The 121,896-nt window shown below is 49.6% G+C and overlaps 1 protein-coding gene across 1 annotated transcript; it reads left to right on the top strand.

The window, feature by feature from the left end:
* The first annotated feature begins 70,223 nt into the window (after positions 1-70,223).
* On the top strand, positions 70,224-120,666 carry mad2l1 (MAD2 mitotic arrest deficient-like 1 (yeast)). The gene is made up of 5 exons (XM_038791840.1): positions 70,224-70,387; positions 80,297-80,443; positions 97,137-97,257; positions 112,391-112,494; positions 120,212-120,666. The coding sequence occupies exons 1-5, from the start codon at positions 70,315-70,317 to the stop codon at positions 120,382-120,384; spliced, it is 618 nt and encodes a 205-aa protein (XP_038647768.1). The 5' UTR covers positions 70,224-70,314; the 3' UTR covers positions 120,385-120,666.
* Positions 120,667-121,896: the final 1,230 nt, after the last annotated feature.

The following is a 121,896-nucleotide window of genomic DNA, read 5'->3' on the forward strand; positions in this document are numbered from 1 at the left end:
GGGAGCAGCCGGGGTCAGCATGAGTCGGCTGACTTACGGAAGTACAATGGAAGGGGTTACGCAGCTAGGTGTGCCAGCATCCTGCTCCCTCAGCAATCCCTCCTCCGGGGCCTCCACGTATCTCCTGTCCACCCTCACCATCGCCCCTACCAATCTCTCCCTCTCTAAACGCCCTAGCTTGGAGGGGGGTGGGTGGGTTTGGGGGGAGGGGAAGAGGGAGGTGGTACCGGGTTGCTGCTGGAATGGCCAGGTAAGAGCTGGAGCATGCAGAGGGGGTCGGGATGGGGGTCTGTCGCTGTGGGGAACGGGCTGAGCGGGGGGCGCGGGCACGTGGCGAATTGCGGAAGGGTGATGGCTAGCTGATAGGCGAGGGGGGCAGGTGGCCCTCCAATCCAGCTGATCACCTGGAATGTGAGGGGACTGAATGGGCCGGTCAAACGGGCCTGAGTGTTTGCGCACCTGAGGGGGCTGAAGGCGGATGTGGCCATGCTTCAGGCAACGCACCTGAAGGTGGCGGATCAGGTTAGATTGAGGAAGGGATCGGTGAGCCAAGTGTTTCATTCGGGGCTGGATGCAAAAAATCGGGGGGTGGCGATTCTGGTGGGAAAGAGGGTGTCGTTTGAGGCATCGAATGTGGTGGCAGACAGTGGTGGGAGGTGAGTGGCAAGCAGCAAGGGGAGCGGGTGGTGCTGGTTAATGCATATGCCCCGAATTGGGACGATGCGGGTTTCATGCGGCGCATGTTGGGCCGGATCCCAGATTTGGAGGTGTGGGGGTCTGATAATGGGGGGGGATTTCAACACGGTGCTGGATCCGCCACTGGATCGATCCAGGTCCAGGACAGGTAGGAGGCCTGCGGCGGCTAAGGGTGTTTATGGACCAGATGGGAGGGGTGGACCCATGGAGGTTTGCGAGGCCGAGGGCCAGGGAATTTTCATACTTCTCCCATGTGCATAAGGCCTATTCCCGGATCAACTTCTTTGTTTTGAGTAGGGCGCTGATTGCGAGTGTAGTAGACGCTGAGTACTCGGCGATAGCCATTTCGGACCATGCCCCGCATTGGCTGGACATCGAGCTGGGGGAGGAGAGAGACCAGCGCCCGCTTTGGCGCTTGGAGGTGGGGCAGCTGGCGGATGAGGAGGTGGGGGGGACGGGTTCGAGGATGTATTGAGAGGTACCTGGAGGCCAATGACAATGGGGAGGTCCGAGTGGGGACGGTTTGGGAGGCACTGAAGGCGGTGGTTCGGGGGGAGTTGATCTCCATTCGAGCCCACAGGGAGAGAGAAGAGCGGAGAGAGAGGGAGAGATTGGTGGGGGAGTTGGTGAGGGTGGACAGGAGATACGCGGAGGCCCCGGAGGAGGGATTGCTGAGGGAGCGGCGCAGCCTCCAAGCTGAGTTCGACTTGTTGACCACCAGAAAGGCGGAAGCTCAGTGGAGGAAGGCACAGGGTGCGGTGTATGAATATGGGGAGAAGGCGAGCAGGATGCTGGCACACCAGCTCCGTAAGCGGGATGCGGATAGGGAGATTGGTGGAGTTAAGGATCGGGGAGGAAATGTGGTGGGAAGTGGGGTAGACATTAAAGGGGTCTTCAGGGACTTTTATGAGAAACTGTATCGGTCCAAACCCCCGGCGGAGGAGGGGAGGGGATGGGGCGCTTTTTGGACAGGCTGATGTTCCCGAGGGTGGAGGAGAGACAGGTGGAGGGACTGGGGGCGCCGGTTGAGCTGGAGGAGCTGGTCAAAGGGATAGGGAGCATGCAGTCGGGGAAGGCGCCGGGGCCGGATGGGTTCCCGGCTGAATTTTACAAGAAGTATGCAGACCTGCTGGGCCCCCTGTTGGTTAGGACTTTTAACGAGGCAAGGGAAGGGGGGCTTTGCCCCCGACAATGTCTCGGGCGCTGATCTCCCTGATTCTTAAGCGGGACAAGGATCCCCTGCAGTGTGGGTCATACAGGCCGAACTCTCTTTTGAATGTGGACGCCAAGCTATTGGCAAAGATCTTGGCCATGAATATAGAGAACTGTGTGCCGCAGGTTATCCACGAAGATCAAACGGGGTTTGTGAAGGGGAGGCAGCTGAACACCAACATAAGGAGGCTCTTGAACGTTATAATGATGCCGGCAGTAGAAGGGGAGGCGGAGATTGTGGTGGCGTTGGACGCGGAGAAGGCCTTTGATAGGGTTGAGTGGGGATACTTGTGGGAGGTGTTGGAAAGGTTCGGGTTTGGGGAGGGATTTGTTAGTTGGGTGAGGCTGTTGTATGAGGCCCTGATGGCGAGCGTGGCCACAAATAGGAGGAGGTCGGAGTTTTTTCGGCTATTCCGAGGGACGAGGCAGGGGTGTCCCTTGTCCCCTCTGCTTTTTGCGCTGGCAATTGAACCCCTGGCTATGGCGCTGAGGGAGTCGGGGAATTGGAGGGGGCTGGTGCAGGGTGGGGAGGAGCACCGGGTATCGCTCTATGCGGATGACCTATTGTTGTATGTGGCGGACCCGGTGGGGGGAATGCCGGAGGTGATGGGGATTCTCCGGGAATTTGGGGATACAAGCTTAACTTGGGGAAGAGCGAGCTGTTTGTGGTACACCCAGGGGATCAGGAGGGGGGAATTGGCAGGCTTCCACTGAAAAGGGCGGAGAGGAGCTTCAGGTACTTGGGGGTTCAGGTGGCCAGGAGTTGGGGGGCCTTGCGTAAGCTTAACCTCACGAGGTTGGTGGATCAAATGGAGGAGGAGTTTAAGAGGTGGGACATGTTGCCGCTGTCTCTGCTGGGTAGGGTACAGTCTGTCAAAATGATGGTGCTCCCGAGGTTTCTGTTCCTTTTCCAGTGCCTCCCCATCCTTATCCCGAAGGCCTTTTACAGGCGGGTTAATAAGAGCATTACGGGGTTTGTGTGGGCACACGGGACCCCGAGGGTGAGAAGGGTGTTCTTGGAGCGGGGCAGGGACCGGGTGGGGGGGGGGGGCTGGCGCTGCCCAACCTCTGTGGGTACTACTGGGCTGCCAATGCAGCGATGGTGCATAAATGGGTGATGGAGGGGGAGGGGGCAGCATGGAAGAGGATGGAGATGGCATCCTGTGTGGGCACGAGCCTAGAGGCGCTGGTAACGGCGCCGCTGCCGCTCCCTCCAATGAGGTATACCACGAGCCCGGTGGTGGCGGCTAACCTCAAAATTTGGGGGCAATGGAGACGGCACAGGGGGGAGGTGGGGGCCTCGATGGGGACCCCGATATGGGGCAACCACCGGTTTGTCCCAGGGAGAATTGATGGCAGGTTCCTGAGTTGGCACAGGGCAAGTATCAGGAGGTTGAGGGACCTGTTTGTAGACGGGAAGTTTGCGAGCCTGGGTGCGCTGGAGGGGAAGTTCAGGCTCCCCCTGGGGAGCGCCTTTAGGTACATGCAGGTAAGGCCATTTGTCAGGCGGCAGGTGGCGGAGTTTCCTCTGCTGCCGCCGAGTGGGATCCAGGACAGAGTGCTCTCGGGGGTGTGGGTTGGTGAGGGGAGGTTCTCGGCAGCGTACCAAGTGATGCAGGAGATGGATGAGGCCTCGGTCGAGGAGCTGAAGGGTAAATGGGAGGAGGAGCTGGGTGAGGAGATAGAGAAGGGGATGTGGGCGGACGCCCTGGGGAGGGTGAACTCCTCTTCTTGTACGAGACTTGGCCTCATACAGTTTAAGGTGCTGCACAGGGCTCACATGACGGGGACAAGGATGAGTCGGTTCTTCGGGAGTGAGGACAGGTGTATCAGGTGCTCAGGGAGACCAGCAAATCATGCCCATATGTTCTGGGCATGCCCAGCGCTGGGGGAATTTTGGAATGGCGTGGCAGTGACATTGTCGAGGGTGGTAGGATCCAGGGTCAATCCGGGCTGGGGGCTCGCAATTTTTGGGGTTGAAGTAGAGCCGGGATTGCAGGAGGCGAAAGAGGCCGGTGTTCTGGCCTTTGCGTCCCTGGTAGCCCGGCGGTGGATTCTTCTTCAGTGGAAGGATGCGAGGCCCCCAAGCGTGGAGGCCTGGGTCAACGATATGGCAGGGTTTCTTAAATTAGAAAAGGTGAAATTTGCCCTAAGGGGATCAGTGCTGGGGTTTTTCAGGAGGTGGCAGCCATTTCTGGATTTCCTGGCAGAACGATAGGAAAAGGCCAGCAGCAGCAGCAACCCGGGGGGGAAGGAGGGGGGGGGGGGCGTGTGTTTTGTGCGAATGGCGGGTGTTAATTTACCTCTTCCTTTGTGTATGCGTGGGGGGGTACTGTTTTTTTTTCTTTTTTCTGTTCTTTGTAAAATAAAATGTACTTTTTGTTGTTGATATTTTATGAAAAATGTGAATAACAATTATTTTTTTTTAAATTGTAATTTAGGAGAATTATTTTCATGAATTTTAAAAGCTCCTAAATTAAAAGCAGCAAGGGCATAATTGGGCAACACAGTTGTTTTCCCCCTTTCAGACTGGATTTGGATTTATTGCCACGTGTACCGAGGTACAGTGAAAAGTATTTTTCTGCCTACAGTCCAGGCAGATTGTTCCATGCATGAAAATTCCCAATCCCTTGTTTAAAATCTCCTCCACGTCCATTTGTACTTTAGCAACTTAATGCTCTGCCAATATGCTCTGCTCAACAGTTGGTTTGATGGGACGCCCCAGTTTACAAATACTTAAGTAGGTGTAGTCAATGCCATCCATTGGAAAATGTACCAAAAAGTGCATTGGATTAGTGCAGGAAGAGAGTAGCTTCCTCATATTATAAGATTCCGCTTCTCATGGATCACAGATTCATGCTAAGGCTTTCCCTGTTCAAGAAGGGGAGCACAGTAGCACAGTGGTTTTCACAGTTGCTTCACAGCTCCAGGGACCCAGGTTCGATTCTCAGCTTGGGTCACTGTCTGTCCAGAGTTTGCACTTTCTCCCCGTGTCTACGTGGTTTTCCTCCAGGTGCTCCAGTTTCTTCCCACAGTCCAAAGATGTGCAGGTTAAGTGGATTGGCCATGCTAAATTGCCCTTAGTGTCCTAAAAGGTTTCATTGGATTACTCAGTTACGGGGATAGGGTGGAGGTGTGGGTTTGGGTAGGGTGCTCTTTCCAAGGACCGGTGCAGACTCGATGGGCTGAATGGCCTCCTTCTGCACTGTAAATTATATTATCTATGATCTATAATCTATAAGGGTTTCTTCCATCTTGCTGGGCAAAGCTTGGAGGGAGACGTGACTATAACCTCAGACAAGATGTACATCCAAATAAGATTCTCTTAACCGGCAGTCCAATCTGTTAGTACTAGTACTTTCTGTAAGTGAGTAGTTGGCATTTGTGTGTTGTACTTATATTTTAATAGCATTCCCAATCTTCAACTGCTATTGTCTTGTGAAAATGTTGGCATTAGAATATTATGCACATATGAGTACTAGCTGGAGATGGGTAAACATGGAACTAAGGAACAATAGAGTTCTTTGTTGAGCTGCAGATGGGAACAGACAATATAATAGGCTTTGAAACAATTGTATCAAATAGCGGAAAACGACATGGCCAAGTAATATTGATAGAAATTTGTGATGATAAGGGCAACTCTGTAATGACTGGTGTCTGTCATCTCAAGGTGAACAGTTTAATGGGTAATTGTTGGAGCAACTCAGAGCAGCTGCTGATAATCGTTACGTGATAGTTGGCAGATTATCTCAATGTCTTGTACTTAAGTGGATTGATCGCAGATCTTCTGTGGCAGTAATATAAAAATAGTTGGCTAGGCTCGATCATTGCCAAATTAGATCTGATGTCATCATACAGACTAATCAAAAATAGTGGGTGGGTGAAACTTCTGGAGAACAGAGCTTTGAACTCCAAATAGAGTTTATAGAGAGGAAAAGAGAACTTCATGAAAGGGGATCCGATTGACTGGGATGCGAGGAAAAGGCAGTTCACCCAGAGGAAATGACAAAGGCAAGGCTACCGTGGTTACCTGATAAGTTCAAAAATATATAAATGGAACAATAAATGAGTGAGAACCAGGATGTGGCCAAAAAGGTGGATCAAAACAATCATTTTAACTCTGGAAAAAAACCAGTAGATTTTTTAAAGACCAGACAAATTCTTTCAAGGATATACTGGGTAAATTATTATGTGTGATCAGGAAATAGCAACTGTTCAAATTAATTCTTCACATCAGTATTCACAGATGACGATTGGACATATTCCAGATCCACTCAAATTGGCTGGAGAATCTATAACATATGGAGAGGTCAGTAAATTATATGTTATGAAGGAACTCAAAGAATTATCAGACAAGAAATCCCATAGAACCTTCCAGGAGGCAAGAAAGGATATAGTTAAGGTGAACATTTTTCGGAACTTGATAAACACAAAAGCTCATGCTGCCAGACCTGCTGAGTATTTCCAGCATTTTCTGTTTTCTTTCAGATTTCGAGAATCCGCAGTATTTTACTTTTGTGTTTGTGTGAAGCTGTACATGAGGTTGGGGGAAAACAAATGTTATCGCAATATTAAAGAATGAAAGATAGACCTCGGGCTGAATTGTGCCTTGGTTCATGAAAGGTGAGTCAGGCCACGTACTCATAAAATTCACCCATGGGCCTTGTCAGACTTCACCTGGCATCTTTGTCAATTTTGGGAGGAGACGGATTGTAAGTGCAGTTTGTGACCTGAGATTGAGTTTGGGCTCATGTTCATCCCGGAAGGTGCCTGGGACAGCGGCATGTTCCTCCTCTCCCCTGTGCACGAAAGGGGTCCAAATGGTGCAGCAACAATACATCATCCCGCGAAAGGCCTGTCACACTGCTAGAGTTCACCTCTGACCCTTAAGGCTTGCTAATAATATGTGTCTGTGTGATCTGGTCCATTGAATGTTTTCCCATAGTTACTGATGTGTTAATTGTTTAATGACAATTTTCTCCTCGATCATGTTGTACCACTTGTGTACTGCACAAGTCAAGTCACGCCTATCCCTCTTAGTCTCTGCCTTCTAAATAGACTCTTCACCTGCAGTATCCCTCACTCCAAATCGGACTCTCTCACATCCACAGCAACTATCTTGAGGCATTCACCTCCAGAGGATGCAGTAGCTGAGGACCCTCTGGCTTACCCCCAGATGTCACAAGGAAGCCATTAAATCTTCCTCATACCCCTCTTGTCCTGATAACATTGGTGACCTGGGACATGGTTAGTCACTCTCTCACTCGTCATGCAATGACTAAGCTACCAGCACTGCCAGACCCACTTTTCCCTCCCATGGTTATCCAAAGAGAAACACTGTCCCCCCTAAGGAGCTTTAAATCCCACCAACTACATGATAAGAAAAACCATCACTCATGCATATGTTGACTTACGTGCATCCACGTTACTTTATCCCAGGAAGGCCGATGGTCAGAGCAGTCAGGAGTTCTAGGAACCAACTGCTCCACATTTCTTCAAACATGACCTGGAGATCTTACTGCACTAGGGTATGGATCATAGAATCACCATGTTCCCCCAAGGGCCCATGCAGTCTCCCAGTTCCACCAAGACACTGGGACAAGTCCACTGAGATGGTCAGTACCTCAGGACAGCACCAGATAAGCTGGATTCAGTTCCATAAGTGCTTTTGTAGCCTGCTGCACCATGGTCAGTTGAGTGAGATGCTCCTCTAACATGTGCAGCCTTGCCTTCCTGCATTCAGCATGGCTGATCTTGTGTGAACATCTCGGCAATGCAGCAGCAGATGTTCATAGCCAAGGAGAAACAATGTATGCCCATGTGAATGGAGAAAAGTGGTGGAGAGACATGTGAGACACCTTGGAGACATCTCCAACCACCATGCCTCCATGAACATACATGTCACACTTTCCAGGAGCACTGTTGCTTCACAGCTCCAGGGTCCCAAGTTCGATTCCCGCTTGGGTCACTGTCTGTGTGGAGTCTGCATGTTCTCCCTGTGTCTGTGTGGGTTTCCTCCGGGTGCTCCAGTTTCCTCCCACAAGTCCCGAAAGCCGTGCTGTTAGGTGAATTAGATATTCTGAATTCTCCCTCAGTGTACCCGAACAGGCGCCAAAATGTGGTGACTAGGGGCTTTTCACAGTAACTTCATTGCAGTATTAATGTAAACCTACTTGTGACGATAAAGATTATTATTATTATCTTTGCCTTACAATGGAAAAAGGCCCACAACCTGAGGGAAATTATGAAGACCATGATGGGACCTCAACCTGATGGACACCAAACCTACAGCATAGTTCATTGGCCATTACAATAATACAAGAATGGAATGTGTGGGTGATGGTGTGAATCCCCTCCCAGGTGCAGTGGTCGTCCCAAACAGACAACCATGCCTCTGGATGCATTTATTGTTTGGGGGTAGGTGGAGGAAGAGAGATGCAAGGTATTCAAAGATGGTCATTAAGGATGATGTTTCACGCAAAGTTAAGAGGAAGTGCAGGCTTGGAGGTGTCAGCAAGTGCAGCTCCAAGTCAGGGATTGATGGGGAAGAAGGTTAGTGGGAAGGGGGATGATTTGCAGGACCCCAGTTCATGACTGTCTTATGTTTCTCTCACAGGTCCATCAGCTGTGGTCTAACCCTCCAGGGAGGCGTCCGACCTCAGGCACAAAGTTGTCAGAGGATGCACCATGAACACATCACGAGGTATCAGTCACCAGCCCGGAGGCACACATTCAAAAGGGTTTTATCATGGAGGTCATTGAGGTACAATTACCAGTGTGCCAGAGGAAGAGCTTGAAAAAGGGGGTGGAAGTTATTGGGGGGTGGGGGGGGGGGGGGGGGGGTGGAATGTGGACTAGAGGTTACATTAAAATCAACCATGATCTGACTGAATGGTGGCCTGATCATAATTTCTAAGTTTGTATGTTCCTATGTGTCTGCGCACAGCTCAATCCAAAAGGGGGAAGGCAGTGTTGTATATTCACTGTTTATGCTTTGCTGTTAGCAGGATGTTGAGGGAATGGAAACCCTTTCTTTTTTTTAATCATAGAATTTACAGTGCAGAAGGAGGCCATTTGGCCCATCGAGTCTGCACCGGCTCTTGGAAAGAGCACCCTAACCAAGCTCAACACCTCCACCCTATCCCCATAACCCAGTAACCCCACCCAACACTAAGGACAATTTTGGTCACCAAGGGCAATTTATCATGGCCAATCCACCTAACCTGCACATCTTTGGACTGTGGGAGGAAACCAGAGCACCCGGAGGAAACCCACGCACACACGGGGAGGATGTGCAGACTCCGCACAGACAGTGACCCAAGCCGGAATCGAACATGGGACCCTGGAGCTGAGAAGCAATTGTGCTATCCACAATGCTACCGTGCTGCCCACTGGATGCCTTTCTGTTCTGGTACAGGGAAGAAATCACATATTGTGGCACCTTATCAAATGCATTCTGGGAATCGAAGTACATCCATTGGTTCACCTTTACCCACAGCACTTGATTCCTTCAAAGAACTCCAATATAATGGACAAAGGCTTGGGAGAAAGTGACTTGTTCATCCTTATTACCTGAAATAATGAATTGTATAGTTTTGAATACCCCTTAAGAATTTTAAAAGTGATATGAATATCCAGTGGCCAACAGAAAGAATCACACATGGTCCACCCAAATACGGACCAGAAATTATGGCACCTGGGCGACTCCTAGTCTCGCTGGAAATTCTCTGCCATCACCAGGATGCCTCTGGTCCAGCGGGCAATCGGTGCATGCATGTTGCCCTGGGGAATCAGAGAAGGCCCTTTATTTATTTTTTTTAAAAAAATTTAGAGTACCCAATTCATTTTTTCCAATTAAGGGGCAATTTAACGTGGTCAATCCACCTACCCTGCACATCTTTGCGTTTTGGGGGTGAAACCCACGCAAACACGGGGAGAATGTGCAAACTCCACACGGACAGTGACCCAGAGTCGGGATCGAACCTGGGACATCAGCACCATCAACACCATGAGGCAGCAATGCTAACCACTGCGCCATCGTGCTGCTCGAAAGGGCCCTTTATTAATAGGAAGACCTCTGTATCATGCACAAGTGTGCCCGCTACCCAGGGAGCCTGCATGATAGCTACATCCTGGGGCACTCGAAGATCCCCGGCATCTTCAAGGACAAGCCCAAGATAACGGGTTGACTCTTGGGGGACAAGGGATACTGGCTAAGGTCCTGGCTGATGATGCCGTTTCAGAGGCATGGGATCTATGTGGGGGCTGGTTATAATGAGGCCCACGCTGTCATCCGTGCTGCTACTCAGCAATGCATCGGACTGCTGAAAATGCGGTTTCGATGCCTGGACCGCTCTGGTGGTGCACTGCTGTACACCCCCAAAGGGTGTCCAGCTTTGTCGTGGTCTGCTGTGCCCTCCACAGCCTGGCACAGCAGCAGGGTGACATGCTGGAGGAGGAGGGACATGCAGCCCCATCTGAGGAGGAGGTGGAGAGGGATGCTTGAGGATAAGCTCGGAGAGGAGTTGGAGGAGGCGGATGATGGGGGACAGGCGGTTGTAAGGGTCTGACACACCAGGAGGACCAAGGAGGCCCTCATCCTAAACAGATTCTCATAGGACGCGGCTGTGTTCGTCAGCTCAACCCTCCCTCCATTTGCCTCCCTCCTCAATCCCTCCTTCCCTCTCCTCCCGTTTCCCTCCTTACCCCCCAATCATCCCCCTGCCCACAATTTCTCTCCATCCTGCCTAATCCCCCCACACTTCTCTCCATCGCCCCAATCCCCCACTCCTTCATTTCCAAACTACCCCTGCAAACCCCCTCCTCCAATCATCCTCTCACCTCCATTTCCCTCCTTCCCCCCTTCCCCCTCCCCTGAATCCACCCCCCTCCCATCAAACCGCCCCCTCCCCGACCACCCTGTTCCACCCACCAAGGGTCTGTGTAGCATCACTCCAGGGTGATGGGCCTGTGATGGCAGGAGAGTGATGATAACTTACTGTGAGGAAAGCTCTGGTGATCCTCAGTTTCTGCTAAAGTCTGACTTCTGTCTTTCTGCTGACAGTGCGCTCACACCCACTCTGAACTGCGGCTGCATCGGGGGTGTTTCATCTTGGATCACTTTGTCCAGGAGCGGGGGGTGGGGGGGGTAGTAGAGGGGAACAGGGGGTGGGGGTTCAGGCAGACTCACTGTGAAGATTAACGTGACAGAGGCTTCACATATATCAGGTGTTCCATGTTTTTAAAGTCAACAATTTACATTTCCATTCTCCCTAGCTACAGATAATGAATCCCTCAGATCCCACTCAGTGCTCCTTGTTCTTCTTAATTTCATGTGTTCTACTGCTATGTCTAGGTGCGTCCACAGGATGCGCATCAGGGGTGGAGGCAGCCTGCTGCTTTCCGCGCCTTGTGGCCTTTGATTCCCTTGGCAGACATACAATGGAGGGCCTGGAGCCAGCCAGAGAGCCTTGGCCAACTTACCAATTGATGCACAATCAATGGACACGAAACGTAGGTGAAGTCCGAACGAAAGGCTTTAATTAGCAAGAAGTGAACCCGGCAGCAGACGTCCAGGAGAATGGCTGGCTGCCAGGGAACACGGGTTCTTATACCCCGCCTCGTAGGCGGAGCTACCTTCCTCTTAGCCAATCGGTAGCGGCGCCAGTTTTTGAATTTTCCACCCCCTGAAAAGCAGAGTAATCTAGGAGTATGCCGCGCCTCCGCGGACCCGACCCCCCGATGCTCCGTCCCCGATTGGCCGAGTTCCCGATGACATGGGTTATGTGTGCTGACACCGTTCGTGAACTCGCCGTGGTGGCTGCGGGCTCAGTATGGCGCCGACACAGTTGGGGGAGGCCGAACTGCGGGCAGGGGGGCTCCATTCGGGGATGGGGACACTGTGGGCGGGCGGTCCGGAGTGCTCCAGCGGCTGAAGGGGGGCACTACTTTAATGATCCAGGTCCACGGGCTGAGTCCACCATGGAGCACAGCGTGCTGCTGCAGGCCGCTGCCGTGCGCATGTGCGGCCATGGAACCGGAAGTGGTGGGGGCTGTATCGGCAGCTACAGCTGCGAGCTCTGTGCTGCCTCCCTGCTAGCCCCCAGCAAAACGGGGAATCAGTGGCCGTTTTACACCAGATTTCCTGGCGTATAAGACCATCATTTTCACGCCGGCCTGCAGACTTAGTCTCCAAAACAGAGAATCCAGCCCTATATCTTTGGCATCCTGTCCACCCGTCTTGGCCCTTTCCCGCTTATTATGGTAATTTTCTCCTGCAGGGACAAAGAGAGGGAACTCTTGAAAGGGTCTATAGCAGGTGGCAAGTGTGGGCACTGCACTTGGACATGAAGGAGTTGTGCTGGTGGGTACTGTTTCTCTTTTTAACTGGATACTGATATGACAGTTATTAATGATGATATTGCTTTTCAGAGTCGTCAGGTATCAAATGATACCACCACAAGGTTTTACCGGATATCGATCAAAGACCCAACAACCAGTTAGTTAGCTCAAGTTCAATGATAGTTTATTTACACACAAGAATTACTTTGACATGCAACATAAAACACTACAAGCTAAATTACACCTAACACTACAACAACCTGTATTTAACTTCAGGGCAACCGGCTTTATGCAGAGGAACCTTTGTTCGGATCTTGCATGGCTGGGTCTGGAGAAGTGACTTTGTTTCTGCTGGGCTCATCCGTCTGGTAGCGATCGTTGGTCTTGGACTAGTCTTCTGGTCATAATGCTACACTTGGTTTTAGGCGTAGGTCGGGGGCAAGAGAGACTGAACACATGGCAGTGGCTCTCTTTATCCTCCTGGGGTTTCGCACTCCTTTGGGCGGTCCTCAGCTTTGGACCCAATAATTCAGCAGGATTTGATTACTGCCTTCGATTTTGGCGGGGCCTTGATGGCGGGGCGTGTCCTAAGCGGTCATTGACCTTGGCTTTTTGGGGTCCCTGAGCAAAGGGAGTGGCACCGATGAGTCTATTTCTGTATCTGTTGCCTGAGTACAGGTCTTTTGTTCTGGGGAAATGGGCCATTCGAATGCAAAGTAGCTGGGGGTTTCGATAGCATCTAGTCCTGGGTTGACCATATTTCCCATGGACCTTTGCAGGTTGCTATATTTCCCGGGATCCTTTGTAAGTGGCCATCCCAGGGGGTTCTGAAGAACAAGCACGAAGATGGAATGTGGGGAGGAATAATTTGTGGCCGGGGGGGGTTTGGGAATTTGAGGGGTGGCAAGCGGTTTTGATGCCAGGAGAGAGGTGGTAACTTACCCTTGCGGTTCGGTGGAGGTTGCTGGTCTTCTTTTGGCATATGGATGGTGGCCTTACTGTCATGCAGCCTGCAGATGCTGCTGCTGCCACTGCCTCCCAGGCGACATTGCGTACCTTTCAGCTGGTCCTCCAATCCTCTCAGGGTACAGGGTGGCCCGCCTCTGATCCACATTATCGAGAAGTCATGTAAGCTCGGTTCCCCAAAGTGAAGAGCAGGTCTGCGAGCTGCCAGGCTTGTGCGCTGACTGTGAGTGAGTGGTGAGGAAGCGTTTAAAAGCAGCTCCCTCTTGTTAGCAGCGGGAAGCTGAGGGCTCAAGTCCGGCGAATCAGACGGTGAGCCAGCCAGTAATGGCGAATATCTCATGGGGGCCCATTTTTAGCACCAGATGCTGTTGAATTGGTGCGACGATCTCGCCAACGCAGCTGTCGAAAAACACCCTAACAAACCCGGCCAAAATGAAACTTAGAATTTTTCCGTTCAACCGCGCTCCATGGCACCATTTCAAAATGGCGACCTGATCTCTCAGCAGCCAGTCTTGCTAGCATATGGAGGGTTGATTCCGCACAAGGCCGGCGCGTGATGTACGGCTCGACCACTGCAGATCATCAACCAGGCCATTCTTCAGCCGTTTCAGGCGCAGGGGGCGGTGGATTCAGTCAGCGCTGCTACTAGCTCCTCACCAGTGCCAGAATCGGTGAGGGTTGCACGCCGCTTTTTCGGTCGTAAAAGACCACACATGCTCCGCTGGGGCCATCACTTTGCCACTGAAACGGAGAATCCAGCCCCAAGTGCGGGCTAGACTGGGGAGAACTGATGAAGGCCCAGAAAAAAGTGTGGGTAATACCAGTGTGTTTCTCAACAAAACGATGACAGGAAACAACCCGCCTAATCCACCAAAAATCACACTTTGAAATTTTGTGGTTGAATTCCGCCCAATGTGTCCGGGCTGCTGAATACGTTCCTTTTAATCTTTTGTATTTGGATGTGCAGACTCCGCCATCTGCTGGTGATTTACAGAGTTTACCAATAGAGCCTTTCCCACGAGATTGTTGCTCCAACCATTTTTGTAAAGTTTCAGTGTCAATTTTAGCTGTGCCTAAGACTGTTGATCAGATGCTGAATTTTACATTTCAAAAATCTTACTCTATTCCATATTTATCTTAAATTACAGCTGCTGTACTGAAATGTTTCACAAAAATAACCTGATCACCGATTGTTTATTACACAGCAGCAGTGTGGCCTGAGAAGTATGATGAAGACGCCTTTAAACCCGTACCAGCCTCCCCGGACAGGCGCCGGAATGTGGCGACTAGGGGCTTTTCACAGTAACTTCATTGAAGCCTACTCGTGACAATAAGCCATTTTAATTTTTCAACTATCAGGATTCAGGGACTAAGAATGAGTCTACTTGCAACATTTAGTAACATGGTAAATTTTGTTTATCATAACTAAGCATCATAAATGTGCTCGGAAGACTTCCTCCAGATTGTTTCTCAGTGACCTTTGTAATCTTATTAAGAATTTGAGACACCTGATAATTTGTTTTGAACTGCTTCACTGTGCCCTATTGGCTCTGGGCCCGATCCGTGGCACAGGCAATGTGCCACCTGGGCAGCCTGGCAGTGCCAGGGTACTACCCTGATCAGAGACCAACCACCTGGGGCTCAAATATGTCAATCTGGATCTTGCCCAGCGAGGCATCTCGTGGCATCTCGTGAGATCTACGAAATCTCGTGAGGTGTTTTGAGTGTCGCAAATCTCGCAAGAGGCCTCTTGTGAGATTTAGTGGCGCAACAAGGCCATTCAGTCGCGCCCACAATAAGACTAACTTTAACGAGGCTAAATCTGAGTTAACAACTCAAAATGTGGTGGTAGATTTGCGACCCACAGATGGCAACAGTTCAACCAGCACGATTTTTAAAGTGACCTATCATTAGGCAGTCTCATCACCCATTTGTTTTAGGCTAGCTCTTTTACTGCGCAAACCCAAATCACATAACACACACCAGGGCCGGGATTCTCCCCTACCCGGCGGTGCGGGGGGTCCCGGCGTGTCGGAGTGGCGTGAACCACTCCGACACCGGGCCACCCCAAAGGTGCGGAAGCCCTCACATTGAGGGGCTAGGCCCACGCCAGAGTGGTTCCCACTCCACCGGCTGGTGTGAACGGCCTTTGGCGCCACGCCAGCCGGGGCCGAAAGGAGTTCGCCGGCCGTCGTAAGTCCGCGCATACGCCGGTGTGTCAGCGGCTGCTGACGTCATACCGGTGCATGCACAGGGGAAGGGGTCTCTTCTGCCTCCGCCATGGTGAAGGCCATGGCGGGGGCAGAAGAAAAAGAGTGCCCCCACGGCACAGGCCCGCCCGCCGATCGGTGGGCCCTGATTGCGGGCCAGGCCACTGTGGGGGCACCCCCCGGGGTCTGATCGCCCCGCCCCCCCCCCCCCCCCAGGACCCCGGAGCCCGCCTGCGCCACCAATCCCACCAGGCAGGTAGGTGGTTTAACCCACGCCAGCGGGAGAGGCCTGTCAGCGGCGGGACTTCAGCCCATCGCGGGCCGGAGAATCGCTGGCGCTGAGCTAGAGACAGAGGGCGGCGAGTCGTAAAGGCTGCCGTGAAACTGGCCGTGTTTCACGGCAGCCTCCGCGTCCCCTCCCAGGACCCGATTCTCCCCCCTGGGCGGGGCTAGCAGCGCGGCCCCGTGAAGCACGGCATCGCGGGCTTAGCGACCGTCGCTAAGCCCGCGAGCCAAGCGTCACAGCAGCTGACGCGCACAATGACGTCAGCCACGCATGCGCGTTTGGGCGGCTCCAACCGGCGCATGCGCGGATGACGTCATCCCGCATATGCGTCAAACCCGTGCATGCGTGGGCCGTCATGCCCCTCAGCCGCCCCGCGGACTGATCCTGCGGGGCGGCGGAGGAACAAAGAGTGCGCGGGTATCGGACCCGCTGCCCGCGATCGGTGCGTGGTGCGGCCGTGCCAATCGGTGCCATGGTTGTCCGGGACGGCACTTTGCGGCTGTTTACACGAACGGTGAGAGCAGGTGTGTTTGCGTTCGTGAAAATGGCCGTAAAGGCCTGGGAACTCGGCCCATCGGCCTGGGGAGAATCGCTGTTCGCCGTAAAAAAACAGGGAGCAGCAATTCGTGTCGTGGGGCGGCCGTGGGGGGGGGGAGAATAGCGGGAGGTCGGGAAAAATATCGGGAAGGCCCTCCCGCTATTCTCCGACCCGTCATGGGCAGCGGAGAATCGCGCCCTGTCTTAGGGTAGGATTCTCTGTCGGCCGAATTGGGCAAATGTGATTGGGCAGAGAATCGGTCTTGATGCCGAAATCATAGCTGTTGCCAGGTTCACACCAAATCACAATTTTCCGGTGCCTCAGCAGTGGCGTCAATGCATCCCCCCACGCATGTACAGTAAACGCCGTTCACATATCATTAGTGGGCCTGGCCCTGTATTCTCCGCGGCCTCCATCGCACCACCCCCACCGGGGGGAATTCTCAACGGCGATTAAAACGACAATTGAAAATTGTCAAACAGGCACCTTGTCTGATGAGGGAGAAAGAGGAGGTAGAACATGCAGAAGCGCGACCGTGGGCTGCTGGGCCTGACACTGAGCACGGGGGTGGGGGGGGGGGGGGGGGGGGGGGGGGAGCTGGAGGATGACAGGGGATGTGCCATGGGCCAGGGTGAGTCCCACACGGGAACAGATTATCCAGGCACTAACTGCCATTGCTGCGGTTTACAAGGCAGCCATCTTGCTGCACACCGCACTGACAGACCACCTTGGCATGTGGTTCTGCACTCCACCGCCCCACTGCATCCCGCCCTCCGCCATACCAAACTGCCCCTTGCTTCCACCCACCGGCGGTGCATCATGTGGCCCACCCAAGGGAAACAATCACAGTACACCTGCAGGTGGTGTCATACGGGGGCTGTGGAGTGTACTGCTGGCAAGGAAAGCGGCAGCTGACTGTACCCCTCCCTGGTAACAGGGATGGGCACCAGGTTCAGAGGCCCACACGGTGCCAGGCACCATGGGGCCAGGGGAGCAGAGATGGGGAGGGGGGAGGATTCGGGGACAGGGGCTACAGTGCCAAACAGGGCCAGCATACAGCCGTTGGACCTGGTTGGACACAAGGATACATTTCCACCTTTCATCCCCTGCAGATAATGGATATTGGAATTCAACCAGCAATGGTGGTCTTCCTCCTAATCGCCATAGCCCTGGGGATGTACTGAGGCTGTACCAGCTGGAGCTGCTCAAGGAGGAGGTTGCTGCAGCAGTGGAGCCTGCTCCAGAGGAACAGAAGGCAGCCAGTGAGGATGGAGAGCCGGCCACCCAATAGGCCGAGGAGAAGGTGGGAAGGAGGCACCACATTAGGCCTCGTGTGTACCGGCAGTCCTGTCATTCAATGACCAGCTGGACCGGGCATGCCGTCGAAGACTCCGGCTGAACATGGAGACAGTGCAACATATCTGTTAGATAATGGCACTCCTCGCACCGGAGGGGAATGGGGGAGGACACTCAATCCTGTTAGCCATCAAGGTGACGGGTCACTTTGAACGTTTACGCCACAGGGTCCTTCCAGGCGCTGAGAGGGGACCTGTCTGGAATCTCACAGAGCTCAGTGCACAGGTGCATCCAGGCCCTATATGCCCAGTCGGCACAATACATCCATTTCAATGTGGACCGAGCCCACCAGAATGCCCGGCAGCGGGGTTCGCCGCCATCACCGAGATGCCCCGAGTCCAGGAGGTGATCGACAGGATGCATGTCGCCCTACGAGCACCTGCAAATGACAGGCCACTCTTCACAAACCGAAAAGGGTTTTACTCAATGATCGTGCAGCTGGTCTGACCATGAGATGCGCATGATGCACATCTGTGCCCGATACATAAGAACATAAGAACTAGGAGCAGGAGTAGGCCATCTGGCCCCTCGAGCCTGCTCCGCCATTCAATTAGATCATGGCTGATCTTTTGTGGACTCAGCTCCACTTTCCGGCCCGAACACCATAACCCTTAATCCCTTTATTCTTCAAAAAACTATCTATCTTTACCTTAAAAACATGTAATGAAGGAGCCTCAACTGCTTCACTGGGCAAGGAATTCCATAGATTCACAACCCTTTGGGTGAAGAAGTTCCTCCTAACCTCAGTCCTAAATCTACTTCCCCTTATTTTGAGGCTATGTCCCCTAGTTCTGCTGTCACCCGCCAGTGGAAACAACCTGCCCGCATCTATCCTATCTATTCCCTTCATAATTTTTAATGTTTTTATAAGATTCCCCCCTCATTCTTCTAAATTCCAATGAGTACAGTCCCAGTCTACTCAACCTCTCCTCATAATCCAACCCCTTCAGCTCTGGGATTAACCTAGTGAATCTCCTCTGCACACCCTCCAGTGCCAGTACGTCCTTTCTCAAGTAAGGAGACCAAAACTGAACACAATACTCCAGGTGTGGCCTCACTAACACCTTATACAATTGCAACATAACCTCCCTAGTCTTAAACTCCATCCCACTAGCAATGAAGGACAAAATTCCATTTGCCTCCTTAATCACCTGTTGCACTTGTAAACCAACCTTCTGTGACTCATGTACTAGCACACCCAAGTCTCTCTGAACAGCGGCATGCTTTAATATTTTATCGTTTAAATAATAATCCCGTTTGCTGTTATTCCTACCAAAATGGATAACCTCACATTTGTCAACAATGATACCCGGGTAGTATGCACGATGCCTTCATCCTGGCACACTTTTCAGTTCCGAACCTCTTTGAGCCGCCCCCACCCCCCGCCATACCCCACCCCTCCACCCCCACCATGACTGAGTGTTTGGCTCCTGGGTAACAGGGGTTATCTGCTGCGGTCATGGCTGATGATGCCTATCCGGAGGCCACAGACCGATGTGGAGACCCACTATAACGACGCCCATGCCGTGACCAGGTGCGTGATCGAGCGGTGCTTCTGGATCCTGAAGATGTTTTTCAGATGCTTGGACCGCTCTGGCGGAGCCCTCCAGTATAGTGGCGGGAGGGTGTCTGGGATGAGCTCTGGTGCGCCACACTGTTTGACAGCATCTTACGCCTGCTCATGGTAGCACTTTCCACCGTCCGCCTGGGTGATCTCTGCATGCGAGCTGGCCATTCTCTCAAACGGTCCCATCGAAACTCTGGGGTGGCGAAGGTGGGGATGGTAGGAGGGGCGTGGGACACCAGAGCAGTGAGCGCTGGCTGAACTGCAGTCCCGGGGACAAGCCCTTCCCCAAAGCCCACCCACTCCCTCACCCCCCACCTCTCCTCCCTGCACCCCCTCTGTGGCCAGCCCAGACAAGCCCATCCTTCACGTGGTTCTGGCAGAGCACCAAGGCAGGTTGTAACACTGTGCACAGGAGTTTAATATAAACAAATATATAGTGCCCTGCACCCATGCAAACTTAACTGGTGGCAACCTTTCTGGCCTTACGTCTAGGTGGATCCCCAGGCGGTGCATCAGGAGTGGAGACGAACTGCTGTGACTCCCGCTATGTTATCCGGGACCCCTTTGGCAGATGCCTTCAGGGATGACAAGGCCTCGTTGGGACTGGCTGCTGCTCAGGTGTCCCAGGTGACATGGTGTTGCCCTGTTCTGCCCACCAGGGACAGCAGGGGGGGGAGGGGGGGGGGGGGGTTGCAGGGGGAGTCTGAGGTGCTGCGATGTTCTGGCACCTCCCCTGCAGGAGTCATCGGCTCGGGCCCCAACTCCTCCTTCGCCCTCGGGATGTCCGATGGCCCCTGGGCTACTCCATAGGACAGGGGTGCGAGCAGCGCTAACCTTGAGGCTTTTACACTGCCAGTCCTGGATGCCCGCACTCATCTCGACCAGGGTCTGATGCTCACAGCCAATGAGCACAGGGAATGGACCACCCTGATCTGGGACTGTGTCACATCACCCAGTGACTGTGCCACCACCTTCTGGGTGTGTGCCACATCAGCCACTTACTGCGCTACCTCCCTCTGGGACTGGTCCACCTCCCTCTGGGCCTGTGCCACGTCGACCAGCACTTGGGCAATGCCTCCGATGACTGGGCCATGCTCTGTAGTGCTGATGGAATGTCCCGGTGTCTCTGGTACATGGCTGCCTGTAATAGGGTAGCCATATCTTGGGCCTCGGCCAGCTCCTGCACAGAATGCCTCAGGCCTTGAACATCCTGAACCATGGCCGAAACCTTCGCCCCCAGCGCCTCCACCGAGGATGCCACCTTGTGGTGTTGTCCTGGGTGGTACATGTAGTCAGCATGATCTCCTGCCCCTGCACGTGGTTGGACTCCTCCAATTGCACCTTCAGGTGCTGGATGCTGCTGACAACCCCGCATGTAGTCTTTGTCCAACGACTGCATCTCCACAATCGCTGGGACTGTCCGTTCCAGAAGCTCAAAACTCATCAGGACGGCAGCTAGTCCCTGGGGTCAGCCCACCCTCTGACCATCCGCCCATTCAGGAGTTCCTACCTCCACCTGCTGTACCGGAGCATATATGTGGAGCGCACCAGAGCGTGCCCCTGGAGCATCTTCACTAAAGTGCCCAACCAAAGTGAGTGTCTCTGGGATGGTGGAGGGTGCTGGAGTCAGCTGTAACAGAAGTAAGTGTCTTCCCTGGACTCAAGCTCCAGGGTGTCTCGATGTGGGTCGACAGCTCCCGTTTGTATCATCAGCGGATGAACAGATTTTATAAAGGCAACTAATAGACAAAGTGGGCTTGGAGTTTTCTCACATTGAACTATATTTGTTGGACACAACATAAACTGTAAGAAAGAAAATTCATGGGGGCCTCCACAAACCACGTTCGTATGTTTTGGTCCTGTCCAAAGCTGGAGGATTACTGGAAGGAGGTTTTTAGGATAATCTCTAAAGTGGTGCACGTGAAACTGGACCCGGGCCCTCGGGTGGTCATATTCGGGGTGTCTGACCAGCCAGGGTTGGAAACGGGTGCAGAGGCAGATATCATAGCCTTCGCCTCGTTGATCACCCGAAGGCGGATCCTGATGGGATGGAGAGCAGCCTCTCCACCCTGTGCCCTGGCGTGGCGGGGGGACCACCTGGAATTTTTGATGCTTGAAAAGATCAAATTTGAACTGAGGGGAAGGACGGAGGGGTTCGACAATTCATGGGCGTTATTCGTTATGCACTTTTGAGAATTAGAGCATAGAACATAGAAAAATACAGCACAGAACAGGCCCTTCGGCCCACGATGTTGTGCCGAACTTTTGTCCTAGATTAAGAACAAATTAACCTACACCCCATCATTCTACCGTAATCCGTGAACCTATCCAATAGCCGCTTGAAGGTCCCTAATGTTTCCGACTCAACTCCTTCCCAGGCAGTGCATTCCATAACCCCACTACTCTCTGGGTAAAGAACCTACCTCTGACATCCCTCCTATATCTTCCACCATTCACCTTAAATTTATGTCCCCTTGTAATGGTTTGTTCCACCAAAAGTCTCTGACTGTCTATCTATTCCCCTGATCATCTTATAAACCTCTATCAAGTTGTCCCTCATCCTTCTCCGTTCTAATGAGAAAAGGCCTAGCACCCTCAACTTTTCCTCGTAAGACCTACTCTCCATTCCAAGCAACATCCTGGTATATCTCCTTTGCACCTTTTCCAAAGCTTCCACATCCTTCCTAAAATGAGGCGACCAGAACTGCACACAGAACTCCAAATGTGGCCTTACCAAGGGTTTGTACAGCTGCATTATCACCTCACGGCTCTTAAATTCAATCTCTCTGCTAATGAACGCGAGCACACCATAGGCCTTCTTCACAGCTCTATCCACCTGAGTGGCAACTTTCAAAGATCTATGAACATAGACCCCAAAATCTCTCTGCTCCTCCACATTGCCAAGAACCCTACCGTTAACCCCGTATTCCACATTCATATTTGTCCTTCCAAAATGGACAACCTCACACTTTTCAGGGTTAAACTTCGTCTGCCACTTCTCAGCCCAGCTCTGCATCCTATCTATGTCTCTTTGCGGCCGACAACAGCCCTCCTCACTATCCACAACTCCACCAATCTTCGTATCGACTGCAAATTTACTGACCCACCCTTCAACTCCCTCATCCAAGTCATTAATGAAAATCACAAACAGCAGAGGACCCAGAACTGATCCCTGTGGTACGCCACTGGTAACTGGGCTCCAGGCTGAATATTTGCCATCCACCACCACTCTCTGACTTCTATCGGTTAACCAGTTTGTTATCCAACTGGCTAAATTTCCCACTATCCCATGCCTCCTTACTTTCTGCATAAGCCTACCATGGGGAACCTTATCAAATGCCTTACTAAAATCCATGTACACCACATCCACTGATTTTCCTTCATTCACGTGCTTGGTCACCTCCTCAAAGAATTCAATAAGTCTTGTGAGGCAAGACCTACCCCTCACAAATCTGTGCTGACTATCCCTAATCAAGCAGTGTCTTTCCAGATGCTCAGAAATCCTATCCCTCAGTACCCTTTCCATTACTTTGTCAACCACCGAAGTAAGACTAACTGGCCTGTAATTCCCAGGTTTATCCCTATTCCCTTTTTTGAACAGGGCACGACATTCGCCACTCTCCAATCCCCTGGTACCACCCCTGTTGACAGTGAGGACGAAAAGATCATTGCCAACGGCTCTGCAATTTCATCTCTTGCTTCCCATAGAATCCTTGGATATATTCCGTCAGGCCCGGGAAACTTGTCTATCCTCATGTTTTTCAAAATGCCCAACACATCTTCCTTCCAAACAAGTATCTCCTTGAGCTTACCAGTCTTTTCACACTGTCCTCTCCAACAATATGGCCCCTCTCATTCGTAAATACTGAAGAAAAGTACTCGTTTAAGACCTCTCCTATCTCTTCTGACTCAATACACAATCTCCCGCTACTGTCCTTGATCGGACCAACCCTCGCTCGAGTCATTCTCATATTTCTCACATATGTTCAAAAGGCCTAGGGGTTTTCCTTGATTCTACCGGCAAAGATTTTTCATGCCCTCTCTTAGCTCTCCTAATCCTTTACTTCAGTTCCCTCCTGGTTATCTTGTATCCCTCAAGCGCCCTGTCTGAACGTTATTTCCTCAGCCTTACATAATTATCCTTCTTCCTCTTAACAAGGTACAGTAAGAAGTCTTACAACACCAGGTTAAAGTCCAACAGGTTTGTTTCAAACAATAGCTTTCGGAGCACTGCTCCTTCCTCTTAACCAGACATTCAACCTCTCTTGTCAACCATGGTTCCCTCACTCGACCATCTCTTCCCTGCCTGACAGGGACATACATATCAAGGACGCGTAATATCTGTTCCTTGAACAAGTTCCACATTTCAATTGTGTCCTTCCCTGACAGCCTATGTTCCCATCTTATGCACTTCAGTTCTTGACTGACAGCATCGTATTTGCCATTCCCCCAATTGTAAACCTTGCCCTGTTGCACGCACCTATCCCTCTCCATTACTAAAGTGAACGTCACAGAATTGTAGTCACTAATAGAACAGTCACAGAACTGTGGTCACTAATCTAGGCGACTTAAAACTGATGAAGCTTTGGAGGAATATCGGGAAAGTAGGACGAATCTCAAACGCGCAATAAAGGGGGCTAAAAGGGGTCATGAAATATCTTTGGCTAACAGGGTTAAGGAAAATCCCAAAGCCTTTTATTCGTATACAAGGAGCAAGAGGGTAACTAGACAAAGGATTGGCCCACTCAAAGACAAAAGAGGGAATTTATGCATGGAGTCAGAAGAAATGGGTGAGATTCTTAATGAGTACTTTGCATCGGTATTCACCAAGGAGAGGGATATGACGGATGTTGAGGCTAGGGATGGATGTTTAACTACTCCAGGTCAAGTCGGCATAAGGAAGAGAGAAGTTTTGGGTATTCTAAAAGACATTAAGGTAGACAAGTTCCCAGGACCAGATGGGATCTATCCCAGGTTACTGAGGGAAGCGAGGGTCGAAACAGCTGGGGCCTTAACAGATATCTTTGCAGCATCCTTGAGCACGGGTGAGGTCCCGGAGGACTGGAGAATTGCTAATGTTGTCCCTTTGTTTAAGAAGGGTAGTAGGGATACAAAATTATGAGAGGTATGGACAGGGTGGATAGGAACAAGCTTTTTCCAAGAGTGAGGGTGTCAATTACAAGGGGTTAGGATTTCAAGGTGAGAGGGGGAAGTTTAAGGGAGATGTGCATGGAAAGTTTTTTTACGCAGAGGGTGGTGGGTGCCTGGAACGCTTTGCCAGCGGAGGTGGTAGAGGCGGGCACGATAGCATCATTTAAGATGCATCTGGACAGATATATGAATGGGCGGGGAACAGAGAGAAGTAGATACTTGGAAAGTAGGTGACAGGTTTAGATAAAGGATCTGGATCGGCGCAGGCTGGGAGGGCTGAACGGCCTGTTCCTGTTCTATAATTTTTCTTTGTTCTTTGTTTGTTAATAGAAGAGTCCAGCTACATTCTCTTCTGTCAACTGTAATTTATTTTGTTACTTAACCCTGTGAGGAAATGACTAAAGTGATTTTTTAAATGTGTATGTACCTGGAAATCTAAATTAGCCCGCGTAAATTATTGAATTGCTGACTGATGTTCTCCGATGACTGAGGTTTCTGTTGAACGGGAAGGATTGCATCTTCACGCATTATGCTCCATTGAGATGAATTCAGTGATTTGGGTTAAGAAATAATTTATCACAGTCAAGGACAATATCATGGTTCTGTTAAAAAGGAACAGTGGGACTGTGAGTGTATTTTCCCCCATTTGCAGCCCAGTATACAACCATCTGGATGCACTTGGAATAATAACTACTCTGAGACTAATTGTAAGAAAATGGAAGGACTTTCTGCCAAAGTAACTTGAATAATACAGTAAAATGTTCATCTAACTGAACAGTTCACGTTAACCTTTTCCTGGAGTGTTACTAATAGAATCAATTCCACTTACTGTTATCTCTTTTCATGTCACTTTATTGAATGGGCCTTTCCTGTTTGTTCTTGTTTATTCTCTGTTTATTCCCTTTTTTCCCCTTCCTTTTATTTTTGCTATTATCTTTTTGATCCATGGATGCGTAATGGACATGTGACTTTGATTTGCATTTGATAAGGTTTCCCATGGTAGGCCGATGGAGAAAGTGAAGTCTCATGGGGTTCAGGGTGTACTAGCTAGATGGATAAAGAACTGGCTGGGCAACAGGAGACAGAGAGTAGTAGTGGAAGGGAGTTTCTCAAAATGGAGAACTGTGACCAGTGGTGTTCCACAGGGATCCATGCTGCGACCACTGTTGTTTGTGATATACATAAATGATCTGGAGGAAGGTACAGGTGGTCTGATTAGCAAGTTTGCAGATGACACTAAGATTGGTGGAGTAGCAGATAGTGAAGGGGACTGTCAGAGAATACAGCAGAATATAGATGGATTGGAGAGTTGGGCGGAGAAATGGTAGATGGAGTTCAATCCGGGCAAATGCGAGGTGATGCATTTTGGAAGATCTAATTCAAGAGCGAACTATATGGTAAATGAAAAAGCCCTGGGGAAAATTGATGTACAGAGAGATCTGTGTGTTCAGGTCCTTTGTAACCTGAAGGTGGCTGCGCAGGTCGATAGAGTGGTCAAGAAGGCATACAGCATGCTTTCCTTCATCGGAAGGGGTATTAAGTACAAGAGTTGGCAGGTCATGTTACAGTTGTATAAGACTTTAGTTCGGCCACATTTGGAATACTGCGTACAGTTCTGGTCGCCAGGATGTTGCCTGGTATGGAGGGCACTGTGGTGATTGTAGATCTGAGTAGATGCAATACAACTGAGCAAGCACTAGAGGGAGCACGGGAGAGCTATAAATACACCGGGACAGGACGGGAGGATACACTTCACGGAAGGCAGAACTGGGAGCAGGACACAGACACATGCAGGCAGCATTTGAGGTAGCCGTAAGTTAAGCTCTGAAGAGAGAACGAATTCACAATAAAGCATCTTCTCCAACTTTGAGACTACGAGCTTTATTAAGACACAAGGAACAACACAGGCACTAGCTATGAAGAGAGGTTGAGTAGATTAGGATTATTTTCATTAGCAATAGGGAGGTTGAGGGGGGACCTCATTGAGGTCTGCAAAATCATGAGAGGTATAGACAGGGTGGATAGCAAGAAGCTTTTTCCCAGAGTGGGGGACTCAATTACTGCGGGTCACGAGTTCAAGGTGAGAGGGGAAAAGTTTAAGGGAGATATGCGTGGAAAGTTCTTTACGCAGAGAGTGGTGGGTGCCTGGAACGCATTGCCGGCGGAGGTGGTAGATGCGGGCACAATAGCATCATTTAAGATGTAGCTAGACAGATACATGAATGGGCGGGGAACAGAGGGATACAGATCCTTAGAAAATAGGCAACAGTTTTAGATAGAGGATCTGGATCGGCGCAGGCTTGGAGGGCCGAAGGGCATGTTCCTATGCTGTAATTTTTCTTTGTTCTTTGCTCTTTGTTCTTTAATGCAGCCCATATTTTTAACTCAAGCAGAAACAATGGCGGTGCCTTTAATTCAAACAGGAAGAATCTGGAAGGCATCAGTGATGAGTAGCTTTGATTGATTCGGTTGTTGGCCAATGAATGGGCCCATGAGGCTGTCCCCTGCCCGGTAACAGGTGGTGATTGGATAGTACCTCACGAGAATGTTTCTCAGAGCCACAAGGTTCCATTGTAGTTTCACTTTTGTTTGCTGCAGCCTGATGGAGTGGGCTCTAACTAACTCTCTATAAAAGATGCGATTAATCAACTCGAGAAGGCCATTGTAAGAGCTCTCTCGCCAGCAAGTCTGGGCAATTTTCGCCCCCACCGTCCTCCAAATTCTCCCACCCCCATAAAATCGGCCCGGCATGGGTCGCGCCGCCCGCCTCAGAGAATGGCGGGGACCGGCGCGACTCGGGGCTCCCTGAATTCTCAGGCCCGTGATGGGTCGAAGTCCCACCTGTTTTTTGCCAGTCCCACTGGCGTAAATTCGAGTAGGTCCTTAACAGCGGGATCTGGCGGCGCGGGCGGCCTCCGGGTTCTTGGGGGGGGGGTGTGGGGGGATCTGGCCAGGAAGTGCCCCCACAGCGGCCTGGCCCACAATCGGGGCCCACCGATCCGCCGGCGGGCCTGTGCCATGGGGGCACTCTATTGTTCCAAACCGGCGGCTGTTCCAGTGCGGAAACAAAACCCTCTGCGCATGCGCGGGGATGACGCCAGCACACACTGGCACTCCCGCGCATGTGCCAACTCGCGCCTACTGGCGGAGGCCCTTCGGCGCCGGTTGGCGTGGTGCCAAGCCCCTTTCCCGCCGGCAGGCGGGGTGCAAATCAATCCGGGTCGCGCCTAGCCCCTGAAGGTGCGGAGGATTCTGCACCATTGGGGCGGGCCGATGCCAACAGTGGGGGCAGGGGTGGAGACTTGGGCTTCCAGCCCGTTAATCAGATGCAAATCACTGATCTGCATCCTCCCATTGGTGTGGGGTATGTAGCTCGCTGCCGCCACTGGTGGGGACCAGAGTATCGGAACAGGATTGATGCCTGGCGCTCTTCCTATTTTTCAGCTGATGCTCCATTCTCCGCTAGATTGGGAAGCCGGATACCTGTGTCAGGCAATGAAGAATCTAACCCCCATTCCCGTACCAGAGAGTAGTGGTGGAAGGGAGTGTCTCAAAATGGAGAAAGGTGACTAGTGGTGTTCCACAGGGATCCGTGCTCGGACCACTGTTGTTTGTGATATACATAAATGATCTGGACAAAGGTATAGGTGGTCTGATTAGCAAGTTTGCAGATGATACTAAGATTGGTGGAGTTGCAGATAGCGAGGAGGACTGTCAGAGAATACAGCAAAATATAGATAGATTGGAGAGTTGGGCAGAGAAATGGCAGATGGAGTTCAATCCAAGCAAATGCGAGGTGATGCATTTTGGAAGATCTAATTCAAGTGTGGACTATACGGTCAATGAAAGAGTCCTGGGGAAAATTGATGTACAGAGAGATCTGGGAGTTCAGGTCCATTGTACCCTGAAGGTGGCAACACAGGTCGATAGAGTAGTCAAGAAGGCAGCCTCCCCGAACAGGTGCCGGAATGTGGCGACTAGGGGCTTTTCACAGTAACTTCATTGAAGCCTACTCGTGACAATTAGGGATTTTCATTTCATTCCATCTCCTGTTGGCTATTACACTATTCTGCAACTTGTCAAAGGTTTATGAAATGAAATATCAAAATGCAATGACCTGGTCTAAATGACAAATTCAAATTCCTCTGGAAAATACAGCCAGAAGGTCTTTGAGAACAATTTACCAAGCCAGAGAGATCAGAGGTCAGAATTCTGTATTGAAAGGCTGCAAAGAAGCTGCCTTTCTCTCCCTCTCTGCCTCGCAATAATACTTGATTCAGATTTGCAAAGCAAACATACTGAGAAGAGAAATCTACTGTAAGCCATGATCTTTGGGAATAAATTGTGGAAATCTGTTCCATACAACTACACCCAGGACGGAACAAAATGACCATAATGTGGAATCACCACATCAAGGCGAGCCAAAGGACAGCTAACCATATAGTCCTTTGTTTATCCTCTTCACAAACTGTAAAATATCTATAAGCTTGTCCTCTTATTCTACTATCTATACTGACATGTGTGTGTACCCAGGGAATGTATGTGATGTATGAATGGTGGTTGCAATTTACCTCGGAATTTTTTAATTTTGGGAAATAATTTCAATAAACTTACTTTTTTCTTTGTTTAACTCAGAAACCCAGTCTGACTAATTCTTCAGAATCTGAAAGCATAAATAATTGGACTCTTGCACTTCTTGGTAAAGCACATCCTCTCTAAATTTATTTTTAAAACCCGTTATGATCAGATCTGAAGTGGTAGAATAGGGAAGTCAGTTTTACGCCTCCTTGCGTGGTTACAACATTTAAATACCTGGGATGGACCTTACTTGAACGGCTAGAAAAGCAATGGCAATGAATGTATTCTCCAAACATAAATAATGAGTAGAGATCTTCAGAAAAGAATCATCCAGCTTGTGATTTGGAGTGCCTTTTTATGTGGGGCTGAATAGTGGACCTACAGAAAAGCAGAAATCCCAAAACTGGAAAGTTGTAAAATGTAGTTTTGAAGACGATGGGAGCGTGTCGGTTGGAGAGAACAGAAGAACATTGAAGACGTTCTCAGGATGGGGGAGGAGAAAAGATCATTAGTGAGCATCAGGAAAAGGGAACAAGGTTGGACTGGCCATATTTTAAGGCACTAAAACTTGCTGAAGAAAGTGATTAAAGGAAGATTAGAGCGATGTAGTCCAAGAGGGAGAAAGAGAATGACAATGTTAGAAAACTTGAAGTTGAAACTGCGATGCTCCTATGAGCAACTGAAGAGGAAATCTCAAGACCATGAGGTATGGAGAAATAAGCAGAGGATAGATAAGCACTATGACTGCTATGGGCGGATCATTCACTCAGCACTTCTAGCTGAAAATGGTTGCAAATACTTCAGCCTTGTCTTTTGCACTGGCAGGCTGAGCTCCCACAGGATTGATATGGGTATATGTTTGCTGCCTCCTCCTCCTGTTAGTTATTTAATTTTCCACCACCGTTCATGACTGGAAGGACTGCAAAGGTATGATCTGATCAGTTAGCTGTGGGACCATTTAGCTCTGTTGTAGTTTCATGATATGAGGTTGGCACCTCATTTTTAGGAATGGTAATGCTGCTTCTCGCATTAATTCCTCATTGAACCAGGGTTTGCCTCCCTTGATGGCAATGGTAGAGTGCCAGAAATATCAGGCCATGAGATTGTGGCTGAATACAATTCTGCTGCTGATGATGGCAGTGCCTAATGGTGGGGTAGTAAAATGACACTAGATTAATTATCCTGAGACCCAGGATAATGCCCTAGTTACATGGGTTCATGTCCCATCCCAGCATCTGGTAGTATTTAAATTCAGTTGAGTTTTTTTTTTAAATGGAATTGAACGATTGCCTCGTTAATGATGCCATGAAACTATTATAGTTGTTTACAAATCCCTTCTGCTTTAATAATATCCCTTCAGGAAGGAAATCCTTATTCCGTCTGGCCGACACGCGACTCCTGACCCAAAGTAATGTGGTTTACTCTTAACTGCGCTCTGAAGGGCAGCACGGTAGCATTGTGGATAGCACAATCGCTTCACGGCTCCAGGGTCCCAGGTTCGATTCCGGCTTGGGTCACTGTCTGTGTGGAGTCTGCACATCCTCCCCGTGTCTGCGTGGGTTTCCTCCGGGTGCTCCGGTTTCCTCCCACAGTCCAAAGATGTGCAGGTTAGGTGGATTGGCCATGCTAAATTGCCCTTAGTGTCCAAAATTGCCCTTAGTGTTGGGTGGGGTTGCTGGGTTATGGGGATAGGGTGGAGGTGTTAACCTTGGGTAGGTTGCTCTTTCCGGGAGCCGGTGCAGACTCGATGGGCCGAATGGCCTCCTTCTGCACTGTAAATTCTATGTAAATTCTATGAATACTCAAGCAAGCCACCCAGTTCTACCAACCATGTCAAAAAGGAATAAAACCTGTTACGACAACCTTGGCGGATGGACGGTCAATTCCAGCTCCACAGGTCCCAGAGTCCCAACGTAAGTGAATTAACCAATAATGTGCGTAATGTTTGTGGAATTGTGGCCCTCGACTGCTCCAATGACTTACAGGCACCAGATTTGTAAGTAAAACACAAAATAAACTTTTATTTATAACAATGGAAGAGTTAAACATGTAATGGTGAGAATAGAACTTCGGTCTACTAATCTAATTACTCCCCGAACATGGTCCCACCCTCTTCCCACACACACAAGACAGACATACAGTAGGGTTAGGGACAGGTCAAAATAACAGGGATTAAAATGGAACTGAGAGATGAGCATCTTCGCTGTTGAGGTTGTGGTTTTTGTCGACAGTGATCTTCACTGGGCGTGAAGAGTTGAAATCCACTGGTTGGATTGTACCCTCTAGTTTATGCCTTTCATTAGAACCCACAGGCTGTATAATTTCCTCTGTGGAGTCGCTTTCACTTGACTGACCTCCACCAGATTGGCTCTCAGTATCATTGAGACAATCTTAGAGCTAAGCGCTGCCTTCTTCAGCCTTTCAAACAGATGTTAGGCTTTCACAGGCCTGGCTACAGACACTGCAGCCTTAGTGAGTCCCCACTTGCTCTTTCCCTGGGGTTAAACACTACTGACTTCAAAATGAAGTCTGCCTTCTTTGTCAGAATGTTCTCAAACGCCTTCAAACAATCAGAATCGAAAACCAGCAAGCCCGGAATTCCAGAGGAGCTGATTGGACTCTAGCTAAGTTCATCAAAATGTGACGTCACTGGACTATGCCACATAGCACACTATACTGAGGAGAGTCCTTGGATCAGTTCAAATAGCACCTTGTACCAGGGGTGTTTCAGTTTAAAACCAAAATCTGCAGAATTGTGGGATCTGTCAGAACAGAACATAAAGGGGTGCCATTTCAGATCATGCCCCGCACTGGGTGGATCTCGGGCTGGGGGAAGGGAGGGACCAACGTCCGCTCTGGCGCTTGGAGGTGGGGCTGCTGGCAGATGAGGAGGTGGCTGAGAGGGTTCGGGGGTGTATCGAGAGGTGCCTTGAGGCCAATGACAACGGGGAGGTCTGAGTGGGGATGGTCTGGGAGGCATTGAAGGCGGTGACTAGAGGGGAATTGATCTCCATCCAAACCCATAGGGAGAGGGGGGAGCAGAGGGAGAGGGAGAGACTGGGGGCGCCGATCAAGCTGGAGGAGGTGGTCAAAGGGATAGGGAGCATGCAGTCGGGGAAGGCGCCGGGGCCGGATGGGTTTCCGGCGGAATTTTATAAAAGGTATTTGGACCTGTTGGGCCCCCTGTTGGTCCGGACCTTTAACGAGGCAAGGGAGGGGGGGGCTTTGCCCCCAACTATGTCACGGGCGCTGATTTCCTTGATCCTGAAGCGGGACAAGGACCCTCGGCAGTGCGGGTCATATAGGCCGATTTCGCTGCTAAATGCCGACGCTAAGCTGCTGACAAAGATCCTAGCCACTAGAATAGAGGGTTGTGTGCCGGGGGTCATTCATCAGGACCAGACGGGGTTTGTGAAGGGAAGGCAGTTGAATACGAGCGTGTGAAGGCTCCTCAATGTCATTATGATGCCGGCCGTGGAAGGGGAGGCGGAGATAGTGGTGGCATTGGATGCGGAGAAGGCCTTTGATAGGGTTGAGTGGGAGTATCTGTGGGAGGTATTGGAGAGGTTTGGGTTTGGGGAGGGGTTTATCCGGTGGGTGAGGCTGCTCTACGAGGCCCCGATGGCGAGTGTAGCCACGAATAGGAGGAGGTCGGAGTGCTTTCGGCTGTACCGGGGGATGAGACAGGGGTGCCCCCGTCCCCCTTGCTCTTCGCATTGGCGATTGAGCCCCTGGCCATGGCATTGAGGGATTCAGGGAACTGAAGGGGCCTGGTGCGGGGTGGGGAGGAGCATCGAGTGTCGCTGTTTGCGGACGACCTGTTGCTGTATGTGGCGGACCCGGTGGGGGGGATGCTGGAGGTGATGAGGGTTCTTAGTGAATTCAGGGGTTTCTCTGGGTATAAGTTGAACCTGGGCAAGAGTGAGTTGTTTGTGGTGCATCCGGGGGATCAGGAGGAGGAGATTGGTAGGCTCCCATTGAAGCAGGCAGGGAAGAGCTTCAGGTACCTAGGGGTCTAGGTGACTGGGAGTTGGGGGGCCCTGCACAAGCTCAACCTCACAAGGTTGGTGGAGCAGATGGAGGAGGAGTTTAAGAGGTGGGATATGTTACCGCTGTCACTGGCGGAGAGGGTGACGGTGCTCCCGAGGTTTTTGTTCCTGTTCCAGTGCCTCCCCATCCTTATCCCGAAGGCCTTTTTTAGGAGGGTCAACAGGAGTATCACGGGATTTGTGTGGGCGCATGGGACTCCGAGGGTGACAAGAGTGTTCCTGGAACGGGGCAGGGATAGGGGGGGGGCTGGCATTGCCCAACCTCTGTGGGTACTATTAGGTTGCTAACGCAGCGATGGTGCGTAAGTGGGTAATGGACGGGGAAGGGGCAGCATGGAAGAGGATGGAGGCGGCGTCATGTGTGGGCAGGAGCCTGGAGGCACTGGTAACGGCGCCGTTGCCGCTCCCTCCAACGAGGTATACCACGAGCCCGGTGGTGGCGGCTACCCTCAAAATTTGGGGGCAATGGAGACGGCATAGGGGAGAGGTGGGGGGCTCGATGGAGGCCCCGATACGGGGGAACCATCGGTTTGTCCCAGGGAGCATTGATGGCGGATTTCTGGGCTGGCACAGGGTAGGGGTTAGGAGGTTGAGGGACCTGTTTGTGGAGGGGAGGTTCGCGAGCTTGGGGGAGTTAGAGGGGAAGTTTGGGCTCTCCCCGGGGAACATGTTTAGGTACATGCAGGTGAGGGCGTTTGCCAGGCAGCAGGTGGAGGGGTTCCCCTTGCTGTCCCCACGTGGGGTGCGGGACAGGGTGCTCTCGGGGGTGTGGGTTGGAGGAGGGAGGATTTCGGACATATACCAGGTAATGCAGGAGGTAGACGAGGCCTCGGTGGAGGAACTGAAGTATAAATGGGAAGAGGAGCTGGGTGAGGAGATTGAGGAGGGGGCGTGGGCGGACGCCCTGGAGAGAGTGAATTCCTTCTCTTCCTGTGCGAGGCTTAGCCTCATACAGTTCAAGGTGCTGCATATGGCCCACATGACTGGGACGAGGATGAGTAGGTTTTTCGGGGGCGAAGACAGGTGTGCTAGGTGCTCGGGGAACCCAGCGAACCATGCCCATATGTTCTGGGCATGCCCAGCGCTGGGGGAATTTTGGAAGGGGGTAGCAAGGACAGTGTCGAGGGTGGTAGGATCCAGGGTCAAGCCAGGCTGGGGACTCGCAATTTTTTGGGTTGCAGTGGAGCCGGGAGTGTAGGAGGCGAAAGAGGCCTGTGTTCTGGCCTTTGCGTCCCTAGTAGCCCGGCGGAGGATCTTGCTCCAATGGAAGGATGCGATGTCCCCAAGCGTGGAGGCCTGGATCAATGATATGGCGGGGTTCATTAAAATGGAGAAGGTGAAATTTGCCCTGAGGGGTTCAGTACAAGGGTTCTTTAGGCGGTGGCAGCCTTTCCTGGACTTCCTGGCGGAACGGTAGGGAAATAGGCCGGCAGCAGCAGCAACCCCGGGGGGGAGGGGGGGGGGGAGGAGGGGGGGGTCTGGTTTGGTGGGAGGGAGAACTGTGTACATAGGTTTGTGGGATGTGGCAGGTGTTATTTCTTTCCCTTTTGTTGTGTGGGTGTTCTTTTGTTTTTTCTTTTGTTTGTAGTTGCGTTTGAAGATGGGTGGGTGTTGTTCTTGGGGTGTTACCGCAGGTGTTTTGTTAATATAGTTGAGATGTTTATATTTTGTAAAAATTTCAATAAAAATTATTTTTTTTAAAAAAGAACATCAAGGAAAAAAGAACACAGGAAAGCAGGATTTAAGCACGCCGATCCTTACAAACTGCATGGAGCATCTGGCATGGATTTAGGCACCTTAAACAACAGCAGCATGCTCAGTCTTGTCAAATCTGCAATATCCTTCCGGGGCCTTGTGCCAAAGTTGGGAGATCTGTTCCACAGGCTAGTCAAGTAACAGCAAATAACTTTATTTTAAACCCCACCCTGACAGGCAGGCAAGTGCCTGGCAAATGGTAAAAATTTGTCATCAGCGCGCTGCTACATTCGGGAACCTGGAAGTAAAAATGCTGGGGTTTGGAAGAATTGGCTGGGATTACCTGCATCTGATTTACGGTGTCGGGAAAACTTTCCCCAAATAAGTCAGAAGCGGAAAGAGCACTATGTGGGAATTCCACCCACTGGTTATGGGTTACAAATTAGGCTCATAAATGAGCTGCTTAAGTTAATTTCCACTCCAACCCCGTCCGGGTGACCCCCTCCCTGTAACCCCTATCTCACTCCACTCGCCCTGACTCCACGGATCCAGCATTGATTCTATGGGTAAGCCTCGGAACATTACCAGCAGCAGCCATTGATCCCAGAGACTTTGCCAGCAATGGAGAGCTACCAGCCTCTGACTGTTCAGCACCTCTCAAAGTTGGAATTTCCATCCTCCAGGATTGTTGATCAAGCGGAAGGCCCAGACCTGGCCAGTTAAGTGCCTGAGTCCAATTAAATTGCACCGAGCCTCGCCCAAGAAGCGATGTGTGGCGTTCATTAGTTCTCTACTGATGTGGGGACCTGTGTCACTGGAACTTATTTACGCTGCTATCTTAACTGTGGACTGACTTACCACTGCATTTAGGACTCCCTTCCTCCTAACAACACTGTGAAAGTACCTACACCAGATCAGAGTCGCAGAATCACAGAATACTACAGTTCAGAAGAGGCCCTTCGGCCCATCGAGTCTGCACCGATGCATGAAAAACACCTGACCTGCCGACCTAATCCCATTTGCCAGCACTTGGCCTTGATTGTTATGATGTTTCAAGTGCACATCCAGGTACCTTTTAAATGATGTGAGGCAACCCAGCTCTACCACCCTCCGAGGCAGTGCATTCCAGACCGTCACCAAGCTCTGGGTAAAAATGTTTTTCCTCAAATCCCTCCCTTCACCTTGAACTTGTGTCCCCTTGTAACTGACCCTTAAACTAAGAGAACAACTGCTCCCTATCCTCCCTGCCCATGCCCTCATAACAAAGAACAAAGAAAAGTACAACACAGGAACAGGCCCTTCGGCCCTCCAGGCTTGCGCCGACCATGCTGCCCATCTAAACTAAAATCTTCTGCAATTCCGGGCTCCGTATGCCTCTATTCCCACCCTATTCATGTATTTGTCACTATCGTCCCGGCTTCCACCACCTCCTCCGGCAGGGAGTTCCAGGTACCCACTACCATCTGTATAAAATCTTACCTCGTACATCTCCTCTAAACCTTCCCCTCGCACCTTAAACCTATGCCCCCTAGTAATTGACCCCTCTACCCTGGGAGAAAGCCTCTGACTATCCACTCTGTCTATGCCCTTCATAATTTTGCAGACCTCTATCAGGTCGCCCCTCAACCTCCTTCATTCCAGTGAGAACAAACCAAGTTTATGCAACCTCTCCTCATAGCTAATGCCCTCCATACCAGGCAACATCCTGGTAAATCTCTTCTGCACCCTCTCTAAAGCCTCCACATCCTTCTGGTAGTGCGGCAACCAGAATTGAACACTATACTCCAAGTGTGGCCTATCTAAGGTTCTATACAGCTGCAACATGACTTGCCAATTTTTATACTCAATTCCCCGGCCAATGAAGGCAAGCATGCCGTATGCCTTCTTGACTACCTTCTCCACCCGTGTTGCCCCTATCAGTGACCTGTGGACCTGTACACCTAGATCTCTCTGACTTTCAATACTCTTGAGGGTTCTACCATTCACTGTATATTCCCTACCTGTATTAGACCTTCCAAAATGCATTACTTCACATTTGTCCGGATTAAACTCCATCTGCCATCTCTCCGCCCAAGTCTCCAAATAATCTAAATCCTGCTGTATCCTCTGACAGTCCTCATCACTTTCCACAATTCCACCAACCTTTGTGTTGTCTGCAAACTTGCTAATCAGACTAGTTACATTTTCCTCCAAATCATTTATTTCTACTTCGAACAGCAAAGGTCCCAGCACTGATCCCTGCAGAACACCACTAGTCACAGCCCTCCAATCAGAAAAGCACCCTTCCATTGCTACTCTCTGCCTTCGATGGCCTTGCCAGTTCTGTATCCATCTTGCCAGCTCACATCTGATCCCATGTGACTTCACCTTTTGTGCCATGAGGGACCTTGTCAAAGGCCTTACTGAAGTCCATATAGACAAGAACCACGGTCCTACCAGCATCAATCATCTTTGTAGACCTCAATCACATCACCCCTCTGTCTTCTCTGCTCCAGCAAATACAACCTAAGCCTATCCAACCTCTCTTCATAACTTAAATGTTCCATCCCAGGCAACATCCTGGTGAATCTCCTCTGCACTCCCTCCAGTGCAATCACATCCTTCCAATAATGCGGAGACCAGAATTGCACACAGTACTCCAGCTGCGGCCTCACCAAAATTCTATACAACTCCAACATGACCTCTCTGCTTTTGTGATCTCTGCCTCGATTGATAATAACAAGTGTTCCATGTGCCTTTTTCACCACCCTATTATTACTATTAGGTGGACTGCAACATTTCAAGACAGCAGCTCACCCCCATCTTCTCACGGGCAAATAGGAATGAGCAACAAATAGCCTTTCCAGAAATGCTCACATCCTAAATGTTATGTTCCAGGGTTTAACAACTCCAAAGTATGTTATGGAGATCACCTGGCCTGCAACCGTTTATTGATTTTGGTTATGATAAACACAAGAGCCTGCCTTTCAGGTGTTATTCAGCAGAGTGCTTAGATGCTTTTAATCATAAAACAAGCTTTATTTTACGAATAAACACACACAGTAATAATTATTATCAACTACAAACATAAATATCCCACACGCCCTTAATAAATTCCCCCTTAACTGTTCCAATTCAATAACAAGATTCCACAAACCAAAAACCCATTTTACCAAAACAGTAGGTAACTATAATCATTGGATTTCTTCCTTGGAATAACTCTTTAAAATTGAAAATAGAGAGACAGGCCAAAATACTTCTCTGTCTGAGTCTAGAGCAGCCAAATGTGAAAACAAAAGTAAAAACTCACAGAGCCACAAACCAGCTCCAAACCCAAAGCGAAAGTAAAACCAACTCCCAGAGCTACAGCCCAGCTCCACACACACAATGACACCACTGAAGCCATGTGATCAGACAAAAACGTTTCTTAAAGGGACACTTCCATTACACTAACAAAATTCTTTAAAATTTGCTAGTGTCAGCTGTGGTTCAGTTGGTTGCACTTGTACTGCTGAGACAAAATATTCTGAGCTCAAGTCCCACTCCAGGACCTGCACATAAAACACAAGGCTGACATACCAGTGCAGTTGAACAAATGCTGCACTATTGGAGGTGCTGACGTTTGGAAGAGATCCAGTATTAATCAAAGGCCGTTCTGGATGGAAAAGGTCCCACCCAAAAACTTTGAAGAAGAGCAGGAGAGTTATCCCCAGTGTCCTGGACAATGTTTATCCCTCAATCAGCATCACAAAATAGATATAAAAACATAAAATGCTGGATAAACTCAGCAGATCCGGCACCATTTGTGGAGCGAGGAACAGAGTTGATTTTTTTTGAGTCCGTATAACTTATTCAGAGCACAGGAGAGTGGTTGTCATGAAAAGTGCTTTATAATATCAAGTCTTTCTTTTTGTCCCCTTTTTATACAGTTTCCATCCTGCCAAAGGGCAGCCACATCCTGGCTACAGGAGGCATACCGGGCGTGATTCTCCGAACCCGCGAGAAATCGTGAGGCTGGCGTCAAAAACGGGCGGGTTTGACGCCAGCCTCCGCCCCCCCCCGACCGGGAACCGATTCTGGTCCCCGGTCGGGGCTAGCATCCCGCGGCCGTGAACTCCAGCATCGCGGGCTTAACGAATTTCGTTAAGCCCGCTAGCCAGAGTTAGCGACGGCTGACGCGTCAGATGACGTCAGCCGTGCATGCGCGGATGACGTCATCACGCATTTGCGTGAAACCCGCGCATGCGCGGGCCGGTATGCCCCTCAGCCGCCCCGCGAATGGATACAGCGGGACGGCGGAAGGATAAAGAGTGCGCGGGGTAAGTACCCGCTGTCCGCGATCAGTGGGCACCGATCGCGGGCCCATGGCACCCTTGGCACGGCCGTGCCAATCGGTGCCATGGTTCCCCAGATCGCGACTTTACGGTCAGACCAGGTGTGTTTGACGTTCCTAAAAACGGTCGTAAAGGGCTTGGAATTCGGCCCATCGGCCAGCTGAGAATCGCTGCTCGCCGTAAAAAAACGGCGGGCAGCGATTCGTGTCGGCCATGGTACTGCCGTGCCAATCGTTGCCATGGTTCCCCAGATCGTGACTTTACGGCCGTTTTTACGAACGGTCAGACCAGGTGTGTTTGACGTTCCTAAAAACGGTCGTAAAGGGCTTGGAATTCGGCCCATCGGCCAGCTGAGAATCGCTGCTCGCCGTAAAAAAACGGCGGGCAGCGATTCGTGTCGGGGGGCGGTCGTGGGGGTGGGAGAATAGCGGGAGGGCGTCTGACCAGCGTGGACGTAAAAATTTACGAACCCCGCTATTCTCCGCACCGTCGTGAGTGCGGAGAATCGCCCCCAATGTTTATTTTTTTAGAAAATATTTTATTGAAGCATTTGTAATTTTCACAGTTTCAACACTTTAACATTTCTTAAACAACCGAGTGGCCCGGCACACGCAAAAAACATAAAAAGATAACATCCCCTACTACCCCCCGCCCTATTTCCTAATTGCCCTTACACGAACAGTTCCCTGTCCTTGTCTTACACTACTATGCCTCCCATTTTTCACCCCCCTTTTTCCCCTCCCCCACACTCTTGCTGCTGGCGTTCAATTTTCCTTGAAGGAGTCGATGAACGGCTGCCACCTCCGGGCAAACCCCTGAATTGAACCTCTCAAGGTGAACTTAATCTTTTCCAGCCTGCGAAACCCTACCATGTCGTCGACCCACACTCCTGACTTTGGAGGCTCCGAGTCCCTCCATCCCAACAAAATCCGTCTCCGGGCCACCAGGGAGGAGAAGGCCCGAACATCGGTCTCCCTCTCCCCCGTGCCCCCGGATCTTCCGATACCCCAAATATTGATGAGTAAGTGTGCAGACGACACAAAGGTTGGTGGAATTGCGGATAGCGATGAGGACTGTCAGAGGGTACAGCAGCATTTAGATCGTTTGGAGACTTGGGCGTTGAGATGGCAAATGGCGTTTAATCCAGACAAAAGCATTTTGGAAGGTCTAATACAGGTAGGGAATATGCAATGAATGGTAGAAGCCTCAAGAGTATTGACAGTCAGAGAGATCTCAGTGTACAGGTCCACAGGTCAATGAAAGGGACAACACAGGAAGAGAAGGTTGTCAAGAAGGCATACGGCATGCTTGCCTTCATTGGCCGGGGCATTGAGTATAAAAATTGGCAAGACATGTTGCAGCTGTATAGAACCTTAATTGGTCCATACTTAGAACATAGAACATAGAACAGTACAGCACAGAACAGGCCCTTCGGCCCTCGATGTTGTGCCGAGCAATGATCACCCTACTCAAACCCACGTATCCACCCTATACCCGTAACCCAACAACCCCCCCCCCTTAACCTTACTTTTTAGGACACTACGGGCAATTTAGCATGGCCAATCCACCTAACCCGCACATCTTTGGACTGTGGGAGGAAACCGGAGCACCCGGAGGAAACCCACGCACACACGGGGAGGACGTGCAGACTCCGCACAGACAGTGACCCAGCCGGGAACCGAACCTGGGACCCTGGAGCTGTGAAGCATTTATGCTAACCACCATGCTACCGTGCTGCCGTATAGTGTTCAATTCTGATCGCCACGCCATCAGAAGGATGTGGAGGCTTTAGAGAGGACGCAGAAGAGATTTACCAGGATGTTGCCTGGTATGGAGGGCATTAGCTATGAGGAGCGGTTGAATAAACTCGGTTTGTTCTCATGGGAACGATGGAGGTTGAGGGGCGACCTGATAGAGGTCTACAAAATTATAAGGGGCATAGACAGGGTGGATAGTCAGGGGCTTTTTCCCAGGGTAGAGGGGTCAATTACTAAGGGGCATAGGTTTAAGGTGCGAGGGGCATGGTTTAGAAGAGATGTAGGAGGCAAGTCTTTTACACAGAGGGTAGTGGGTGCCTGGAACTCACTGCCGGAGGAGGTGGTGGAAGCAGGGACGATAGTGACGTTTAAGGGGCATCTTGACAAATACAGGGGGTGAATGTGGTGAACTACTGTACACCTGTATTAGGGGATGTAAGGTAGGACTTGTACTACAGTTTCGACGGTAGCCCCTGCTAGCTGGCTCCGCCCAGTAGGAGGAGTATAAATATGCGTGTCCTCCATTGATCTGCCTTTTCGCCAGCTGCAGCACGAGGCCACACATCTGACTGCAATAAAGCCACAGTTGTACCCAACCTTAGTCTTTGTGCAATTGATCGTGCATCATCCAACCTCCCTCTCACTATCCCCCGCCAGACATCCAATGCCTAAGGGCCATTACCATGGGCTCTATGGCCAGGGCAAACAGTAGTGCGGAGAGCAGGCATCCCTGTCTTGTCCCCCTACAAAGACTAAAATATTCTGACCGGACCCGGTTGGTTCTTACATTCGCCACCAGGGCCTGATATAGCAACTGGACCCAATCCACAAATCCCTGCCCAAACCTGCTTAGAATATCCCAGAGGTACGTCCACTCCACCCGGTCAAAGGCCTTTTCTGCATCCATAGCTACTACCACCGCAACCTCGCGCCCCTCCGCTGGCATTATTATAACATTAAAGAGCCGTATATATGTTGGATGCCAGGTGTCTGCTTTCACGTCCTCTCCGATTACCTCCGGGACACAGTCATCTATACGTGTGGCAAAGGTATTTGCCAGTAATCTAGCATCTACGTTCAAAAGAGAGATCGGCCTGTCTGATCCACAGCTCTCTGGGTCCTTATCCTGTTTCAAGATGAGAGAGATTGATGCTTGTGATAGCATGGGGGGGGGGGGGGGGGGAGGGGGAGGCACTCCCAGTTCCTTAGACTCATTAAAGGCCTTAACCAGTAGTGGCCCCAATAACCCAGAAAACGTTTTATAAACTCCACTGGGTATCCATCAGGTCCCGGGGTCTTACCCGATTGCATCGCCACCAATCCGTCTATCACCTCCCCGAACCCAATTGGGGCCACCTGGCCTTCCACCAGTTCCTCATCTACCTTAGGGAGAGGCACAATATTTATAAGGATAAAATATTAAGTGTAGCTCCTGGCTCCTGACACCGAACTAGAACAGGAACTCAGCATTCATTCCATTGACCGATGAATCCGCATTTCCTCTCACCACTGAGATGATCATCGTGCAGCAGTATCCATGAATCCTCACCACCCGCTTTGCTGACTCCCGCTCGCCACCCCGCTCCTATCACCCATTTGCTGCCGCCCACTTGTCGTTCCACCCGTTGCCCCTTCATCTTCCTGCTCCCAAATCTTGTTGCCTTGCTCGCTGCCCTGCTCACCTCGCCTTGGAGCCCTGCTGCTGTCTAATGGTCACAAAAATAACTTTATAAATGCGAGTCTTAGGGCAGCATGGTGGCGCAGTGGTTAGCACTGGGACTGCGGCGCTGAGGACCTGGGTTTGATTCCCCCCCCGGGTCACTGTCCGTGTGGAGTTTGCCCATTCTCCCTGTGTCTGCGTGGGCTTCACCCCCACAACCCATAGATGTGTAGGTTAGGTGCATAGGCCACGCTAAATTGCCCCTAATTGGAAAAAAAATAATAGGGTACTCTCAAAAAAAAATTTTTTAAATCAGAAACAAAATAATTGCAAGTCTTTCTTTTTTTTCTTTTTACATAATCTCTGGCTTGCCAACTGTCAAATTATGGTTACAGGAGGTACAGCATTTAAAAGAATAAAATGTTCAGTTGTTAGTTCTTTCTTGTGTAAATCTGGAGTTCAACACGCTTTTTGTGGCAACTAAAGTTGTGGATTCCCACAGACAGAATCCTGGTTAGCTGAGATTCACAGAACTGACAAACAGCAGCTTTCAACCCCTTTCACGCCTCATTTCAATACATCTCGTGAGGATGTAGCTTCACTTTTTTCTTTGCTTTCATTACTTACTGTCAGAGAACTAAAACAATTATAAATACATCTCTCAAATCAATCCAATAACTCCACTTCAGAAATCAAACAGCTGGCTGCACTAGAGATATGGTGACCAGGAATTTGTGGGTATGAATGTCTGCTGCAACTTCCTAAATTACTTCCCCAGACATTATTGCGAAGACAGATTTTACATAGATGCTTTCCATAACCATTGGCTGCAGATGGATTTCTTTGATGTAGGATGCCGATGTGGATATGAGATTTATGGCTGTAGATTTAAATGATATTTTAAAGCTAAATCACTACTATACAGTGGTGTAGAATCTTTGCTAATTACTATACTAATGCTTAAGTACTTTTGGGCCCCAAGTAGCTCATGTTTATTTTAAAAAATTAATGAGTAACAAAATAACGAGGGTGCAATACATGACTCCAATTTGGAGATTGACACAAGGAAATTTCAATTCCTAATCCAGCCAAATTGAAGAAGCCATGGGCAATGTTTTTCCTGAAGGCACACATTGGATTATATTCATCTAGAACATAGAACATAGAACGATACAGCGCAGTACAGGCCCTTCGGCCCTCGATGTTGCACCGACATGGAAAAAATCTAAAGGCCATCTAACCTACACTATGCCCTTATCATCCATATGCTTATCCAATAAACTTTTAAATGCCCTCAATGTTGGCGAGTTCACTACTGTTGCATGTAGGGCATTCCACAGCCTCACCACTCTTTGCGTAAAAAACCCACCTCTGACCTCTGTCCTATATCTATTACCCCTCAATTTAAGGCTATGTCCCCTCGTGTTAGCCACCTCCATCCGCGGGAGAAGGCTCTCGCTGTCCACCCTATCTAACCCTCTGATCATTTTGTATGCCTCTATTAGGTCACCTCTTAACCTTCTTCTCTCTAACGAAAACAACCTCAAGTCCATCAGCCTTTCCTCATAAGATTTTCCCTCCATACCAGGAAACATCCTGCTAAATCTCCTCTTCACCCATTCCAAAGCTTCCACGTCCTTCCTATAATGAGGCGACCAGAACTGTACGCAATACTCCAAATGCGGCCGTACTAGAGTTTTGTACAACTGCAACATGACCTCATGGCTCCGGAACTCAATCCCTCTACCAATAAAGGCCATCACACCATAGGCTTTCTTCACAACCCTATCAACCTGGGTGGCAACTTTCAGGGATCTATGTACATGGACACCGAGATCCCTCTGCTCATCCACACTACCAAGAATTTTACCATGAGCCAAATATTCCTCATTTCTGTTATTCTTTCCAAAGTGAATCACCTCACACTTCTCCACATTAAACTCCATTTGCCACCTCTCAGCCCAGCTCTGCAGCTTATCTATGTCCCTCTGTAACCTGCAACATCCTTCCGCACTGTCTACAACACCACCGACTTTAGTGTCATCTGCAAATTTACTCACCCATCCTTCTGCGCCCTCCTCTAGGTCATTTATAAAAATGACAAACAGCAACGGCCCCAGAACAGATCCTTGTGGTACACCACTCGTAACTGAACTCCATTCTGAACATTTCCCATCAACCACCACTCTCTGTCTTCTTTCAACTAGCCAATTTCTGATCCACATCTCCAAATCACCCTCAATCCCCAGCCTCCGTATTTTCTGCAATAGCCGACCGTGGGGAACCTTATCAAACGCTTTACTGAAATCCATATACACCACATCAACTGCTCTACCCTCGTCCACCTGTTCAGTCACCTTCTCAAAGAACTCGATAAGGTTTGTGAGGCATGACCTACCCTTCACAAAACCATGCTGACTATCCCTAATCATATTATTCCTATCTAGATGATTATAAATCGTATCTTTTATAATCCTCTCCAAGACTTTACCCACCACAGACGTTAGGCTCACCGGCCTATAGTTACCGGGGTTATCTCTACTCCCCTTCTTGAACAAAGGGACCACATTTGCTATCCTCCAGTCCTCTGGCACTATTCCTGTAGCCAATGATGACCTAAAAATCAAAGCCAAAGGCTCAGCAATCTCTTCCCTGGCTTCCCAGAGAATCCTAGGATAAATCCCATCAGGCCCCGGGGACTTATCTATTTTCACCTTGTCCAGAATTGCCAACACCTCTTCCCTACGCATCTCAATGCCATCTATTCTAATAGCCTGGGTCTCAGCATTCTCCTCCACAATATTATCTTTTTCCTGAATGAATACTGACGAAAAGTATTCATTTAGTATCTCGCTTATCTCCTCAGCCTCCACACACAACTTCCCACCACTGTCCTTGACTGGCCCTACTCTTACCCTAGTCATTCTTTTATTCCTGACATACCTATAGAAAGCTTTTGGGTTTTCCTTGATCCTACCTGCCAAAGACTTCTCATGTCCCCTCCTTGCTCGTCTTAGCTCTCTCTTTAGATCCTTCCTCGCTTCCCTGTAACTATCAAGCTCCCCAACTGAAACTTCACGCCTCATCTTCACATAGGCCTCCTTTTTCCTCTTAACAAGAGATTCCACTTCTTTGGTAAACCACGGTTCCCTCGCTCTACCCTTTCCTCCCTGTCTGACTGGTACGTACTGATCAAGAACACGCAATAGCTGTTCCTTGAACAAGCTCCACATATCCAGTGTGCCCAACCCTTGCAGCCTACTTCTCCAACCTACACATCCTAAGTCATGTCTAATGGCATCATAATTGCCCTTCCCCCAGCTATAACTCTTGCCCTGCGGGGTATACTTATCCCTTTCCATCACTCATGTAAAGGTCACCGAATTGTGGTCACTGTCTCCAAAGTGTTTACCTACCTCCAGATCTAACACCAGGCCTGGTTCATTACCCAAAACCAAATCCAAAGTGGCCTCACCTCTTGTTGGCCTGTCAACATATTGTGTCAGAAAACCCTCCTGCACACATTGTACAAAGAACGACCCATCCAATGTACTCGAACTATATCTTTTCCAGTCAATATTAGGAAAGTTAAAGTCTCCCATAACAACTATCCTGTTACTTTCGCTCTTTTCCAGAATCATCTTCGCCATCCTTTCCTCTACATCTCTGGAACTATTAGGTGGCCTATAGAAAACTCCCAGCAGTGTGACCTCTCCTTTCCTGTTTCTAACCTCAGCCCATACTACCTCGGAAGAAGAGTCCCCATCTTGCATCCTTTCTGCCACCGTAATACTGTCCTTGACTAGCAGCGCCACACCTCCCCCTCTTTTGCCCCCTTCTCTGACCTTACTAAAACACCTAAACTCCGGAACCTGCAACAACCATTCCTGTCCCTGCTCTATCCATGTCTCTGAAATGGCCACAACATCGAAGTCCCAGGTACCAACCCATGCTGCCAGTTCCCCTACCTTATTTCGTATACTCCTGGCATTGAAATAGACACACTTCAAACCACCGACCTGAACACTGGCGCCCTCCTGCGAAGTCAAATCTGTGCTCCTGACCTCTCTACTCTCAATCTCCCGTACCCCAAAACTACAATCCAGGTTCCCATGCCCCTGCTGAATTAGTTTAAACCCCCCCAAAGAGTACTAACAAATCTCCCCCCCCCCCAGGATATTGGTGCCCCTTAGGTTCAGATGTAGACCATCCTGTCTATAGAGGTCCCACCTTCCCCAGAAAGAGCCCCAGTTATCCAGAAATCTGAATCCCTCCCGCCTGCACCATCCCTGTAGCCACGTGTTTAATTGCTCTCTATCCCTATTCCTCATCTCACTATCACGTGGCACGGGCAACAACCCAGAGATAACAACTCTGTTTGTTCTCACTCTGAGCTTCCATCCTAGCTCCCTAAAGGCCTGCCTGACAACCTTGTCCCATTTCCTACCTATGTCGTTAGTGCCAATGTGGACTACGACTTGGGGCTGCTCCCCTTCCCCCTTAAGGACCCGAAAAACACGATCCGAGACATCACTTACCCTTGCACCTGGGAGGCAACATACCAAACGTGAGTCTCTCTCGCTACCACAAAATCTCCTATCTGTGCCCCTGACTATTGAGTCCCCAATTACTAATGCTCTGCTCCTCTCCCCCCTTCCCTTCTGAGCAACAGGGACAGACTCCGTGCTAGAATCCCGTACCCCATGGCTTACCCCTCGTAAGTCCCCCCCCCCCACAAGTATCCAAAACGGTATACTTGTTACTCAGGAGAACGACCGCAGGGGGTCCCTGCACTGACTGCTTCTTCCCAGTCCCTCTTACAGTTACCCATCTATCTCCAGCCTTTGGTGTAACTACTTCCCTGAAGCTCCTATCTATGACCACCTCTGCCTCCCGAATGATCCGAAGTTCATCCAACTCCAGCTCCAGTACCATAACTTGGTCTTGTAGGAGCTGGAGCTGGCTGCACTTCCTCCAGGTAAAATCAGCAGGGACACTAACGGCATCCCTCACCTCAAACATCCTGCAGGAGGAACATTGCACTACCTTCCCTGCCATCTCACTTAATTTCAACCAAGTTCTGGTAAACAAATATAAAACAAATAAAAAATAATAATATAATATAGCACTTACCTGCTCACCCCAATGGGTCTTATTATTAGGTTAGAGGAGGAGGGCGGGTGGGAGACACTATACGTGTAGTGTCTCGGGTATCCTCTCCACCAGAATTTATTGGCTAGGAGAAAATCCTTCCCAGAAGTCCGCGGGTCGTACTTCCGGTTCCCGCCTTATATTATCTTTGCTCCCACTGGCACCCCGCCGCTCTCAATGTGTCCCCTCGCGCTCTTTCACTGACTCACTGCCGCTCTCCTCGCGCTCTTTTATCCTGTGTTCCTCTGAACTCCCGCTGCTTTATGGGCTCTCTGTCTCTGAACTCCCACTGCTTTATGGGTCCTCTCTCTCTGGACTCCCGCTGCTTTATGGGCTCTCCCTCTGTCTCTGAACTCCCGCTGCTTTATGGCCTCTCCCTCTGTCTCTGAACTCCCGCTGCTTTATGGGCTCTCCCTCTGTCTCTGAACTCCCGCCGCTTTCTGGGCTCTCTCTGTCTCTGAACTCCCGCCGCTTTCTGGGCTCTCTCTCTGTCTCTGAACTCCCGCTGCTTTATGGGCTCTCTGTCTCTGAACTCCTGCTGCTTTATGGGCTCTTCCTCTGTCTCTGAACTCCCGCTGCTTTATGGGCTCTCTGTCTCTGAACTCCCGCTGCTTTATGGGCTCTCTCTCTCTGAACTCCCGCCGCTTTCTGGGCTCTCTCTGTCTCTGAACTCCCGCCGCTTTCTGGGCTCTCTCTCTGTCTCTGAACTCCCGCTGCTTTATGGGCTCTCTGTCTCTGAACTCCTGCTGCTTTATGGGCTCTTCCTCTGTCTCTGAACTCCCGCTGCTTTATGGGCTCTCTCTCTCTGAACTCCCGCTGCTTTATGGGCTCTCCCTCTGTCTCTGAACTCCCGCTGCTTTATGGGCTCTCTCTCTCTGAACTCCCGCTGCTTTATGGGCTCTCTCTCTCTGAACTCCCGCTGCTTTATGGGTTCTCCCTCTGTCTCTGAACTCCCGCCGCTTTCTGGGCTCTCTCTGTCTCTGAACTCCCACCGCTTTCTGGGCTCTCTGTCTCTGAACTCCCGCTGCTTTATGGGCTCTCTCTGTCTCTGAACTCCCGCCGCTTTCTGGGCTCTCTGTCTCTGAACTCCCGCTGCTTTATGGGCTCTCTGTCTCTGAACTCCCGCCGCTTTCTGGGCTCTCTCTCACTCTCTGAACTCCCGCCGCTTTCTGGGCTCTCTGTCTCTGAACTCCCGCTGTTTTATGGGCTCTCTCTCTCTGAACTCCCGCTGCTTTATGGGCTCTCTGTCTTTGAACTCCCGCTGCTTTATGGGCTCTCCCTCTGTCTCTGAACTCCCGCTGCTTTATGGGCTCTCTGTCTCTGAACTCCCGCTGCTTTATGGGCTCTCCCTCTGTCTCTGAACTCCCACCGCTTTATGGGCTCTCCCTCTGTCTCTGAACTCCCGCCGCTTTCTGGGCTCTCTCTGTCTCTGAACTCCCGCCGCTTTCTGGGCTCTCTGTCTCTGAACTCCCGCTGCTTTATGGGCTCTCTCTGTCTCTGAACTCCCGCCGCTTTCTGGGCTCTCTCTCTCTCTCTCTGAACTCCCGCCGCTTTCTGGGCTCTCTCTCTGAACTCCCGCTGCTTTATGGGCTCTCTGTCTCTGAACTCCCGCTGCTTTATGGGCTCTCCCTCTGTCTCTGAACTCCCGCTGCTTTATGGGCTCTCTGTCTCTGAACTCCCGCTGCTTTATGGGCTCTCCCTCTGTCTCTGAACTCCCGCTGCTTTATGGGCTCTCCCTCTGTCTCTGAACTCCCGCTGCTTTATGGGCTCTCTGTCTCTGAACTCCCGCTGCTTTATGATTGTTTTCTGGTGAGTTATTTTAATGATACCACATACCATTTGTGGTTCAGTAAACCAAGAAAAATTTAAATGATGATCAATGATGTTTACCCCCCTCAGAATGGCAGTATAGGAGTGGAGCGCTAACAATTGCACACAAAGACTCGAGACATGTACAATCGAGGCTTAATTGCTGTGTGATGCTATTCCTCCGGCGGCAGCTGTAGAATAGGATCTCAGTGACTCACACGCATATTTACACACAAGCTCCCTGTGGGCGGAGCTAGCCGACAGGGGCTTACCGGTGGAACCTGTATTACAGGTACGGCCATACATTCCCCTACTGCAAGTACGCATATCTACAGTGGTTATCACCACATTCACCCCCTGTAAAAAATGAGTCCGGCGGGGGTGACGTGTAACTATAATACAAAGGATGATCTATTTACAAAAGGGTTCAAACAAAGAAAACCAAGAGTCCATCCAGTGAGCAGGTTACAGGTTGAGCCGAATTGGCGGTCGAACGTTCCGCTGTGATCGGCGTAGCTGTGGTGGCGACATCGGTGCAGGTGCTCGCGGTGTTGGTGCTGGCTGCTGGCGGGATGACTCCAAGAGCGAGCCGAAATCTTCCGTGTCCTCCAATGTGGGCAGGGGGACGAGGGATGGACCTGGTGGGGACGAATACAGGGGCTCCGGGGAAAAGGAGGGTGACGCGGGGGGGAAAAGGGGTGTGGGCATGGGATCGGCACCTGAGGGAGCCAGGTCCAGGAGTGAGACTGTGTCCTGGCGGCCGTCGGGGAACTCCACGTAGAAATACTGAGGGTTGGCGTGGAGAAGGCGTACTTTGTCCACCAGGGGTTCAGCCTTGTGGTGCTGGACATGCCTACGGAGAAGGACTGGGCCCGAAGTCATGAGCCAAGTCGGGAGCGACACCCCGGATGTAGACTTCCTAGGAAGGCAAAAACACGTTCATGGGGTGTACTGTTAGTTGCGGTGCACAGTAGTGACCGAATGGAATGGAGCACGTCAGGGAGGACCTGCTGCCAGCGAGCGCCTGGGAGGTTCCTGGACCGTAGGGCCAGCTGGACGGCCGTCCATACCGTCCCGTTCTCCCTCTCTACCTGACCGTTTCCCCGGGGGTTGTAGCTGGTCGTCCTGCTGGAGGCGATACCCCTGCTGAGCAGGAACTGACGCAGCTCATCACTCATGAACGAGGATCCCCTGTCACTGTGGATGTAGTCGGAGAAACCAAACAGAGCGAAAATGGAATCCAGGGCCTTGATGACGGTGGCAGACGTCATATCTGGGCATGGGATGGCGAAGGGGAACCTAGAAAATTCATCGACCACACTAAGGATGTAGGTGTTGCGGTCGGTGGAGTGGAGGAGCCCTTTGAAATCCACGCTGAGGCGTTCAAAGGGGCGGGACGCTTTCACCAGGCGCGCGCAATCTGGCCGGTAGAAGTGCGGCTTGCACTCGACACAGACCTGGCAGTCTCTGGTGACTGTCCGTACTTCCTCGAGGGAGTAGGGCAGATTGCTCAAAGCGATTAGATGGTACAAGCTAGTGACCCCCGGATGGCAAAGGCTCTCGTGCAAGGCATGGAGCTGGTTCACTTGCGCGCTGGCACATGTACCTCGGGAGAAGGCGTCTGGAGGCTCGTTGAGCTTGCCGGGGCGATACAAGATCTCGTAGTTAAAGGTGGAGAGCTCGATTCTCCACCGCAAGATTTTGTCATGCTTGATGTTGCCCCGCTGCGTGTTGTTGAACATGAAGGCTACCGACCGTTGGTCAGTGAGGAGAGTGAATCTCCTGCCGGCCAGGTAATGCCTCCAGTGCCGCACCGCTTCAACGATTGCCTGGGCCTCCTTTTCAACAGAGGAATGTCGAATTTCGGAGGCGTGGAGGGTGCGTGAAAAGAATGCCACGGGTCTGCCTGCATGATTCAGCGTGGCGGCAAGCGCGACATCTGAAGCGTCGCTCTCTATTTGAAAAGGCAGTGACTCGTCTACTGCGTGCATCCCGGCCTTGGCTATGTCAGATCGAATGCGGTCGAAGGCCTGTTGTGCCTCGGCCCTGAGGGGAAAATGTGTGGACTGGATAAGTGGGCGGGCCTTGTCCGCGTATTGTGGGACCCACTGGGCGTAATACGAAAAGAACCCCAGGCAGCGTTTGAGGGCCTTGTGGCAGTGGGGGATTGGGAGCTCCATGAGGGGGCGCATGCGGTCGGGATCGGGTCCCAGTAGTCCGTTTTGGACTACGTAGCCGAGGATGGCTAAGCGGTCTGTGCGGAACACGCACTTCTCCTTGTTGTACGTGAGATTAAGGAGAGAGGCGGTGTGGAGAAATTTAGAAAGGTTGGCGTCATGGTCCTGCTGGTCATGGCCGCAGATGGTGACATTGTCGAGGTACGGGAAGGTGGCCTGCAGTCCGTACCGGTCAACCATTCGGTCCATTTCTCTTTGAAATATCGTGATGCCGAAGGGAACCCTAAGAAATTGGTACAGACGACCGTCTGCCTCAAAGGCAGTGTAGGGACGGTCAGGTTTATGGATAGGGAGCTGGTGGTAGGCGGATTTCAGGTCAATAGTAGAGAAGACCCGGTACTGTGCAATCTGATTGACCATATCAGATATGCGGGGGAGAGGGTACGCGTCGAGCTGCATGTACCGGTCGATGGTCTGGTCCACGACCATCCTGTGCTTCTCCCCGGTCTTAACCACTACCACCTGGGCTCTCCAAGGACTGTTGCTGGCCTCGATGATACCCTCCCGAAGCAGCCGCTGGACTTCGGACCTGATGAAGGCCTTGTCCTGGGTGCTGTACCGTCTGCTCCTGGTGGCGACGGGCTTGCAATCTGCGGTCAGATTGGCAAAGAGGGAGGGAGGCTCGACCTTGAGGGTCATGAGGCTGAAAACGGTCAGGGGAGGTAGGAGTCCGCCGAATTTGAGGGTGAGGCTCTGGAGATTGCCCTGGAAATCCAGGCCCAGTAAGAGTGACGCGCAGAGGTTGGGGAGAATGTACAGACGGAAACAGTCGAATTCCACGCCCTGTACAGTAAGATTAACTAGGCAGAGACCCCGGATCGGGACAGAGTGGGAACCGAAGGCGAGAGAGATCTGCCGGTTGGCGGGACGGACCGCAAAGGAATAGCGCCTTACCGTGTCCAGGTGAACGAAGCTCTCGGTGCTCCCGGAGTCGATGAGGCATGAGGTCACGTTGTCGTTGACCAACACCGTTGTGGAAGAGGGTGCCAGGTTGCGAGGACGCGACTGGTCGAACGTAACGGAGGCGAGTAGCGGGCGATCGGCAGTCGTGTCTGATGAGTCCAACGAGTAGCGGTAGCGACCCGTGTCCCCGTCCCGGGGAAGACAAAATGGCGGCGTCTGGAGTACCTGTGTGGGAGAAGATGGCGGCGGACAAGATGGCGGCACCCATGGAACGCACATGGCGGTGGGGATGAAGATGGCGGCGCCCATGAAGCGCACGTGGCGGGGGCGGCGAAAGATGGCGGCGCCCACTGATCGCACGTGGGGTCAGGGGGAAGCGGTCGGCAGGGCCCATTGTGCGATCGGCTGAGGTGAGGGGGGGAACGGAGGCGCGATAGCAGCAACCGTCCGGGACTGACACACCGCTGCAAAGTGGCCTTTCTTGCCACAAGCTTTGCAGGTCGCGGTGTGGGTCAGGCAGCGTTGGCGGGGGTGCTTCTACTCACCGCAGAAGTAACAGCAGGAGCCCCCAGGGAGTGCGGTCCGGCGAGCAGCGCAGGCGTAGTGCGTGGGGGTGGCTGCTGGGGGGGGCCGGTTGTGGGGTCCACAAGGGGTAGAACGGGTGGGCCTGGGGGGCCGTTTGCGGGGTCCATGAGGGGTAGGATGGGTGGGCCGAGTGGCTAGCGGAGTAAGATCGCGCACTATGGGAGGCGGCCGTCATTGAAAGCGCCACAGTCTTTGTGGCCGCGAGGTCGAGGGCGGCCCCTTCCAGCAGTCGTTGCCGGATGGGGTCCGATGCAATGCCTGTAACAAAGGCATCGTGCATGAGTAAGTCAGAGTGTTCCGTGGCTGTGAGGGACCGGCAGTCGCAGTCTCATACCAGAGGTATAAGGGCCCTCCAGAAGTCCTCAATCAACTCACCTGGCTGCTGGATGCGCGTAGAGAGTAGATGTCTCGCAAACAGGGTGTTCGTCGACTGTACATAGTTCTCCTTGAGCAGTTCCATACCTCTGGCGTAGTCAGGCACATCTCGAATTAACGGAAATACACTGGAGCTAAGTCTTGAGTACAGGAGTTGTCTTTTTTGAGCCTCCATCGGGGGAGGGTCCGCTGAAGAGATGGAGGCCTCGAAGACTGCAAGCCAGTGAACAAAGTCTTTCCTGGCGTGAGGCGAATGCGGATCCAGCTGCAGACGGTCAGGCTTGATCGTGATGTCCATGGTGTAAGGAAAATCACACAGCAATAAATTGTGGCGCTAACAATAGCACACAAAGACTCGAGACATGTACAATCGAGGCTTAATTGCTGTGTGATGCTATTCCTCCGGCGGCAGCTGTAAAATAGGATCTCAGTTACTCAACACGCATATTTATACACAAGCTCCCTGTGGGCGGAGCTAGCCGGCAGGGGCTTACCGGAGAAACCTGTATTACAGGTACAGCCATACATCCCCCTACTGCAAGTACACATATCTACAGTGGTTATATCACCACAAGGAGAGAGTGTGTGAGAGAGTGAGTGTGTGAAAGAGAAAATGTGCGTGTGAGACAGCATGTTTGCGTGTGTGGGAGAGAGTGTGTGATTGTGTGTGGGTGAGATTGTGAGAGAGAGAGAGTGTATGTGTGAGTGAGAGTGTGTGTGATTGTGAGGGAGAGAGAGTCCGTGTGTGGGAAAGAAGAAGTGGGAGTGATCTAGCGGAACAGTTTCTAAGTGTCATTTGTGGCGGGTTTTGCTGGGAGTTTCCCACCTGCTCTGACGGCGAGTTCCTCACCGCTTTCTAACCACACTGAGTGAGCTGGAGTCTCCGCCCAGCGACACCAGAATTGGGAAACACGATTGGGCAGGGAATCGTGCGTCAGGTGAAAATCTAGGCTGGCGCCGGGTTCCCAACAGAATGCCATGTTAAGGTGTCTCGACAGCGGCGTGAATGCATTCCATGCCGTACGCCGGCGTGGGCATACAAATTGTACAGTAAATACCATTGGCATATCATTAACAGGCCCGACCAGGCAATTTCCGGGCCCTCCCTGTCGCTCCGCTTCCTCCAAGAGGAATTACCAGCAGCGAGGTTCACTTATGGTATTTAAAATCGGGAAACAGCCGCCAGGGCTGCTGAGGGAGAGAGAGGGGGTACAAAAGTGTGCAACATCTTTATAGTGTGCTTATAATTGTGCCCCTGACCAGGGGCTTCTGCCAGCGCCGGGGAGAGTAGCAGCGGATGGCCAGGAGGTGGGCCGTGGGGCGGGTTTGAAGGGCAGGGACCACCATTGCCACAACTTGCAAGGCCATGTGGCTAAGCACGTTGCTGAATGCTCACTGCGAATTTAGCACCATGGGCCATTTGGGTGCATCTCCAAGCCACCCTCGTAGGTACTCTCTGGCCCTCGCCGACCCATCAACGGGATGGGCATGCTCCAGCGCAACAGGTGTCATCTTTTTGGTAGGGCTGAGAGTGTGTGGGGAGTGCTTCGTCAGATTCTCCAGTGCTGATCCTGACGCCGACGAATCACATGCTAGCGTTCATTAGAATTGCACCAGATCCACGTGGCACCTGTGTTAACTCATTAGGACATCCTGAATCGCTCCAGGACCGGCACCGCTTTCAGTGCCATAGAACTCCCGCGATTCAGTCCCGGCATCAGCTCATAGTCTCTGAAATGGAGAATCTGACCCAGTCACTTTTTTGGGCCCTGGGGAGTTTCTACCGGTTAAGCTCACACTCAAATGATTTCATCACTGGGAAGCTGAACTCTGTGACCAGACCGGTTCCTCATTCTGAAAGAGTGCCTCGATCACTGGGTGGGATTCTCCGTGTATGAGACTAAGGACTGAATTCTCTGCCGTCAGGATGAGAGCTTCCTGACGGTGTGGGGCTGCCCCACCATAGGAAACCCCACTGACCAGCCGGCGAAACGGATAATCCCGACAGCGTGCTGAACCAAACATCTGGCGCGGTGGGATGGAGAAACCCACCCTAAGTGTTGATGCCAACACAGAATTCATCGACTTTCACGACAGAAAAACCAGTGCTGCACCTGGACCGATTCTGCTGCATTAAGGGGCTAGCACTGGTGGAACACACTTGATTTCAATGAAAAATGGTGCGGAATTCGCCAGGCCCATGATTGACACTCGGGAAGCTGAAAAGCTACAGCCGCACAGACACATTACAATCCCCACACACACACATCCCAGCCATAAGATGGCACTGGTTGTGCTGGAGCGTGCCCGCACAGCTGATAGGTCAGCTGGGGCCAGAGGGCACCCAGGGGGGACACCTATGCAACCTGTGGCACTAAGTTTAAAGTGGGCTGTTCGCGGTGTGCGCAGCTGCATGACTGTCTTGCCGGCTGCGGCGATGGTGCTCCATGCCCGTCCACCCCACAGCCCACCTCGGGGTCACCCCCACTACTCACCCCAGAGCTGGCAAAAGCTCCCCGGCCAGCGGCACAACTGTCAGCAAACTATGGCAAAGTTGGACACCTTCCATACCCCCTCTCTCTCCCTCAGCAGCCGCCACACCGGTTTCATGATTTTTAAAAGCACAAGTGAACCACGTCGTCGGGAACACGGTGCATCGGAGGCAGAGAATCATGGAGGCCCCGGAGAATTGCCGCCTGCCGCAATTTTAGCATCGGAACCAATTCACCTTTCTCTATTTTGTCATCAGCTAACAGAGAACCCTGCCCTCTAAGTCTCTCAAATGGAGTATTTCGCCCTTAGTCTCCCAAACAGAGAATTTCGCCCACTGTGTGTGTGAAAGAAAGTGTGCGCAAGAGAATGTTGTGTGTGAACATGAGAGAGAGAGAGTTATGTAAATGTGTGAAAGAGAGGGAGTGCATGAGAAAGATAATCTGGTGGGTGCTGGTAGCTGGGGTGTGTGCTGTTGCCTCCTGGGAACTGGAGGGCTTGGTTGGCTTGTGTGGTGGGTGCATCAAAGATGGTGGGGCATGCTGTTTGGTGCTCAGAGCTGACGGCTGCTCAGATATCTGGTGGTCTCAATTTTCTTCCTCAAGGGGGAGGGCGAGGTCACTTAGGGATCGTGGAGGTGTGCAGTAGTAAGTGTGTGCAGGTTAGTGTGTGGAGGGCAGTGTGTCACTGAGTGTGTGGGGGTGAGTGTGAGTCTGCATTGTGCCCAATCTCAGTCTTCTCACTCACACTCATCAGCACATAGACACTCACCCACCCTCACTCACCCACCCACATATACTGACCTTCTCACATATTGTGGATTTTTATTGTTTACTCTTTCTTAACTTGAACATTTGTTGCTATGACATTGCTCTGTGATAGATTCTTTCCTGAATGCCCCTTTCTAAAAAATCCAGTTTATTGTTGTGCCATACGTTATAACGCCAAAATTCGCTCATCGGCCCCTTAAGTGAGGAAAATATGCAAATGTGACCCCCCCCCAAGCAGAAAGGTTGGACAAGTCTGTTCCAAATCAACGACTGCTACCATCTACAGCGACAAGGACAGAAAATACATGGGAACACCACCAGCTGCAAGTTCCCGTCCAAATCAATCACCATTCCTTCACTGTCACTGGGTCAAAAGCATGGAACTCCCTCCCCCTAACAGCACTGTGGGTGTACCTATACCACATTGGCTACAGTGGTTCAAGAAGGCAGCTTACCACCACCTTCTCAGGGGCAATTAGGGTTGGGCAATATTGAATTTTAAAACATTCAATAGTTTCATCACAGCCAGCCTGTCCAGGTGATTTAAAAAGGGTTGAGGTGGTGGGAACAGGCAGAAGGCAATCCTAAGGGAGAGTCAGACTTCACAGGGATTGAATTTTGTCGGGTTTAGAACAGCATTAATGACCTCACAAATATAATTTAATCATTTAATTGAGTGGGTGCCTGGAACGTGCTGCCAGGGGAGGTTGTGGAAACAGATACATTAACGGCGCTCAAAAGGCATCTCGACAAATACATGGATAGGATTGGTATAGAGGGATACGGCACTGGGACATGCTGAGGGTTTTGGCCAAGAGTGGTATCATGACCGGTACAGGCTTGGCGGGCCGAAAGGCCTGATCCTGTGTTGTATTGTTCTTTGTTTTTTGTTCTTAGTCACCAGTTATCCTCTGGTTAACCACTCAACACAAAATACATACGAACCTAGTGTACAAAGGCACTCATATATTTTCTGCAGGCATCAAGGTTTTCCCATTACATGGCCTCAAGAAAAATAATCTAGATGTCTGCAGCATCAGCTTTGCTATTTTAATCATACAACTAGCCCATTCCCACTGAGTACCATACATTCTGGGTATAATAGGGAATGTAATCCATTCAACCCAAGGCAGCATTTACTATCTGCTATCATTTGATTACAGATAAAGTTACTACCAAATTCTGTTCAGAAATGTTTGTCTAATTTATCTTTATATGCTTGGAATTATATTTTAATTATTAATTTATCAGTGACAAGCAAAGTGCCATAGGCAAGTGACTATTTCAAGATTGGCTTCAGTTGGTTGGAACTTATTTGTAGTCTGATAACTTCAAAGTAACAAGCCCTGGGATTTCATACTGTTGGACAGATGCTGACAACGGAATGCTGCCTTCCAATTGAAAATTTGTAAGAGTCACTATTTTACTTCCTGATGGTTACAAATCAGCTATATTACAGAAAACACGTGTTGTTGAAGCAGGAAACAGAAACCATGGGTCATTTCTTAGAAGGCATTAATGCAAGACTTAAATCAAATCGTGTTTCTATTTCTCAATTAGGCGTCTCCCACAACTGACTGACACATGTTCTATAGTTCATATAAACAGGAAGAGCTGCTTCCTTCATCGTGTTTAAAAGGAACCAGGAAATGGGCAACACATTTGTCTCTCAGGAGAAAAGGCAATGCTATCTTGCAGATTGAGTGCCAATTACAGATTACTTGCCGGCAGCATTGCACTTTCATTTCTAGTGACTCATTGTGACAGCGTGGCCCTTTAAGGGGCGATCTTTTGTGGGCCATGTTACCCACAAGTGCGTGTAAACGGCAACCAATGGGGTAAAAGCATGGGGCCCTGGGAGCAATGTTGATCTGGATATAAAGACCTCTATGATCTCCTTCTGTGCTTTTATATGGTTAAACCTCATTGTTTTTCCAATAAACCTCTTCCTTATACAGGAAGCTTCCTCAGCAATACCTCACACTAATACACTTAACTTCCCTGGAGGCCCCAAACACAAAATCATTTGACCAATTGGTGACGCTTGTGAAAGAGCAGTTTGGGGCGGCACGGTGGTGCAATGGTTAACACTGCTGCCTACGGTGCTGAGGACCCGGGTTCAATCCCGGCTCTGGGTCACTGTCCGTGTGGACATTGTCCCTGTGTCTGTGTGGGTCTCACCCCCACAACCCAAAGATGTGCAGGGTAGGTGGGTTGTTCACGCTAAATTGTCCATTAATTGGAAAAAAATAATTGGGTACTCTAAATTTATTTTAAAAATGAAAGAGCAGTTCAACCCCTGACCCTCCATTATACTACAGTGCTATAAATTTAATTGGGCCATTAGGGGCCCTGGGTAGACAATGTCAGCTTTTGTAGCCAGGTTTTGCCGAATGGCTGAACACTGTGAATTCAGCTCGTTATTCAGCAACATGTCACGCGATCGCCTAGTTTGTGGCATTAACACTACCAATGCACAAAGAAAATTGCTACCAAAACAAAAAAATCCCTGGGTAAATTGATATAGATAGCTCAAGCCTCTGAGCATGCCGAGAAGGGTGCTTCTGAACTACAGTGCATGTAGGAAGGCGAGGTTAACCAACTTTGGAGTGAGGTGGCAGTCCGGCAAACATCCCAAGACAGGCACAGAGGAGGCTGAACCAAGATCCTAGGAGTAGGATTGTAGGCAGAAGCAAGGAAGAAATTCGGGCCATCAACCCAAGAATTTTGATGAGTGTCACAAATGCAGGGGGAGACCACCCCCAAGAGATGTGCTACTGCAAAGATTTTGTTGGCTTCAAGAGAAACAGGAAGGCCACATTCAAGCCTGTTGCCATGCCAGACTGGTCACCCAGTTTTTAAAAAAAACACCTTCACTCCAGTGCATAAGGTAGAGAAAAATCCCAAAGAGGAATCCGAGATTTACAGGTTAAACATATTTAAAGTAAGCAAGTTGGCTCCCATGCAAATAGTTCTTCTGCTCACCAGGTGGCCATTGAGCATGAATTTTGACACAGGAATGTCAGCCACAGTGGTGGATGAACTGGACAACAAGTGCCTTTGAGGAGGAGTCCAACTCCTGAGCCTAAGGAGCACGACTGCTAAGTTGATAACATATACAGGAGACCTTCAAAGATTTTAGGCACCACCACGACACCGGTGTTGTATCCATAACAGTCGGTTCATTTACCCACAGTCAGTCGTATACCACAAGGCACTGGCAAGACAAAATTATGCATAAATTGAAAAGGAGGGCCTGGCTGTAATATATAGTGTTGCAAACTTCCATCAGTATTTGTATCGCCACCGTTTCACCATTGTAACTGACCGTTAATGAGGATAAACCAATTCCACCTATTGCTTCGCCCAGGGTGCAAAGATGGGTTTTGCTACTGGCAGCCTATAGCTACATTTCCCAACATCAACTAGGGACTCAGATCTCCAATGCTGACACTCTGAGTTGGTTCCTGCTCCCCCAAAGTCTGGTATTGCAAGCAGTGCCACAAGAAATTATCCTGGTGTTAAATCATGAACACAGAGGCGTGAGCACAGCCCAGTCCATAACGTGAATCCGCCTCCTATCCATTGGCTCTGTCTACACCTCTCACTGCGTTGGGAAAGCGGTAGTGTAATGAAAGACCCCTCCTGCCCGGATTATTCACTCTTCCGACTTCTTCCATTCGGCAAGAGATACAAAAGTCTGAGAACATGCACTAACAGATTCAAAAACAGTTTCTTCCCCACTGTTATCAAACTCCTGAATGACCCTCTTATGGACTGATCTGATCTCTTCACACATCTTCCCTACTGAGTAGTACTACACTCCTGCATGCTTCACCCGATGCCTTTATCAATATATTTACATTGTGTTTATGTATGCCCTATAGATTTTTTTCCATGTATGAAATGATTTGTCTGGCCTGTACATAGAACAACACTTTTCACTGTACCTCGATACACGTGACAATAAACAAACCCAAATCCAAATCTTCTGGATGCCCTGCCAGTCTCACCAGCTTATATCTGGAACTGGACTCAATGTGACAAAGGGTGGGATTCTCCCCTACCCGGCTTTGCGGGGCGTCCCGGCGCCGAGGAGTGGCGTGAACCACTCTAGCATCGGGCCACCCCAAAGGTGCGGAATCCTCCGCACCGTTAGGGGCTAGGCCGGCCCCGGAGTGGTTTGCGCCGCGCCGGCCGATGGGAAGGAGCTTGGCGCTACGCCAACAGGCACCAAAGGGCCTCTGCCGGCCGGTGCGATATGGCGCATGCACAGGAGTGCCAGAGTGTACTGGCGTCATCCCAGCGCATGCGCGGGGTGGGGTTGGGGGGGGGGGGTCATCTCCGCATTGGCCATCGCGGTGGAATAGCAGCCGACGCGGAGGAATAGAGTGCCCCCACGGCACAGGCCCGCCCGCGGATCGGTGGGCCCCGATCGCGGGCCAGGCCTCCGTGGGGGCAACTTCCGGGGCCAGACCTCCCGCAGCCCCGAGAACCCTGGAGGCCCGCCCGCGCTCTGCAAGGTACCGGTGGTAAGGACCTACTCTAATTTACGCCAGCGGGACCAGCAGAAAAATGGGCGGCCACTCGGCCCATTGCGGGCTGGAGAATCGCCGTGGGGGGGGGGGGGGGCGCTGCCTGTGGCCGCCGACCGCGCAGCGCGATTCCCGCCCCCGCAGGCGGTCGGAGAATCCCGCCCAAAGTCTTCTCGAAGGTCAAGCGAATCGTTCTCGGTGACTGGCACCATGATAAGTTGGAGCAGCAAATCAGGCTCGACCAAATGAGGAAAGATGAACTCAGTTGTGAAGACAGTATATTTCTCTGGGGTATCTGGGTGGTGGTATCACCCCCAGCAAGAGAGCCACTGCTGCGGGAACTGCACATTCTGGCCAGACTAAAATGAAAATGTTGGCCAGAAGCTACATATGATGGCCATATGGTTGACAAAGGTATCGAGAATCTGGTGCTTCAGTGTGACTTCTGTAAGTCACAGAAAACCCGGACGCCTGTGGCTCATCTGCATCCATAGGAGAGGCCTGGTCATCCGTGAATGAGTTGCACATTGATTTTGTGGGTCCCTTCCTGGGAAGAATGTTCTTGATACTGGTGGATGTCCACTCCAGGTGGTTGGACATCCACATACAGGGATGACAACTTCAGCGGCCACCATTGAAACCTTGAGATGTATTTTCGCCACTCATGGTCTTCCAGAAGTATTGGTTACTGATACAGGCATGACCTTTATGGAGGAAGAAATTCCACTATGTTGTCCAAACAGCCCCTTATCAACTGACCTCAAGTGGCCTGGCAGAAAGACCAGTGCAAACATTTAAATGAAAAAACGAGATAAACCATTGCACCTCAATTTAGCTAATTTGCTTCTTTCGTACAACACCACCCTTCACATTACGACTGGCGGTTACACCAGCAGAATTATTGATGGGTCGTTGTCTTCATACTCAGTTAGATCTGGTGTCCCCAAATTTGATGTGGAGGGGGGAGATGAGGCAAGCTACCCAAAATAAATACCATGATTCAGAAAAAGGCAACAGATCATTTAAAGCTGGTGACCTAGTTTTTGTAAGGAACTTTGCATCTGGTTGTGGTAGGCTATATTAGGGGTATCGCGGTACCTAGGTGGGATGTACCTTATACTGTAGTATGAGTGGTAGAACCTGTCTGCTGGTTCCGCCCAGCAGGCGGAGCATTAGAGCCTGTGTTTTACCCACAGCAGTCATTCTGTACCGGAGCTACTGGGGTAACTACTTGTTCATTAAAGCCTTCAATTGGACTACAATCTCGCTTCAGTAGTGATTGTTCGTGCATCACTGGTCCACCATGGATACCTGGGAAAATTGTGGCAAAAGCTGGTCCTGTCTCATACCTTGTGGACTTACAAGGGATATGGGTGTGGAAGCACATGGAACATATAAGGAGCAGCGAGGCAATGTCTAAACAGGGGGATCCAGTAGACATTACTAATGTCCCTTCGATAAAGCTTGAAATAAGGGAACCAGATAGTTCCCATCCCATTCATGTACTTGTCAAGACGCCCATTAAACGTCAGTATCGTACCTGCTTCCCGCAGCGGGTTCCAGGCACTCACTACCCTCTGTGTAAAAATCTTCCCTCGACATCTCCTCAAACTTTGCCCCTCGCACCTTAAACCTATGTCCCCTAGTAATTGACTCTACCACTCTGGGAAAAAGCTTCTGCCTATCCACTCTTTCCACGCCCCTCATAATTTTGTAGACTTCATTCAGGTTGACCCCCAACCTCTGTCGTTCCAGTGAGAACAAACCAGGTTTCTCCAACCTCTCCTCATAGCGAATGCCCACCATACCATGTAACATCCTGGTAACGGTCTTATGTACCCTCTCCAAAGGCTCCACATCCTTCTGGTAGTGTGGTGACCAGAATTGATCACTACGTTCCATGTGTGGTCTAACTAAGGTTTTCTACAGCTGCAGCATGACTTGCCAATTTCTATACTCAATGCCCTGGCCGATGAAGGCAAGCATGTCAAATGCCTTCTTGACTACCTTCTCCACCTGTATTGCCACTTTTAGTGACCTATGGACCTGTACACCCAGATCCCTTTGTCTGTCAAACTCTTAAGGGTTCTGCCATTTACAGTATATTTCCAACCTCAATTAGACCTTCCAAAATGCATTACCTCACATTTGTCCGGATAGACTGACCTTATGAAGGACTGTACAGTTCTACATCTTTTTGTAGTCCTGCCCTCATTTTAAATAGTTACCTGTTCTTAACCTGTGATGTATATATTGTTGAGGGACTTGTTGAGGGACTTAAGGAGGGAGTGATGTGGTGGTCCCTTTAAGGGGCAATTCATGGGCCATGTGACCACTTTGGGCCTATTGCGCAGGTGCGAGCGAACCACGATCAATGGGGAAAAAGCGTGGGGCCCTAGGAGCAGGGGCCCGGACAACATGGACCTGGGAGTCAAGGGGTAAATACCTATATGATAAACCTCAGTGCCAGGATACAGTTTGACCTCATTGTTGTTTCCAATTAACCTCATCATTATATAAGATGCATCCTCAGTAATACCTCGCACTATTGCAGTCATGAAATGAATTAAATCTAAATCAGAGTTCACGGCATAATTGAGGGGAGGCAGTGGCATAGTGGCATTGTCACTGTATTAGTAATCAGGAAACCCAGGGTAATGTTGCGGGGACCAGGGTTCAAATCCCACTGCAAAGGATGGTAAAATTTGAATTCAATAAAAGAGGGGCGCGATTCTCCGCAAATACGGAGAGTCGTAAAGGCTGCCGTGAAACCGGCCGTGTTTCACGGCAGCCTCCGCGCCCCCTCCCGGGACCCGATTCACCCCCCCCGGTCAGGGCTAGCATTGCGGCCCCAGGAAGAACGGCAGCGCGGGCTTAGCGAACGTTCGCTAAGCCCGGCCGCCAAGACTCACGGCGCCTGACGCGCACGATGACGTCAGTCGCGCATGCGCGGGTTGGACGGCTCCAACCCGCGCATGCGCTGATGACGTCATCGCGCATATGCGTCAAACCCGCGCATGCGCGGTCCGTCATGCCCCTCAGCCGCCCCGCGGACTGATCCTGCAGGGCGGCGGAGGGACAAAGAGTGCGCGGGAATCGGACCCGCTGCCTGCGATCGGTGCCCACCGATCGCGGGCCCATGCCACCCTTGGCACGGCTGTGCCAATCGGTGGCATGGTTGTGCAGATCGGCACTTTGCGGCCGTTTTCACGAACTGTGATAGCAGGTGTGTTTAAATTCGTGAAAACGGCCGTAAAGGCCTGGAAAATCGGCCCATCGGAAAGGGAAGAATCGCTGCTCGCCGTAAAAAAACGGCGAGCAGCGATTCGTGTCGTGGGGCAGCCGTGGGGGGGAGAGAATAGCGGGAGGTCGGGAAAAATGTCGGGAAGGCCCTCCCGCTATTCTCCGACCCGTCGTGGGGGGTGGAGAATTGCACCCGAGATCTTGCACTAAAAGTCCAAGGGAAGGGGAGTGTTTACTGAATGATTCCATTCAGAGCCTGTCCTGCTAACATGATGTCATGAGACCTGCCCCTTCCATTTTCTTCCCTTAAACGTTAAAAAATACGGTAGGAAAACCTGGCAAGGCAGCTGGTGGGCTTTTCCACCTTTTCCACTTTTTCCACCGGAGACAACAAAAAAATCAAAACATTCCACCCAAATAATGGCCATAAAACCTTTGGGGAGGTGGTGGCCTCTGGATGGGCTGTGATGTAGTGGTATTATCACTAGACTAGTCATCCAGAGGCACAGGGTAATGCTCTGGGGACCCAGGTGTGACTCCCAACAAGGCAGATGATAACATTTGAATCCAAGGGGGAACAAAATCTGGAATTAAAAGTCCAATGACAATATGAAACCATGCCGATTGTAAAAACCCATCCGGTTCACTAATGGCCTTTATTTTATTTTTTTTATAAATGTTTTTTATTGAGTTTTCATATTTTATATCCAACAAATTACAAATTATTAGAGAGAGAAAAAGAAAAAGAAAAAAAAGAAAAAATACGCAAAAATTAACATGTATATTTACAGGTAAGCATCTTCATAATAACAACTGTGGCCGCCCCCTTTAGCCGGCATACATATTTTACATTCCCCAATATGGCAGAGGCACATGTTTATAGACATTTATTTACAGTTTGGTTTTGGGCCTTAGCTAGCCATCAACCCCCATAACGAACCCGTAGCTCTCCCCCCCCCCCCTTCCCCCCCCCCCGGCTACCTTCCCCCGATTCCCGTCCATTTTCCCCTGATTCTTGGCCACCCGACTATTCTTCCTCTTGTACGTTGGCCACAAACAGGTCCCGGAACAATTGCATGAATGGCTCCCACGTTCTGTGGAAGCCGTCGTCTGACCCTCGGATGGCGAATTTGATTTTCTCCATTTGGAGAGATTCCGAGAGGTCGGACAGCCAGTCTGCAGCTCTGGGCAGTGCTGCTGACCGCCAGCCAAACAGGATTCTACGGCGGGCGATCAGGGAGGCAAAGGCAAGGGCGTCCGCCCTCCTCCCCAGGAATAGATCTGGCTGGTCTGAAACCCCGAAGACTGCCACTATCGGGCATGGCTCCACCCTCATCCCCACCACTTTGGACATAGCCTCGAAGAAGGCTGTCCAGTACTCCACAAGTCTGGGGCAAGACCAGAACATGTGGGCGTGGTTGGCCGGGCCTCTTTGGCGCCGTTCACATCTGTCCTCCACCTCCGGGAAGAACCTACTCATACAGTTTCTTGTTAAGTGGGCTCTATGTACCACTTTTAGTTGCGTCAGGCTAAGCCTTGCGCACATGGAGGTGGAGTTGACCCTATGCAGTGCTTTGCTCCAGAGTCCCCACCCTATCTCAATCCCCAGGTTGTCCTCCCATTTCATTCTTGTTGCGTCCAGTACGGTGTCGTCCCTTTCTACCAGTCGGTCATACATGTCGCTACAGTTCCCTTTCTCTAGGATACTTGCGTCCAGTAGGTCTTCCAGTAGTGTCTGTCATGGCGGTTGTGGGTACGTCCTTGTCTCCTTTCGTAAGAGGTTTTTGAGCTGCAGGTACCGTAGCTCGTTCCCCCCGGCTAGCCGAAATTTCTCTGTCAGTTCGTCCAGTGTTGCGATCCTGTCGTCCGTGTATAGGTCCCTGACTGTCAGTGTCCCCCCGTCCTGCCTCCACCTTTTGAAGGTGGCGTCAGTCAGTGTTGGTGTGAACCTATGGTTGTTGCAGATGGGAGCCTTGTCTGACATTTTGGTCAGGCCAAATTGCTGCCGCAGTTGGTTCCAGGATTGGAGGGTGGTTGTCACCACTGGGCTGCTGGAGTGTTTTTTGGGTGGGGATGGGAGTGCTGCCGTGGCGAGGGCCCGGAGGGAGGTCCCCATGCAGGAGGCCTCCTCCGCACGCACCCACTCGGCTTCTGGCTCCTGGATCCATCCCCTTACTCGCTCGACTGTTGCCGCCCAGTGGTAAAATTGTAGATTCGGGAGGGCTAGCCCCCCCCGGATTTTGTTTTTTGTAGGACCTTCTTTGGGATCCTAGCATTTTTACCCCCCCCCCATACGAACGCCATGATAAGTTTGTCCAGCACTTTGAAAAAGGCCTTGGGGATGTAGATCGGAATGGATCTAAACAGGAAGAGGAACCTGGGCAGTACGTTCATTTTGATCGTCTGGGCTTTCCCCGCGAGGGAGAGTGGGAGTGTGTTCCATCTTTGCAGGTCCTTTTTTACTTCCTCCGTCAGGCTGGTGAGGTTCCATTTGTGGATCCCACTAATGGCCTTTATAAAGGAAATCTGCCATCCTTACCTGATCTGGCTTACATGTGACTCCAGGCCCACAGCAGCGTGGTTGACTCTTAAATACCTTAGACGGACAGCATATTCAGTTCAAGGGCAATTAGGGATGAGCAATAATGCTGGCCCAGCCAGTAACACATACATCCCATCAGTGAATTTTTAAAAAATGTTCTCACCACTTAATACACAGCAACAATGTAATATTAGTAATATGTCGTTCAAATATTTTGCATTGATTCTCCCCATGCATTTTTGGTTTCCCTCCCAGTCCAGCAATAGCATATATTGATACAAGTGATGTTATTGTATAAATTATTCTGTTAGTCCCACCCTACAGCAGAGCCTGGTGTCCAGTCATCTCAGATTTCCGAGCCATTGGGCGAAGACCTTGCTCCGTTGGGACTGTGTGGTGGTCGGTGTGCAACGACCAACCCACATTAAAAGGATCCACGTACAGGCATCTTCCACCCCAACCCCATCCCACTCGCCCAAATGAATTTCAGGATCTGGAATGTCAGGACCCTTAGCGACGATCCCAACAACAACAAACCCAAGAATCACACCTGGAACACAGGCACTACAACATTAACATTGTCACTCTGAATGAGACACGACCGGCAGGAGAAGGCCAGCATAAAGAACAAGTGGCGATACACCATTTTCTGGAAAGGTAAACCAGAAGGTGAACTCTGCCTCTACAGCATCAGGTTCACTGTAAAAAATCAAATTGGTTGGATGCCTCAGTGAGTCCTCTTGTGGGGTAAGTGAGCCCCTCATGACTGACTCAGAAGCAGCACATCACAGCCATCAGTGCCTATGCCCCGACTCTGGATGCAACAGACGAGACAAAAGAGGCATTCTACTCCAGCTTCAACGAAATGCTGTTGTGTATCCAAAAGGGAGACAAGCTGGGTGGCATGGTAGCACAGTGGGTAGCACTGTTGCTTCACAGCGCCATGATCCCAGGTTTGATTCCCAGCTAGGTCACTGTCTGTGCGGAGTCTGCACGTTCTCCCTGTGTCTGTGTGGGTTTCTTCCGGGTGTTCCAGTTTCCTCCCACAAGTCCCAAAAGAGGTGTTATTAGGTGAATTGGATGGTCTGAATTCTCCCTCCATGTACCCGTACAGGCAATGGGATGTGGCGACTCGGGGCTTTTCATTGCAGTGTTAATGTAAGCCTACTTGTGACAATAAAGATTATTATTATTATTATTATGATTGTCATTGGCGACTTCAATACCAGGGCCGGGAAGGACCCAAACCTTTGGAAAAGCTTATTGAGCAGGAAAGGCATAGGAAAACAACAGAGTTCTCCTCCTGATAACATGCCTACAACATGACCGTGTCATAATGAACACACAGTTCTGTCAGAGAGACAGTAACAGGATCTAATTTCAACACCCCCACTCCAATTCTGGCCCAAATAGATCACAACATTGTCCGCTTGAGGGACCGAAAAGATGTCTGCATCATCCACGCCACGACTGGAGCTGGCGACTGTCGGACAGATCACGGACTAATCTGCTCTTCCATCTCCTTCAATCTGGGCCCAAACCGGCACAGGCTAGAAAAAAACTCTGTCACAGGAGACTCAATGCCACTGGACTTCTCTGAGTAGAAAAAACCTACTCAGCCGGCACCTCTCAGCCAACCTGCCGACGTCCAATGAGCCAGAGTCGCAGAGTGCGCAGAGCGCCTGATCCTAAAAGCCGCTATAGTCAGCATCTGTGAAGACCAACTCGTTCGTTCGACCAGGAAATGATTCAATGAAAACAATCATAAGATCCAGGATCATCTGGATGGCAAATGCAGGCGTTGCTGAACTGGCAGCTCCATCAAAACTCAAGCGAGATGAAACAAGCCTACAGACAACTGAAGGCTGAGGTGCAACGAAGATCCCATGACCTAAAGAACAGATGGTGGGTGGAAAGAACACAGGAGGCTCAGCAACTCGCCAACAACTACAATGTGCGCAACTTCCTCAGCGCAATTAAAGCCTTCTATCGTCCGCATACCCAGGGACCTAACCCATTGAGAGCCAAAAACGAGAGGCGCTCATCAAAGATAGATAGGTAGTCAACACCCACTCGAGAGAGCATGTTGGGGACCTCCTCAACCAAGCCGTAGCCCTCGAATTATGTATCCTCGTTGCCATCTCACACCACACTACCCACCACCATCTGTGGCATCACTGTGCTCCTTAGAGTCGACACAATAAGCTGAAGGGCCTCTTCTGTACTGTATGACTCTTGGATTCTATGACTATGACTCTGTAATGGTAAGGCAGCGGGTCTGAACCCGGGCTGGCTGTGGTGCTTTCAGAAATGAGCTGCTCTGACTTTTTTAACAGCATTGAAGCTTTATCAACCACTGCTGGCTTAGGAGTGAATTGATTTGCTCATCCCTGCGAGGTCCTTTGACTCTGCACTCTGTGAACATTCACAATCAACCTCCATGAGATCTTGTGATCTCCTCAGCTGCACAGTGGAGTTTTATTCTTGTCTTTGTTTACAGTTCTGCAAGGGAGCTTCTTCGAGGTGATCTCCCTCTGTGTCTTCACTTCAGGTGCTTTAGGTCAGAATATTATTTCTTTAAATTTCCAACTTTTCAATTTCTGCTCCAGCGTTTCTAAGGTTCTGGGTTTTTTGCAATAGGTGTCTGCATGTAGTATGTTTAGCAGGTATCTCAAAGAGGTTTTAGTCTTGATTGAATATTAACTGTTTGTTGCTATCCATGCTTGCTTCTACACAGGTCTCTGTTCAGTCCACACTGAAGGTGGCGTCCAGAGATGAGACCTCTTAAAACTGAATAGCTAGGATAACTCTGAAATAGTTCTACATAAGTTAATTTATTAAGGATTGAGATTAATCATAGAAAGTATGCCCAGTAATCATTATTAACCATTAAATCTGTGTTTTTAGGGTATAGCAGTAATAAGCATTTAAACACTTGCTACAAGCAGTGGCCACAATGCATGATGGATTTAAGCTAGCTAACTTGCCCATATTTCTGAGACAAACGGGGCTGGACTTGGACAATATTTGCATTAATCTCTTATATCTGAATCATTGCCGCTAGGTCTATCTGATCTTTTTGTTATTACTGAGCTAGAGATGGATTGGTAATATTTCGGTGGCTTCAGATGGCTTGATGTATTTAAAGGTTTGAACGGAAGTCAAATGTTATCACAGTGGGGCAGAGGGTCAAAGGAGCCTTTCCATTTCCTTCAGAACAGGGCTGTGGGGATCTGCGCAAGCGCGGTCCGGTTGCTGGGTGCCGAGCAGGCGCAGTGCGGCTCTCCGATTTGAACGCGATGGCGGGTAAAGTGGCGGCGCGAGAGCAGATCACCCTGAGGGGCAGCGCGAGCATCGTGTCCGAGTTCTTCAGTGAGTCACCGGGGTAACGGGACAGGAGGGGGTGGGGAAAGAGGGGGACGGGAGGGGGTGGGGGACGGGAGGGGGTGGGGAAAGAGGGGGACGGGAGGGGGGGGGGGAAAGAGGGGGACGGGAGGGGGGTGGGGAAAGAGGGGGACGGGAGGGGGGGGTGGGGAAAGAGGGGGACGGGAGGGGGGGGTGGGGAAAGAGGGGGGACGGGAGGGGGGTGGGGAAAGAGGGGGGGTGGGGAAAGAGGGGGACGGGAGGGGGGTGGGGAAAGAGGGGGACGGGAGGGGGGGTGGGGAAAGAGGGGGACGGGAGGGGGGTGGGGAAAGAGGGGGACGGGAGGGGGGTGGGGAAAGAGGGGGACGGGAGGGGGGTGGGGAAAGGGGGGACGGGAGGGGGGGGGGAAAGGGGGGGGGAGGGGGGGGGGGAAAGAGAGAAGAGGGGGACGGAGGGGGGTGGGGAAAAGAGGGGGACGGGAGGGGGGTGGGGAAAGAGGGGGCGGAGGGGGGTGGGGAAAGAGGGGGACGGGAGGGGGGTGGGGAAAGAGGGGGACGGGAGGGGGGTGGGGAAAGGGGGGACGGGAGGGGGGGGGGGAAGAGGGGGAGGGGGGGGGGGGGAAGAGGGGGGGGGAGGGGGGTGGGGACAAGAGGGGGGCGGGGGGGGGGGGGGGAAAGAGGGGGGGGGGGGTGGGGAAAGAGGGGGAGGGGGGGGGTGGGGGAAAGAGGGGGGACGGGAGGGGGTGGGGGAAAGAGGGGGACGGGAGGGGGGGTGGGGAAAGAGGGGGACGGGAGGGGGTGGGGAAAGAGGGGGAGGGAGGGGGGTGGGGAAAGGGGGGGGAGGGGGGGGGGGAAGAGGGGGAGGGGGGGGTGGGGAAAGAGGGACGGGAGGGGGTGGGGGATAGAGGGGGGGGGGGAGGGGGTGGGGGGAAGAGGGGGTGGGGAAAGAGGGGGGGGGAGGGGGGGTGGGAAAGAGGGGGGGGAGGGGGGTGGGGGGGAAGAGGGGGACGGGAGGGGGGTGGGGATAGAGGGGGAGGGAGGGGGTGGGGAAAGCGGGGACGGCGAGGGGGGGGGGAAAGAGGGGGACGGGAGGGGGGGGAAAGAGGGGGACGGGAGGGGGTGGGGAAAGAGGGGACGGGAGGGGGGGTGGGGAAAGAGGGGGAGGGAGGGGTGGGGAGAGGGGGAGGGAGGGGGTGGGGAAAGAGGGGGACGGGAGGGGGGTGGGGAAGAGGGGGGGGGGGTGGGGAAAGAGGGGGACGGGAGAGGGTGGGGAAGGGGGGGGGAGGGGCTGGGGAAAGAGGGGGACGGGAGGGGCTGGGGAAAGAGGGGGAGGGGACGGGCTGGGGAAAGAGGGGGAGGGGAGGGGAGGGGGTGGGCTAGAGGGGGAGGGAGGAGAGGGGGAGGGGAAAGAGGGGGACGGGAGGAGAGGGGGAGGGGAAAGAGGGGGACGGGAGGAGAGGGGGAGGGGAAAGAGGGGGACGGGTGGGGGTGGGGGAAAAGAGGGGGACGGGAGGGGGTGGGGAAAGAGGGGGAGGGAGGGGGTGGGGAAAGAGGGGGACGGGAGGGGGTGGGGAAAGAGGGGGACGCGAGGAGAGGGGGACGCGAGGAGGATGGGGCGGGGTGGGGAGAGAGGGGGACGGGAGGGGGGGCGGGGTCGGGACAGAGCGAGGCGGGGTGGGGACAGAGCGGGACGGGAGGCGGGGTGGGGGCAGAGGGGGACGGGAGGGGGGGCGGGGTGGGGACAGAGGGGGGCGGGGTGGGGACAGAGCGAGGGGGGGTGGGGACAGAGGGGGGGGCGGGGTGGGGACAGAGCGAGGCGGGGTGGGGACAGAGCGAGGCGGGGTGGGGACAGAGCGAGGCGGGGTGGGGACGGGAGGGGGGGACGGGAGGGGGGGGTGGGGATGGAGGGGAGGGGGAGGGGGTGGTGGGGATAGAGGGGGAGGGGGGTGGGAAGAGGGGGAGGGGGGGTGGGGATAGAGGGGGAGGGGGAGGGGGGTGGGGATAGAGGGGGAGGGGGAGGGGGGGTGGGGATAGAGGGGGAGGGGGGGGGGTGGGGATAGAGGGGGAGGGGGGGGGTGGGGGGGGGGGGGGGGGGGGGGATAGAGGGGAGGGGGGTGGGGATAGAGGGGAGGGGGATAGGAGGGGAGGGGGGAGGGGATAGAAGGGGGGGGAGGTGGGGTGGGGATAGAGGGGGAGGGGGGGGGTGATAGTGGGGGAGGGGGGTGGGGGTGGGGGAGGGGGGGGGGGGTGGGGATAGTGGGGGAGGGGAGGTGGGGTGGGGATAGAGGGGAGGTGGGGTGGGGATAGAGGGGGACGAGAGGGGAGGGGTTGGGGATAGAGGGGGACGGGAGGAGAGGGGGGCGGGAGGGGGGGATAGAGGGGGACGGAAGGGGGGGATAGAGGGGGACGGGAGGGGGGGATAGAGGGGGACGGGAGGGGGGGATAGAGGGGGACGGGAGGGGGGATAGAGGGGGACGGGGGGGGGGGCTGATAGAGGGGACGGGGAGGGGGGGGGCTAGGGGGGACGGGAGGGGGGGGAGGGCTAAGAGGGGACGGGAGGGGGGGGAGAGAGGGGACGGGAGGGGGGGGATAGAGGGGGACGGGAGGGGGGATGATTAGAGGGGGACGGGAGGGGGGCGGGAGGGGGGGATAGAGGGGGGTGGGGGGGGATAGAGGGGGATGGGTGGGGGGGGGGGGGATAGAGGGGGACGGGGGGCGGATAGAGGGGGAGGTGGGGCGGGGATAGAGGGGGAGGGGAGGTGGGGCGGGGATAGAGGGGGAGAGGAGGTGGGGCGGGGTTAGAGGGGGAGGGGAGGTGGGGGCGGGGATAGAGGGGGAGGGAGAGGAGGGGCGGGGATAGAGGGGGAGGAAAGAGGAGGGGCGGGGATAGAGGGGGAGGAAAGAGGAGGAGGGGCGGGGATGAGGGGGAGGAAGAGGAGGGGCGGGGGATAGAGGGGGAGGAAGAGGAGGGGCGGGGATAGAGGGGGAGGAAGAGGAGGGGCGGGGATAGAGGGGGAGGAAGAGGAGGGGCGGGGATAGAGGGGGAGGAAGAGGAGGGGCGGGGATAGAGGGGAGAGGAGAGGAAGGGGCGGGGATAGAGGGGGAGGAAGAGGCGGGGCGGGGGATAGAGGGGGGGAAGAGGAGGGGCGGGGATAGAGGGGGGAGGAAAGAGAGGGGCGGGGATAGAGGGTGGGAGGAAGAGGAGGGGCGGGGATAGAGGGGGAGGAAGAGGAGGGGCGGGGATAGAGGGGGAGGAAGAGGGGCGGGGATAGAGGGGGAGGAAGAGGAGGGGCGGGGATAGAGGGGGAGGAAGAGGGACGGACGGGGATAGAGGGGGAGGAAGAGGGACGGGCGAGGGGGAGGAAGAGGGACGGGCGAGGGGGAGGAAGAGGGACGGGCGAGGGGGACGAAGAGGGACGGGCGAGGGGGACGAAGAGGGACGGGCGAGGGGGACGAAGAGGGACGGGCGAGGGGGACGAAGAGGGGGAATGAGGGGGACGGGAGGGGGGGTGGCATGTGGAGGGGGAAAGAGAAGAGGGCTGGGGTGTGGGGAAAGAAGAGGGCTGAGGAGGGGAGAGAAAGGGATGGGGGAAAAGAAGAGGGGAGGGAAGGGGTGAAGCGAAAAGGGACGAGTGGGGTGGAGAGAAGAGGGACACGGGAAGAGGGAGAGAAGGGACACGGGGAGGCGGGGGAGAAGGGAAACGGTGGGGTAGGAGAGAGAAGAGAAACGGTGTGGGGAGAAAGAGGAGGGACGGATGGAGGAGAGGGGACATGGGTGAGGAGGGAAGGGGAAGTCTGCGGGGCATGATTAAAAGAAGTGAAATGCTGCATATGAGGCCAGATGGCATAGGAGCAGAATTGGGCCTTTCGGCCCTTCGAGTGATCCGCCATTCAATCATGGCTGATAATGTTTCTCATCCCGATTTTCCTCCCCAGACCCCTCATCTTCTTAATCAAGAACCTATCTATCGCTGTCTTAAAGACACTCTCTGATTTAGCCTCCACGGACTTCTGCGGCAAAGAGTTCCACAAATTCACCACCCTCTGGCTGAACAAACATCTCGACATGAATTGTGTCGTTGCATTTGCCTTCCTAACTGCCAACTGAATCTGCATGTTAACTGTGAGAATCTTGACTAGATCTCCTAAATGCCCTTGTGTTTCTGATTTCCTAAGCCTTTTCCCATTCAGAAAATAGTCTATGCCTCCAATCTTCCAACCAAAGTGCACAACCTCACACTTTTCCACATTGTATTCCATCTGCCACTTCTTTGCCCTCTCTCCTAATCTGTCCAAGTCCTGCAGCACCACTGCCACCTCAATACTACCTGCCCCATTGCATATCTTTGTATCAATTGCACATGGGCGGCATGGTAGCACAGTGGTTAACACTGTTGCTTCACAGCTCCAGGGTCCCAGGTTCGATTCCCGGCTCGGGTCACTGAGGAGTCTGCATGCCCCCCCCCCCCCCCCCCGTGTCTGCATGGGGGCTTCAGTAGGATGCTCTTTCCAAGGGCAGTGCAGACCCGATGGGCCAATGGCCTCCTTCTGTACTGTCTGTGTGGGTTTCCTCCCAGAAGTCCCGAAAGATGTGTTATTAGGTGAATTGGGAAGTCTGAATTCTCCTTCTGTGTACCCGAACAGGCGTCGGATTGTGGCGACTAGTAGTTTTTCACAGTAACTTCATTGCAATGTATATGTAAGCCTACTTGTGACAATAAAGATTATTATATTATTATAAATTCTATGAACAGTGCCCCAAGAAAGTGCAGGAAAGAATAACCCAGTTGGGGTCAGACAGCATCAACTTTTTAGCATCGGGATGTGTCCATGCGTGAGCAGGAGCAGAACTGCGCGGCTATCGGAACCAGAAACAGCAATCGTTTTCATTGACCAGCCAGCAATGACGAAAGAGCGAGAGCTCCCACAGTTATTGTAAATGGCAGGAACTGGACACAACATTCCAAATGTGACTGTCCGAATTTATTGGTAGAAGCTGGTAGAGGGAAATGGCCCAAGCTCCGTACGCTATTCCACTTTTAAGTGCAATGAGAAACATCGATGGATTTTTTGATTAGTCGCGTTATTTCCTGCCCATTGGTGTTTTACAACTTCCTAAGACGTAACCATGAATTCCTCATGTTTGGGTTGGTGATTTCCCTCACTGCACAGTCAAAGGGCTCCTCAACGCACGCAGGGATTCCCCACCTTTATCTGTTAGACATTCCTGGAGCATTCTCCTTTTGGCAAGACTTCCCAATGACCTTCCTTCCAATCTGTTGATTGTTCTGCTTTCTATATCCCAGAGCCTTGTACAGCCTCAGAAGTGATGTTCATCCTGTTGAGTATCTGCAATATTGACTGATCTTGCTTTTATCAGAGTTACTTGGATACATTTTTCCTCAAATTGTTTGGCAGGAATAATAATGGTCCATTTACTTAAACTAGGTTGAGGTTTCAGACGAGTGTTTTGTATGTTCATGAAAAATTGTTCTAGTTCCTCAAGAGTTCCTCATTTGTCATTGGATTTCTCTGACAAAAGGTTAGTCCATTTAACAGGCTTAGGGTGGGTAGGGTTCTGGAACAGACACAAAACTAAGGGCCTCCAAAACATGTCCAGTTAATGTGAGGCCTCTGTCCAATTCAGATCATTTCTGATCTCTAACCCCAGATTGGCTAGTTCCAAATTGTGAGTATTTCCAAACAACATAGGGTTCCCCCTTGTCCCTGGTGGGATGGTCCAGTGACCAATACCCAACCTTGAAAGCGGGAAAGACTCAAGTTCTGGTCTTGCCCAGATGAAATGGCATTGTGCAAATCTGAGTTATAAAATCCTCCCGCGATTAAGGCAGACCCAGGTGTCACCTTACCGTTATTGGTAAGATGCTGCTCACTGTATTTCCTTCATTTATGAACCTGCACATTGAGAAATGCAGACTTAAGGAAAAACTGAAAACATTTGAAACATTTAATGGAAAACACTTTAAAATTTTGTACATTTTGAATAAAAATATTGTATTTCACATGCAAATTGTGAAAATGCTTCCATTTGAAAAATTAACAAACAAAAATTGCATTAAATGGTGCCATGACATGCTTTTATGAACTTTGGAATAAAAGGCTGGAGAAATGATCAATGCGTTGCTGGAGGGCAACTCATTTGAAGAATATTAGCGGTGGGCCTCAAGATTTTTTAAGTATCAAGCTGTGCCTTGACTTGGGAACCACTATTCTAGATCAGTGTTCTTCAGACTTTTTTCTGGGGACCCATTTTTACCAACCGGCCAACCTTCGGGACCCAACCCGGCTGACCTTCACGACCCACGCCGGCCGACCTGCGTGACCCATCATATTCTCTTCTCTTGTTTGCTGCTGACAAAAATGGAGGAATGGTTTGGGTCCGTTTGGCCCTCGTACACGCTCCTCCAATGGAACCTGTTGGATGAAGATGAAGCCTTCCAGTGTCGGAAAGTATGGAGTTTCCATCTGTCCAAAGTTTTGCATTTTTTTCCCACTCCCAAACTGGTTTAAAAAAAAAAGAGAAAAATACAAATTCAATGAATAAAATAAACAAATTAAACCTCCCCGAACTTGTAAACAAAAAGCTGCAACCGTTATTTAAAAAAAGCGGCCGCACTGTGAATGTGTGCCCGATCATCGGTGCGCATGCGCGCCGATGATCTGGCAACGCGTGCGCAGCGCGGCCGCATTTTTTTTTACATGTTTGCGGCTGTTTTGCAGGCCGCTTGCAGCCAGCATTATTAACAGCTGGCTGTTGCGCTCATGTTTGCGTGGTCGGGAGTGCCACGACGGACGGCTCCGTGATCGTCCCGACACCCCCGTGATCCTCCCGACACCCACCCGCGGGTCTCGCCCCCGACTTTGACAATGCCTGTTCTAGATGGTAACGGTCATGGGTTTGGAAGCCTAAGGAGCCTTGGTGAGCTCCAGCTGTGTACCTTGTAGGTGGTGCATACTGTTGCTACTGTGTGTCAGTGCATACCACCTGCGTGGACCAGTGCACGTGCGACAACCATTTTGGGTTGGCAGGGGATTAATTCGTAAAAGGAGGTTTCGAGTGTAGGGGGTGTCGGAAAGGTAGAACCTCAGTCTATCTATCCTCAATAGATAAACCTTAATGTTAAACCCAATATGTTAGATTTTTTTTTTAAATGTGCTTTAAGAGCAAAAGTGTAAAACTCCCATTAATCTTGAGCAAATATGCCTGTCAGCTTTTCCCCACCCCACTTTCCCATTTACCCTGAAAATGAATGGGTGGAAGAAACCAAAAAAAGACTTGATATTTGAAAAGCATTTTAGTACTTCATTAGGATGCCACAAAGCACTTTACAACCAACCATTGCTTTGAACTGCAGTCTGTAGGTAAATGCTGCAAACAGGCTCTGAAAGCTGAAATGTCCAAGCTGATAGTATTTCCAAAAGTAAGTATTTTGGATATAATTGTAACTTAGATTTCATAGAACTTTAGTTGTGATTTGTCAAAGTTTACCTACTCAAAAGGCCTATTCATTGGGGAACAGATTAACCCATTAATGACCTTGAGGGGTAAAAACAACAATAATTTGCAATAAAAATGTGCCCTTAGTAAGAGCCTAATCAGATAAAATTTGACTCTGGTAAAGGAGGAGAAATTGGGTCATGTGGCACAGCATGGTCAGAGACTTGGCAACCTGGGTTTGGGGCCTAGTCAGCTGCTCATGGTGGGATATAAGTTGGGGATGCGCGGACGGCCAGAAATACAGAATCCGTTTTTGCACTGGAGGAAGATCTAGATATGGTTGTTCAGTGGGGCCCTGTTGCTCTGTTTATCTGGTTATAAATATGGCGGTCAATATGGTCGCCTTTTTAAATTCTAATTATGTGTACTTTCAGAGTCGCCAGGTATCTCAATATCGCCACAAGGATCAAACCGAATACCGATCAAAGAGCCAATACACCAGTTTGTTAGTTCAAAGTCAGTACTATTTATTTACACACACAGTAAGATCTACCCATGCACAACAATGCTACAAACTAAACTATCTCTAACGCTAACGCCTATACTTAACTTCAGGTGCCCACTTAGAGGAACAATGGTCGTTGTTCGGATCTGAGGCTGTTGGGTTTGAAGAGGTAACAGGAGTACAGCTAAGGTCGTCCGTCTGGCAGCGAGCGTTGAACTTGCTTCTGGTGATGCTGGTGGATGGGTCTCTCTGCTTGAGAGGCAAATCCAAGAGGCTGAATCTCTCATGGGGGTTTCTTCTTGTACTTGGAGGGGCTTTGCGCACTTTTAGGCGGGCCTTAAACTTGGTCCCAATTAATTGGGCAGCTTCTCGTTCATTGTTATCGATCTTAACCAATAAAGATGTGGGTGCCCTGATGGCTGGGCGTGTCTTAGATGGAGTTGGCCTTGCTTTGTTTGTGTCTTTCGGTTGGGGTAGTGGCACCGGGATGTCTGAGACAGTATCAATTACTTGAGTGTTCGTCCTTTGTTCCTCAGAGATGGGCCGTCAATATGCTAATCGACCCAGAGTTTCGATTCAAAATGGTAACTGCTTCCCAAATATACATTCAAGTTCTGTGCCTGCTTGTTGTTTAGTATTGCCCACATTTCCCTACATTCTCTGTGAGCGTCCATTATGTATTCTGAAAGTGGCCACCCCAGATGGCTACAGTCCTGAGGGATTTGTGCACAAGGAGGTCATTTTTGAACTTGTGGACTGGAACACCGTACATGAACACAGGTAATAGTTAAATAGGAGTTAGCAGAACTTTGAATGAGCTGTAATTAATGAAGATGGGAGGCTGGCCAGGGTAAGTATTGAAATAGGCAAGTCTGAAGGTAACAAAAGTGGTTGAAGCAGAGGAGATATGGGGTATAGGTGGTGTTTCTGAGGGAAATTACATGAGATTGGAAGCTCATTTCAAGATAAAAAAGGATGTTCAGTATGAACAGTCGGGTTCTGTATGAGAGAGTGGGCAAGCAAAAGTATAGAATTGGTATCTAGGGAACAGTTTATGTGGGCTTTGATTTTTCACAACATTTAATTAGAGAATATTTGTGCTTGGCCACTACCGGATGTTGGGCAGTCGGTGGAAAATCAGATGCAGTGGAGAGGTCAAGATCCTTTGACATAAAGCTTGGTGTTGTCGGCATAAATGTGGTATCACTGAAGGGTCACCATTTAGATAAGAAATAGAAGGGGATCAAGGATAGATCATTGGTGGACTTGAGGTGGCATTGTGAGAGCAGGAGATCACTTAGTTTCGCTGGATAGATAAGATTGGATTGGGGTTAATGCAACTGGCCATTTTGAAGGAGGTCGTTTGGTTGGCCATATCAAAGATTGCAGTCAGATTGAGGGAACTGGAGGGATACCAAGACCGCAGTTGCAAGATGTCATTTGTGACTTTGTTGGGGGGCTTTACAGTACTGTTCATGCAGCCAATATAACTATTAACATTGTAAAATAATATAGCAGTAACCCAAATTTAAATTGAGCAGTAAATTTGGTCTTTTGCTCTGAGGGTGTTACATTTCAAACACAAATTCAGGTTGTTTTGTGTATTGGTTCACTTGATTACACACTTGGGCCAGTAGATTTGCAGTTTCAAACGTAATTGTTTGTGTTTAATGATCACTATTTTATATAATCTTTATTAGTGTCACAAGTAGGTTTACATTAACACTGCAATGAAGTTACTGTGAAAATTGATGTCACTATTTCATAATCGCTCACAGGAAAAATGTTTTCTGAAACAGTTGTAATGTCTATGTACAGGAATATTTGTGACATCTGTTATGGAAATGCAGTTTCGGATATAAATTTCCTAAGGATTTTGCCACATACGGTAACACTATTAACCTGAAATAGCATATTGTTTGGTTTTACGTTAAGACAATGTTTTCATGTTTTAGGTTATGGGATCAACAGCATCTTGTACCAACGTGGAATCTATCCACCGGAATCTTTCACACGAGAACAGAAGTATGGGCTTACAATGCTTGTTACAACTGATCCCATCTTAAATAACTATTTAAAGAATGTAGTTGGCCAGCTAAAAGGTATTGCTCTGGTTGATTTCAATTTTACATTGCAAGATTTTGATTGTGTTATTTGGAAATTATTTTGCAAGAGTAGGTCAAATCTGGTCTGTAGTAATTGTATGATTTGAAACTCCTAACCTTAATTTTGTAAGTCTGGTAAAATAATTCTGAGTCTGTGTTGTTGTCCATGTTCTGGCTTCACTGAATAGTATTGTCAACAATGGTCAATGGTAATGCACTCACTGGAGTCGGGTCAAGAGTTCATTCCTTACTCAAGATGAGTGTTTAATCTAAGCTGACGCTACAAAGGGTGTGCTGCACTGTTGGAGGTGAGATCTTTCAGATGAGCCATCAAACTAAGGCCCTGTATGTCATCTCCAGTGGGAATAAAAGATCCTAAAATGCTATTTTGAAGAAGTAATAGGTGAGTTCTGTCTGATATCCTGGCCAGTCTTTATCCCTTCGCCAATATTACTTGAGAATAGCCATTATCACTTCTTTTTTTTTTAAATAATTTTTATTGAAAGAGTTTTTCCATACAAACATTTACCCCTACTATTTTTTAAATTATATACAACACAATCCCTCTAGGCAAATATCCCTCCCTCGCCCGCCCTCACGCGCGCACCAGTCTCCCCCACCCCCCCCCCCCCCCCACCCCCCCTCCAAGCAACAACTTAACAAACAAGGCAGCCTACAGTTTCAGACATGAGCAGCGAGCAGACTTGCCCGCGTTTTACAGTCATGCATGGTCCTCCCCACGACCATTGCTGCCCCCCCCTCCCCTTCCCCTCCTCCCTCCCCTCCTCCCCTCCCCCCCCCCCCCCCCCCCCCCCCCCCGGGTTGCTGCTGCCACGACCCCGAACGTCTATCTCTGATCTAAGAAGTCAAGGAAGGGTTGCCACCGCCTGGAGAATCCCTGTACCGACCCTCTCAGGGCAAATTTGATCCTTTCTAGCTGAATATAGCTAGCCATATCGTTAGTCCAAGTTTCAACGCTTGGAGGCCTCGCGTCCTTCCATTGAATTAATATCCTTCGTCGAGCCACTAGGGACGCAAAGGCCAGTATTCCGGCCTCCCTAGCCTCCTGTACCCCCGGTTCTACCCCGACCCCAAAGATCGCAAGCCCCCATCCTGGTTTGACCCTGGACCCCACCACCTTCGACACCGTCCTTGCCACCCCCTTCCAGAACCCTTCCAGCACTGGACATGCCCAGAACATATGCACATGGTTCGCTGGGCTTCCTAGACATCTGACACACCTGTCCTCACCCCCAAAGAACCGGCTCATCCTTGTCCCCGTCATGTGAGCTCTATGCAGCACCTTAAATTGAATGAGGCTCAGCCTCGCACACGAGGAGGAAGAATTGACCTTCTCCAGTGCATCCGCCCACGTCCCGTCTTCTATCTGCTCTCCCAGCTCGCACTTTCCAGGACACTCATCCGGAGTGAGACTCAGCCCGAGTGGGGGATTGAAACTTGGTAATTTGGTGCAGTGAGGTAAGGTAAGTGGAAAATCTAATTCTGCTGGTTTTCAGTTAAAAGTGGCATTTGGTGCAGTGAGGTAAGGTAAGTGGAAAATCTAATTCTGCTGGTTTTCAGTTAAAAGTGCAGTGTGGAGCTTAGTGTCTGATTGGTTGAAGCTGCCCCCACCCTAATTGCTGAGAGGCAGTTATCTGTCAATCACCTGAGGCCTGTTGAGGCCTGTTTAGGGGCACATTGCATTCTTCTCTTTGAAGTTAAGGCATTTTTTGAGTCATCAGGTTAGCTGAGGTCTGTATAAAAAGACAAGCAGGCAGCGCACACAGTAAGCTCGCACTTTCCAGGACACTCATCCGGAGTGAGACTCAGCCCGAGTGGGGGATTGAAACTTGGTAATTTGGTGCAGTGAGGTAATTCGGTGCAGAGTGTGAGGAGGTGCTTTTTAACCCTGGTAAGTGACTGGTAAGTAGTCTCTCTTTTTCTTTTCATTGTCTAATTTATTTATTTTTATTTTGAAATTCTAGTTGTTTAAGTTTATCTAAGGTTTAAGACATGGCAGGAGATCCCAGACCCGTGTCATGCTCCTCGTGTGCGATGTGGGAGCTCAGGGACAAGTCCACTGTCCCTGGCTCCTTCACGTGCAAGAAGTGTGTTCAGTTGCAGCTCTTGTTAGACCGCTTGACGGCTCTGGAGCTGCGGATGGACTCACTTTGGAGCATCCGCGATGCTGAGGAGGTCGTGGATAGCACGTTTAGTGAGTTGGTCACACCGCAGGTGAAGGTTACTGAGGGAGATAGAAAATGGGTGACCAAAGAAAGAGCAAGAGTAGGAAGGCAGTGCAGGTGTCCCCTGCGGTCATCTCCCTGCAAAACAGATATACCGCTTTGGATACTGTTGAGGGAGATGGCTCACCAGGGGAAGGCAGCAGCAGCCAGGTTCATGGCACCGTGGCTGGCTCTGCTGCACAGCAGGGCAGGAAGAAAAATGGCAGGGCTATAGTGATAGGGGACTCGATCGTAAGGGGAATAGACAGGCGGTTCTGTGGACGCAATCGAGACTCCAGGATGGTATGTTGCCTCCCTGGTGCAAGGGTCAAGGATGTCTCGGAGCGGCTGCAGGACATTCTGGGGGGGGGAGGGTGAACAGCCAGCTGTCGTGGTGCACATAGGCACCAACGATATAGGTAAAAACGGGATGAGGTCCTACAAGCGGAATTCAGGGAGTTAGGAGTTAAACTAAAAAGTAGGACCTCAAAGGTAGTAATCTCAGGATTGCTACCAGTGCCACGAGCTAGTCAGAGTAGGAATGTCAGGATAGATAGGATGAATGCGTGGCTCGAGAGATGGTGCAAGAGGGAGGGATTCAAATTCCTGGGGCATTGGGACCGGTTCTGGGGGAGGTGGGACCAGTACAAACCGGACGGTCTGCTCCTGGGCAGGACTGGAACCGATGTCCTAGGGGGGGTGTTTTCTAGAGCTGTTGGGGAGGGTTTAAACTAATGTGGCAGGGGGATGGGAACCGATGCAGGAAGTTGGAAGGTAGTAAAACAGGGACAGAAGTAAAAGGAAATAAGGGGAAAAGTGCAAGGCAGAGAAGACATAGTCAGAAATCTAAAAGGGCGACAGTACAAGGTACAGTGACTGAGGGGAGCACAGTGAATAGGTCCAGTAATAACAAAAGGAATAAAACTGGAGATGTTAAGATTCAAAACAGAGGTAAAAAAAACAAAATAAGTGTACTTTACCTGAATGCTCGTAGTATTCGGAATAAAGTAAATGAGTTGATGGCACAAATCATTGTAAATGACTATGATTTAGTGGCCATTACTGAAACATGGTTAAAGGATGGTCACGACTGGGAGTTAAATATCCGAGGGTATCAAACTATTCGGAAGGACAGAGTGGATGGTAAGGGAGGTGGTGTTGCTCTGTTATTTAAGGATGACATCCGGGCAATAGTAAGGGATGACATCAGTGCTATGGAGGATAAGGTCGAATCCATTTGGGTGGAAATCAGGAATAGTAAGGCGAAAAAGTCACTGATAGGAGTAGTCTATAGGCCACCAAATAGTAATGTTATGGTGGGGCAGGCAATAAACAAAGAAATAACTGATGCATGTAGAAATGGTACAGCAGTTATCATGGGGGATTTTAATCTACATGTCGATTGGTTTAACCAGGTCGGTCAAGGCAACCTTGAGGAGGAGTTTATAGAATGTATCCGCGATAGTTTCCTAGAACAGTATGTAATGGAACCTACGAGGGAACAAGCGGTCCTAGATCTTGTCCTGTGTAATGAGACAGGATTGATTCATGATCTCATAGTTAGGGATCCTCTCGGAAGGAGCGATCACAATATGGTGGAATTTAAATACAGATGGAGGGTGAGAAAGTAAAATCAAATACTAGTGTTTTGTGTTTAAACAAAGGAGATTACAAGGGGATGAGAGAAGAACTAGCTAAGGTAGACTGGGAGCAAATACTTTATGGTGGAACAGTTGAGGAACAGTGGAGAACCTTCCAAGCGATTTTTCACAGTGCTCAGCAAAGGTTTATACCAACAAAAAGGAAGGACGGAAGAAAGAGGGAAAATCAACCGTGGATATCTAAGGAAATAAGGGAGAGTATCAAATTGAAGGAAAAAAGCATATAAAGTGGCAAAGATTACTGGGAGATTAGAGGACTGGGAAATCTTTAGGGGGCAACAGAAAGCTACTAAAAAAGCTATAAAGAAGAGTAAGATAGAGTATGAGAGTAAACTTGCTCAGAATATAAAAACAGACAGTAAAAGTTTTTACAAATATATAAGACAAAAAAGAGTGGCTAAGGTAAATATTGGTCCTTTAGAGGATGAGAAGGGAGTTTTAATAATGGGAGATGAGGAAATGGCTGAGGAACTGAACAGGTTTTTTGGGTCGGTCTTCACAGTGGAAGACACAAATAACATGCCAGTGACTGATAGAAATGAGGCTATGACAGGTGAGGACCTTGAGAGTCTTGTTATCACTAAGGAGGGAGTGATGGGCAAGCTAATGGGGCTAAAGGTAGACAAGTCTCCTGGCCCTGATGGAATGCACCCCAGAGTGCTAAAAGAGATGGCTAGGGAAATTGCAGATGCACTAGTGGTAATTTACCAAAATTCACTAGACTCTGGGGTGGTCCCGGTGGATTGGAAATTAGCAAACGTGACGCCACTGTTTAAAAAAGGAGGTAGGCAGAAAGCAGGAAATTATAGGCCAGTGAGCTTAACTTCGGTAGTAGGGAAGATGCTGGAATCTATCATCAAGGAAGAAATTGCGAGGCATCTGGATAGAAATTGGGCAGACGCAGCATGGGTTTGTAAAAGGCAGGTCATGCCTAACTAATTTAATGGAATTTTTTGAGGACATTACCAGTGCAGTAGATAACGGGGAGCCGATGGATGTGGTATATCTGGATTTCCAGAAAGCCTTTGACAAGGTGCCACACAAAAGGTTGCTGCATAAGATAAAGATGCATGGCATTAAGGGTAAAGTAGTAGCATGGATAGAGGATTGGTTAATTAATAGAAAGCAAAGAGTTGGGATAAATGGGTGTTTCTCTGGTTGGCAATCAGTAGCTAGTGGTGTCCCTCAGGGATCCGTGTTGGGCCCACAATTGTTCACAATTTACATAGATGATTTGGAGTTGGGGACCAAGGGCAATGTGTCCAAGTTTGCAGATGACACTAAGATGAGTGGTAAAGCGAAAAGTGCAGAGGATACTGGAAGTCTGCAGAGGGATTTGGATAGGTTAAGTGAATGGGCTCGGGTCTGGCAGATGGAATACAATGTTGACAAATGTGAGGTTATCCATTTTGGTAGGAATAACAGCAAACGGGACTATTATTTAAACGATAAAATATTAAAGCATGCCGCTGTTCAGAGAGACTTGGGTGTGCTAGTGCATGAGTCACAGAAGGTTGGTTTACAAGTGCAACAGGTGATTAAGAAGGCAAATGGAATTTTGTCCTTCATTGCTAGAGGGATGGAGTTTAAGACTAGGGAGGTTATGTTGCAATTGTATAAAGTGTTAGTGCGGCCACACCTGGAGTATTGTGTTCAGTTTTGGTCTCCTTACTTGAGAAAGGACGTACTGGCGCTGGAGGGTGTGCAGAGGAGATTCACTAGGTTAATCCCAGAGCTGAAGGGGTTGGATTATGAGGAGAGGTTGAGTAGACTGGGACTGTACTCGTTGGAATTTAGAAGGATGAGGGGGGATCTTATAGAAACATTTAAAATTAAGAAGGTAATAGATAGGATAGATGCGGGCAGGTTGTTTCCACTGGCGGGTGACAGCAGAACTAGGGGACATAGCCTCAAAATAAGGGGAAGTAGATTTAGGACTGAGTTTAGGAGGAACTTCTTCACCCAAAGGGTTGTGAATCTATGGAATTCCTTGCCCAGTGAAGCAGTTGAGGCTCCTTCATTACATGTTTTTAAGGTAAAGATAGATAGTTTTTTGAAGAATAAAGGGATTAAGGGTTATGGTGTTCGGGCCGGAAAGTGGAGCTGAGTCCACAAAAGATCAGCCATGATCTAATTGAATGGCGGAGCAGGCTCGAGGGGCCAGATGGCCTACTCCTGCTCCTAGTTCTTATGTTCTTATGTTCCCACTTGGCTTTCAGCTCCTCCCCTGATGCTTCTTCCGCCTCCTGCATTATCTTGTAGATGTCTGATATCTTCCCCCCTCCGACCCAGACCCCCGAGAGCACCCTATCACTCGCCCCCTTACTGGGGAGCAGGGGGAACCCCTCCACCTGCCGCCTAGCAAATGCCTTCACTTGTAAATATCTGAACATATTACCCGGAGGGAGCTCAAACTTCTCCTCCAGCCCTCCCAGGCTCGCAACCTCCCCTCTATAAACAGGTCCTTCAGCTGCCGTATGCCCACCCTGTACCAGCTCTGAAATCCCCCGTCGATGTTCCCCGGGATGAATCTATGGTTCCCCCTTATTGGCGCCGCCAACAGACCTCCCATTTCCCCCCTGTGACGCCTCCACTGCCCCCATATCTTGAGGGTGGCCGCCACCACCGGGCTCGTGGTGTACCTCGTGGGGGGGAGCGGCCCTGGTGCCGTTACTAGGGCCCCCAGGCTTGTGTTGCCACAGGACGCCCTCTCCATTTGTTTCCAAGCTGCCCCCTCCCCTTCCATCATCCACTTGCGCACCATTGACATATTTGCCGCCCAGTAATACCCCGAGAGATTGGGTAGTGCCAGCCCTCCACTGTCCCTACTCCGCTCCAAAAAGACCCTCCTCACCCTTGGGGTGCCGTGCGCCCACACGTAGCTCATGATGCTACTCGTCACCTTTTTGAAGAAGGCCCTCGGGAGGAAGATGGGCAAGCACTGAAATAAAAACAGGAACCTTGGGAGGACCGTCATTTTGATTGACTGCACCCTCCCCGCCAGCGACAGCGGTACCATGTCCCACCTCTTAAATTCCTCCTCCATCTGTTCCACCAGCCTGGAAAAGTTCAACTTATGGAGGGTCCCCCAGTTCCTTGCCACCTGCACCCCTAAGTACCTAAAGCTCTTTCCTGCTCGCTTGAAGGGGAGTCTCCCAATACCCTCTCCCTGGTCCCCCGGGTGTATCACAAAAACCTCGCTTTTGCCCAAATTTAGTTTGTACCCCGAAAAGTCCCCAAACTCTGCTAATAGTTCCATTATCTCCGGCATTCCCCCTTCTGGGTCTGCCACGTACAGCAGTAGATCATCCGCATACAGCGATACTCGATGTTCCTCCCCTCCCCTAGTCAGTCCTCTCCACCCCCCTGAACCCCTCAGTGCCATCGCCAACGGTTCGATCGCCAGTGCGAAAAGTAGGGGGGATAGGGGACATCCCTGCCTGGTCCCTCGGTGGAGCCCGAAATACTCCGACCTCCTCCCGTTTGTCACTACACTCGCCGTCGGGGCCGAGTAGAGCAACTTCACCCACTTAAAAAACCCTTCCCCAAACCCAAACCGTTCCAACGTCTCCCACAGGTACTCCCACTCCACCCTATCGAATGCCTTCTCCGCGTCCAGCGCTACCACTATCTCAGCCTCCCCCTCCACTGCCGGCATCATAATTACATTCAGCAATCTCCGCACGTTCGTGTTGAGCTGCCGCCCCTTCACGAACCCCGTCTGGTCCTCATGGATTACCCCTGGCACACAATCCTCTATTCTAGCTGCCAGGATCTTTGCCAGCAACTTGGCATCCACGTTCAGAAGCGAGATAGGCCTGTAGGACCCGCACTGCACGGGGTCTTTATCCCGCTTCAGTATCAGGGAGATCAGAGCCTGCGACATTGTTGGGGGCAGAACCCCCCCCTCTCGCGCCTCATTAAAGGCTCGTACCAGTACCGGTCCCACCAAGTCCACATTTTTCTTGTAGAATTCCACCGGGAACCCATCTGGCCCCGTCGCCTTCCCCGCTTGCATCTGACCTATTCCCTTGACTAGCTCCTCTAGCCCTATTGGCGCCCCCAGCCCTTCTACCAGCCCCTCCTGGACCCTTGGGAACCTCAATTTGTTTAGGAAGTCCTCCATTCCCCCTATCCTCGTCGGCGGCTCAGACCGATACAACTCCTTGTAAAAATCCCTGAAGACCCCGTTCACTTCTTGCCCCTTCTGTACTACCTTCCCGCCCCTCTCCTTCACTCCCCCAATCTCCCTAGCTGCATCTCGTTTGCGAAGCTGGTGTGCCAGCATCCTGCTCGCCTTTTCCCCATACTCATAGACCGCGCCCTGTGCCCTTCTCCACTGTGTCTCTGCCTTCCTGGTGGTCAGCAGGTCGAACTTGACCTGCAGGCTGCGCCGTTCTCCCAGCAACCCCTCCTCTGGTGCCTCCGCATATCTCCTATCCACTTCCAATATCTCCCCCACCAGTCTCTCCCTCTCCTGCCTCTCCTTTCTTTCTCTGTGTGCCCTTATGGAGATCAGCTCTCCCCTGATCACTGCCTTCAGGGCCTCCCAGACCATCCCCACCTGCACCTCCCCCGTGTCATTCAAGTCCAGATAGCTCTCAATGCTCTTCCGGACCCTTTTACACACCTCGTCGTCCGCTAACAGCCCCACATCCAGCCGCCACAGCGGGCGCTGGTCCCGCGCCTCCCCCATTTCCACATCCACCCAATGTGGTGCATGATCAGAGATCGCAATGGCCGAGTACTCAGCTTCCCGTACCCTCGGGATCAGCCCCCTGCTCAACACGAAGAAATCGATTCTGGAGTACACTCTATGGACGTGGGAGAAAAAGGAATACGCCCTCGGCCTACCAAACCTCCATGGGTCTACTCCTCCCATCTGCTCCATGTACCCCCTCAGCACTTCTGCCGCTGCCGGCCTCCTATTGGTCCTTGAGCTCGATCTGTCTAGCCCGGGGTCCAGCACTGTGTTGAAGTCCCCCCCCATGATCAAGCCCCCTGCCTCCAGTCCCGGAATGAGGCCCAATAGGGGCCTCATAAAACCCGCGTCATCCCAGTTCGGGGCATATACGTTGACCATCACCACTTTCTCCCCCTGCAGCTTACCCTTCACCATCACATACCTACCCTCCTTATCCGCCACCACCTCCTCCGCCACGAACGACACCCTCTTTCCCACCAGAATCGCCACCCCCCGGTTCTTTGCGTCCAATCCAGAGTGGAACACCTGTCCCACCCACCCCCTTCTCAGGCGAACCTGGTCCACTACCTTCAAATGGGTCTCCTGTAACATTGCTACATCAGCCTTCAGTCCCTTCAGGTGTGAGAATACCCTTGATCTCTTGACCGGCCCATTCAGCCCCCTCACGTTCCAAGTGATCAGCCGGGTCGCGGAACGACCCGCCCCCTTCCCCTGCCGATTAGCCATGTCCCGTTCCCCTGCTCGCCCCGGGTCGACCCTCCCCTTCTGACCCCCTCCCCATGGCGATGGCCCCCTCCCCCCACCTCTCCAGTCCTCCACTTCCCGTTTCTGGTCTTTCCAGCAGCAACCCGGTGTCCCTCCCTAACCCACCCACACCCCCCCCCCCCCCCCCCCCCCCCCAGGCTAGGACCCCTCCTAGCCGCGATGTACCCTCCATCGTACTCCCATAAGTCAGCTGGTTCGCGCTGACCCGGCTGCTCCTGCCACACTCCGACTCCCCCCGGCTCAGGGGGGGGGGGCTACCCCCCCTTGCCACTCCTCCCTGGCCCCGCTCCAACGCGGGAAAGGTCGCCATTGCTAGCCACGCCCCGCACTCCTCCCCTCCCCCCCTCCTCTGCCCCGCGCGCGGGAAAACAGAGGAAAGCCCGCGCTTTCGCCCTGCCACACCCCACCCCGCCATCTTCAGTTCCACCCCCGTCCCCGTCCATGCCTGTGAAGAACCCCCCCTAAGAGCCCATATCCCCGATCTGCTCTCCCCCCCCCCGTCCCGCCTCCCCAACTTAACATTATAAATAACAGATAGATAACAAGTAACAATGTACTTAACAGTCGCCCTCTACCAAACAGTATAAATAACCATAAATAACCATGAATAACCACAATAACAATAACTACGGGAAGTTGGCAAAGGGGGGGAAAAAACATCAGAAGAAAAAAAAAAAACCCAAAGCCAGAGTTCAAGATCCAAACAAGGAAAGAAGAAGAAAAAAAAAAAGGAAACCGTTCCAATAAGAGTTGCCCAGTTCCGACCCAGCCGAAAAAAAAAGAACCGCTTGTTCAGCTGAAAGTACCCGAGCGGCTACGGCCGCCAAGTACCCCCTGGGTCTAATTCGAGTCCAGTTTCTCTTCCTGTACAAAGGCCCACGCCTCCTCTGGGGACTCAAAATAGTGGTGTTGGTTCCTGTAGGTGACCCACAAGCGCGCTGGCTGCAGCATTCCGAACCTGATCCTTTTTGCATGTAGCACCGCCTTCGTCCGGTTGTACCGGGCCCGCCGCTTAGCCACCTCCGCACTCCAGTCCTGGTAGACCCTCACCGTCGAATTCTCCCACTTACTGCTCCTTTCCCTCTTGGCCCACTCCAGCACTCTCTCACGATCGCTGAGTCGCTGGAACCGCACCAGCACCGCCCTCGGGGGCTCATTTGCTCTTGGCTTCCTAGCCATGACCCTGTAGGCCTCTTCCAGCTCCAGGGGCGAAGGGACGGCCCCTGCCCCCATCAGGGAGCTCAGCATTTCTGCTACGTATCCCGGGAGGTCTGACCCCTCCAGGCCTTCTGCCAGGCCCAAGATCCTCAGGTTCTTCCGCCTCATTCGGGTATCCAGCTCCTCAAAACGGCTCTGCCATTTCAGGTGGAGTGCCTCGTGCACCTCTACCTTTCCCACGAGGACCGTGGCCTCCTCCTCCCTCACAGTCATCTCCTGCTGCAGCTCCCGAATCGACGCCTCTTGGGTCGCCTGGGCTCCCATCAGCCTGGTGATCGTCGCATTCATTGACTCCAAAAGCTCCATTTTCAGCTCCGTAAAGAAGCGCAGGAGCGCGGCCTGCTGCTCCTCCGCCCATTTCCTCCATTCCTCGGGTGCGCCACCGGCCGCCATTTTGGTTTTCTTCCCCCGCTTTTTTTGGGGAGCTGCTGTTGCTTTTTTTACCACCCCACTCTGGGTACCGACCATAAAGTTGGTCTGGTTCTCCTCAGGGAGCCTTCCCCCACCGGGATTTGTCCTTACAGCGCCGTTGGGGCCCTCCAATCGGCCCGAAAACACCTTTGTAGCAGGAGCTGCCAAACGTGCGACTTAGCTGGTCATAGCCGCAACCGGAAGTCCCCCCATTATCACTTCTGTGTGTATGTTAGCTGCTGTGTTTCCTACATTATGATAGTGACTACACTTCAAAAGTACTTCATTGACTCTAAAGCATTTTGACGTGTTGTGAAAGATACTATGTAAATGCAAGTTCTTAGCGTGCACCAAAGTACCCAACATTGAATGGGTCCTCATCATTGGATTTTTTTTTTTCAAGAATTCTTGGTGCAATCATTTGAATGAGGTGGAAAAATGGAAATGGCAAAAGCCTGTGTTCTTGGGGCATATTGGCAAAATACATGTGATTGTGGAAGAACGGTGGATTTAATTATTTTATTGTCTCCTTGCTCCCCAAGTTGTGCAGCATTACGTTCTTTATTGAAGTGGGCAGTTTTTCTAAGTAGAGACTCACATTAGTGTGCCAGCTGTGGTTCTCAAACTAGTGCATGGAGACCTTTACAGGGTTTGGGGAGCTTCTATGACACTGGATCGGTTCATGGTTGCACCCTGTGGTGATGAGCAAGTGAATGAACAGCACCCAACGGTGTCTCTGCTCCATCTCCTCGCTCCTGTTCTCTCCCATACTCCTGGGCCATCTTGGGATGGGTATTGTGCAATGAGAAAGGGTTAATTGGCAATCCAGTTGAGAGAACCTTGGGGATGAGTGATCAGAATATGATATAATTCTTTATCAAGGTGATTTAGTGAGGTAGTTGTTTCTGAGACCAGAGTCCTGAATCTCAATAAAGGCAACTATGATAGTATGAAACACAAGTTGGCTATGATGGGCTGGGGAACATTACTGAAAGGAAGGACATTAGTAGGCATTCAAGGAATGAATAGGTGAACTCCAAATGTGGAAACGGAACTGTGGCTAAATCATGGCTTACAGGGGAAATTGGAGATTGAATTAGATTCAAAGAAGAAGCATACCAATTGGTAAGAAAAAGCAATAGACCTGAGGATTGGGAGCAGTTTAAATTCAGCAACGGCAGATTTATTAAGAAGAGGAAAATAGACTATGAACAACAAAATGGCTGAGGATCTAAATTCTTACTTTACTTCTGCCTTCACAAAGGAAGACATGAATAACTTACCAGAAAATCTGAGAAACACAAGTTTTAGTGAGGAACAGAAGGAAATCGGCATTAGTAGAGAAATGGTTTGGGGAAAATTGATGGGATTAATTCAGCACAGGAACAGGCCCTTTGACCCTCCAAGTCTGTACCAGTCAAGATACCAACCTTTGCCAAAAACCCACTTCCTTGTGCTGTATCCCCTTATACCTATCCGATCTATGTGTTTATCAAGATGCCTTTTAAACGCCGTTAATATATCTGCTTCCACAACCTCCCCTGGGAAAGAATGCCTGCCCATCTACTCTATCCATGCCCCTCATAATTAAAAAAATAAATAAATTTAGAGTATCTAATTAATTTTTTTCCAATTTAAGAGGCAATTTAACGTGTTCAATCCACCTACCCCACACATCTTTGGGTTGTGGGGGCGAAACCCAAGCAAACATGGGGAGAACTCCACACTATCAGTGACCCAGAGCCGGGATCGAACCTGGGACCTTGGTGCCGTGAGACAACTGTGCTAACTACTTGCGCCGCCGTGCTGCCCTTACCCCTCATAATAATCTTCAGCCAAAAATATTTAAGGAAGTGGCCCTAGACATAGTAGATGCACAGGTAGTCATTTTCCTAAATTCTTTGGACTCTGGAATGGTTCCTACAGAGATTGGAGAGTCGCTAATGTAAGCCTGCTATTCAAAAAGGGAGGTAGAGAGAAAACGGGGAACTATAGACCAGTGAGCCTAACGTTGGTAATGAGGAAATTGCTAGAGTCCATTATCAAGGATTCCATAGCACAACATTAGGAAAGCAGTGGTAAAATAAGACCAAGTCGGTGTTGATTTGCGAAAGTTGCTTGACATATCTACTGGAATCCTTTGAGGATGAGTTGACAAGAGAGAACCAGTGGATTTGGTTTATTTATACTTCAGAAGGCCTTCAACAAGATCTTGCATAGCAGATTACTATGTAAAGCTAAAGCGCATGGGATTGCGGGTATAGGTCTTGAGATGGATATGATGTGGCGATGCTGGCGTTGGACTGGGGCGGGCACAGTAAGAAATCTTACAAAACCAGATTAAAGTCCAACAGGTTTGTATCAAATCACTAGCTTTCGGAGCACAGCTCCTTCCTCCGGTGAATGAAGAGGTGGGTTCCAGAAACATATAAAGACAAAGTCAATGATGCAAGATCTATATGCGTGATCTTCTTGGAGATCCTCTCCACTTTGAGCTGGCAGTTTGCGGTGTTGGTGGTAGTCATGATGTGGAGATGCTGGCGTTGGAACCTCATACGCTGCAGGAAAGGATGTCCCGAAGCGTGGTACATTGGCGAGACCATGCAGACGCTGTGACAGCGGATGAACGGACATCGCGTGACAGTCGCCAGGCAGGAATGTTCCCTTCCAGTCGGGGAACACTTCAGCAGTCAAGGGCATTCAGCCTCTGATCTTCGGGTTGTTTCTGGAACCCACCTCTTCATTCACCTGAGGAAGGAGATGTGCTCCGAAAGCTCGTGATTCGAAAAACAAACCTGTTGGACTTTGGTGTTGTAAAACTTCCTATTGAGATGGATGGACAGCTGGTTGGCAGACAAGATGGATGGGTCTTTTTCCGATTGGTAGGCAGTGACTAATGGGGTATCTTGGGGATCGGACCCCAGCTGTTCACATTATATATTAATGATTTGGACCAGTGAACTAAATACATCTCCAAATTTGCAGATGTTACAAAGCTGGGTCAGAGGGTGACGTTTGAGGAGGATGCAGAGATGCTTCAGCGTGATTTGGACAGGCTGAGTGATTGGGCACATGCATGGCAGATGCAGTATAATGTGGATAAATGTGAGGTTATCCACTTCGGTAGCAAAAACAGAAAGGCAGATTATTACTTGGGTGTAAATTATGAGAGGTGGCTACCTTGGTGTCCACATGCTTCAGTCACTGAAAGTAAGCCCGCAGGTATGTTGGCCTTCATAGCGAGAGGATTGGAGTATAGGAATAGAGATGTTTTACTACAATTGTACAGGGTGTTGGTAAGACCACACCTGAAATATTGTGTGCCTTTTTGGTCCTTATTTGATGAAGGATGTTCTTGCTATGGAGGGAGTTCATTAAAGGTTTACCAGGCTGATTCATTCCTGCTGCTCAGGATATACAAATTCTGCAGTGAAAAGCAAACATATTTATCTCAACATTATCGTTAAGGAAATACCTGTTTTCTTCTTGAATTGCTCTTCCTATGCAGCACTTTCATATAAAATTTATATAGTTTTATTTAAATGGGGGCAGTGATCATTAATCAGTTTGTAATAGGGTAATTGAACCAAGAAATATTGTACTACTGGCTTTCAGGTGCTGGTGAAACAAATTTTTTTTTTTTAAATAAGGCTGGATTCTCCATTTGGGAAGCTCTGTGCCGACGCCAGTGTGGGAGCAGTGCCATTTTACGCCCGAAAAACGGCGCAAAAGCTGCACTGATTCTCCGTCTGGTGGAGGACTAGCAGGCACGCAGCATAGCCCCAGCTTTAGCTGCGGATTTGGCTGGAGAATTACCAGGTCCGTGGCCACGCCGTGCAACATGGTGTCAGACATGTGCGGACCCGGCCTGCCAAATAATGCTCGCCTTTGACCAGGCTCGCCACCCACGGACCACCCCCCATCAGTGCCCCCTGCGGACGGCTCCCACTCGACTGTGGCGCACTGGACTCAGTCCGCAGCCGCCATACCGGGTTCACGGGAAAAAATAGCACACACCCCCTTGAAGTCGGGAACTCGGCTCATCGAGGGAGGGCCTCAGGTGACGCCCTGATGCCGTCCCGACGGCGTACGAGGTACTCTGCGAATATGCCGTTTTAGCGAGGGGGGGGGAGCATCGCAAAAGTGGCGCTGCTCCCTGATTTTTCCGCCATTGGACATTCTCTGGCTAATTGCCTACCGCAATTTCAGCATCGGAGACTGGAGAATCCTGCCCAAGATCTCTGGCTTCTTTTATAGAATTTACAGTGCAGAAGGAGGCCATTTGGCCCATCGAGTCTGCACCGGCTCTTGGAAAGAACACCCTACCCAAGGTCAACACCTCTACCCTATCCCCATAACCCAGTAACCCCACCCAACACTAAGGGCAATTTTGTACACTAAGGGCAATTTATCATGGCCAATCCACCTAACCTGCACATCTTTGGACTGTGGGAGGAAACCGGAGCACCCGGAGGAAACCCACGCAGACGGGGAGGATGTGCAGACTCCGCACAGACAGTGACCCAAGCCGGAATCGAACCTGGGACCCTGGAGCTGTGAAGCGATTGTACTATCCACAATGCTACCGTGCTGCCCCTTACTGCCCCCTTACTGAGACAATTTTCAAGTCAAGTTTCTAAAGTTTATTACTGTAGCTTACTCTGGGGATTGTGCCCACCTGCACCTAATGCTGACCCATATGCCCGAGTGCCCACAATACTCCAGTGCTAATTTCTTATTGTTATGCCTGCGTTTTGTTTTGCAAGCTGCTGCCACAAGCGCATACGTCATAGATACTGAGAGATGTATTGGGGTTAGTAAAGAAGATGAAAAAAAGTGACTAAGTCAGCAGATGGTCGGAGAATGTTTGGAAGGACTGTGGTATTTTGCCATTCCATTTCTGGGACGAGGCAGTTGAAGGAAGATTAAATACTATTGGCCTATATTCGAGAGTTTTAGAAGAAAGAGGGGTGATCTCATTCAAAGATAAAAGATTCTGAGGGGGTTGACACAGTTGGTGTTTCCCCTGGCTGGAGAGTTTGGAATTAGGAGACACCGTTTCCTGACAAGGGAACGGTCATTTCAAAGATACTTTTTTCACTTAGGATTGCGAATCTTGTGAAATTCCCTGGCGCAGAGATGTTCCGTCGTTGAGTATATTTAAGACTGAGATCGATAAGTTTTTGGGCTCCAGGATATGGAGAATTCTAAGCAGGAAAATGGATCTTGCTGAATTGTAGAGCAGACTCAGATCCGGTCTTCTATTTCTTATGTTCTGATATTTCTATGTTTTTTTAATATTCATGTGATGTGTCACTGACGTAGCAGATGTTTGGGGAAGAGGAGAGGCACAAGAAGCAAGTTTAAGCTGTGTTAGTGAGGACAAAGAATAACTTGGGAAGATTGGTTAGGAGCAGAGTGAAATGTAATACTCTTGTCAAAATCTAAAAGGATTTCTAAACAGGCTTCAGCACAAGACATAATTATTCAGCTTCTGGACTCTTGGAAATTAATTTTTCAAACTCTTGAGAACATTTTCCAGAAATACACCAAACAGTGTTAAAGTTTTAAGAAAGAGATGTATAATGTATTCAGGAGGTTAGAAATTGGTACTGGATTCTTCTGTGTGTGTCTGCAAAAATATTAACTAATTTAGTGCTTTCTCTCTGGAGCAGTGTTTATGCTAAATGTCTTTGTGTTTTCAGATTGGTTGTGTAACCATTTTGTTCAACGGCTTGTGGTAGTTATCAACAGCATTGAAACTAATGAGGTGCTCGAAAGATGGCAGTTTGACATTGAGTGTGACAAAACCATGACTGAAAACAGGCAAGTATTGCTAAGAACTATTGATATTGAGACCACTTGTGTGCCAGTCCAAGCAGCATGAAAAACACAATGCACCATGTTTTAAGGTTATTATCTCTCGAGCCATTTTTGGTACAAAAATGTTAGATCTATCTTCAGCTTAATCACTTTGCTCCTCGAGAATAATTGAATCTGTCTGGAATTTTCACAACTGCTTTTCTTTTTAATTGGATGTGTGTGCTTGAGCAAAGCATTGTGCAGTAAATGTGATATGTAAACTGACTTATATTTCTCGGAAGCAGCCAGCAGGACTCCTTCAATACTTTTACATTTATGCACAGAAGCGGCACATGTAAAATCACTGGCATTTATTTTTTTTTTTTTTTTTTTTTTATTGGATTTTTTTGCAGAAAATATAACAAAAAGTATAGCAAAAAGCAGTAATATGCAACTAACAGCCCCATAACACCCACAATTCCCCCCATACCGTAACATCACATGTATCACATTCCCCCACCCCCCCCCCCCAAACAAGAGAACTTAACCATAAATTAAAACTAGATAAATCAAATTTAAATAAAATAAGCTAACATAATCAACGCCCCCCCCCCCCCCCCGGGTTGCTGCTGCTACTGTCCCAGTACCCTATCGTTGAGCCAGAAAGTCGAGGAAAGGTTGCCACCGTTTAAAGAACCCTTGCACCGATCCTCTCAGGGCGAATTTAACCTTCTCAAGCTTAATAAAGCCCGCCATGTCATTGATCCAGGTCTCCACGCTTGGGGGCCTCGCGTCCTTCCACTGTAGCAAAATCCTTCGCCGGGCTACTAGGGACGCAAAGGCCAGCACACCGGCCTCTTTCGCCTCCTGCACTCCCGGCTCTACCCCAACCCCAAAGATCGCGAGTCCCCATCCTGGCTTGACCCTGGATCCCACCACCCTTGACACCGTCCTCGCCACCCCCTTCCAGAACTCCTCCAATGCCGGGCATGCCCAGAACATATGGGCATGGTTCGCTGGACTCCCCGAGCACCTGGCACACCTATCTTCACCCCCAAAGAACCTATTCATCCTCGTCCCAGTCATGTGGGCCCTATGCAGCACCTTGAATTGGATGAGGCTAAGCCGCGCACACGAGGAGGAAGAATTTACCCTCTCCAGGGCATCAGCCCATGTCCCGTCTTCGATCTGTTCCCCCAGTTCCCCCTCCCACTTCGTTTTCAGCTCCTCTACTGACGCCTCTTCCTTCTCCTGCATAAGCTTGTAGATATCGGATATCTTCCCCTCCCCGACCCAGACCCCCGAGAGCACCCTGTCACTCACCCCCTTCGCGGGGAGCGCAGGGAATCCCTCCACCTGCCGTCTAGCAAATGCCTTTACCTGCAGATATCTAAACATGTTTCCCGGCGGGAGCCCAAATTTCTCTTCCAACTCCCCCAGGCTCGCAAACCTTCCGTCGATAAACAGGTCCTTCAGCTGTCTAATGCCCGCTCTATACCATCCCCGAAATCCCCCATCCATGTTCCCCGGGACAAACCTATGGTTCCCCCTTAACGGAGCCTCCATCGAGCCCCCCACTTCTCCCCTATGTCGCCTCCACTGCCCCCAAATCTTGAGGGTAGCCGCCACCACCGGACTCGTGGTATACCTCGTGGGAGGGAGCGGCCACGGCGCCGTTACCAGGGCCCCCAGGCTTGTATCCCCACAGGACGCTCTCTCCATCCGTTTCCATGCTGCCCCCTCCCCCTCCATCACCCACTTACGCACCATCGACACGTTGGCCGCCCAGTAATACCCCGAGAGGTTGGGCAACGCCAGCCCCCCCCCATCACTGGCATTTATATAAACAAATGTTTTCTTAAGGTGTGCTACTCTTGTCAATATTAAACTCGCTATTAAATGAATTATTTTCCCACTACAAAGAAAGTTCTGTCTACTACTAGGAATTATGTCCTTTTATGAGACCACACAATCTGGACCTCCAGGCTGAACCCTCAAACGTAATGGAGAGAAATGTGCATGAGCACATCGTTATTTATCCTCTTGTGTCATTCAACATCTAAACTGTGAATAAGCAATAAACTATTAACCAGTCTCTTGAAAGTACAGGACTTGAATATTGCTGAAAAGAAGCATGTTGCTGAAGCTTTTCATCTTTCATTCATCGGGACAAACACAAGAATGCCAATTTTCAAACTATCTGACTGAGGTGTTGCAATGGGGATTTATAGGCTCCCAAACCTCCCAGGTAATTTAAAAAAGGCACAAAGTTGAATATCTTTCCATAGAATTTACAGTGCAGAAGGAGGCCATTCGGCACATCGAGTCTGCACCGGCTCTTGGAAAGAGCACCCTACCCAAGCCCACACCCCCACCCTATCCCTGTAACCCCACCCAACACTAAGGGCAATTTATCATGGCCAATCCACCTAACCTGCACATCTCTGGACTGTGGGAGGAAACCGGAGCACCCGGAGGAAACCCATGCACACACGGGGAGAACGTGCAGACTCCGCACAGACAGTGACCCGAGTTGGGAATCGAACCTAGGACCCTGGAGCTGTGAAACAATTGTGCTAACCACTATGCTACCGTGCTGCCCTGAAGGCAAAGTATCTCGGGTTTAGGAAACCATTTCATGCTGCTATGTGGTGGCTACCCAAGTGGTATTTTCCACTAACCATTTGCTGTCACACAATTAAGCAACATAAAGTGGATATTTGTGTCTGTGTGATGCCAGATACATAGGCTGTCGGTCCCAGAATCAAACCACATGTTCCTTCAATTGGTTTTAATAGGCAGAGTATTGACTACTCAACCAGTCCATGCTTGCAAAACCCGAAACATTAAATGTGATTCTGGCACTGGGTAGCACTTGCTGAACCATCCCGAATGCCAAGCAATTTAAGATAATCAATTGAGATCATAATGAGGCTCATTTACTTACTAGAAGTGACGTACATTCATATGCAGTGACCTGTTCTCTGCAAACAAAAACAATATGTTTAAGCCTTGCACTTTCTGTGAATTACCTGGGAGCTAGTGGAGTCTATAGGCATTGCAATGGAGAAAACAGTGACTTGCCAAGCAACCTTTTCTTCTGTTGTTTAAATTTTTGTGATTATTTGAAATGATGACTGCAAAACAAAGGACTTTGGCAACATGTTTCTCTTTTCAGTAACAGTGAACTAATTTAAATATTTTACATGTATGACCTTTTGTACATGTAGAATATGCACTAGGGTAGGTGATTAGGGTAGGTCTGGACCACAATCTTTATGCTCCAAAAGTTCTGACGGGGCTACCAGCTGATCATTGGCTGATACCATTGTTGAGTATCTTCTGTTTTAATCCACACGTGCCCATTTGCTGCTTTGAAAATTAGGTGTATGGGGTGATCTTACAATTCTTCAAACTGCTTGCATGAGCAAAAATGGAAAGAGTAGTGTGAGGGTAAGGTTGAAAGCTCATGTAGAGGCTCCTAACCTGCTTTGGGCTTAATTATCACTTCAATTGCTGTGCCCCGTTATTGTTTATATTATTTGGTGTACCTTAAGTACAAAAAGTGGCAGCTTCTTTTGAGGAACACTTAAACTCTATAATAAATAATAAAATAAAAGCAAATAACTGCGGATGCTGGAATCTGAAACCAAAAACAAAATGCTGGAAAATCTTAGCAGGTCTGGCAGCATCTGTAGGGAGAGAAAAGAGCGAACGTTTCGAGTCCAGGTGACCCTGTGTCAAAGCTAAAGTCCGAGAAAGTGGGACCTGCTGAGATTTTCCAGCATTTTCTCTTTGGAACGTTATACTCTAACTCATGTTTGCAACATTGCTTTGTTGCCTGATTGACCTTTCATTTTACTGACTAGGAAGCCTACACAGTGCTACCATTTGAACATAGCATTACTGTCTTTATCAACTTTTTTGAATAGTTGTCCTGTAGATTCAATTTTGTATTGCACGTTAAGTACCGGTTAAAAAAGATATTGTCTTGTCAGCATCATAATAACCAGACCCCAACATTGCTAGGATAAGAATTGACAGGAACCCCAATCACTTTTTCTTTAATTTGTAAAACTCAGGAAAGGATGCTTCGCTCCAGGAGTGATTCCACACACAGATAGGGATATGGTGTATTAAAGTAAACTTTATAATTAACATTGTAACCTTAACATCACATAAATCTTACTTCTGATGACATCATGTAAAGATGAGACATATGAAAAAGTGGCTCCGGGCAAGATCGTTTTTTGGGGAGGGACGGGTGTTGGTGTCCAAACCCAGTGTGGTGAGTAGGTAAATTTCTTCCTCTCAAAATAGTCAATCAAAAAGCCCAATATTAAGGAGGCTCAGGAAGGAAGCTGAGGGAGGGAAGATGGCTGCCGTGCTAGTCATGTTGGGCGTGGTAATTGCACAGAAACTGGAAACACAGGGCAAACAAATGGACAGGCAGTTCCAGCGACAGGGCCGGAAGATTCAAGAATCGTTGAGGAGGATTTCCTGAGCAGTTGATGCAACCTTTGAACGTGGTGAAGGCACAAAGCGAGGCGTTGAAAGGGGCCTGAGGCTCGAGGTAGAGGACCTTAGAAATAGGTCATGGCAGTTAAACTTCAGGTTGGTGGGACTGCAAGAGGGAGTGGAGGGCCCGAAGCCGACCCAGAGTTGGATGGTGCACGTCAGGTGTTCAGGCAAAAACTGAGACCGGACCAGCCATCGAGGACAGTGATAATCCGTTTCTATAGTTATCAAAGGAAGGAAAGGGGCTAAATGATATGGAACGTTGACTGGGATGGACACATGGTCCAAATATGTCAAGAAATTGGGTCGGAGTTGGCAAGAAGAAGCGTGCGGCCTTCAACGGGCGATGGCAATATTATATAAGGGTGTGTGGTTTGGGGTGGTATACCCAGCACGACTGTAGGTTACACTGGATTCAAGTTATATCAATGCGGCAGAACAATTAGAAGCCTTCATCTCATCAGAGAGAAGAAATTGGGACCGTTGTGAAAAGGACTATTTGGAACTCGAAATTTGTATGATTTATTTCTCCTGATGTGCTTTCGACTGCTTCATTTCTTTTGGGAGTTTTTTTTTGCAAAGAAAAGTGGAATGTTATGTGTTCTTTGCTTTTTTTCCTTGGAGAGAGATTTTGTTGCTCTTGCTGGGATTTGGGCACAGTTTTGGGGGGGGCCGGGAGAAAGGATATATTGATTCTTGTTTGAGGGGAGCCACTTTGCTAACGATAGAGAGGGTTGGCTAGCAAACGGGAGTGGAGTGGGGATGAGGCCCCATCTTATGGGGCTAGGATAGGAGGAGCACAACAGACCTAGCTGTAGTTCTGTGTGTTGGAGGGATGGGGGCGGATGTGGTGCCAGGGAGGAGGGGGGAATAATGTGGATGGGTGGAGCGGGTTGGTAAACTAAGTGACATGGGGCTTTTCTTTGATCACCTGGATGGTGCGAGGAGGGGGCCTGTGAAGAGAGCAGCATTTCTTTTCCATTTAAAGAGTGCTGATATGGTATTCCTCCAAGAGACTTGCCTGCAGTTGCGAGACCAGTTCAGGTTGTGAAGGCCTGGGTGAGCCAGGTTTCTCACTTTGTTTGACAGTAGGGCATGGGAGGTGGCAATCCTGGTTAGCAGGAAGGTGCATTTTCAGTCGTGGTTGATCTGGGGTGGGGGGCAGTATGTGATGGTCACAGGTATGTTGGAGGGGAGGGCTGTGGTGATGGTGAATGTGTATGCCCTGAATTGGAACAGTGTCAAGTTTGAGACGGTTGTTGGTGGCCATTACGGAGCTGGAAACACACAAGCTGATTTTAGAGGGGGGATTTTAGTTGTGTTTTAGATTGCTCCAGGCCCAGGTTGCTGGTCCCTTCGGGGATGGCAAAGGTGTTAACAGCATTAATGAAAGAGACTGTGAGTAGATCTGTGGCGGTTTGTGCACCCAGGGGAAATTAGTTCTCATTTTTCTCACCGGTGCATAAGACATATTCGTGGATTGATTTTTCCATTATGGGTAGGACCATGTTACCAGGAGCAAAGAGTATTTGCCGTTATCTTACATGCCACATCTGGCGGACCTGAAGTTGGTGGGCTGGGCGCAGCGGGTGGGCTGGAGGTTGGATGTGGACCTGTTGTCAGATGTTGGGTTTTTTGCTAATTTGAGGGGCCATAAAGGACTGTTGTGAATGGGATGGTCTCTCCATCTACAGTTTAGAGGTGTTCAAGGCAGTGATTATGGGAGAGATCATCTCGTACAAGTCATATGGATAGGGAGCACAGACAGGAGTGTTAGGAGGTGGTGGACATGATTCTGGGTGTAGACAATACACGTGTGACCCAACACCAGAGCTCTTGGTGTGCAGGAAGAAACTAAATGCAGATTGATCTTCTCTCCACGGGTCGGGTGGTGCATCAGCTTCGATGCTTAAAGGGGACGATATGAGTATGGGGAGAAGGCAAGCCACCTGTTTGCTCATCAATTAAGGCAGCAGGAGGCTGCCAAAGAAATTGCAGGTGCAGGAGCCAGCAGGTGGGTTGGCTTCTTCCCCCTGAGGTATTTCGTTCTTTGTTTGTATGAGGGGCTTTACTGAGCAGGGGATGGTTGAGTTCTTGGAGTTTAGCGTTTCCTCAGGTGGGAGGATGAGTTCCGGGAAGCATTGAAGGCACCGATGGGGTTGGAAGAGGTTCACAGGGCTCTCAGCAAGATGCAGAGGGGGGAGGCGGAAGGGCCTGATGGGTTCCCGGTAGAATTCTATAAGATGTATGTGGACCAGCTGGCCCTATTTGTGCTGGAGATGTTTAATGACTCATTGCTGCGGGGTTCCCCTCTGGAGTCACTGGGGCAGGCATCCATCTCCCTCCTTCTGAAGAAGGTTGAGGAGAACCTTCTTCACCCAAAGGAAAATTAATTTGTGGAGCTCCCTACCCAGTGAAGCAGTTGAGGCTACCCCGTTAAATGTTTTTACAGCAAAGGTAGATAGATTTTTGAACAGTAAAGGAATAAAAGGTTACGGTAAGCGTGCGAGTAACTGGAACTGAGTCCACAAAAAGATCAGCCATGATCTTATTTAATGGCGGAGCAGGCTTGAGGGACCAGGTGGCCTACTCCTGCTCCTAGTTCTTTTGTTTAGGAACCCATACGTGTGGGTCGTACCGCTCAATTTCCCCGCTTAATGCGGATGCAAACTGTTTGGCTAAAATCCTAGCGTTAAGTCTGGAGCCCTGCCGGTAGTGGGGGAAGACCAGAAAGGATTATAGAGTGGTAATAAGCTGTCGTCGAACGAAAGGCGGCTGCTTTCATGTTCCTACACCAACGGCGGGACCGGATACGGAGATTGTCTCTAGATGCTGGTAAAAAGTTTAACTGGGTTTAATGGAGCTTCTTGTTCACGGTTCTGGGAAAGTTTGGGATTGGCCCTGAGTTTGTATTGTGGGTTTGTCTGTTATACAAAGTGCTGACTGCTAATGTGCGATCAAACATTTGGGGTCGTTTGGGCTACATGAGTACGAGACCGGGATGTCCTCTGTCACGTTTGTTATTTACTTGGCGATCGAGCCACTGGAAATTGCTTTGAGCATTGGCCAAATGGAAAGGGATTGTGCGGGGTGGGGTCGAGCATACAGTATTCTTGTATGCAGATGTACATAAGGAATCCAGGGCCAGTGATAGGAGAGATAATGGGGATGTTGAAGAAGTTCGGCTCCTTTTCAGGATATAAATTAAATGTTGGAAGAGTGCAATTTTTGTGGTTAGTCCTTGGAGAGACTGGACTGAGGGGATTGCCATTCTGTTGGGCGGAGACCAGGCTTTGCTACTAGGGGGTCCAGATAGCACTGGATTGGGTGCAACTTCTCAAATTGAATTTTGCAAGCATGGTGAGCAGGATTACAATGGTCTCGTAAAGGTGGGACAACCTTCCACTTTTGCTGGCGGCTGTGTACAATTTATTATGGGGGCTGGGAAGAGAGAGGAGACTTTACTGGAGGGGCAATTCGCGAGTTGGGTTCAGTTGAAGGAGAAAGCAGGGCTTGGGGTTCAGATATGTTCAGGTATTTTTAAGTGCAGGACTTTGTCCGGGGGGATTTGTGGGGGGGGAGTAGGTTTCAGTGGAAGAAGTGAAGGCCAGGTGGGAGGAGGAGCCATTCTGGAGGAGATATGGAGTGAGTACCTGTGCGAAGTTGAGTTTGACACAGCTGCAGGTTGTGTTTAGGGTGCACCTCACCAGGGCAAATTTTCTTTTGAAGAGGTCAAGGATAAATGTGAGTGGTGCTCAGAAGAGGGCCTGCACACCATCCACATATGTCCTGGTCCTGTCCCAAACTGGTGGGTTTTTGGGGGTCTTTTTTCAGGCAATCCTGAAGGTTGATTTAAACCCTGTCCGTTATTTGGCTTGTCGGACCAGCTGGAGTTCTGCGTGGGGACGGATGCATTAGCATTTGCATCACTGCTGGCGTGTTGACTGATGTTGAGATGGGCGCAGACAACACCACCCAGTGTCACAGAGATGCTGGGTGATTTATTGGAATTCCTGTACCTCTAATGGTAAGTTTGCGGTGAGAGGACCGATCGATGGGTTCATAGATGGCGGCCTTTATTTGGAACTTTAAAGAGCTGGTCACTGTTAGTGTGGTAGGGGGCATTGATTGTTGTTTGGGATTACTTTAGGCAAACTTTAGGAATTTGAATACATGTTGGGTGATGTGGAATACCAGAAGATTCTCTGGGAAGCCAGGGAGGAGATTGCAGAGCCTTTGTCCTTGACCTTTATGTCGTCTTTGTCGACAGGAATAGTGCCGGAAGACTGGAGGATAGCAAATGTTGTCCCCTTGTTCAAGAAGGGGAGTAGAGACAACCCTGGTAATTATAGACCTGTGAGCCTTACTTCGGTTGTGGGTAAAATGTTGGAAAAGGTTATAAGAGATAGGGTTTATAATCATCTTGAAAAGAACAAGTTGATTAGCGATAGTCAACACGGTTTTGTGAAGGGTAGGCCATGCCTCACAAACCTTATTGAGTTTTTTGAGAAGGTGACCAAACAGGTGGATCAGGGTAAAGCTGTTGATGTGGTGTATATGGATTTCAGTAAGGCGTTTGATAAGGTTCCACACGGTAGGCTATTGCAGAAAATAAGGAAGTATGGAATTGAAGGTGATTTAGCGGTTTGGATCAGTAATTGGCTAGCTGAAAGAAGACAGAGGGTGGTGGTTGATGGCAAATGTTCATCCTGGAGTTCAGTTACTAGTGGTGTACCGCAAGGATCTGTTTTGGGGCCACTGCTGTTTGTCATTTTTATAAATGACCTGGAAGAGGGTGTAGAAGGATGGGTTAGTAAATTTTCAGATGACACGAAGGTCGGTGGAGTTGTGGATAGTGCTGAAGGATTTTATAGGATACAGAGGGACATAGATAAGCTGCAGAGCTGGCAGATGTAGTTTAATGCGGAAAAGTGTGAGGTGGTTCACTTTGGAAGGAGTAACAGGAATGCAGAGTACTGGGCTAATGGCAAGATTCTTGGTAGTGTAGATGAACAGAGAGATCTCGGCATCCAGGTACATAAATCCCTGAAAGTTGCCACCCAGGTTAATAGGGCTTTTAAGAAGGCATATGGTGTGCTAGCCTTTATAAGCAGGGGGATTGAGTTTCGGAACCACAAGGTCATGCTGCAGCTGTACATAACTCTGGTGCGGCCGCACCTGGAGTACTGCGTGCAGTTCTGGTCACCACATTATAGGAAGGATGTGGAAGCTTTGGAAAGGGTTCAGAAGAGATTTACTAGGATGTTGCCTGGTATGGAGGGAAGGTCTTACGAGGAAAGGCTCAGGGACTTGAGGTTGTTTTCGTTAGAGAGGAGAAGGCTGAGAGGTGACTTAATAGAGACATATAAGATAGTCAGAGGGTTAGATAGGGTGGACAGTGAGAGTCTTTTTCCTCGGATGGTGATGACCAACACGAGGGGACATAGCTTTAAATTGAGGGGTGATAGATATAGGACAGATGTCAGAGACAGTTTCTTTACTCAGAGAGTAGTAGGGGTGTGGAACGCCCTGCCTGCAACAGTAGTAGACTCGCCAACTTTAAGGGCATTTAAGTGGTCACTGGATAGACATATGGATGAAAATGGAATAGTGTAGGCCAGATCGGCTTCAGATGGTTTCACAGGTCGGCGCAACATCGAGGGCCGAAGGGCCCGTACTGCGCTGTAGTGTTCTATGTTCTATAAGTTGCTGTCAGTAAGTCCACACTTTTATAGGGTGTATTATAGAACGTCCCACACACTGTTACCTCCCTTGCCATTATGAATTGGCAAACCTTTCACACTCAGGCTGCTCGTCTTGCTCTTTTAAAAACCCTAGAAAATGCCTCGTCTGTTGAATGAGGTTTGGCTCGGCTTAAGACCCTTGCTGGCCCTGAAAAGCTAATTTAATATTTGTGGCATGTCAGATTTCTCTATAATAATTGAACATATTTCGTGTTCGAAAAGCATTTTTATTTCAAAATCTAATTCAATTTTGGCTTCTATTTTAATCATTTATTCTGCTAACTGGAAATTTAAAACTAAAAGTTTTTAATTTCCTTGATTGACTGTGAGACTCCTTCAGTTCGGTTGCCTACCAGCTTGCTGGCATTGCTGCTGGAGCATGCCAAGCCCTTACTTGGCACCTGATTTAAACTGCCATGGGGAGAGGGAGTTCCCAACACATACATTCCTTGACCTTTGTGGGCAGCTTTCTTTTGAGTTAGCGGTGAGCATGCTTACTTGACACTGACTGCACAATCTAAGCCATTGTGTTCATGTTGATGGGTCTGGTTGTTGTGGGAGAAATGGGTTTGAATTCATGGGACATTGGAATCAGTATTGGGGAAGGAGGGAACTGTTCTGATGGGACGGACTTCACCTGAATCAAGCTGGGACCTGAGTCCTGACGAATCGTGTAACTTGGGCTGTAGATAGGGCTTTAAACTAAATAATGTGTGGAGGGTTCAGTTGTATAGAAAATCAAAGTTAAAGGAGAAGGTGGGAGGCTAATGAGGACTTTAAATGAGTTAAGGGGGCAAGGACTCAGGAGAGGTTAGTAAAGTTTCCAGAACACATAATAAAAGACAGTATCGAAAACAGCAGGGATCTAACTTCAGGCACAGCAAAAAAGGCAACATGTATGAGATGGGGCAGTCAATGCAGGACTGAGGGTTGTAGTGCCTAAATGTGCGCAGTATACGAAACAAGGTAAATGAGCTTGTTGCGCACATTGAAATTGGCAAGTACGATGTTGTGGCCATCACAGACGTGGCTGCAAGGGGATCAGGGCTGTGATCTACATATCCAAGGATATGTGTACTATCAAAATGGTTGCATTGTTAGTAAGAAATGAACTTGAATTGATAGCAAGAAGTGATTATAGGGTCGTAAGGCATAGAAAATGTGTGGATAGAGTTGAGGAATCGTAAAGGAAAAAAGACCCTGAGGGACGTTATGTGCAGGCCCCCAGAAGTAGTCGGAATGTGGGGCAGAAAGTAAATCAGGAGATAGAAAAGGTATATAAGAAAGGCAATATTACAATAATCATGGGGGATTTCAATCTGAAGGTGGACTGGGAAAATTGGGTTGGTAGTGGATCCCAAGAAAAGGAATTTGTGGAATGTCCACAAGATGGTTTTTTGGAGCAGCTTGGATAGAGCCCACTTGGGGACAAGCAATTCTGGATTTGGTGATGTGTAATGAGGCAGACTAGTGGTGTTCCGCAGGGGTCCGTTTTGGGACCACAGCTATTCACGATATACATTAATAATCTGGAAGAAGGAACTGAGGGCATTGTTGCTAAGTTTGCAGGTGAGCAGTGGTTTCAAAAAAATAAGTATTAACTTGGCAGTGTGCTTCTAAGTCAAAAGATTATGGATTCAAGATCCCCTGCAGCATTTGTGCACCTTTGATGCACTATCAATTACGACGAGACGAGGGTAGAGAGTAATTGAGGCTTTATTAAGCAGAGATGTGTAGCCTCCTGCAGCTGCTGCTGAAATGGCTGCAGCTCGGTCAGCACACACATTTATACTCTGCCTACTGGGTGGAGCCAGCAGGCAGGAATCTACCCCCGTATCTGTAGTACAGGAGCCTTACCGTATTACCTCTCATGTACGCATTATACAAACAGTGGTGACTACCACAACCATATCTAGGATGACTGCTCGGTGTAGTGCTGAGGGAATGTTCTGTGTTGGAAGTGCCTGATCTATTTGTTCAGGTGTTTGCAATTAATTCAATAGCACTTTCTCCAAGAAGAGCAGGAGATGTCCTTCCCCTCTGGAGGCAGAAATCGAGTTAATGGGCACACCGTGGTGCGGGGACAAGGCCATTGATATTCACGAGATATCTCTCGTGAGATTTGTGAGGCTCAAACGAAATCTTGCAAGACATCGCGATTTGGATCCCACCTTCACTGTTCATTAGGCTCATTTGAATATGCATTTGAGGGAATCTCTCGGTGTCTGGGAAACTTTGCCAGGGTGCCATTTAGTACTCGTGGATCAGTCGTAATGGGGGGGGGCTCCCATGTCGTTTTCGTCCTCTGGGAGGTCAGGGGCAGAGTGCCACCCTGGCACTCCATCTGGCACCTTGGCTGGAAGTGCCATTGATCGGGCCAGGTGGGGCTTTACCAGGTAGAGGGGTGTTCCCGTGGACCTCACTGAGGTTGGGGGAAGAGGAGTGGTGGAGAGAAAGATCAGGGGAGCCAAACAAAATGCCACCACGATCTGCGAGGAGCCTTTCCTGCTGGGCGCCAGTTGGAAAATACTCAAGTGCAGCCTCGGCAGAGAGAAACTCCCCGAGGCCAAAAGTGGTGTTGAATAGCGGAGTCTTTCTCAACGCTGCAGCTGCCGAGAAACACTCCACTAAACGTGCCCATAAACAGACATTAACTTTTTCCCCTGTGAATCGCGCCCAATGTTTCAAGTTAATGTGATGAAAGAGTTGCCGACCTGAAATATTTGAACTTCCAAAATATTGTCTAAATCATTAATGGTTGGAACAAGAATCTGAAGGTTGAAAATACAGCTGGCTTGGCAGCACGCACACAGGGAAAATAACAGTTAATGCTTCATGTGTAATTTCTGTACATTTCAAAAGGGTTGTTGCTCACTGCCTTTTTAAAGTTTATATTCTGTACTATTAATCTGCAAGCTCTATGTCACCATTTTTCCTGCTATTGTGCTTGCCAAATTATTGTATAATGTATGGATGAACAAAGTCGTCAAGATCCCAGAGGTTTGGCAATGGCTACAAGCTTCCTGCTTGTAGTGGTGTGTACAATTACTTTGTAATAGCTCAGCAGCACCACCAGAAGGAGGTTGATGGTAATGTACCAGTTTAGAAGCTGTAGTTCAGACTTGGTAATTTTACAGGATAACGGGTAAGGGCTCATATATCATTAGCCACATATTTATCCTCCCTTCTCTTCCCCCCCCCCCCCTTCCAATTATAGTCCAGGAACAGTTCTAGGCTTTTACTCTGAACTCTACCAATTCTGTGCATTGGTTAACCTTTTGAGTGAGGAAAACTTACTGATCTGGATCCTAAATTTGCCTCTTAACAGGATTGAAATGGGAATCCTTTTATTCTGTTCAATTTAGTTTTCAGATTAACCTTTCCATACTGCTTATTAATATGTACTTGGTTGAGGTTACCTCATTGATCTTTCAAGACTATAAAACCGGGGTGACAGCAGATAATGGAAAGAAGAGCCATTACTGGAAATGTACTGCCTACTTGGGGCAATGCCCCAATGGAACAATGTAGGAGAATAACTTGGCCAACCTTATCAAATAAGGGAAAGGTTAGGATGAGGAGGACTGGAGGATAGTACATCGCTACATCACTCTTTCAGATTGTCAGTTACAGCTTCAGCTGTGCTGTGAGCAAGGTGGATACCCGGCTTGAGGGTCAGAAGTCTGAAGCAGGGTTACAGAAGTTTATTTGTAGATTGAACTCTTGAGGTAGATTGAACTCTTGAGGGCACATTGTTACTACTTTGCAAAGAGAATATAGAGGTAGCATTAGGGTAAGAAAGTACTGGCTAGTGAAAGAGGAAAAATTAGCAAACGTGTGAATTTTAGTTTTAAGAAGACGAGCACTAAGAGTCACAAAAGTGAATACACAGACATAACTGCAGGAAAGATAGATTAAAATGCCGACTGAAGAGGAAAAATGTTGTCTAATGCTGGACTGATGTTGGTGAATTATCTTGGATTACATTTTGGCTACTTGGCCACAGGCAAGAAAGCCCACCATGAGGGACATTGCTTGAAAATTCTGAAAACATTGGGCGCGATTCTCCAAATGGAGACTAAGTGTTCGCGCCGTCGCGCAGATTTCCCGCCGGCAGCGACCGGGGGTGAACGACGTCAGTGGGACTGTGCCGTTTCCACGCAGCTGCTCGGCCCATCCGGGCCGGAGAATCGGCGGCCCGTGTCGGCGCAAATGACGCCGATTCTCCACATCTCGGAGAATCGCGCTCCAGCAACGTGGCGCAATTGCAGCGATTCTCTTGCCCGGCGAGGGGCAGGGAGAATCGCGCCCGTTATCTTTATGCTAGGAGTAACAATCACAGAAACTTTGATTTATGAACTTTGGCTGAAAAAGAAGTCTTTGGGATCTGTTTTTCTGCCAATCTGAGGCCAGTTTTTACAAACCAAGTCTAATCTCTAAGCGGACAATGGCTTCCCAGAGGAATAATCTTTTCCATAAGGAAATCTTTCTCAAATTCTGGAATAGACTTTTAAAATAAATAGGGGAAGATTTTGAGCAGAATAAATAATTTTTCAAACCATTTGAGACATTTTGTATATCTTGTATGATGTTATATTTTCTGTCCCATGTTGATACTGACATCTGAGTTTTATATTTCTAATATTCAGGATTATTTTAATGTCATGTGAGCTTTTCACTATCAGCATATAAACAATGAAAGAGAAACACACTTGAGGGAGACGAAAGTGTCTTGCTCCAAGTTAACCCCATCAAAATATTTCCATTTGAAAACGTGCAGCGTGTGCAGTTTCAGAAAGAGCTTCAGTTTTTAATTTTAACAAATAAAGGCCAGAACTATTGATATTGATTTTATTTGCCAGTACATTGCTTTCAATGCAATTGTCTCATTGCAGCCAACCAAGAGAGAAATCTGAGAAAGCGATTCAAGATGAAATCCGGTCAGTCATTCGACAAATCACTGCCACGGTGACTTTCTTGCCGTTGCTAGATGCTGCATGTAAGTGAATACTTTTAATGGTTGCTTATATAAAATATTGAATGTGTTCCAGTAACTTTATTTTCCCCCTCTTCCTTCTGATCCCACTATCACACCAATATCTAGGCCAAGATAGTGGCCAACAGCCTGCTTCCAGATCCTGTTAATTGCTGTTCCATACAAGTAGCTGCTAGGTGTTGAATGACAGTAGTCCTCGGTGATTGTTGCTTATTATTGTTCTATAGCATATTGCCTAGTTTTGTTAAATTGTTACATGTTGGCTGGGCCAGCATTTATTGCCCTTGGACTGTGTGGCTTGCTAGGCCATTTCAGAGAACATTTGAGACTCAACCACATTACTGTGGGCCTGGATTCACGTGCAGGTCAGACCAGGCAAGGCCAACTGATTTCCTTCCCGAAATGACAGTGAATCAAATGGGTTTTTATGACAATGGCTTCATGGTCATCTTTTAACTCCAGCTTTTTATTGAAGTCAAATTACACCATCTGCCACGGCAGGATTCGAATCTGGGACCCCAGAGCATTAAACTGGGTCTCTGGATTACTAATCCAGTGACAATACCACAATGTCAACACCTCTCCTACTGTGCGTGCTTGGTCTTTTTGCGGACAGCAAGGCTGAGCTCAGCACACTGCCAAGTGGGGAATTTGCAAGTAATTATTTCCTCTCCTGCCCTCTTGAGATACGGTATGAATGTTACGTATATTCTCTCTGATGTAGCATTTCTCTGTGAGCTAAACTAGTTTAGGCTCAGATGTTCAGAATTTTGTACTTTATTTCTATTCAAAGTTTGACATTTTTACTAGTACAATCAAAGAAAAGCACAGGAACAGGCCCTTCGGCACTCCAAGCCTGTGCCGAACATGCTGCCCGTCTAAACTAAAATCTTCTAAGCTTCCGGGGTCCGTATCCCTCTATTCCCATTCTATTCATTTATTTGTCAAGATACCCCTAAAATGTCACTATCGTCCCGGCTTCCACCACCACCTCTGGCAGCAAGTTCCAGGCACCCACTACCCTCTGTGTTTTTAAAAAAAAAACTTGCCTCGTACATCTCCTCTAAACCTTGCCCCTTGCACCTTAAACCTATGCTCCCTAGTAATTAACCCCTCTACCCTGGGAAAAAGTCTCTAACTATTCACTCTGTCTGTGCCCCTCAGAATTTTGTAGACCTCTATCAGGTCACCCCTCAACCTCCTTCGTTCCAGTGAGAACAAACCAAGTTTATTCAACCTCTCCTCATAGCTAATGCCCTCCATACCAGGCAACATCCTGGTAAATCTCTTCTGCACCCTCTCTAAAGCCTCCACACTCTTTTGGTAGTGTGGCGACCAGAATTGAACACTATACTCCAAGTGTGGCCTAGCGAAGGTTCTATACAGCTGCAACATGACTTGCCAATTCTTATACTCAATGCCCCGGCCAATGAAGGCAAGCATGCCGTATGCCTTCTTGACTACCTTCTCCACCAGTGTTGCCCCTTTCATTGACCTGTGGACCTGTACACCTAGATCTCTCTGACTGTCAATACTCTTGAGGGTTCTACCATTCAGTGTATATTCCCTACCTGCATTAGATCTTCCAAAATCCTATTGGGAAAGTTAATATTTTGAGGAGAAATATAAACACTCAGCAATCAACCGATAAACTATGTCACCTGCACATTTTTAAACAAAAACATTATTGTTTTTAACCAAAAATAAAACAAGAACTTACCAGTTTATAATTACTTATGCTGTGCACTCGTGCTACTTTTTATTTCACCCAAAACGTTCTCATGCACATTACAAGAATATTAAGTTTATTCAGTTCTATAGTGACTAGTTCAAAAGGTATGCCAAAGCCCTACAGAATTCACTTTAATGCTCCTCAAACTTCCAGCTATTCCCCAATGCAATATTTAATGGGGATCCTTGCATTAGCTTTTTGGCTTTGCGACCCTTTTCTTTAATACCTCACGACTGTGGATGCTCTAGCTCCTTGTTCTGGTTGTTGCAGATACCAACTGTCAAGCTAACACTTGCTTTGAAATTAAATCGATAGCAAGGAGCGATATAGGGTCAGAAGGTGCAGAATCTGTTTGGGTAGAGTTGAGGAATCGAAAATGAAAAAAGACGCTGATGGGTGTTATGTACAGGCCCCCTAACAGCAGTCGGGATATGCGACAGAAAATAAATCACGAGATAGAAAAGGCATACAAGAAAGACAATATTATAATAATCATGGGGGACTTCAATATGCAGGAGCACTGGCACAGTGGGTAGCCCTGTTGCTTCGCAGTTCCAGGGCCTTGGGTTCGATTCCCGGCTTGGGTCACTGTGTGGAGTCTGCACGTTCTCCCTGTGTCTGCGTGGGTTTCCTCCGGGTGCTCCAGTTTCATCCCACAAGTCTTGAAAGACATGCTGTTAGGTAATTTGGACATTCTGAATTCACCCCATGTACCGAACAGGGGCCGGAATATGGCGACTAGGGGCTTTTCACAGTACCTTCATTGTAGTGTTAATGTAAGCCCGCTAGTGACAATAAAGATTATTATTATTATTATAAAAATCAGATCACAAGAGAAGGAGTTTGTGGAAATTCTAAGAAATGTTTTTTCGGAGCAGCTTGTGGTAGAGCCGATGAGGGGACAGGCCATTCTGTATTTGGTGATGTGTAATGAGGCAGCTTTGATTAAGGAACTTAAAGTAAAGATAGAATTCACCCTGCAGTTTGAGGCAGAAGCTGGAATCCGATTTAACAGTATTACAGTTGAATAAAGGTAACTACAAAAACATGATGGAGAAGCTGGCCAGAATTGATTAGAGGGGAAACCTGGCAGGGAAGACACTGGAACAGCAATGGCAGGTGTTTTGGGGGGTTATTCAGGAGGCACCCCAGAAATTTATCCCATTGAAGAGTACACGTGCTAAGGAGAGAATAAGGCACCATGGCTGACGAGGGGAGTCCGGGACAGATAAGAGCAATAGAAAAAGCATACAATATGGCGAGGTTTAGTGGGAAGCCAGGGGATTGGGAAGCCTTTAAACACAAGCAGAGGACAACTAAGAAAGCAATATAGGGTGGGGGGGGGGGGAGAAGATGAAATATGAATGTAAGCTAGCTAGTAATATAGAAGAAGATTTGTGAGACTTTTTTTAGATACATAAAAGTTGAGAGGCAAGAATGAACATTGGACCACTGGAAAATGAGACTAGGGAAGTAGTAGTGGGGAACAAAGAAATAGCAGAGGCACTGAATAGGTACTTTTCATCAGTCTTCACAGCGGAAGACGTCAGTGGTGTACCAGAATTTTGAGATTCAGGGGGCAGAGGTGAGTGCAATGGCCCTTCACTAAGGAGAATGTGCTGGGAAAGCTGAAATGCCTGAAGGTGGATAAATCACCCGGACTGGGTAGCCTACACCCCAGGGTTCTGAAGGAGATAGCTGAGGAGATTGTGGAAGCATTGGTAATCTTTCAGGAATCAGTAGAGGCAGGGAGGGTCCCAGAGGATTGGAAAATGGCTAATGTAACACCCCTTTTTAAGAATTGAGGGAAGCAGAAGACAGGAAATTATAATCCGGTTAGCCTGACTTCGGTCATTGTACGATTTTATAGTCCATTATTAAGGATGAGATTGCAGAGTACTTGGAAGTGCATGGTAAAATAAGGCTGAAGCTGCACACCTTTGTCAATGGGAAGTCATGTCTGACAAATCAGTTGGAATTCTTTAAGGAAGGGGGTTGGCTCTCCTGCCAAATCACCGGTTTGTTTTGGGGGGGTGGGGGAAAGAGGGCTATATGGGGGGTTTCGGGGGTGGCATCAAGTGGGGATTGAGCGGTTTGGGGATCTATTCATTGAGGGTGGCTTTCCGAGTTTGGAGGCGGAATTTGACCTGCCCGTCGGGCATGGGTTCTGGTATTTGCAGGTGAGGGAGTTTGTTCGGAGGCAGGTACCGTCCTTTCTTTACCTGCCGCTCCAGGGGCTACAGGGACAAGATGGTGTCAAGAACAGGGGTAGGAGAGAGGAAGGTGTCAGATTTTACAAGGAGCTGATGGATTGGGAGGGAGTCACGGTAGGGATACTGAAGCGCAACTGGGAGGAAGAGTTGGATAGGTAGTTGGAGGCTGTGCTGTGGGGGACAGCCCAGAGGAGGGTGAATGCATCCTCGTCGTGCGCTAGGCTTAGCCTTATCCAGTTTAAGGTGGTCCACAGGGCACATACGATGGCTAGGACGAACAGGTTTTTTGAAGCGGTGGAAGACAGATGTGGACCCACAAATCACGCCCATATGCTTTGGGCATGTCCAAAGCTTGGAGGATTCTGGTTGGGGTTTGCCGACGTTAGTCGGAGGTCCTGAAGGTGAAGGTGGTCCTGAGTCCAGAGGTAGCGATCTTCGGAGTGTCAGGAGACTCGGGAGGCCAGGGGGCGAGAGAGGCCGATGTCTTGGCCTTTGCCTCCCTGGTAGCCCGGAGATGGATATAATTAGAATGGAGAGACTGGAGGGGGGAAGTTACCTGGCAGAGCTTCGCAGGCGAGAAAAAATAAAGTTTGCCTTGAGGGGGTCTGTGGAGGGGTTTGCCCAGAGGTTGCAGCCGTTTATCTACTTCGAGAAACGTTAAGGTGTCAGCAGGGGTTGGGGTAAAATGGGGAGGGGGGGTGGGGGGGATGGTGGGGCATGAGGTATTTTTTTATTTGCAGCCCTGTTGGCTTGTTTTGATTTGTGATTGTTTGTTGTGTGAATAAAAATATAAATGCCTCAATAAAATATTTTTGGGGAAAAAACAGAATTATTTTAGGAGGAACAACAAGGGTGTTTAAGACAAAGGGGAGACAGTGGACGTGATCTATTTGGAGTTTCAGAAGGCATTAGACAAGGTGCCATACAGGAGGCTATTAAATAATATAAGAGCCAACTATGTTGGGGGCGAGGTACTGACATGGAAAGAGGATTGGCTGACCGACAGAAGGCAGAGAGTGGGGATAAAGGTTTTTTTCCGGGTGGCAGCCGATGACTAGTGGTATTCCGCAGGGGTCAGTGTTGGTGCATCAACTATTCAAGATATACATTAACAATCTGGAAGAAGAACTGAGGGCATTATTGCTAAGTGTGCAGTTGATACGAAGATATGTAGAGGGGCAGATAGTGTTGAGGAAGTGGGGAGGCTGCCAAAGGACTTAGACAGGCAAGGAGAGTGGGCAAAGCTAGGAGAGTGGGCAAAGAAGTGGCAGATGGAATACAATGTGGAAAAGTACGGTTATGCACTTTGGTTGGAAGAATAAAGGCATAGACTATTTTCTAAATGAGGAAAGGCTTTGGAAATCGTACACACAAAGGGACTTAGGAGTCCTAGTTCAAAATTCTCTTAAGGTTAACATGCAGGTTCAGTTGGCAGTTGGGAAGGCAAATGCAATATTAGCATTCATTTTGAGAGGGCTAGAATACAAAGCAGGGATGTACTTCTGAGGCTGTATAAGGCTCTAGTCGGACCCCATTTGGAATATTGTAGGCAGTTTTATGCCTCGTATCTAAGGAAGGATGTGCTGGCCTTGGAGGGAATATAAAGGAGTTACACAAGAATGATCCTGGGCATGAAGGACTTGTTATATGAGGAGCGGTTGAGGACTCTAGGTTTGTATTCGATAAAGGATGAGAGAGGATATCATTGAAACTTGCAGAAGACTGAAAGGCCCAGATAGAGTGGATGTGGAGAAGATGTTTCCATTCTTAGGAGAGACTAGATGCCGACGGCACAGCCTCAGACCGAAAGGATGATCCTTTAAATCTGAGATGAGGAGAATTTCTTTAGCCAGAGGGTGATAAATCTGTGGAACACATTGTCGCAGAAGGCTGTGGAGGCCAAGTCACAGAGTGTCTTAAATCTAGAGGGGATCAGGGGTTACAGGGAGGCGGCATGAGAATGGGGGTGAGAAAGATATCAGCCATGATCATATGGTGGAGCTGATTTGGGCCATATTCTGCTCCGATAATGGCCTTATGGACTCCTTTCTGCCACAAGGCTCTGTACGGATGATGAGATTTCGTCTGAGCCAATCTTCAGCTGCTTTTTTTGATCTGCTCTGAAAATTAACATGCATAAATCTTTTATTGAAATAAGGATACCCCTTCTGGCTCTACTAAACCAAAATAAGCTTTTGCAATTCTACCCTTGGTCCTTGTACTTGCCTTGATCTTGGTACTTCCCGGGTCCTGCCAGTCATAATATATTCCCTTGCTTTGTTTGTCCTGCCTAAGTGCATCACCTCACAATTATCTGGATTGATTTCCATTTGCCATTTGATCAGCCCATCTGACTGGTCTGCCTATATTGTCCTGTAACTAAGGCAATCCTCCTCACTATTTACCAGCCCACCAATTTTCGTATCATCCGCAAACAACCATCCTACTTCAAGTCTAAATTATTTATGTCAACCACAAACAGCAAAGACCCCATCACTGGTCCCTGCGGGATCCCACAGTACACAGAAAAATTCAGAAAAATACCCTTTGACCATCACCCTCTGCTTCCTGTCACGCAGCCAATTCTGGATCCAATTTGCCAAATTTCCTTGGATCCCATGTGTTTTTATCTTCACCATTAGTCTCCCATTTGGAACCTTATCAACACCCTTGCTGAACTCCAAGTCGACTACGTGAAATGCATTGTCCTCATCTACACACCTGGTCACGTCTTCGAAAAATTAAATCCAGTTGGCCTAAAATGACCTCCCCTTAACAAAACTATGTTGATGGTTCTTGATTAATCTCTGCCTCTCCAAATGCAGGTTAATTCTGTCTCTCAGAATTGCTCCCAATAGATTCCCCACCACTGAGGGTAGACTGGCTGGCTTGTTGTTTCCTGTTTATCCCTTCCTCCCTTCTTGAATAATGGTACCACATTGGCATTACTTCAGTCCTCCGGAACCTCTCCTGTGGCCAGAGAGGAATTGAAAAATGTTCTGCCTATATTGTTGGTACCAATGTGTACTACGATAAATGTCTGTTTGCCCTCCCCATTCAGAATGCCCTGCAGCCTTTCAGTGACATCCCTGACCCCAGCACCAGGGAGGCAACATACCACCCTGGTGTCTCTTTTGCAGCTGCATAAACATTTCTCTTGTACAACTGAATCCGCAACCACTCTGTCCCTACCGTTCTTCCTCTTCCTCTCTTGTGCAGTCGACCTACCTATGTGCCATGAAGTTGGCTGCCCTTGTTTTGCCCTTCACGCTCATCTCCCCCAACAGTATCCAAAACTGTGTATCTATTTCTGTTAATCCCTTCTCCCCCCAGAAAAGAGCACACTTTTTTTTTTTTAAATTCACAATTGCTTCTCTGTGACACTGACTGCGAGGACCCCTTTCCCAGGCTGCCTCACTGCGATGTTGACTGCGATGACACTGTTCCGAGACCACTTCACTGTGATGCTGACTCTGGGGACACGATTCGTAGACCACTTCTGCAAGCGGACAGCAGGGACACCGTTCCCAGAGTGCTTCACTCCGACCATCACTGCGAGGACATTTCCCAGACCGCTTCGCTCCGATGTTGACTTGTGAGGACTCTGTTCACAGGTCGCTTCCCTGCATGGGCTGTGTTCCTAGGCTGCTTCCTTGCGACGCTGACCCTGAGGCCACTCACAGACCATGCACCATGGATAGCTAAATGACTTTACTCACTTACATTTATATTGTGATCCTATTGACCATCTGTTTTCATTTTTTTTATTTTTCAGGTTCTTTTGATCTTCTAATATACACAGACAAAGACCTGGAGGTACCAGAAAAGTGGGAAGAATCAGGACCACAGTTTATTAACAACTCTGAAGAGGTTCGCCTGAGATCTTTCACTACGACCATACACAAAGTGAATAGTATGGTTGCATACAAAAAAATTGATTCTTTTTAATGGGCAACAGTGTATAGATTGTTAGTGTACATAAACTCTTTTGTACAAATGTTTCACTGCCAGTAAGAGTTCATTTGTCTGTATTGTACTTTTTAATTTGTGTACAGCTGCAATTTTCCCTTTGGTTATTTTTAACTTTTGCTTCCCTTGGTGTATAATTCAAAAATGATTCAGCAGAATGTTGAGAGTTTGGTATTTGCATTAGAAATTTTATAGCTTCACTTGAAAGGTTGTCGACTTGAATTTTTTACGTGAATAAAATTGCCTGAATGATGAAATAAATGCTGTCTTTTCTCAGTAAGGGAATGATCTCAATAATTATTTTGAAGAGTAAAATCTTCATTCTTTTTCATTTCTCTCACATTCTAGTTCTGCAGAAGTAGAACGTAATGAGTTTTTCGACTTTTGACCAATGAAACACACTGCACAAAAGACAAAATCAATTCCCTTAAGGAAAGACCTGATCCATCTTTCTGTAAGGTTTATAAATTAACTAGCATCAGTTGGTATCTATCATTTGTTGAAACTTAAAAAATTATTTTCAACATAACCAATAATATAGATAGAAAACTAGTTAAATTGAATCTTAAATAAAAACATTCTGGAAATATAAATTTAGTTCATACATTTGTGGTCTCTAGATTGCTGTAAAATGAGGCAATTAGTACTCAACATTATGAAGTATATTAAGCAGCAATTTCTGGCCGCATTAGGTAAACATGAAAATAAGGAGTTTGCTGCACTTTTTACTTGTTCCTCAAGTTTTACTAAAATGGTACCTTGCCAGTAGATTCAACATTTGTGCATATGAATTTGAGGCGCACAGCACAGTTGAGGGTGGGGGTGGTAGATTTCTCATAGTCCGGGGCAAGCTTGAGGGGTTGAGGGTGGTCCTAGTGAATGTTTACGCTCCAAACTGGGATGATGTAGATTTCATCAAAAGGCTGCTGGGGAAAACCCCCGACTTGGATTCGCACAAGTTGATTATGGGTGGGGACTTTAATACAGTCCTCGATCCTGACCTGGATTGGTCGTGCTCCAGAACGGGCAGGGTCCCGGCAAGGGAACAGAGAGTTCATGGAACAAATGGGGGGGGGTTTGACCCCTGGAGAATCAGCCGGCCGACGGGGAAGGAGTTCTCGTTCTTTCTTGTACTTGTACTTTCATGTACTTTCTTGAATTCTGTTCAATTCCCTTTCTTCCAATGTACTGAATGATCTGTTGAGCTGCTTGCAGAAAAATACTTTTCACTGTACCTCGGTACATGTGACAATAAACCAATCCAATCCAATCCAATTCACATGTTCACAAGGTTTATTCTTGTATTGACTTTATTATGAGTAGAGATTTTGTGGAGGGGGTGAGGGATACAGAATACTCGACGATCACTATTTTGACTATGCTCCACATTAGGTCGACCTGCAGGTCTGCAAAGAAAGTTACCAGCGCCCACAATGAAGGTTAAAGGTGGGATTGTTGGCAGATGAGAGGGTGTGTGAGAGAGTGGAGAAA

This window comes from Scyliorhinus canicula, chromosome 3 (assembly GCF_902713615.1).
Source record: "Scyliorhinus canicula chromosome 3, sScyCan1.1, whole genome shotgun sequence".
NCBI lineage: Eukaryota > Metazoa > Chordata > Chondrichthyes > Carcharhiniformes > Scyliorhinidae > Scyliorhinus > Scyliorhinus canicula.

Bases quoted from the DNA above. Each gene is read 5' to 3' on its own strand.
- mad2l1 (XM_038791840.1), top strand. From the start codon at position 70,315: ATGGCGGGTAAAGTGGCGGCGCGAGAGCAGATCACCCTGAGGGGCAGC. The intron at 80,444-97,136 runs GTATTGCTCTGG...TTGTGTTTTCAG, and splicing joins TGTAGTTGGCCAGCTAAAAG to ATTGGTTGTGTAACCATTTT. The intron at 97,258-112,390 runs GCAAGTATTGCT...GTCTCATTGCAG, and splicing joins AAAACCATGACTGAAAACAG to CCAACCAAGAGAGAAATCTG.